The 121,896-nt window shown below is 51.3% G+C and overlaps 1 protein-coding gene across 1 annotated transcript; it reads left to right on the forward strand.

The window, feature by feature from the left end:
• The first annotated feature begins 19,507 nt into the window (after nt 1–19,507).
• NKD1 (NKD inhibitor of WNT signaling pathway 1) lies at nt 19,508–120,123 on the forward strand. The gene is made up of 10 exons (XM_016929817.4): nt 19,508–19,720; nt 19,865–19,897; nt 20,568–20,701; nt 79,719–79,785; nt 93,069–93,175; nt 96,934–97,029; nt 101,622–101,769; nt 102,262–102,346; nt 103,721–103,848; nt 104,632–120,123. Exons 1-10 carry the CDS (start codon nt 19,696–19,698, stop codon nt 105,219–105,221), a joined length of 1,413 nt encoding a protein of 470 aa, XP_016785306.1. The 5' UTR covers nt 19,508–19,695; the 3' UTR covers nt 105,222–120,123.
• Nucleotides 120,124–121,896: the final 1,773 nt, after the last annotated feature.

The following is a 121,896-nucleotide window of genomic DNA, read 5'->3' on the forward strand; positions in this document are numbered from 1 at the left end:
AATCCCAGAGAGGCCCACCTAGACTCAGCACCCTGCTGCTGCTACCTCTTCTCACCTCATCAGTCTGTGCATGGTATGTAGGCCACGTGTCTTTGTGCTTCCTCCAAACATCTGAACATGGTGGATCTAGAAGGTACTTTAGAGATCCCCTTTTATTCTGTAAAAGGAGAGGCACAGCCCCAGAGACAGAAGACTCTTGACCAATGACACACAGCAAGTCAGAGTTGGGATTGGGACTAGAACCAAGCTTTCCCACTCCCCAGGCCCATAGCTCTCTTGCCATAGCCCACAATATCTCTTTGATGATGCACCAGGCCCTTTCCCTTCTGATACATCAGATGGCTCCCTCCCTGAGCTGACCACCTGATTCCTTATCCTCTGTTACCTTGAAAAGCATGAATATACGTTAAATAGGAAAGGAATGAAGCAAACATGTATCACACAGTTGAAAAGAAGAATAGGCATAAGCATGTAGTGTAAGAAAGGTTATTCAGGGGAGGGGCATTTCCAGCCCTTTTTATTCATACACCACCCAAGAGTCTTTTGAATGCAGGTGCAAAAATCCCACTGAAACCTGCTTACAAAATTAAGGAGGATTTATTGGCTTATATAGTCTCCAATTCCATATTTTTAGGATGGGTCACTTTTAACACCCTGCTCCTGATACCAATTTCTACATCACTTGAGATGTCTTGTTGACAAGCAGCAACAATGGGCTCTGACTAAACTGAGACTTTTGGGCATTTATTGGAATAATCCTGGGGTGGTCTCAATGAAAGGACTGAAGAAAGGGCTGAAGAACCAGATCTGGAACTTATATCTCAGAGGATATCAGCAGCAGAAGAGTCTGCTACCTTCCAACCCTGAGTCTGTATGCAGAGGCCAAGTGTGGGCAAAGGAATTCTGGTTGCATGCCTACCCTATCTGATACCAGAAGAAAATGGGGTAAACATGGGGAGCTATGACAGATAAAAACAATCACCATTATGCCTTTAATTTCCCCTATAAATGCATACTATCATAATCCACATTCGCTTATTAGATTTGTATTTTTTCTCGTTTTAACTTAAAGAAATATGTATAGTTCTTATTGATGGCATCTTTCTAATGGGAGGCAGTACATGTAATAGAACTTCTTGGCTTAATACTTACTAACTACATAACTTGGGCAAGTTACTCAACTTCTCTGAGACTTGATTTCTTCATTTTTAAGATGGGGATAAGAATTCCTTGTAGGGTATTTGAGATCATTGAGATAACTAATGCATGAAAGGATTTTAAAGTAGAGTGGTGGCCATTTTTATCATTTAAATTTTCCTCTCTCTTTACTGTCTTAGGCTGGATTCCCAGAAGCAGACTCTTAGTGAAGGAAATGTATAGGGGATGAGAAAGTGGGGCAGGGAAGGGAAGCAGATCCGGCAAGGATCCGATATCAAGCAAACTCCCACAGAGGGTAATTTTGGCTCAATTCCACATGTGAGCTTTGGAGACATACGAGTCACAACTCAGAGTTGCATGAGCAGGGAACAAGGGAGCTGGGGTATTGATACTCCCATGTTGCCAATCATTGGTTGCAGTGTCTGGCAAGCTGTAGAAAGCATTCTGACATTGAGATGCAAGTGTTGGCTGTTGGGAGTCAAAGCACACTGGGGATCAGGAAAAGGAGCAGAGGAGGTATGGATGAAACATGCTACCTGTCCTCAGTGGTGCTCATTTACACAATAGTCTTGAAGAGTGTTTAAACAAAGGGGCCAGGGTTAGAGAAAGCATGAAGGTGAGACTCAGCAGCCTGTTCCATCTGGGTCAGAGGTCACTCACTCTGACTCCAGGACTTTTTTCTTGGAGCTGCCAATTTGCAAAGTATTTCGAAATAGTAGGCTCAGCAAACTTGGAAAGGCAGGATGCTCAGCTCAAAAGCTGAGAGTAATTGTTTAAAATATGGGGTTGAGCAATCAGGGATTCTCACCTGGAAGCCTTTTGCACCATGGCATTTTGCCCGCAGGCCGTGTGCTGGATCAGGCTGCACGCACTGGCCCAGGCTCACAGCAGTGCAAAGAAATGAGTGGTTGTTCCCACGGCCCATGTTTTGAGGGTTTAGAGGCAGGCTCAGATTTCACAGTTGGCAAGAGGTCCCTCTGCTCCGGTATTCTACCCGTACTTCCTGATTACCTGTAAGACCTCAGGCATTGACCTCGGCACTGGGGAAAACCTCACGTCTCACAAGACCACAGAACTCTAGCTCCTGCGCTGCATCAAGAAGGACAGGTAGATCAAGCGTGTTGGAGGCATTGAGAAAAGAAACATCACTTTCCACCTGATCAAGAAAGGTCTCAGAGAAAGGGTGGTTTTGAGTTGTCCTTGAAAAGAACAATCAAAGCGTCTTATTTAGCCAATAGTCTAAAAGTTATATATTTAATATTTATTTTAAGAACATTCACATGGCATTTACTACATGCCAGGAAAAGTTGAAGAGCTCTACACATATCAACTCAGTTCCTATTTGTAGGGAATGTGAAGCTTACTGGGGATGTTTGTGGGGATCTTGGCTGCCCAATGTGGGACCCCTGTTCCCTTTAGGTGTCTAACACATGTTCTCTTTCTCTTTGATGGCCAAGGCATGGCTGGCCAATGGGATGCTTCTCTCTCCAAAGGAGCAGGGAGAGCTGGAGATACCCTCCTTGCAAACAGCAGCTTGAGGATCCAGCACCTGGTGCACAGGTAACCAGCAGTGGTCTCTTTCTCCACCTCAACTATGCCTGTGACCTCTTCTGACCCTGGCCACACCTGCCTGACTTTCCCTGCTTTCCGTCCATTTTTTTCTCAGTTTGATTTTACAGCCACCTTGGAGTCCCTTTTCTGTTAGGGTTCATGAGCATTGGATTCTGTTTTAGCACCCAGAACCTTGATTGGTTCAGAAGAGGAAGCTGGGAGATGAGGCCAGATGGAAACAAGACCAAGGAAGGTCTCAATTGCCAGATGAATTGTTTGTGACTTTAGCCTTTGGTCTAGTGGTTCTTAAGCAGGGACATGCTTTAGGATCATCTGATACTTTGGTTAGCTATTACCACAATAATGCTACATAACAAGTGACCTCCCACCCCAACCAGGGCATACAACAACAAAAATTTATTTTTCTCACTACAGGTCTGCAAATCGCCTGGGGTGACTCTGATGAACTTGATTAGTATTGGCTGAACTTGGGCCAGGGTACGGGATGGGTTCAAGCCTGTTCTGTATGTTTGTAATTTGGGGACTCAGGTTGAAAGGGTAGTGTCCATCTGGAGCAAACTCATGATGAAGAGCTGGAGTGCAAGAGATAGGATTGGAAATGTGCAATGCCTCTTCAGACCTTGGCTTGGAACTGGCACAGCATCACTTCTACCCATATTCAACTGAGCAGAACGCATGACACAGTCAAGTCCAACATCAGTGGTGTGGGGTAGTCCTGTCTGTTCACAGTGAATCGTGATACAGGGAGACAAGGAAGAATTGTGGACTAATAATTTAATCTATCACACAGGGGGTGTTTTTTCACAACCTGATATCCTGATTCCAACCCTCTGAGTGGAATTTTTTTTTTTTTAATTTTTTAGAGACAAGGTCTTGCTCTGTTACCCAGGCTGGAGTACAGTAGTGTGATCATAGCTCACTGCAGCCTCAAACTCCTGGGCTCAAGTGATCCTCCTGCTTTAGCCTCCTGAATACATGAGACTACAGGCATGCGCCACCATGCCCAGCTAATTTTTATTTGTATTTTGTGTATAGCTGTAGTCTTGCAATGTTGTCCAGGCTGGTCTTGAGCTCCTGGTCTCAAGTGATCCACCCGCCTTGGCCTCTCAGGCATGAGCTCCCGTTCTCAGCTGGAATATCTGTATTTTGAAGAAGCTGCCCTGGTGATTCTGATGTGCACTCTCACGGGGTAAGTACTAAGTACCACTATGGACAATGAGAAGCCATTGAAGGCTTGGGCAGAAGAATGACATGAGCAGTTCTGGGCTTGGAAAATAACCTTGGGAAATAGGTGGCGGTGGAGGCTGGCAGATCTGTTAGTTAGCAAACTTGCATACGACCCAGAAGGGATCATGAGGACTTGAACCTGGTGTTCCGGGCACCTACTGCTGTGTAAGAAACCAGCACAAGACTCCGTGGCTCAAAACAACACCTGTTTTTTTGTTTTTTTTTTTTCTTTTTTTGAGATGGAGTCTCACTCTGTCACCCAGGCTGGAGTGCAGTGGCGCGATTTCGGCTCACTGCAACCTCCACCTCCCGGGTTCAAGCAATTCTCTTGCCTCAGCCTCCTGAGTAGCTGGGATTACAGGCATGTGCCACCACACCTGGCTAATTTTTGTATTTTTAGTAGAGATAGGGTTTCACTATGTTGACCGTGTGGTCTTGAACTCCTGACCTCATGATCCACCCACCTCAGCCTCCCAAAGTGCTGGGATTACAGGCATGAGCTACCGTGCCCGGCCAAAACAGTACCTGTTTTATGAACTCTTGTGACTCGGGGGCTTGACTGGGCTTGGTAGGGTAGTTCTGCTCCATGGGACTGCAGTCACTGGGGACCCATTTGGGCCAGACATCCTGGATGGTACACACCCATGGCTAGCAGCTGTGGCTGGCTGTCTGCTGGAAGCTCAACTGAGGCTGTCGACTGACACACATACATGACCTCTCCATGTGGCTTGAACTTCCAGCACAGAAGCTGGGTCCTGAGAGGGAATGTTCCAGAAGTATGCATTCCAAGAGGGAGAAAACAAGAGCTGCTTGTCCTCTTAAAGGCTAGGGCCAGCACAAGCATGGCATTGCTCTACCACATTCTGCTAGTTCAGTGGCCACAGGGCCAGCCCAGAGGCAAGGGCTTCATGGGGAGAATGATGAATAATGTATGTCCACCTTTAATCACACCTGGACAGTAGCAGTGCTGAGGGAGGGATGCAGACTCAAGAGAGGTTTAGGGAGAGTGGACAGGACTTGGCACCTCATTGTTCATGGAAGAAAGAACTGGGGATGCCAAGAAGGTGTTGCCCTGAGCATCTGTCAGGATGATCACTTTAATCCCTAGAGCCAGCCATGGGGTTCTGACATGGGGCAGCCTCTCTGCTAGGCGTTGCATGTGTTCTCTGGAAGGGAAAGATGATCGGCACCTTTGCCCAGGACACTCACAACCCTAATAGCATCGCATCCTAGTCAGACGAGCCGGGCTTCTCATAGAGCACTAATGGAAGCGGGCTCAGGACAGGTAAGTTTTGATAGCAGACGAGATGGAAAAAGAAAAATACTGGATGCTCCTGGGAGTTAAGAGGTGTAGAAGCCAGGATGGGATGTGGTATGCACAGGTCAGGGAGATGGACAGAGACTGGCCTCTGATTACCCTGAAGCAGTAAGTTCTTGCAGATGTTATTAGAGACTGAACTATTCCCCTGCCAGGGTGGCACAGGCCTCCCCCAAGTGGTGTCAGCTGATCCATGTGGGAGTCGAGATGGCAGCATCACATCATAATTTCCCTCCATCCTTGGCCCAGGGCCATCTGGTGAAGGGTGTCCTATAGTTCCGCTGAATGGGAGAGAATCCAAAAATCACCTTACCGAACATCACTAAGGTCAAGCTGAGGCAGTGTATGATATATATTTTTATTTCTTTTTTCACTAAAGTATTTTTTTTTTCCCTCCAGCTCCTGGCTAAGCTGGCTTTCCTTCAGATCTGGGGCTTCTGGTCTCGAGGTCACCTGTGTTTCCGGGCCAAAGATGGTTGTTAACTTGTTCCTCGGATTGTTCAGTTTCTCATTCCTGTGCTTTGACCAAGAGGCCAAGTCCATCCATTTAAAGTCATCTCCAAAGACCGGGCTTGGTTCCGGACATGGCGGGACTGGCTCAGGCAGGAGGCTGACTCAGCCGTGAGAAACATTAATGCCTGCCCATGGTCATTCTCTTCCTTCGGAATGCCAGGCTCCTGGGGATTAGATGTAAGGAAACTTATAGAGGCGTCCCAGGGCCACCACTTATAAATCATGTGACCTTGGGCAAGCTAGTCCATAAAATATGAGACTCGCTGTGTCCATCCATAATGTTAGACTAAGACCTCTCAGGCAGACCCTGAGTTCTGTGCATTGGACAGACCCTGAATTCTGTTAGGAGGACAATCTGCCTTCCTCAAGTAAGATAATGTCCCACATCCCTCTTCCTTTGGGCGACTTCATTCTTCCCATCCAGACTGTGGTTGGGGTGTGGTCACCAATCAATTCCATCTGGCCACAGGATTGGGCAAAAAACTCAATCATGTGGACTAATCAAACTCCCACAGTGATTGGTCCAGGAATAGACACATGACCCAAGTTCCACCAATCAGATTCCTTCCCTAGGACTTTTTTCACCTGAGCTGGGGAAGAATGATCTTTTCACTCTCAAAGCAAGGTTGTTAGGTTCTAAGACTGAAGCTGCTCTTGATCTCTTCTCCCAACACCTGGCTTACGTGAGCCCATAAGTTTCCCTTCTTCTTGGACTAGTTTCAGTTGGGTTCTGACAGTGTACCTTACAATCAAAAAGTCCTGAAGAAAGCCTTACTTTTTGATGCCATTGTAATAATGATAATGAGAGCCGCTTTATTATATGCCTCCGGTTTGCCAGGTTCTGTGCCAAGAGCTTCCATATATTATCTCATGGCTTACCTCGACCTGTAGTTATTTGCGTGCCTGGTGGCACTCCCCGACTGCACCTAACCTCCTGGAGGTTGATTTCATCTCAACATTGCCCAGGGCACCCCGCTTGGTGCCTGTCCTGCACCTGGTGCATGGCAGCCTGACAGCCCCTCAGGGGGTCACCTTGGAGGGTCACACAGAGACGTGCAGTCCGTCAGCACACGTGTTCCACAGGTCACATGGAGTTGGCCCTCTGGCCAGAGGTTGGCTGGGGACTGATCTTCATGGGGTGGCTACATAAAAGTGGGAGCCCTCCCCACTCCTGCCTCTCCTGCAGACCCCAGCCTCAGCCCCTTCTTTCCTAAGCAGCCTTTCCTATTATTATTTTAACAGCTGGCTCCAGAATTTTTTCTGGATACTGTGTAGAGGGTATGGGGAATAAGGAACTTGCTGCTCCTGCTAACCCACCCGGGGTGAAGGTGAGATCTCCCTAGGGCTCCAGCTGGCTTGTGGAGGAAGAATTAGCATCTATGCTGGGACTGACAGGTGGGCAGGAGTCAGGAGTTGGGAGAGCAGAGAGGGGAACCACACAGAGAGGACCCAGGCTCAGGAGGCTGCGTGGGCACCTGAGGAACTGGCCAGATGGTGGAGCTCAGGGAGGCCTGGGGTGCGAGATGAGGAGGAACCTGGACGTCCCAGCACTGGCTTTCATTATTCTAGCACATCTCAGGATTTTTTAAGAACAGAAAACCTGGCATTCATATTGGCAATGAAAAATGCTTGAAATCTAAGTTATTCTCATCTGAAGCTAGAAATATCCAGAATGGGCCAGGTGTGATGGCTCATGCCTATAATCCCAGCACTTTGGGTGGCCGAGGTGGGTGGATCACCTGAGGTCAAGAGTTCGAGACCAACCTGGCCAACATGGTGAAACCCTGTCTCTGCTAAAATACAAAAATTAGCCAGGCGTGGTGGTGGGTGCCTGTAATCCAAGCTACTTGGGAGGCTAAGACAAGAGAATCTCTTGAACGCAGGAGGCAGAGGTTGCAGTGAGCTGAGATCGTGCAACCGCACTCCAGCCTGGGTGACAGAGCTAGACTCCGCCTCAAAAAAAGGAAAAAGAAATATCCAGAATGTTACATGTGCACTCAAGCACTGAATTGAATGAAGTACTGGTTTTGATGGTAACTACAGCTTTCCATTGCTTAAAACCCTTTCAGGCTGGACGTGGTGGCTCATGCCCATAATCCCAATGCTTTGGGAGGCTGAGGTGAGAGGATCATCTGAGCCAGGAGTTCAAGACCAGCTGGGGCAACGTAGCAAGACCCCATCTCTACAAACTTACAAAAAATTAGCTAAGTATGGTGGTGCATGCCTGTAGTCCCAGTTACTCCAGAGGCTAAGGCAAGAGGGTTGCTTGAGCCTGGGAGGTTGAGGTTGTAGTGAGCTATGATCGTGCCACTGAACTCCAGCCTGTGTGACAGAGTGAGGCCCTGTCTCAATCAATCAATCAATCAATCAATCCTTTCAAAATATCTTATTGCTGTTTAGTTTCCATTTTCCAGGTTTTTAATGAGGCTAAGGAGCTTTTCAAAGATTCACTCTTCCTGCCTAGCCATTTGGGCTGTGTAGTTCAAGAGGATCTGTAGCATCCTTTTACAAAGAGGAAGGTTAAGGCGTTAGGGGAGGAGCAGGGAGCACAGGAGGAAGGAGCTCCCAGGCCCTGTTTTCAGCCCTTCCTTCCCCTCCTCTTTTATTTTTGAGGCCTGCTCCATTCTCTTAGGGCCTGACCCTGACCTGCCAACCCCAGATAAGGTGTTGTGACTAGGCCCTCCTTCCCCCAGGGTTCCCCCTGGAGAGACCCAAGGCAATGGATGGAGGAGCATTGGCCCCACCCCATCTCCTCACCCCACTTAACGGAACAGCATCTGAGGACAGGTGGCAGCAGGTAGTGTGGCCCCACCTCACTTCACATTGCAGGGAGCTCTGTCACTTTGCTCCTTTGTTGCAAATGCCATTGGAAAGGCCAGTGCTGTGCTGCCCAGTGAGGTCTTCAAGGTGTTGGCCGGATGCTTGAAGAAAGTGGAAGCCATGGAAGGTTGTATGCAGGAGAGGGGCATGGCCCCTTCTGAGCATGTTTCCACTGGTGGGAGGCCATAGAGAGAATGATAAAGAAGGAGAATGAGGCCACGTGGATGACAGCTAACCCCTGCTGAGAGCCCATTCTGAGCCGTGCACTGTATGCCATTTACTGGCAAAAGAAGTGAGCATGAGTAGGTGGTCAAGGTCGCCCAGCTGACAAGTGACAAAGTCAGAGCCATCACATTTCACCTGAGATTCCTCCCCAGTTGTTTCAGGCATGTTCGATTTGTTTCCTAGCAATAACTTTGCAAGGATGGTCCTACTGTCCCCATTCACAGATGGGAAAACTGAGGGCAAATGGTAGAGCCAAGTAATGAATGTGTTCTGCTTGGTCTTTACTTCTCATGGATACTCAAGGAAGGCAGCAGGTCTGGGCAAAGAAGGAAGGTGTTTCTTCACCAGAAGCAAAATTTGTGTTGGAAAAGGGATCTTAGAAAAGCCCCAGCCTCGACATTCCTGAGCTCAGCCTCAGGGCTTTATACATACTTTGATGAACACTTAATATGTTGCAATTTTTCTGTTCTACCACAGGGTCAGCGCATACAGTTGTATAGGTTATGCACTGCACAACTCATGGAGTTCCATGGCCTAAACCTGAGGGACCCATCTTGCAGTCTCTGAGATGGTGTGGAGTGGCGTCCACAGATGAGGGCTTTGCTGACAAGTAGCAGGGTTTGAATCTAGTCTTGGTTACTGGGTTGAGGAGGTTTTTCTATTCTCCTTGATCCCATTTCCTCATCTGTGAAGTGGAGATGGTATCATCATCTCTTCTCCCTCGGGGACTGTCAGGATAGCAGGAGAGAACACACGGCATATGGCCTTTTACACAGGGCCTGGTACTAGTGGGGCCTTGGTAGAGTTCAGTTTCTCATACTTCTGTCTCTCTGAGTGGACTTGAGGGCAGGCAGAGGCCCTGTCTAACTCATTCCTGCATCCCCAGTGCCCAGCGCTGTCCTTGCACATGGGAGGGACTAGGCACCCATTTGCTAAGGGACCAGAGAAATCATGCTGGAGGCAGAGAGGGGATTTGGGGAACACTGGGGCAGCAGGCCCCAGTCCGGCATCCCCACCCCACCTTTTCCCTCTCGGAGACAGCCTGGTCTGAGTTATTTCCCTTCCCGACACTTCCCTGCCTCCAGGGCACATTTTCTCCGCGTGAGTCCACCCAGGCAGAGGGCGAAGCCAGCAGGCACAGGCTGGATTCCTGCAGAGGCGCGCATTTCATTTGACCTGCACCATGGCTTCACATTTTTAAAATTAGTTGCCGATATTTTACAATTTGGAGATTTCACCTAGAAACCTGGATTTCCAGCTATTCTTGAAAAATCAAAAGATCTAGCAGCCCTGGGCCTGCAGCTGGCAGCTGGTGTGCAGCAGCCACTGTTCCTTTGTGTTGGGTATATGCTGCTCAGTTTGCCACCAGATCCACCTGGTCCAAGTCCCCCTCCCTTATGACTCCTGCCCTTCCCCTGGTGAACCTGCAACCCCTGGCTCTATGGAGCGCCCGGGCCATCCCACTAACCTCACAGGTCTTGGTTTGGCAAATCATGACCGTGCCAGGGTCTTTGCCTGTGGAACGAGGATCTGTGGGGGTGCCTTCCAAACGTGCCAACCAATGCTCACGACCAAGCCTCCAGTGTAACGATCTGCCCACTTTCTCCTCCTCCCCCTGCCTCCGTGAGCCAGCGAAGCTGCTGCCCTGTTTTGGGACACAAACATACACACGTTATTAGAACCTCAGATCAAAGGCGGCGTCCTACAGCCTGCCTCTCAATGGTCCCTTTGTGCAGGCGGAAGCCTGCGAGAGAGTTAGAATCCAGGGAGAACAGGAGGGGCTGGAGGCGGGGCTCAAAACAAAGATACTTGTCACCCTGAGAAGTCCGCAGAAATGATGTTAAAAGAGGCGCCAGGTGGAGGATGTACCCCGGCTCGCTGCTGGAAGATGCAAATGGAGAATTCTCAGTTCTGCAGAGGAGAAGAAAACACCCCTGTCCCTTGTGGTTTCAGAGGAAGGGGTGACAGTGGCTGCCCACCCCCTCCGCCAGCAGCAGCCTGCGTCTGCCTTCCTGGCCTCGCCAGGGGTGGATGTGATACTGGCAAGGGCTTCTTGGAACGAAAAGGTGACAGTGACCTTGTCTTGGGCACAGAGTCAGAAGAAACAAAATGATGTGGGAGGGGGGCCTGGGGAAGGCCAGGGGAAGCCGTGGGGGCAGCGTCACCTCTGGCCAGATGGGCCTGTGTGTTCAGCCCTTCAGGCCTACAGCAAAGCATTTCAAAAGCCCCTACTGTGTGCCAGCCACAGTGTGATGCGAGGCAGGAGCAGAGAGGATTAACTTGGGGTCAGGACCTCAGCGGAGGCAGAGAGGGCGACGCTGTTCTAACCAGGGCATCAGAGAGAGCTAGCATCTGCTGAGGTCCCCTCGGCTGGATGCCCTACGCGTTTTACACACATTGTCTCATTTATCTCTAGGGTTGGTTTGAACAAAGAAGTGCTTTGAGAGTTCAGATGTGGAGCCAGGAACCCTGCCTGCCATGGGATGCAGGGAGAGGGGGTGGCGAGCAGGTATGGAAGAGAGGGTTTTCTAGGAGGGGAACAGAAGCCAAGAGGCCGCCGTGGTGCTGGGATGCGCAGGAGGCAGGCGGAATTCACGGGTGTCTGCGGCCTGCGACACTTGCAGACCTCTCATCTTTGCAAGGCCATGGGGCTCTCTCCTTGGCCCTCTTCTGTTCTCTGTCCACAGTCATTCCCCAGGGCATCACATCCAGTGTTGGGCTTTCAATTCCATCTGCCTGCTTATGATGCCTGGGCACATATCTGCAGCCTGCAGCTTGCTTCTGTACTCTGGGCTCATAGATCCAACTGGCCACTCAATCTCACTGCCAGGACACTCAACGGTGGTCTCAAAACAACGTGCCAAATGGAGCTCCTCTTCTTCCTTGCCTGGCAGACCAGCTCCACCCGCAGGCTTCCTCATCGCAGTTCACGGCAGCTCCATCCTTGGAGTTGCTTAGGCCCCGCATCTTGGCGGCTTCCTTAGTTTCTCTGTTTCTCTCCCACTCCACGTCCAATACATTTGCTAATGCTGTTGCCTCTAATTTCAAAATACATTCAGCGTCCAACTTCTTTTACCTCCTCCACTGCCATCACCTGGTCTAAGTCGCCATCATCTCAGGCCTGGCGACCCACCATAGCCCTGTGACCCACACTTATTCTCAACACAGCAGCCCAGTTGCTCTGGTTACTACTCTCTCTTTTTTTTGAGACAGGGTCTCACTCTGTTGCCCAGGCTTGAGTGCAGTGGTGCAGTCTCAGCTCACTGCAACCTCTGCCTCCTGGGCTCCAGCAATCCTCCCACCTCAGCCTCCCTAGTAGCTTGGAATACAGACATGCATCACCATACCTGGCTACTTTTTAAAATTATTTTTTGTGGAGACAGGATTTTGTCATGTTACCCAGGCTGGCCTCAATCTTCTGGCTGCAAGGGATCAACCCACCTCAGCTTCCCAAAGTGCTGGGATTACAGGCATGAGCCACCATGCCCAGCCACAACTCTCTTCTAGTAACTCCTGTCTTTCTCCAGGAAAGCTGAAGTTTTTGATGAGACCTATAAGGGTCTCATGATCTGTCCCCGTCACCTCCAACCTCATCTTCTCCCCAATACTCCCAAACTGTGGTCTGTCTGCTCCAGAGCCAGGGGCCTCTTTGCTGTTTCCAAAACATTCCTGGCATATCCTTACCTCAGGCCCTTTGCACATGCTGTTCCCTCTGTTTCTTCCTCATTTTCAAGTCTTTGCACAAAGCTTATCCTCTCTGACCTGTCTATCTAAAATCATTAGCTCCTGCCCTGGTATTTTTTCTTTCTCTTTATCACTTGAATTTTTTCTCCCATCGACACACCACATATTTCACTGACTTATGTATTTATTGTCTGTCTTCCTCTATGAGAATATAAACTTCATGAGGATGGCATTTTTGTCTGTTTTGTGGACACAAGAGCCTGATGTAAATTAGGCGCCCAACAAATCTTCACTGAATGACATGATAAATAAAAGAGAAACACCCACCTTTATTTCTTGGTTGCCTCCTCCCTGACTTTGGCCTCTCCATCTCCTCCCCAGCACGGCTGCTTATGCGAGGCAAGGGCAAGCTACGTAACCTTGGTTGCTTCTGAGAAGGCTTAACTTTCTAGAGCCTCCAACTGTGTGTGGTCTATACACCAGCACCATCAGCCTCACCTGGGAGCTGGTGAGAAATGACTCTCAGGCTCCACTCACACTGCATCTCAACAAGATCCCAGTGAATTCATATGCACATTAAATTCCAGGGAGCCCTCCTCTAGGCTATTTGACCCTAGCTCAAGAAAGGGGGATTAAGAGTCTCACAGGGAGGGATCCAAGGTCAGCATATACAGTTAGTCAGGGACCAGTCTGTCTGTGTCTCTCTCTCCATGGGGTTTACTATCATTGCTTTCCCCTAATGGTCCTTACTCCTGCTTCTTCCTGCTTATTTTTCAGCCCACAGCGACCCCAAGAAGCTGCTCCAACCCCTGGGACTATGGAGCTCTACAGCTGTAGAGACCACCAGGAAGTGGACTGCAGGCCCCTGGCCTCTCCATTCAGATTCTGCAAAGAGATCCTGATGGGTTGGGCCAATGGGTCAAGCATCCAGTCAGCTCTGGCTAAGGGGTGAAGGAGTCAGGTGTTACCAATGTGGTGGCAGGGGCCACCTTGAAGCTGTGTTCTGTGCCATGGAAGAAGGAAGAGGAGGAGGAAGCTAAGCTGGAAGGGAAGGCAGGTGATACAGGAAAATTAACTATGAGCTTTGCTATAGTGACCACTTTTCCTTCACTCCTTGAGCTGTGGCCTTAAGAACTGTGTACCAATGGGAGGCACTTGCATAGTAAGTGTTCATTTGCTGAATACTTACAGAGGGCTATAAGTGGACAAATATGTCCAAAAACACATGATACACACACCATCAACACTTGCAGATGGTCTCCTTCAGGGAACCTTTCCACACTGGCTCTCCCCTCACTGAGCTTTCCTTCCTATCACCCTCCCAGTCTAGGCTCCTGGAGTCAGTAGTTGGAATCTCAGATGGGAAGAAACCTTAAAAGTCATCTGGTCCAGTATTTTCCAAAGCATGTTCCATGAACTTGTTTTCCAGAAATGGTTTCCTGGTCTGGTGAGTTTAAGAAACCCTGCTTATGACGATGCTCTCCATTTAGAGAATCACAAAGCTTGGCTACTCAATGAAAGCTCTGACAAGTCCTGCAGGAAAAAACTTGTCTTCTTTTGGCTAAGCTAGGGCTGCCCAAAGTTTCTCATGGAGTCCTTTCTTGCACATAATAATAGCATCTCACAAACCAGTGGTCGGGGGAACCCATTACGGGAAATGCTAATCTTCTGGACCCTTCCTTCTATTTTATAGGTGGAGAGGCTGTGTGGTGGTCTGGTTGGCTGCATGTAACTGAAAAACAAAGGCTTAAAAAGATAGGGGCTTCTTTTGCTCTTTTGTTAACAAAGTCTGGGAATAGTCAAAGACTGGTGCTATGACTAGAAAGGCTTCTGATATGGTTTGGCTCTGTGTTCCCACCCAAATCTCACCATGAGTTGTAATGATCCCCATATGTCAAGGGCAGGACCAGGTGGAGGTAATTGAATCATGAGGGCAGTTAATCCCATGCTGTTCTTGTGATAGTGAGTTCTCACAGGATCTGATGGTTTTATAAGGGGCTTTTCCCCCTTTGCTCGGCACCTCTCTCTCCTGCTGCTATGTGAAGAGGGACGTGTTTGCTTCTCCTTCTGTCATGATTGTAAGTTTCCTGAGGCCTCCCCAGCCATGTAGAACTGTGAGTCAATTAAACCTCTTTCCTTTATAAATTGCCCAGTTCCGGTATGTTCTTGTAGCAGCCTGAGAATGGACTAATATAGCTTCTCTGCCCAGTGTGAAGAAGAGCAGAGAGGCAGGGCTGGGAGGAGAACAAGGCACCTGCCAAGGAGATGGGGAGGCTGGGCTGGCTTTCCCTCTCCTCCAGGCTCACCTGGGAAGCCTGTGCTCTAAACTTGCTCAAACATCCTGAACCCAGGAGGAGTTGGTGGTACACAAATTCAATTCAATTCAACCCCACATCCAGACTGTACTCAAGCAGCAGTCTTTTGGCCCAGTCATCTCCAACCTCATCTTCTCCCCTCTACTCCCAAACCATGCTCTCTCTGCTCCAGAGCCAGGGGCCTCTTTGCTGTTTCCAAAACATCCATGGCAGTCCCCACTTCAGGGCCTTTACATGTGCTGTTCCCTCTGCCTTTAGTATCCAAACAGAGTGGCTTGGAGACCCCAGCCCTAGTTCTTGGGGAAGCCCAGCCTCCTCCATCTCATATCTAAGGCCTGATGCCTCCTGGCTGCCTCTGGCTCCCATCTTTTCTCCTGCAGGGTATCTCCACTCTGAAGATTGCTGTTGGCCCCATTAATTACCTGTGGGAGTCATCTTTCTGATTCCTTAATTTTGTCCTGTGCCACTAACCCAGGAAGTGGCTAGGATTTTGCTGAGGGCTTGGAGTAACAAAGGAAGAAGAGAGCACTGCCAATCGCATGTTAGAGCTCACTGTCCCAAAAGTGAATTGGCCAGTCCCCACCTTGCTGGCTGTGCCTTCTTAGGCCCCATTATCACTCTCTTCTCATGCTGTTTCCTTTGAGACCTTTGTTTTCCCTTCCCTCCAAAATGCCTGATATTTTCTCATGCAGAGTAGTCTAACTTTCCCCTCCTCACCCAAACTAGGCTTCCAGGCCCTTTAGCAATGCCAAAACTCACCAGGGAACTATAAAATAAAGCAACTCCAGGGATCCAGGAGGAACCAGTGGAGACTTGGGAACTGATTTTCTCTTTCATATATCCCAGATCGTATTATTGGCAGTACTCCCTCCTTATTGACCACAACATGCTCCTGGCTGAGGCTGGGCAGAGAGAGTTTGTCTCCTTCCACAGCAGGTGTGATGGCACCTGCTATAGGCAGTGCTGTGTTCGGCATTGCATTCAGAGATGCAAGTAAGGCAAGAACCCTGGCCTCAAGGAGCCCTGGCTCCAGGAGTGAAACTTAGCCTCATGCATAAAATAAGTGGAGATGGGAGGGGGCAGGGAAACCTTGGCTAATCAGAGCAGAGAAGAGCCCTTCAGGTTGGAAGGTCAAGGAGGGCTTCCTTTAGGAAGTGGCATTTGAAGGGGCCAGATCAGATGGCTTAACTTCGGGGACAAGCTTTAGGGCAGCCAACTTGGGTGATGTAGGATTTTTTTTTTTTTTAAATCTCCCAGCTCTATGTCTGACAGATTTCACCTAAACCAGCCTTGTTAAATCTCAAGCCCCATGAAACCCGTTTCTGTTATAATCTCTCTCTCTTATCTCTTCCTTGCCTTCCTTTCCCATTCTCCTCCCCCAAAGGATAGGAAATCTTCAAAGAAAAAGATGTGTCACTGCAAGTATACAGCCCAAGAAATGGGCCAGATAAATTATTAAAACACACAAAAAGACAGTGAGTTATGGGGTGGGAAGCCCTCGGAGGTCGAATGGCCACCCCAGGTAGACAGCACGCTGGTGGCCCCTGGAGACCCCCTTCTCAGAGACCTGGACAGACTAACATTTTGCCACAAGGCCCATCTCTTGGGTTCTCACCCCAGATCCGGGTAAGGGTATCATGATTCCAATAGCAGTGAAGTCCCAGGCGCCTGCTGGGCTGGGAGGCACCAGGGTGAAGGTGGAGGGGGGCTTTGTGTCTGGGCTGGACATTTGGGATTTACTCCCCGCAAGACTCAAACTGCTAACTGCAGCTTTAGTTCTTGCTTTTATCTCTTTTTGAACTGTAAAAAGAAATTCCCAAGGGGAAGAGGGGATACTTTTTTCTCATGGAAGAAGAAAGCCAGGACCGGTTTAAGAAAGTAACCAACTTTCTAAGCACTGTGAGAAAGGATGCTCCAAGTTTTGCTTTGATTTAGAGGCACCCTGGTACCAGCAGGGAGGGGTGAGAAAGGCAAACAGGAATTCCAGACCAATTCCATTGCCTTTTGAGGGGTCTGAAAGAGGGTGCCCACTCCGACTCAGATGCTCAAACCCCTGCCTCCCTCCTACACCTGACCCCCGCAGTTCTGCCCCACTTTTTCATGTTCCTACAGCTCAGGGGTTCTTACTTCAGCATTACCCACATTTGATGCTGGATCATTTGTTCTGGTAGGGTGGGGGGGGCTGCCTTATGCATTGTGGTATGTGTAGCAGCAACCCTGGCCTCTACCCACTAGATACGTCCAGGCATTACCAAGTGTCCCCTAGAGGGCAAAATTGTTTGCTGTCAGGTCCTTATGGGATGGAAAGAAAGAAAAATGGCCTGTTACCCCTGGTGTAACTTACTACACTGTTTACTCATTCATTGCATTTATTGTTTCTTGCCTATCTTCCCCCTAGGTGAGTGGGAGTTCGATGAGAGTGGCAGTTGTCTATTTTGTTCACCGATGTATCTTAGGTGACTAAAACAATGGTTGTCACATGGCTGGCCCTTCATATTTGTTTCCAGATGGAAGACTCTCTTTCTAGTGGTGGAACATTAGTTTTGCACTGTGTTGGGACAACCTGATGTAGTGAAAACAAGCCTGGGCAATGAAATCAACAGATTGGAGTTCAGTTCCTAATTGGGTCATGGATGAACTTTGTGACCTTGGGCAAGTGAGTTCACCTCTCTGAGTTGAATAGGTTCCCTCCGTTCTAGAACAAGTATGAGTCTGCATCAGAGAGTGGTTGCGAGGGCTACACATGATGGAGGATGAGGACTGGCACATCAGAAGTACTGAATGAAGAATTGTAACATAAAAATGACAACAGTAATATATTTTTGTGGTTTCAGCACTCTTCAGATGAAACCACCTGGCCAACAGGACTTTAGTGTACCTGCTTATAACATTAGCCTTCGTTTCCACCAAAAAGGGTGTTAAAAAAGGAAGCTTGGAACATGAAAGTAAGACACTTGGATGAAGAGATTTATGACTCTGGGGGGCTGTGAATTCCTAATGTCCTTTTGAGACATGTAGATCTTCCAGAGCGATGCTGCCCAATGCAGTAGCCACTAGCCAAGTGCAAATGGTCACTTGCAATATGGCTAGTCTTTGAGATGTGTTTTAAGTGTAAAATACACACTGAATTTTAAAGACTTAGCGCAATACAAAGAATGTAAAATATCTCATTATATCTTGAAATTATACCATTTTGGATATACGGTGTTCCCTTGGTGTCTTTGGGGACTGGTTCCAGGATCCTAGAGGATACCCAAATCCCCAGATGTCAAGTCCGCTATATAAAATGTCCTGTAGTATTTGCATATAACCTACACACATCCTTCTGAATACTTTAAATCATCTCTAGATTCCTTGTAATTCCTAATACAATGTAAATGTTATGTAAATAGTTGTTATACTGTATTAAAAAGTTTTTTATTCTTTATTTTTGCTGTATTATTCTTTTTGCATATTTTCAGTCCACAGATGGTTGATGCCGCAGATGTGGAACCTGTGAATAAGGAGGGCTGACTGTATTGAGTTAAGCGAAATATATTATTAATATTTCATCTATTTCTTTTTACTTCTAAAAGATGTGGCGACAAGAAAATTTAAAATTACAAATGTGGCCCACATTATATTTCTATTGGGCAGTGCTGCTCTAGAGAGTCGGCAAAAAGGGCAGAATGGAGCCTCCATTATACAGATCACAAAACTGAGCACAGGTAATTCACTCCAAAGGTCGGGGCTGGTCTCACTCTGAGCTGCGGGTTTTCTTTTCCCACGCCCGAGCTGCCTGGTGCCAGGACGAGCGTAACACGGACCCACAGTGTCCCCAGAAGGGGGCAGGCGTTCTGAGAGCCACAAAGGTGGGGTGGAATCCCTTGATGTCGACCGCCACCATCCCCCTCCCCCCGCGCGACCTCCCCGCAGAGACCTCCCCAGACAAAACAAACAAACCCTTGGGTCTGGCGAACTGCAGCGGGGAGCGGAAACCAAGGAAGATCAAAGACTCAGCGGTTACCCCCTTCCAGGCCGCGCAGTTTGGCAGCGCGCCCCGACCCGGGCGGGCACCCACGGGCCCCCCGGACGAGGAGATCCCAGAGATGGGCTGATAACGGGGCGCTTTGGACATTTGTCGCTGCCTGGAGAGGGCTGGGCCCACACTGGCCCGGGGTGCGCTGGGGGCTCCTCCTGGACTCCCCAAATAAGAAACTAGAGGAGTGCGGTGGTGGGGGGCGGGTCACGGGGCGGGTAATGAACACTTTCTGCAGAAGGTAGGTCGTGGGAAGACTGGGAAAAGGTAGCGCTGCCGAAGCTTGCACCTGAGCAGCTAAGGTCTCCGCTCCCGACCTCAGTTTCCCCACCTGTAAATTGGAGCCGCCGAGTCCCGCCCTGCCCGTTTAGAGGGAACGTGGAGCGGAGGGAAGTGACAGTACAGTTAGCGATGGCCGGGCTGTTCTGTCCCAATACGCCTCCTGGACAAGCCGCCCCGCCGGGTCGCCAGCCCCGGTGCTCGGCCCCCGGCCCCAGACCGCGGCAGGGAGCGCGGACTGTGTCCCGTCCCTCCCGTCAGCGCCCCGCCCTCGTCCCCGCCCATGCCCCGCCTCCGGCCCCGCCCCCGCCGCAACCAGCCTTGCCTTTGATGCGCCGCACCGGCCAATGGGCGCGCGGGGAGGCGCGGGCCGCGGCGGCGGGCGGGGGGCTCGGCGCTCCCGGGCGTCAGTCGGGCCGCGGCGACGGCGGCAGGAGCGCGTCCCGGCGCCGCCTCGGGCTCCGTTCGGCTCGGGGGCTGCTCCGGGAGGAGGAGAGCCAGGGGAGGCGCCAGGCCCGCGGCCGGGCGCATGGCTTAGGGACGCTCCCGGCCGCCGCAGCCCCAGCATGGGGAAACTTCACTCCAAGCCGGGTCAGTGCCCCCGCCCGCGCGCTCGCCCCGGGCCCCGCCGCCGTCGCCGCCGCGGTCGCTAACTCTCTCCCTTCCTTTCTTTCCTTCTCCCGCCGCCGCCGCTGCCGCCGCCGCCGCCGCCGCCGCCTCGCGATGTGCCTGCAGCCGCCGTGTGCAAGCGCAGGGAGAGCCCGGAAGGTAGGGGCGCGCGGGGCGCAGACCTCGGGGATGGACGCGGGGGACACCGCGGCCGCGGCAGAACGGCCCAGCCCGCCAGGTCTTATGACCAGGGCCACCCCCAAGCCCCAGTTCCGGCCACCGGCCCCCCAAGCCCGCTCACTGAGCAGCCTTCGCGCCCCCTCCTCTGTCCCTCCTACCCGCTCCCCGCGGTCCTGCGCTCCCACCGCTGACCCTCAACCCCTCCCCCTCCCGCGTCCCTGCCCTCGGCTCTCACGGCACCCTCTCTTCAGACCCCCAAGCGCCTCCCCGCAAGACCCTGCCCCTCTTCCTGCCCCCCGGCGCCTTCTCCCGATATCCTGGCTCCTGCACCTACTGCGGCCCCTCTCCTGACCCCCAGCCCTCTCCTCCGCAGTCCTGGCTGCCAGCGCTCCCTGGTCTGATCCCTAAACCCGTCCTCCTGGGGTACTGCTCACCCCTCTTGCCCCCTTCTGGCTCCTCGCTCCTAGGGCTTCGCTGAACCCCCCTTTACTTACCCGCGTCCCTCTCTCGGCTCCTGCCCCAGCCCGCGAACCCCCTCCTGGCCCCCGTGCCGTGGCCCTTCGCCTCCCACCGCGCCTCCTTCCCTCCGCGGGGGTAACTTTTGGCACCTGGAGCCAGACTCAGGGGCTTCATGTCGTCCCCGTCCCAGGTGACAGCTTCGCCGTGAGCGCTGCCTGGGCTCGGAAGGGCATCGAGGAGTGGATCGGGAGACAGCGCTGCCCGGGCGGTGTCTCGGGACCTCGACAGCTGCGGTTGGCGGGCACCATAGGCCGAAGCACCCGGGTATGATTCCCCACCCCTGCCCCACCTCCTGGCCTCTTTTCAGCCTCAGAGATGGGTCCCCAAACCCATGCACCCCAACTTTGAGCACTTTCCTGCACGGCTTCTGGGTCTGAAAATCTCTTCTCAGCTGCCCCCTGCCCCACCAACGCGACCCTCTGCCCGCATGCCTTGGAGAACCTCGAAGTGCCCAGCTGGAGGCAGAGGGCTGCCTGGGGGAAAGGTCCTAGGTGGGGAGGTGGTGAAGGTCCAGTTGATGGGGAATCGTGTCTGTACCGGCGGGATTTGGGGGCCTGCTCTGACTTCTACCTTGTTTCTGCCACCAGCATTCAAAGGTGGAGGTGGAGTAGGGGCTAGAGAGAAGGGGGTATTAGGGGTGTCTGGGTGGAAGGCAGAGCTGTGCTGGCCCCAGTATCTGAATATGTTCTGATTGTCTGTGGCATTCATCAGTACCACCTGTACAGGAACCCCAGTAGAGCAGGCGGCCCTCTGGGTAGCAGATCTAGGGGGACTGAGACCTGGAAGACCCCTTACTTGGCATATGAGATAGAGGGGCTCATTCCACTGTAGCCTGGGCAGAGCTCTGAGCCTTCACCCCGTGTGTCTCCGAGGCTGGAGTTCCTGGAGGAGCACTAAGTGTGATGGGAATGAGTGAGTCCAGCTCCAGCTCCTGGCCTGGGACTTGGCGTTCACAGATGTCCTGTGAGCTCCGGAACTCTGCACGGGGCTTTCAGGCAGTCTGCGTGGAACTCGCGCAAGCCTAGGATCAAAGGATGAATCAACTTTTTGATGTGACATTTAATTTTTTTTTTTTTTTTTTTTTTAACTTAGAGGGGGAATAGACTGAGTCTCAGGTCTGGTTAGTTCTTTGGTCTTATCCATGGGCTGGGGAGAGGCCAGTGGAGACTTCAGATGTGTTTGTATTTGGGTGGTGGTACCTGGCAGCTCGCTTGCAGTGCTGGTGTCAGGAGGTGGACCTGTGGATAAAGTCAGTTCCTGTGTGTGGATGAAATAACCTCTGGGCCTAGGAGAAGCTCCCCTGTCCTCCTCCACCGCCACTGCTTAGCTGGGGGCTTCTCTGTCTTCTGTTGGCCGGGTCAGACTTGGAGCTGCTGTCCCCTAGTAAAGGTCAAATCTTGGTGGGTGGGGGGCACTGCAGTTGGGGCCCTTTAAAAACAGAACTACAAACCTCCCCTTCTTCCCCTGCCCTTTCTAGTTTTTGATCTACTTATTTATTTAAAGGCCAACGAAAATGGTCTAATTTAGCCGTATGAACAAATGCATTTACAGCTCCAGACAGAGGCCAACTGAGTGGATTTCCATTAATCAAGTTTTGGGTTTTTTCAGCCGGTTTATTTTTACAAAGTATTCCTGCAGAATGACATTTATTTGCAGTCCCTCCTTTTTCTTTTTCTTTTTTTTCTAAACTGCCAGGCAGCTTGCTCCATGCTAGAGGGAAAACTTGAAATACAGCGAGGGCTTACTTCAATTGACTTTTATCTTCAAAGCCATAACAAATGTTACCCGCATGTTTTTGGTGGGTCTCCTTGGCATCCAGTCTGGGAGGATGGGAGGGAGGAGGAAAGAGGGAGAGGAAAACAAAAGTCTGTCGTTTTTAATTAAATAGTAGTGTTCCCAGCGAGAGGAATGCAGGCCAGTAAAAGTTGCCATTGGGGGAAGTGAGGGAGGGTGGGGAGGGGGCCCCAGCTTAAGTCTGTGGCTTTGGTGAAGTCACGGAATTCTGTTGCCTAGTTTCTTCCCCGAGCTGAGGACAGCATGGGATGGTGCCTGTCCCCCTCCCTCCCTCACCGCCTCTCTCAGAGAAACGCTGAGAGGTCATTAATGTTTGTTCAAAGTACATTTGAAGATGTGAGGCTCAGAGCCGTTGGCGTGACATGTGTCAGGTGGTTGGAGGGTGGGCCCCAGCCATCAAAGTTGTTATGCAGGGGGCCGGCCTCTGTCTCCTTGGGAGTTGTTCTTGCTGCTGGGGACCCAGACGCCTGGGTTTTCACCAACCTTGGCCCCAGATGGCCCAGCCAGTGTGTCTGCAGAGGTAGGGATAAGGAGTCAGAACTTCAGGGGGAGCCCAGGGTGTGGAACAGCACTCCAGGCATCCTCCAGGTGATTTCAGGTGGAATCTGGGGGAGCATTTTAAATCTTAATAGTTATCTTTTTTTTTTTACCAGAAAAAAAAAAAATAACTAGGACATCAAACCCATGATTTTGCAGATTTTATTGCTTAGGATGAAGCTAAGTTAAAAAAGAGTCTAACGTGAAGTCCATTCAGAGAAAAATATTAAGTACAAGTGGTCAAAATTGTGAATGTGGGAACGGAATGCCCCAAGTTTGGGAAGCACTAAGATATTGAACAGGACAGCAATGGGCAACCCTCAGGCTAGTTCATTTCCCTGATTCCCTCTGGTGCCGAAGGGGTAGCTGGTAGGTTCTTCCATGATATCATCAGGATGTAGGAGGGCGTGGGCTCCAAAGTCTGCTGGTTTCCAAGGGCTGGCAGAGGTCCTCCCACCAACCCCAGGCCTGTTTTGGGGCTAGTCTCTGCTTCTAGTCCTTTACGTGGCCTGTCAACTAAGTGGCTGGAGACACAGTGGCTCATCCAACTAGTATTATTGTTATTGCAATGATAACTAGTATTTATTAAGTGCCTATATGTGTCAAGCACTTTGCTTACATTATCTTAATCCTCCCCATAACCTTGTAGTGTTGACAGCCCGCTGGTGTGGACTGTGTGTTTCTCCCTTTCTGGAGCACTTTCTAGGAGAAGCCATTTGTAGAGAAGCCCTGTGCCAGGGCATCCGCCTGGAGGGTGCTACATACAAAACTCCCAGAGAGGGGGTGCTTCGAGATGAGCCAGTCATGGGGCAGGCAGAAGCAGGAGTGGCCCCTGTTTGCCCTCTTCCTTCCTGATGAGGTCTGAGGGGCTTGGGAAATGTCCCAGATGAGTCCAAGTTGCCTGCAGGGTCCTGAGATGTGAAAGGGTGACCATGCTGGCATTAAACTAAGCCTGCCCTCTTAAATACAGAAATAAATGAGGTCAGGCTCTGTCCTAGTGATTTGTCACCTGTGCAAACCATTTTGCCCTTGTATACCTTAATTAGCTCATCTGCAAAATGGGTGTAATAATATTTTCATCCCTGGCGGGTTATGATGGGATTATAACTGTTGAACCTGGGAAGGAAGGGAACCTACTGGGAGATTCACTGAAGACATTTGTAGGGTTGGAGATGGGGGCCTACAAACAGGGAGTGATAGGGCTGGGATAAGAATGCTAGAGGCTCTCTGCCTCCCCCACTGTCATGGCAGGCTCACTTGGAGGGACGCAGGCCAAGGGCTGGGCTTTTGCCCTTTCCATGGGGACATGAGCAAGTCCAAGGGAATATGGACTCATAGGAGAAAAGGAATGAGAAATGGGAGGCGCACGAGTACTGTGGAAGAGGAGCAATAAACTGATCAGCACACGCGGCAAAGAACACCATGTTAAACAATTAGAAAGCAAAATAAGCATCATAAACTCAGAGAGAAACGGAGGATGCTGGAAACATGAAGCAGCAACAGGCAGTTAGAGAAGAAAACCAATTGGAAACACTGGGTGTGGAAAATAGAATGGACAAGTGAAAAAGCTTAATAGATTGATTAAATAGTGCAATGGACTCAGGTATCAGGTGGGAAACACTTGGTGAAGACCTGTGTGCCTCTGTATATGCTCACAGGCTGATTGTGAATATGTACAACCAGATTTAAAATAATCTCCCCACGGCCCCGGTTGGCCCTTTTGTTCCTTTACAGCAGAGCTGCCTGAAGAAATAGGCTGAGAGCCGTGGTGCAGGCAAGCCCGCCTCTGGATCAAAGGCGGCTGCCAGGCAGTTTGGTAATTTGACTGGAGGTACCTAGTGCATTTTGATATTTGGAGAAGATGAGGAGGGTGCAGGCTCACTTGGAGCCCATGGGGACGTGTGGGGTTGGGTGATGAGATTGGAGGCTGGCCCAGCTGTTGCCCGAGTGCCGGATTCCAAGGGAATTACCCTTGAATGATACCAGTTGGCACAATTAAAAGGCCCCATGTCTTTGCCATATGGAAAGTGTTAGGCTTCTTTACGTGATTTCAAAGCTATGTGCTGGGAGGTGGGCTTGACATTTGAGGTAGAGCATAAATTAAATATTTGGTGTTTCAGGATTAAAAGATGATTTGCTTTAAGGCTGGAGAAGGACTCAGGGTGGAGGTGTTTGGGCCTTGTTCACTGGCATTTTCGAGTTCTCCAGGGAGGGTCCCCTCTGCTCAGGGGCACCAGGGCCAGCTGCCTGGCCCAGCCTGGGCACTGTCTTTCCTCCTGGGGGATGGGAGGCAGAGGCTGGGAGAGCTTGGGCTGGGCAGAGTGCTGGGGAGTGGGGGGACCTTCTGGTTTTCCATAGGTCCCTCAGGATGGATGGGTGGCGGCCATGGGTGTCATCTTCTTAGCGCTTTAATGGGTCTTTGTGATGTGGTCTCCAGTAGAGGCTTCGAGGAGTGTCTTGTCCTCACTTTGAGACTTTTCTTCTTGGGGAAGGAGGCTGGATGCCCCTGAGCCGGACTGTGCATGCCTTCTGTTCTCTAGAGCCCAAGAGCACCCTCTTCATTCACATTTTTGTAGGAAACCTGGGGGAAATCAAATCCAGGAGGCACCTGCTGTGGGTCCTGCAAGGTTCTAGAACTCAGGGGATGTTTCCTCTGCTCGCCCAGTGGGGATGTTGGAAGGTGGGGATGGATGGATCGATGGACAGTGTTGTTGTTTGTACCAGGAAGCTCAGGTACACTCTGGGATCAAACTGTCCCCGTGAGGGCATGAAACATCAAGGCTGAACTGTCAGCAGCAAAAAAAGAAGAAAGAAATGAAGATAGATTAGGTCACCCTCCCTGCCTCCTTTTTCCCCAGCTCCTCTTCCCTGGTCAGCTTCTTTCCTTTAATTCCTGCTTCCAAATTCCATCTTTTCCCAGGTCCTTCTGTCTGGAGTGGAAGGGTGGAACCAGGCTTTTTCTTTTAGGCACTCAGCTTAATGAATTAGTATAAATTATTATCAATAATTCTTTGTTTATTATTATTATTTTTTAGACACATAGTTTCACTCTGCCACCCAGGCTGGGGTGCAGTGGCGTCATAGCTCACTGTGGCCTCACAGTGATCCTCCTGCCTCAGCCTCCTGAGTAGCTGGGACTATAGGTGCACGCCACTGTGTCCGGCTAATTTATTTTTATTTTTTGTAGAGATCGGGTCTTGCTTTGTTGCCCAGGCTGGATTGAACTCCTGGCCTCAAACCATCCTCCCACATCAGCCTCCCAAAGTGCTAGGATTACACATGTGAGCCACCACACTTGGCCTCGTTATTAATTATGAATTAATAAGTCCCTAACTGGGCCAGGCTCTGGGGATACAGTGGAGAATAAGAGAGATGTGGTTCCTGCCCTCCTGTGGCATCCAGTCTGATGAAGGGGACAAAGCAGCAGTGAGTACCCAGGCCCACTCCTAGGACCACACAGAGGCACTCTGGGAGGGAGGGGGCAGGATGGGCCGCTGAGGCTGAGGAAAGAGGAGGAAGGAGTTGGAGGTGGGGGGAAGAGCTGACCGAGGCCCCAGGCTCAAGCTGCCCTGGTAGGATGGGGTGGGGGATTTCTGGGAGGCTTCTGTGTGGAATCAAGCGGGTAATCAAGAAGGGAATGTGGCCTCCAAATGGCTCTGCAGCCTGTGGGAACTGGAAGTGGTTCCTGGCACTGTCTGTGGAAAGCCTCGTGCGTTGGTGGCTCTTGGCACATCTGAGTTACCTGTCTGTCCCTCTGGACAGGTATGTTGGGTGGAGCAGGGCGGGCAGTCAGCGTGCTGCCCCTGTGTCATGGACAGGTCCTTGGGGGCGCAACCTGGCCTATTGGGGTTGGTGGCCCTGCTGTTGTGTTGGGGGAGGAGGTCAGCTGCAGGGCTGGAAGCTTAGCTGTCAGGGCTGCGGGGGACCTGTGGGGTGGGGTTGCTGCTCAAGAAGGAGGCTCTTCAGGGACCAGGGAACAAGAGGGAGTGACCAGCAAACCCCAGAGAGAGCTAATCATGCCCCAGAACTGCAGCGCGCCTGTGCCTATGGAAAGAGGGTCCCCCATGTGGGCTGAGCAGGGCTGTCCGAGACAGGATGTGCAGCCCCCCGGTACTGGTGAGCTGGGGGGTCCTGCAGCCCCATGGCTGTGAATCACAAGATGCTTGGATTTAGACACTTTTGGACTTTTCACATCACTTGTTGGATTCCAAACCAGGCACTTCTGGCTGCCTCCCTGCCTTCCCTCTCTCTTGCCCACTCACACGTGTTCTTTTTGCCGCTCTTGTCTCTCACAGACGTTCTTTCTCTTCCTCTCCCTCCCCACGTCCCTTCCCCCCCAACCCTCTCCCTGAGGAAGGAAAAAATTCAGTCTCTCACAAACAAAATATCTGCCATTCCATCGGAGGGAGAACTGAGGCAGGAGCCCAGAATATCCTGGAAGGAACGCAAGCGAGAGTTGAAGGCCTCAGTTGTTTAATCTGGAAGGAGGACTTTGATGTCACCCTGCTCCGTTTATCCTGGGAAGCTTCCCGCTGCTTCATGGCTTCGACTCTCCGCGTGAAAGATGGCTGAGCTCCTCCAGGGGCTGGAGGCAAGCCTGAGCAGCTCCAAAGGGCAGCCTGGTGATGCTGCGCTCCTGCCAAGCCCAGGTGGGGTGGAGAACCTTTTCTAAACAAGCACTTCCAGAGACATAAGTAATTCTTTGATAGCTTCCTGGGAAGGCAGAAGGGAGCTGTTTAGCCTTGTGGGCACCAGTCGTGGGGCTCTGGGAGGAAAGCCTCAGGTCTCCGCACTGAAGTCATCCCCAGCCTCAGAGCAGTGGCGGCTTGGCCCGCCGGGGTGGGTCCTGGATGTGTTTGTTTAGAGGGCTCTGAGGCATGGGTCTGGGCTTTGCTTTCCTTACTTGTTAAGTCACATGGGCTGTGGCGTGTGCGTGTGGCCGACGCCTTTCAGAGGACACCAGGGTACTGAGAGGGCTTCACATTGGTGTGGCCTCAGCCAAAGGCTCCCTGCCTGGGCTTCAGATTCTCCAGCTGAGAAGTAGAATAAAATCATGATAATTTAGCACTATCTATTGAGTGCATTCATTCATGCATCTGCAGTAGGGTTTTTTTTTTTTTTTTTTTTAATTTGGAGACAGGGACTCACTGTGTTGCCCAGGCTGGCCTTAAACTCCTGGCCTCAAATGATCCTCCTGCCTTGGCCTCCCAAAGTGCTGGGATTGCAGGCATGAACCACTGTGCCCAGCCTTATATATATATTTTAACTTTTATTTTAGGTTCAAGGTACATGTACAGGTTTGTTATACAGGTAAATTGTGTGTCATGGGAGTTTCGTGTGCAGGTTATTTCATCCCCCAGGTAATAAGCACAGTACCCAACAGGTAGTTTTAGATCTTCAGCCTCCTCCCACCCTGCACCCTCCAGTAGGCCCTCATGTCTCTTGGAGCGGGCATTGAGTACCTGCTTTAGGCCAGGGACACCTGTGCTTGGTACCTAGAGTGAAGGCCTTGATTTCATGGAACTTACCATCTTGTAGGAAAACAGAAATATTTTCATAAACAAGTTGTGCAATTTAAGTTGTGATATGTGCCTCCAAAAAGTACTGGATGTTTTGAGAACATGTACCAGGGATCAGAACTCATCTGGGGTGTTATTCATTCCACAAATATTTGACTGCTTTATCTATCCCACGTGCTGTGCTTAGGGTGTTGTGGAAATTGTGAGGACTAGGACATAGTTCTTGCCTCTGTGAGAGTGGAACTAAGCTCTCCCCATGGCCTTTCATCGATTTTTCTTCTCTTATTGCATTGGTTAGAATCTCATTGCATTGGTTAGAATCTCATACTCTGTTTAATAACTACCAAGTATGATACTTTTTGTTTAAGAAAGCTTCCTTCAACTCCTGGCTTTCTGAGCTTTGTAAAATCAGGAATAATTATTGAATTTTGTCACATGCTGTTGGGATGCAGATGGAATGGATCATTCTTTGCTAATGTGGTGTGTGATTTGTATGCTTGATTTACATTGCTGGATTTCTTAGTGCAGCCTTCTTGGCCCTCCGAAATTCTTTGTCATGATAGATTATTCTTTTAAATGTGACCGCATTTGATAGGCTAATATTTTACTTTGGATCTTTGCATGAGGTACTCAGTGCAAGTTAACTGTTAAAGTTATAAAACCGTAAGGGAAGCACAGGGCTGTGGAGGTTGGGGAGGGTTTTTTTGAAGGAAGTGGGCATGTGAGTAGGGATTTGAAGAATGGTAAGACTGAGATCAGGGGTTAGAAACTTAAGGACCTACAGGGGCCAGAGAGGTCATATGAATGAATGCCACAGGCTCAGTGGGAGACATCTGAGAGGGGTGGGAACCGGGGTGCCCCCCCGGGGAACACACACCCTGCCTCAAGGGGGCAGTGCCACTCAACCCCAGCCAATCACTGCCATGTGGGAATATGGCCCTGGTGTTGCCACATGGGCTGATCATTAAGAAAATCCAGCTGTCTGAATTTTTATGTGAAACTTTTCCAATTTAAAAAATTATTGTTAACCAATTAAAATTTTTCGAAAACACCTTCTTTGGGTGACTCAGACGACTGGATTTGGCCTGTAGTACACTGGCTTGTGTTTGCTGATTTAGACCTTTAAGATTCTGATGGTGGTGGTGGTAGAGAAGCAGTATGTTAGCTTCTCTACATAAAAGGACACACGAGTGAGTATCATATGCACTAAACATTGTGCCTAATACTTTCCATGCATTCTCTTGTAGAATCCTCACAACTGCCTTAGGTATTATTCCGCTATCGCATAGATGAGGAGGCAGGCCCAGCAAATTAGAGTCACTAGCCCAGCCAGGGAGAGCTGGATGCAGGTTGCATCCAAGGCAGAGAGTGCAGGCCAAGCAAAGGCTCATTGCCAGGAAGCTGTGCACAGTGTATTTCAGTCTGGTGGGAGAGCAATGTGGGAGGCACAGGAAGGGTAAGTAAAGATGTGGGCTGGGATGGGAGGCCGAGGTTGGTGGATCACCTGAGGTCAGGAGTTTGAGACCAGCCTGGCCAACATGACAAAACCCCGTCTCTGCTAAAAATACAAAAAAAAAAAAAAAAAAGAAAAGAAAGAAAAAAAAAAAATAGCCGGGCATGGTGGCAGGCGCCTGTAATCCCAGCTACTTGGGAGGCTGAAGCAGGAGAATTCCTTGAACCCGGGAGATGGAGGTTGCAGTGAGCCAAGATCGTGCCATTGCACTCCAGCCTGGGTGACAAGAGTGAAACTCTGTCTCAAACAAACAAACAAACAAACAAACAACAAAACAAAGATGTGGGCTGGGAGACTTTATGCTGAAGACCAGCATGTGCCCATAGAAGGGGCCAGAGGTGTGCTTAGAACTTGCAGAATCAGACTTCCTGGGTCTGAGTCCCAGCTGCACTTCTCCCCAGCTCGGTGGCCTTGGGCCAAGTGATGGCTCATCTCTGATTCTCAGTTTTCACATCTGTGGAATGGGTAGAGTAATGGTTCCTACCTCATTGGGTTGTTTTAAGGGTAGAAATGGGTTCATTTCAGCAAGTTAAAGAATAAAGGAGATGTCACCCCTTCTTTCGCAGCTTGCCAGTGTTGTTTGCTAGTGATCACCTGGATGTGTGCTCAGTGTGGTACCAGTGTGCTAAGTGCAGTGAAGGAAAAGGATGGGGAAGGAGAATAATGGAGGATTCTACTTCAGATTAGGGAGTGATGCGTAAGTCGTTAAGACCCAAAGAATAAATAGGAAATAGCTAGGTGGGGAAAGGTTTATTAAAAGTATTCCAGGCAGAAGGCACGGGATGTGCAAAGGGCAAGAGGCATGCAGGGTTGGTGCACAGAGAAAGTCTTCAGCCTCCTTCTCGGTGTCTGACTTGGAACCACATTCCAGTCTCTGAGGTGTTAGAGCAGAACTATGTGGTGCAGCAGCAGGGAGTGGGCAGTGCCTGCTGGGCTGGGTGGTACCACTGTATGTTGCATCCCGTCATGAGGCCTTGTCTCCTTGCCGCAAGTCTTCCATGAAGTGTTACTGGTGTCTGTGGACTCCAGCTCTCTGGTCAGGTTGGAAGAGGTAGGGAGGAGAACCTCTCAGTCACAAGAAATAGTGTCACCCTGGAGCGGATTGGCTGGCCTGCTGGGCTGCCCAAGCCTTCTGGCCTTGAGCATAGAGCTGGGGCCCTGGGGAGGGGAGAGGCAGAGCATAAAAGGACCCTGTTAGCAGGATGGGGCTGTCTTCCCTCAGGCCACAGCCTCCCTAATGGGCTCAGGCCGGAGGATGTTTTTCTAACTTCAGAAGGCTGCGTGGGCTGGTGGGCCCCTCACTCAGAGGCCTCGGCTTGCGGTGGCTCCACTGAGTGGGTTTGGGGGTGCTGGTGTGTGGTGCCATGCCCATTCCATGCCTGGTTTCCAGAGGGAGCCTTGTTCCAGGACAGTTTTTGACCCTGACTTTGTTGTTTTACCCTTCTTTCCCCCTTCAAAGGCAAAAAGATGATTGAAGAGAACTACTATAATCCAGGAACAAAGTTGCCTTTTCAGCGGGCACTGGGGACTTTCTCTGCTTGCTCCCTGCCCTGGAAAGTCCAAAGGCACCCACTGCCTCAGCTGGTCCTGGGCACGTGCCTGCTTTCTCAGTGGCTGCAGGCTCAGTGTGCCCGCGAGCTGCCCACTGTGTGCATAGCCCCGTGCTGAGTCTGGGAGCTGCAGCCCGAGGAGGAGGTGGTAACAGCGTAGCTGCTGCTTGCTGCATGTCTGCTGTGTGCCAGGCTCTGGGCCAAGCACTGTTCATAGTGCTGGATTCTCAGAGCACTGTTATGAGGCCGCTGTTATTATTATGCCCATCTTACCCATAGGGAAACTGAGGCTTTAAAGAAGTCAACCATATTGCCCAAGGTCACTTAACTTGGAAGTGGAATCTTGCTTCAGCAAGATTCAAATTCAGATCACTCAGTGTGATTTTAGAGCCATCTTAAATCAGTTTAGGTGAGTTTTTTTTTTTTTTCAACTGTATGTCTCAGCCCCATTCATGGTTCATGACATCAATTTAGTGACCAAAATGAAATAGAGTAAAAATATGAGAAAACATTATATATAGTAAGAGTAAATATTGTTTTGTGTAATTTTTTGTTCTAGTTAAAAAAAAATGTATACACACACTTTACACACACCTATACCCAAACCCATACATATATATCTCCATCTATCTATCTATCTATCTATCTATCTATCTATCTATCTATCTATCTATCTACAGCAGAGGCATATTGTAAAATATAATTCTTACTATAGGTCATAATCAGAGTATTAGAAAAACGCTGGTGTGGGTCACTGGTGCAGGCCCTGAGCCTGAATGCCTGGTTTTGAGCCCTGGCTCTACTTCTCACTAGCAGTGTGACCTAGGGCAACTTTCCTGACCTCTCTGTGCTTTCCGAGCTGTTTGGTTTGTTGACTTTTGGGCCTGGGTCAGTGCTCCCAGGGATGCTGTGGGTGCTTGCTGCTAGCTCACTCCCTTTGCTTAGGGAATGAAGAGGATGAGCAGTCCCATGGGGGGGGGCGCCCCATGGCTTCTCCCCTGAGAAGCCAACAGCAGCAGCTTCATCCCAGGAGAAACACAGACATGGCTGAGTCGTCAGGGGTTGGACACAATGCTGCGCTGGGAACCCTGAGCCTGGGGGTGCCTCCAGCTTAGCTATGAGGTATCTATTATGACCTCTCCAGCCTTCTGCTTCCTCCTCTCAAAAATGCATTAAAGGAAAGGAGAAGGCTTTGTTTCTACTGCTGTAAAAAAAAAAAAAAAAAAAAAAAAAGGTCCAAAAATTAGTGACTTGATCACTTTGTGACTTGCTTAAGAGTATGCACTTTGGACCGAGCCTGGGAGGGTCAACTTGTCTGTGGCTCCATGTAGCACAGTTAGGGTGGCTCTAACAGCAAGGGTCTGACTGCAGCAGCTCCAAATGAGTGACATGTCTGGGGCTTCAGTTCTCTTCTAGTTGGCCTCACCTCATGAGTAGCTTGGGCTTCCTCACAGTATGGCAGTCTCAGGGTAATCAGATTTACATGGTGGCTGTCTTTCCCAAGAGTATAGAAGCAAAAACGGCCAGGACTTTTTAAGGTTTAGGCCTGGAATTAGCAACAACACATTCTCTTCATTAAAGCAAGTCACAGGTCCAGCCTAGATTTAGGGGAAGGAACTACACAGGGGCATAAATACTGGGAAGTGGGATTCACTGGGGGCCATCCACACAGTCTACCGGAGAGTAGGTGGTCTCTTGCAGAGAGAGTGGAGTTATAGAAAAGGACTGAGACGTGTCCCTTGGGTTTAGGATCCTGGCGGTCACAGTTGGGTCTGGCAGGAACTGTCTTGGTGAAGTGACAGCAGAGGTGAGACTTGGGTGGCTCACGAAGGGACTAAGAAATATGTGCAGGGGAGCAGAAGCACATACTTACAAGAACATTCATGGCTGCATTTGGAAGAATGAAAAGTTTTTGACAACTCAAACATCCATCACTAGGGTACAAGGTAACAGTGGTGTGGACTTCTCATTGAGCTCTCTGCAACTGGTCAAAGCCCAGCGAGTAAGGGCCTCTCTTGCTGACAGGAAAGAGACCCTGAAACACTGCTGAATGAGCAAAGCAACTGCAAAACATTCATAGGCCATGGTCCTGTTTCTTACAGTGTGAAAAAGTCTATTCAGGCCTGTGTCACTGTGTATCTGCAGGTGCATAGAGAAAGATCTGGAAGGGTACACTGTCAAGGACTATTTCCCTGAGGAATGGAGAATTTTGCTTTTCATTTTGTACATTTTTAGGTTGTTTGATTTTAAAAAAATGAGCATGTGCTACTTTTTGTATTTTTCAAAAAGGTGATGTATTTTAAAAGTGAATGACAGATGAGGAAACAGCATTTGTAGGCAACTGTATGGAGAAGCTTTATCAGAAGGAGTGGAGAGAGAAGACAGCAGCCAGAGGGTGTGGAGTTGGGGAGGACTCGATGCGGCCAAGGACCACTTACATCTGAATCTCTTGGGTGCTGTTCAAAATGTAGAGTCCTTGGGGTTTCCTGAGCCTGAGTCAGAACCTTTCTGTACTGGGCAACAGCTGGGCCGACTGGACCCTGAAGGAAAGGAGACAGGAGGGTGCAGGAGTTGGAGAGGGATGAGGGGGGAGGAGGGCACTCCCCATGTGTAGTGTAGCGGGACCTAATGAGCGACCCTACAGAGAAGCCAGTGCAGGCCCTCACTCATGACAAGCTCTCACTCCATGGTTCTCTCTCCTCTTCCCACATCCCCATAACTGTGGCTGCTTAAACTTGCAAGCGGATTTAGAGCTACCCTGGCAGTCACTGACACCTGCCTCTCTTGAAAGGGCTGCTAGGTCCCCCCGCCCTGTAGAATGGGTAGAAGGGGCTGTGGAAGCGACCTCTAGACTGTGCTGACCAGTAGAACTTTCTGATGATGGAAATGTTCTGTGTCTGCATTGTCCCCTCTGGGAACCTGTGGCTTAGAATGTGACCACTGGGACTCAGAGACTGCCTAAATTTTAAGATATATTTTATTTGAATGAATTTAAATGTGAACTTAAATAGCCCCATGAGGCTAGTGGCTACCTCATTGGACAGCACAGCCCTGGACGCATGGAGAAGATCCTGTGTGTCAGGCTAAACTCCATCCTCAGTGGGCACAGCCCTGGACCCATGGAGAAGACCCTGTGTGTCAGGCTAAACTCCATCCTCAATGGGCACAGCCCTAGATGCATGGAGAAGACCCTGTGTGTCAGGCTAAACTCCATCCTCAGTGGGCACAGCCCTGGACCCATGGAGAAGACCCTGTGTGTCAGGCTAAACTCCATCCTCAGTGGGCGCAGCCCTGGACCCATGGAGAAGACCTTGTGTGTCAGGCTAAACTCCATCCTCAATGGGCACAGCCCTGGACCCATGGAGAAGACCCTGTGTGTCAGGCTAAACTCCATCCTCAGTGGGCACAGCCCTGGATGCATGGAGAAGACCCTGTGTGTCAGGCTAAACTCCATCCTCAGTGGGCACAGCCCTGGATGCATGGAGAAGACCCTGTGTGTCAGGCTAAACTCCATCCTCAGTGGGCACAGCCCTGGATGCATGGAGAAGACCCTGTGTGTCAGGCTAAACTTCATCCTCAATGGGCACAGCCCTGGATGCATGGAGAAGACCCTGTGTGTCAGGCTAAACTCCATCCTCAGTGGGCACAGCCCTGGATGCATGGAGAAGACCCTGTGTGTCAGGCTAAACTTCATCCTCAATGGGCACAGCCCTGGATGCATGGAGAAGACCCTGTGTGTCAGGCTAAACTTCATCCTCAATGGGCACAGCCCTGGATGCATGGAGAAGACCCTGTGTGTCAGGCTAAACTCCATCCTCAATGGGCACAGCCCTGGATGCATGGAGAAGACCCTGTGTGTCAGGCTAAACTTCATCCTCAATGGGCACAGCCCTGGATGCGTGGAGAAGACCCTGTGTGTCAGGCTAAACTCCATCCTCAGTGGGCAGGGAGGCGTCAAAGGAGTGCAAAGGAGTGATTCACAGCAGGTGGTCATGGAAAGAAAGCTCTCCCCCACAGGAAGTACTGGTTAGCCGTCTTTGGGGCCTGTCCAGAGCCCCTTCCTTGTAACATAGCTTTGTTCAGGCTTGGTTAGCCCTGGCTGGCCGCAGCCATGGCCATGGTGGGGAATGATCATGGTCTTCCTTCTAGATGGTTGGATCAGAGCACCTTCTTGTGATGTCACAAATCGGGGCCTTTCTAGCCTTCTTAACCTTGGAGGTTCTGCTCAGCAGCTGCTACTGGCGTCTCGTCCTCTTGGCTCTGGGTCTGGGGCACTGGAAGGTAAACTCCCTGCTGAGTTGGAGGCAGCAGCATTGAGTGGGTGGCTGTTTTCCAGCCAGGATTTACCCAGGGCTTTATGGCTTGCAAAGCCTTCCTCACAGGGCTTTGTCAGGCATTTAATATTCACAGAAACGTGGCCAGGATCAAAATTATTATTATGGGGAAACTGAGGCCAGACTGTAAAGTCCACAGGTCAGGTTCTTTGTGGCTCACTCTTGTATCCCTGGGCCTTTTGCACTGATTGGCACATGGCAGATCCTCAAGAACATTTTCCAGGTGGATGAGGTTCAGAGGGGCCGTGCAGCTTGGCCAGAGGGCACACAGCCAGAGAGGCAGGGATTCTGTTCTGTTCTGTCCAAGTCCCCACCTCTTTTATGGAGCCAGGCTGTTCTGTGCCTTTGAAGAGAGCCTCTGCCCTTCAGAAAGGGTCCTCACCTTTTTCCTTTCTGTAAATTAAGTCGTACGTATGGTTAAAAAAAAAAAAAAGAAAAGAAAATCCAAAATAGTACTGAAGGTATGCAGTACACAGGAAGCCTCCTCCCACCTCCACCTCCCAGCTTCCCCCTTTGGAGGTATCTGCTGTAGTGGGCTCCTCAAGATACTTCTAGCCATGCTCTGTTTGTGCATGCTTATCCCTGCACAGACAGCAGAAGCTGTCTTGGCCAACAAGACCAGGAAGCATTGGTATTTGTAGGTTAATTGAAAAATTCATTTAAGGTGGAGAACCATAAAAAAGTGATATAGAGGCTGGGTGTGGTGGCTCATGCCTGTAATCCCAGCACTTTGGGAGGCCAAGGTGGGCGGATCACAAGGTCAGGAGATCGAGACTATCCTGGCTAACACGGTGAAACCCCGTGTTTCCTTTACTAAAAATACAAAAAATTAACCAGGTGTGGGCCTGTAGTCCCAGCTACTCAGGAGGCCGAGGCAGGAGAATGGTGTGAACCCGGGAGGCAGAGCTTGCAGTGAGCTGAGATTGCACCACTGCACTCCAGTCTGGGCAACAGAGTGAGACTCCGTCTCAAAAGAAAAAAAAAAAAGGTGATATAGAAGCCAGGTGCAGTGGCTCATGCTTGTAATCACAGCACTTTGGGAGGCCAGAGTGGGAGGATTGCTTGAGCCCAGGAGTTTGAGACCAGCCTGGGCAATGTAGCAGGACCCCATCTCTTAAAATAACAACAGTAACAACAAAAAACTAGCCAGGTTTGTGATGTGTGCCTGCAGTCCCAGCTACTTAGGAGGCTGAGGCAGGAGGATGGTTTGGGGCCAGGAGTTCGAGGCTGCAGTGAGCCATGTTTGCACCACTGCACTTCAGCCTGAGCGACAGAGCGAGACCATGTCTCTCAACAACTACAATGAAAAGTGACACAGACCTTAACTTAAGATTTTCTTTTAACTTAAGATTCACGTATACATCTGTCTCCGCACCTTGCTTTCTTAATACATAACTTTTTAAACTTATCTTGGAAATCATTTCATATCAGAATGTATAATCTTATTGTTCTTCATGGCTATCAAGCCTTCTGTTATAAGGATAGACCATCATTGCATTGATTCCTTACTACTGGGCATTTAGATCATTTGTGGGCTTCTGCCTGTGGTCGACTTTAGAGCAACAGTGTGCATTTCTGCTTCCACCCCTTGCCCTGTGCCCCCGACGCACACTGCACATCCTGATATGATCACCAGGTGTGGCTCTGCTATTTTTCTGGCAAAGCTGGAGTTTTTCCTTCTGGCTGGTGTCTACAAAATCGAGGAGGAAAGCAGCTTCAGGGGGAGCTTGTGGTTAAGTAGGTGTGAACTTTCTCTGTGGATCCGTTGGGACCTTTTGGATTTCAAGCCCATGTCAACTGTTTCATACAGTCAAGTTCTTGGCTTGTGTAACCAGGGAGTGGACTTCAGTTACAGCTGGATCCACCAGCCCAAACTATGTCCCAGGACAGCAATCTGTGTCTTCACCTCTGCTTTCTTTTAGATTGGCTTCATCCTTAGGCACACCCTTCCCAGGTAATGGCAACTTGGCTCCCAGCAGTCCAGCCTTCCAGCTTCAGTTGTTAGAGAAGAAAGTTCCAGCAAAAACCCAGGCGGAGCTCCCATTGTTTTGACTTGGGTCACATCCCGGAACCCATCCCTGTGCCTCTGACAGTCCTGGGTCACATGCCTGTCCTGGAGTGGAGGCTGGGATCACCCCCGTCCCCGCATCCCTTGAACCTCCCTAATGAGAAACTGACTTGAGAGGAGAAGGCTGTAGAAAGCACACTGTATGGGTGGAGCCAACAGCTGTGGACGGCCTGGTCCCTGGAATCAGAATCACTGAACAAGGCTCTGGTCAGCAGCTGGCAAGGCTGGGTAAGGACAGGGCAGCTAGGTAGCTGACCATTGACCCACCCATTGCCATTGGATCTTGGAAGAGCCTAGGTGGTTTGCCACCTCCTCCATGCAGCCCACCTGGGTTACAGCCTTCCTTTCAAGCTTCTGACCTCTCTATGATGATCATAGGTTGATGATTTTTAACCCTCAAAGAGTGAGTAACAAGACACTTTTGGGAATCCACCAAATCTCTTGTGTCTCTCTCCTTAGATAAATGCTCTTACATCCGTCATTCCAATTTCAGGGCACCCATGGCCCCAGGTTAGGAACTCCTGTTTTAGTTTTTATGGCCCCCCCTTTTTTTTTTTTTAAGACTTAATTGCATTACTTCACTCCTTTTTCCCTATGTGATCTCCCAATTTGAGGGGTGCATAGAGCTTAGGACCAGGCTTCAGACTTGGGTTTATACTGAACTGTGTTGACGCTAGGCCTTAGTTTTCTTACCTATAAAAAGAGGAACAGAATGCCCACGGTTTGGAGTTGTTTCAAAGATTAAATGATGAAGTAATGCATATGGCCATTGAAGTGTCAGCATGCAGTGAGCACCCAGCAGATGTACTCAGTAGCCCTTTAAGGCCTCTGGATCTGCTGCTGTGTTCTGGAAGATTCCCAGTAAACCGGTCTCCATTTCTTTGGGGCCGAAAATAGCACCTGGAAGGGGCGTGATTGCCGTTTGTCAGAAGAAGATGTTGAGAGGGGACATCACATTTGATTGCTCAGGAGTTCCCCTGAGATGATTGCTCCCCATTTATGGATGGGAAAACCCAGCCCTAGGGAGGTTTCAGGGGCTTCTCTAGGTGTCTTGGAGTTAGTTTGGTTTAGCTGTGAGTGCCTTTTACACTCTGATCTCGGGACACCCCTCACTTATTTTATAAGCTGTACCTCCTCCTTGGCCAAGGACAGGCCACAGGTGACAGCTCCCTTGTGTGTTATGGCCCTTTGGCAGAGTCCCCGATCTCAACTGAGTCCTTTCTGGCCCCAGATCCCAGCCATGGCTCCGCTACCTGCCTGGCTGGACACCAGGTCTGGGGTGGTGGGTATTGTTCTGGTAGAAATGCGAACTGGTGCTTTGCTTTGAGTATATTAAGACACAAAGTCCCTGTGGTTAACAGCAAATTAATCACAGTGTTAAGGAGGGCCTGTCTCGGGTAGACATGACTTCATGAGCTTGTCATAAAACTGGCCTCTGCCATATTTCACTCCCCAAGATTTTTGACTTTCAGAAAAGGAACCGCAGATAGAGTTACCAAGTTTTACAGAAATATTTTTACTGGGCAGAAGATTGCTTTATGGCGAGAGCCAGTTATTTCAGGAGACAAGCAAAGAGCCCTTTATTCTCACGTTCTGTGGGAGGAAAATATGATGCCAGAAAGCCCGCTTCTTGGATGGGCCCTTTGAGAGGGTGGGCTGCATTTTTTTGGAGTTGGGAGTGGGTGACATGAATTGGCTTGTGAAGGCCTGGGGGGCCCCTGAGCACCCGCCTACCTTTTCTTAACCATCTCTGGGGATTTGGGGCTTATTTTGCAAGCACATGGAAGCCTAAGGGTGTTGAACAGGGAAGAGAGGTGGTTAGCACTGGGCTTGAAACCAGGACCGCATATCAGAGAGGGGAAGAAACTGAGAGTGGTAGGCCAGCCTATGGGGGGCCCCAGCTGGAGACACAGGAAGTCCAGGTTAGAGCTGGTGCTGCCATTTCCCAGCCATGTGATTCTGTCATTTCTTGTTGTAAACTGGGGATAACAGCAGGACCTGCCTCATGGGCTTTCAGGAGGATTAAGTGAGAGCATCTGTGTCAAGCGCTTCCTCATTTATTCAGTCCATAATGTCTATGGTGATCGTTGGCAGCGAGAGAGGGGGGGTCTTCCTTCATCCACATTCCTGAATCTACTCATCCCACAGCTTCCTTTGCTTGTGCCTTTGAGTGCAGTGGGCCGGCGCACTGGGAGGTTTGAAATCCGGGCCTCCTTAGCAGGTGGGAGATTTATGGGCCTCATTCTTTGAGCTCCAGTCAGCACCTCTGTACATGGAAGGGACTGTTCTCTCTTGGAAATTAGGGGGAAACAGATTGGCTTGAAATTCTGCCCCCCCCAGAGGATGGGACTGACCTTTGTGTATTAGGACTGGGTGCTTCTCTCCCCCAACGTGGAAGAAGGATGCATGCTAGAAGTTTTGTCTGTGTCTGGAGCAGCCGTGTGCCTGATAAGGAGATGGCTCCCTTGCTCCCGTCTTGCTTCTGACCATAATCCCTTTAAGTTGGGCAGTTGGAGAAGGTTGATTTATCTCCTTCTCTTCCCCACCTTCCCTTCATTATTTAGAATGTGAGGGAGAGTTTATCTGGTTCTCTGGGAGATCTACCGTCTCAGCTTTGGAACAGCATCCAGGTTTACAGAATGGAGTCTGGTGCCCAGCGCCTTCTGATAAATATTTTGGGAAGTCAGATTCCGCTGACATTATGGTCTATGGGTTGGGCAGTGGATGCTTTCCCATGTCTGGGTGATTGAACTTGGACTATCTTCATACCATGCCCTGTGCACCAGCCTCATGCTACAGCGTTTTAGCGCCCAGAATTCTGGCCCCTTTTCCTGCTTCCAAGGTTCTGCTTGTGCAGTTTCGCCCATGAGAAATGCACTTATTGCTTCTGTGTTCCCTGCAAATACATACACCCCTGCTTTATCCTTGGCTCTCTGCTTCCTTCTTCCCTTTCATGCTGCCTCCAAGTTCACTCACACCCTCCCTGAAGCCCTCTCTGAAGCTGCCCTCCTTGTTCTTAAAAGCTTCCACATGGCTTTGCTAACATCTTTGTTCTGCCCTGGGTTGGCCAAGTCAAATAAGTAGACCCTGGGCAAGATCCATGGTCTGTCAAGCCTCAATTTCCTTACCAATAAAATGGGATGGTAATAATAGAACCCATATCCCAGGATGAGTATGAAGATTAAGAGAATGGGTGAGAAGCCCCAGAGCCTGGTGTGCAGTAGGGTTGGTAATTATTTCACTCCTCTCCTCCCACTTAGATTGTAGGCTGCTTGAGGGTAGAGGCCAGTTCTTACTCCTTGTTGTATCTTGTGAGCTTTTTAGCATGGTGTCTTGTCTGTAGGAGGTCCAAGAACTTATTAAGTGGAACCCTCTGTTTAGGAGTGATGGGGTTCCTTGGATGGAGGAAGTCCCGCATAGGTGGATTTTCAGGAGTTTTGGGGAAGATGCAGAACATTGCTTTAGCAGAGTGGTTGGAGCCGGGCGGGCACTGCCTACCATGGCAGCCTCTGTCGTGATGCAGCCACTGAGCGTTTGAAATAGGGCGGGTCTGGATTGGGAGTGCTCAGGGGATTTCAAAATCTTAACGTAGAAAAGGAAAAGGATGTCAACTTTTTTTATTAATTAAAAAAAATCACATGTAACGATAGTATTTTGAAATGTCGGTATTTTGGATATATTGGCTTAAATAACATTGTTAAAATTAATGTCACCTGTTTCTTTGTTTTTTAATGTGGCTACTAGAACATTTAAAATTACATGTGTGGCTTGTATTCTGTTCCTGTCACACAGCACTGGCCTTGACTCCATGGGGATGATGTTGACCCCATGGAGGCAGAAATTGGTTCTTGGGGGGCAAAGGAGTCTTAGTCTTTTTAAGTATAAAACACAGATAGACATCCAGTATATAAACAGATCCACAGAATACCTGTGATATTAAAATGTTATAGTCTACACAGGCTCTGTATGAAGAGGGAAGATAATGGGAACTGAGATACACTGTACTGGCCCCAGAGATAGCCAGGCCCGATTCAGATGCTGGCCCTGCTACTTACTAGCTGTGTGACCTTTGGGCGAGTGCCTTAACCTCTCTGTGCCTCTGTTTCTTCATCTGTAAAATGGCAGTGAAAATGGTGCTTAGCCCTTGAAGCTGTCGTGTAGATCAGATGAGAATGCCTGTGAAACACTTAGCTCCGTAGCTAGCCACAGAAAGCAGGTGATACGTAGGACAGTTATTATTCACGTGCTATGTGACAAGCTTGGCCAGCCTTTGGAGGCAGAACGGGGTAGGACTTCCACTCCCAGGATCTATGGAGTGACCATGTCTATTAGCCTTGGTTTTTCCATCTGGGAAATGTGTTGCCGGGAGTGCGGTAGCATCTGTGCAGCACCTTGTGCTGAGGGTGGAATGTGGCTGGCAGGTATTGGAGTGATGTAGCCCCCACCCCAGCCATAGCAGCCCTGTGCCAGGCACAGGGAGGCTTCTGCACTGAGGGCTGGCTGGTGGTATCCTTCACTGGGCTCATGGCGGACCCTCCTGGGTGTGCAACTGTCCCGCTGTCAGGGCCAGGCTGTGCTGGACATCTCCTCCCTGGGGCTGCCTTTGAAGGGAGAGCTGAGAGGAAAGTGGAGGGGAAGGAGGGGCTGCCCATGGCCTGCTCAACACAGACAGTTGGATTAAAGGTCCCTTTCAAGGCCTTGGAAATTGTCAGTGACATGGGCTCTGGCCTAGGGGGCTGCAGGTGGCAGCCCTCCTATAACAAACCCAAATTCTGTCTTTGGAGATCACTGTTTGAGAGACACAGAGGCCAGGGCTCTGCCTCCTGTGGGGAGATGTGATCCGGAGAGGGGAAGGTCAGCAATGCAGCCAGGATGAGGACGAGCAGCTGGCCACACAGCCTGGTGGAACCAGGGTTTGTGCACATGGAGGCTTTGGGGGTTGGTAGGGACCTTGGGAGTTTCAAGTGCTCCGAAGACCTGGGTGCCCTCCACTCACTGCCGCTCACACACCCAAACAGCCTGTCGGAAGCAGCCTTCCCCACCAACTCTTGAGACCCATCTGCGCTCCCAGCCTCCCAGTCCCAGTGAAGGGCTCTCCATTCATCTGTTGCTCAGGCATCCTGGGGGGTCATTCCTAACTCCTCCCCTTCCTTCCCTGCAGAGCTGCCAGATGGACACCTTTCGTCAATCTATGACTCTGTGAATCTCAGATTTGCCCACTGCTCACCATGGTCCCCATCCTCTTCTAAGCCATCATCCTGTTGCTCCTGGAGGACTCCAACAGCCTCTGAATTTCTTCTCCCTGCTTCAGCCGGGCTGACTTTGCAGAACCCAATGAGATCCACTCCCTCTCCTACTTGAATCTCTACTGCGGCTTCCCACAGTCCTTAGAGGAACATCTAAATTCCTTCCCATGGTCCATAAGGCTGAGCACAACCTGCCCCTTTCCTGCTTCTCATCCCCGGCCGCCCTTCCCCTCTCCGTCCCAGCCGCCCTGCTCCCTTCTGGAACACACGCATCACATGCCCAACTCGGGGCCTTTGCACGCTCTATTCCTGCAGCTGGAGATGCTTCCCAGTACTCTCCCTTGTTCTCCCCAGCTCACCCTCCAGGATGGAGCTCTCACATGTGCCTTGGAGCAGCTTTCACTGTGGTTCCTTCTCCTAACATCCTGTTCCTTCTGCCTCCTTGGAATGCTCACCACCATTGGTCATTTGTGACTTATTCATGTGGCAGTTGAGTTACTGCTCACCTCCCACAGGAACAGCAAGGAGTTGTGGATATTGTTATTCACCTGTGGTGGCAGGGGGCAGGGTATTGTCACCCCTCTGGTGGCAGGGGGCAGGATATTGCCATTAACTCCTGGGGCTCCACAGCCTTGCACAGGGCCTGACACATATAGGCATCTGTTAATCCTTGGAGAATGAAAGTGCTTTGCTGTGTGCTTTGGACAAGTTCTTTCAATCTCTGAGCTTCAGCTATCCTGTCTGTAAACTAGAGGGTAGGGGTAGTTGCTTCCATCTTGGATTTTTTTGGGGAATGAACCCCATGTGTTACGTGGGCCTGGCTCGATGGCTGGGGATAGTGGAGTTGTCTGCTCCGCCCTGTCTTTTGTGCTCTAACTCAGGGGAGGTGGCAGATTGGTGAGAAGGGGTTCAGGGGATCTGCTGTGGGACTCTGGGAATCAGAGAAATCCTCTCTGCACCAGTTTGCCCATCTCTAAAAATGAGTGCTCACCACCCCTATGGTTCGTCTTCTTACCCAGCTTGGGTGCAGCATGGTGTCCGGGCTTGAGCTTGTCCCTGAGTCCGACAGAGACAGATCCAAAGCCAGTTTCTTTCAAGCCCAGGAGATGTGGAGGTTAGAAAGAGTGCTGACCAAAGTCAGTCTCTGGAGCCAACAGGATCATGAGGTCGGAAGGGGTGCTGACCTGCCCGGTGCAGAAGAGGGTGGGAGAGTGGGCTCTGGAATCAGATGAGTTTGAGTTCTGGGCCTGCTGCCTGGCAGTTGTGCAAATGTAGGCAACTTTCCTAATGTTTCTGAGGCCTCAGTCTCCCCATCTGTAAAGCGAAACTAGTAGTTGAATCTTCCTCCTGGAGTTGGTGTGTGAATCAGTGAACCTGTGTGGCCTGGAGGTGCTCAGTAAGGCTGCTCTTATGACTAATTATCATTCCCTCCAAGAAGAAAGTCCTTTCTGGAAGTCTTTTCCCCGCCATGGGAAGGTCTTTGTTATTTCTTTCTTTGCTGGAACCCGTACCTCTACCTTCAGCACCACACAATCTCAATCCCTGTGGTGCCCCCCTGCACCCTGTCTGGTCTCCAGGTGGCTGAATGACTCCAGCTGGAGGGTTGCTATGGAGACCTCCTGATGCTGAAGTTGCCCTGTGGGCAGGTGGACATTCCCTGTTCCTTCTCCCCCCATCAGGTTAAAGCGAGGCCCTTTGGAGCTTCTGGGCTCTTCTTCATCCCCTTGACCTGCCCTGCAGTGTGAAGCCGGGTGCTGCGGGGAAAGAGCCAGCAAGTGCTTTCTGGGGTCAGATCAGAGTTCTGCTGGTCTCTGCCCCTCAGGACCTCCCCTTCTGGGTTCTGCATCTTGGCTCAGAGCTGGGAGAGGGTCCCACCCTGACAGCCCTTTAGAATCTGAGACCCTTTGCAGATGTACTGCTTCCTGAGGGCTAGGAGGAGGGTCGCACCCTCTCTGAGCTTAACCACTTGGATCTTCTGAATTTATCTGGCAGCTGCTCCTAAAAGTGTCTCTGTGTATTAGAATAGCTTGGGGAAAATTGAATAACCTGGGTTCAGCTCCTGGTGATTCTGATTCAGTTAGGTGTCTGAGAACTCTCACGGAAACGGGTTGGGCTGGCCTCAGCCACAGGGGCTGAGAGGGGAGCAGGGGCGGGGGTGAGGGTGCTGAGCTGGCACAAACAACAGCTGTTGACTATATATGTCTGGGGTGCAGCCCAGCAGTCTCTTTTTAACACACATGTATATGACATATATGTATGTATATATAATGCATGTGTGTCTATATATACATAGAAATTTTAAAATTTTATGTCTTTTCAGTACTTTTTGAAATAGACAGTCTCACTCCTGTTTTACAGATGGTAAAACTGAGGCTCCAAGTGGCAGAATGCCTTCTTCCTAGTCACATGGGTATTGGGTGATAGAACTTGATGCTGGATCCAAATGCAGGACTGCCTATGTTCATTCTACCTCACCACTACCTCTTTTGGGACTCAATTTTCTCTCCTGTCAAATGGGTATACCTCCCTTGTCTTGCCCAACCTCCTAGATACACAGGCCTTGGACAGTGGGGGCTAGGGATTGGAAATGTGGGTGTGAGTCAGAACTGGGGGCTGAGGTGTCCTGGGAGGGCCTGTTTAGTTTGGTTGACATTTCAAAGGATGCTGGGCCTCACTGGTGTCCTGGCTGAGTCGACACAGCCGTCTTCCCCCAGGGACTAAATTTAGGATTCCTTGGGACTTGGCTGGGCCTCATCTTGTTTTTGGAAACTCTCCATTTTGCTCCTTCTGCTGCTGGTGGCCGAGGCTCAGGCGCGGCCGAATGGCAGTGCAGCGTGGTCTCGCCTTGGATTGATCTTGTTGGAGTTCATTAGCAGCTGGCCTCGCAGGCCTGGCCTCCAGCGGGCAGGAGGAGCTGTGCCTGGGGCGTGCCAGGAGCCAGGGGGTCCCCTCCCCACCTCCTTGCCTCGTTGTCGTCCCAGGCAGAGGCCCTCTGAGGGAGGCGCTTGGGTTTTCTTTGGCACTTGGTGAGCAAATGGCTCCCTCTCCCTTTTCTTCTGAGCCCTGTAAAAATAAAAAGTTAAAAGACCCTAAAGTTTGAACAGTAAAACCAAATACATGAAACCAAGCTGTTTCTATGTGGGGGCCATGGTCTGTGAACACCCAAGTTTGAAACTTCCTCTCCTTGGAATTTATGGATGCCTTGGAAACTTTTTCCTTTTCCCTTTAAACATCAGAATTGGCTTAGGGCATTCTTTAAAAGCATAACCCTGGTGCTTCTCACAGCTTGATTTAATACAGCTTGAATACAATAGTAACTTCTGAACCCGGCTGTCTTCTGAGAGAGCTGGAAAGTTGTTTCATGACACCAGTAAGTAGGTGTTTTTTTTTTTTTTTCCTTTAGCCAAGAAGTATATTCTAAGATTTATTAGATTCTCTACTGCCCTCCCCCTAGTAACCCAGATTTTCGCTGGAAGGAAAGGAAACTTGCTCAGATCAAGTTCTTTAACTAGGGGCTGAGAGATAGGGAGGCCAGTCTTCTGGGGTAACGTTGGCACTAAAAGATTCACCAGTGCCCAGAGGCTGGCTGGTTTTATAGGCGGGTGGTTCACAAGTGTTTGCTTCATAGGCCAGAGCCGGCTTAGGGCCTGGTTTTCAGAACATCAGCGCGAGGGTAATTGTATTTTGGGGGAGAAAGAACAAATGGGGTTGTCTGTGTTCCTGGGAGAAGGGATTTGAAGAGCCCCTTTGACAGGTGATCTTGTGGCAATATTCCCCCCGGAAATAACATGGGCCTCCCTTTCCAGGGCTCCTTCCCCGGGCTGTGGGGACGGACTTGCTCTTGAACTCAGGAGCTCGAACACTGAGAAGTAGGTTATGTGCTTTTTCATTTTCCATCTGGACTTAGCAGAGGGCTTGGTGGAGGCTCTGGCCAGTGACCTTTACACATGCTTTTTGGCTTTAGCAGCATAAAAATATTTAATTAATTGGCAAACTTTAAAAATGGAGACATATCACATAAAAATCCAGATAGGAGAAAATGGAAAATGGGAAAACACCAGGCCTAAATTCTGGTGTGGCCACCATTTGTTGCATCCTTTGGAGCAGGGGTTCTCCATGGTAGCACAGGACATTTGGCGATATCTGGGTACATCCCTCATTGTCATGGCTGGGTTGGGGGTGCTGCTGGCCTCTAGCGGGTGGAGGTCAGGGATACTGCCAACCATCCTGCAGTGCACAGGACACAGGATGTCTGGGTACATCCCTCATTGTCATGGCTGGGTGGGGGGTGCTGCTGGCCTCTAGCGGGTGGAGGTCAGGGATACTGCCAACCATCCTGCAGTGCACAGGACACAGGATGTCTGGGTACATCCCTCATTGTCATGGCTGGGTGGGGGGTGCTGCTGGCCTCTAGCGGGTGGAGGTCAGGGATACTGCCAACCATCCTGCAGTGCACAGGACACAGGATGTCTGGGTACATCCCTCATTGTCATGGCTGGGTGGGGGGTGCTGCTGGCCTCTAGTGGGTGGAGGTCAGGGATACTGCCAACCATCCTGCAGTGCACAGGATGTGCCCCTGCAACAAAGAATGACCTTGGCCCCAAATGTAAACAGTGCCAAGGTGGAGAAACCCTGCCGTAGGGGAGCATCTGGGCTGCAGAGCCCACCAAACCTCCTACCTGGGCTCAAGAATATTCTAGAAGATTCTGAGTTCCCAGAATTGATTGCTAGCTTCTTGGCTTATTCCTGCCTTTTGTTGGGACTATATGCTAGTTTGCCTTTACTCTCCTGAGGGTCCCACCCAGGCCCTGAACAGTCCCTGGACAGATGGAGGCTTGGTGGTGGGCAGATGTGGGTATTGCCTTCGCAAGCCTCAGAGCAGAGCTGGGAGGAGCAGCTATACTCACCCCCATGTCCAATTACATGAAGACATTCAGTCACTCCCTCTCCTCTCCTCCTCCAGATAGCAAAGAAGATGTAACCCCTAGTGATGGTAATTCCTGGTTTAAATATTGATAATGAATGACTCATAAGATTATCCATCCATAGCCAGATTGCTATGATCAAATGGTGATTGTTCAGAAGTGGAAGCAGTGCCTTTTGTTATGTTTCTGATTATCCTTGGTGGAGAGAGCTGGGTTAGAGGACAGGATTTGGGGTGTAAGCCTCCTGAGTATCCTGAAAATGCACCAGAATTTGGCCTGAGAGCTGCTGCAGGAAACTTGGGGAGATTGTGAGTATGCCTGTGGCTTTTACGGTGGTGATGATTTCATGGGTGTACCCTTATCCCCAAATTCATTGAGTTGTATGTATTAAATAAGTATAGCTTTTTACAAGTCAATCATATCTCAATAAAGTGCTTTTTTTTTTTTTTTTAAAGAATGACTTATAAAAACTCATTTTGGGAAAAGAAGAAAGTTATTTACCAAGTATACTCTGTCCACCCACCCAGTGACCCACTGGGAAGGTATTCCTACCATCCCCGTCAACAGGTGAGGGCATGAAGTCAAGCAGCATGTGACTCCCTGCAGTCAGTGATGAGAGGCCCCTGCTGGGCCCTGTGAGACTGCACTGATGGATGGCCTGAGTCCCTGCCTTCAGGAGGTGCCCATTGTGTTGCGGAGGCCACCATACCTGGCTGGCCCTATACAAGGCAGAAAGTGATTTGTGGGAAATTATACAAATATTTTACACCATTCAGAGCAGGTTGGGTTGGTGGAAGGAATAGGGTCTTAAGTTAAAATCAAGCTCTGCCTCTACCAGTTTCATGACCTTGGCCAAGTCGCTACACCTCCTGACCTTGTGGCCCTCACTTGTTGATGGAGATAGTAGGAATACCTTCCCAGCGGAGGGTTGTTGGGTGGGTGGGTAGAGTATATTTGGTAAATAACCTTCTTTTTTCCCTAAATGAGTTTTCATAAGTCATTCTTTATTTTAAAAAATCACTTTATTGAGATATGATTGACTTGTACAAAGCTATGCTTAATTAATATATACAACTTGATGGGTTTGGGAATAAGCATACACTTATGAAACCATCACTACCATCAAGGCCATAGACATGTCTATAATCTGCCCAAGTTTCCTCCCGCCTTCTTTATTATTATTATTTGTGTGAAAGAGATAGAGAAAGAATACTTAAGATCTGCCCTCTTAGAAAATTTTAAATATATAATGGAGTACTGTTAGCTATAGGCACGATGCTGTGCAGTAGATCTCCAGAACCTATTTATCTTGCATAACTGAAACTTTGTACCCCTTGGCCATCACCCCTTTCCATTTCCTCCTTTCCCTAGCCTCTGGCAACCACCGTTCCACTCTGCTTCTTTGAGTTTGCCCATTTTAGATTCCACATATAAATGAGATCATGCAGTATTTGTCTTTGTAAGCCATTCTTAATCAAGGTAGGCATAGCTAAGCACCCAGGGGTCTTAAAGTTGACCTTTATGTAGAGGCATTCAGGTGGGAGGCATTGTATGTAGGAGGTGGTGACTGATCTGATTTAGCAGATAGATTTTTTCCTGTATTCCTTTTGCCTTGAGCTTCTTACCCCAGTGAGGACTTATTTTCTTGACCCATGTATTCTTCTTTCTTTCCACTTGTGTTTTAGCTGGGGCAACTCTGGTTGTTGTAGTAAAGACACCTTGACGTTGAAGTTTAGAATTTTATTTATCACTCACGGACCAGTCCAAAACAGGTACCTTGGTTGGAAAATGAGTGACTTAGTGGTCCAGGCTCCTTCCATGTTGTGGCTTGTTCATCTGTGAGAGCCTCTGAGTTCTCTGCTTCTACTTGGTGAAAGGGGAATAAGAGAGTAGAAAAACTCTTCCCACTGCTTAAGATCCCTGACTGTGAATCATTCTGTACCACTTCTGCTCATGTTCCATTAGTGAGAACTAATCACATGGCCCCACCCTGATGAAAGAGGTGCTGGGAAATGTAGTCCCATCTGGGCAGCTGCCTTCTGCTGACAACTCTACGCTGTGGAAGAGGAATTAGGAATATTTGGGGGCAGGTAGCCATCTCTGCCATGGTACCAGCTTGAGTTGTTGTTCCCTTTGCAGGTGCCCTTGGTACCTGAGCCTCCTTTTCTGCTGGCTTCTGCTTCTTCAGCTGGCCATGTCCAGCTCCATGTTCCAGAAGATTCTGCCTCTTTTACTGTGTGGAGTGATGTTCCCCTGGGGATCTACTAGTGCTCTGCTGAGAGACTCACACCCAGGTTCTGATCAGATACCCACACTGTGTACATTTCTCATATTGCAGTGTCTGTCAGTCAGCTTCTGAGAAATGTGTGAGAGCAGCATTCCATCTCCTATGATTCTGCAGGTGATCAGGAGGCCTTCTGCAGCCTGTAGTTCTCCTGGGCAGCTTAGTAGCTGGCTGGCCTGGATGCAAGACCACTGGCTATGTCTCGGTCACTGCCTTATCTCATCAGGGACTGCTTTTGTCTCTGGGAATGCAAATGTCACTATGATCACCTGGAGAAGTCACTTGACATCCATGAGCCTCATCTTTAAAAAGAAAGAAAGAAATATTTAAATAAAGCCTCAGCCACATATCATATGGGCTGTTACGAGGGTCTAATAAGGCTATCATTGTGCATGTGTTCCTGCTACACATGCACTCTCTCAGTCCCACAGGCTGCCCACTATACACGCACTCTAACCTGCTACACATGCACTCTCTCAGTCCCACGGGCTACCCGCTACCACTCTAACCCGCCACACATGCACTGTCTTACTCCTGCGGGCTACCCGCTACACACGCACTCTAACCCGCCATGCATGCACTGTCTTAGTCCCACGGGCTACCCGCTACACACGCACTCTAACCCGCCACACATGCACTGTCTTACTCCTGCAGGCTACCCGCTATACACGCACTCTAACCCGCCACGCATGCACTGTCTTACTCCTGCAGGCTACCCGCTACACACGCACTCTAACCTGCCACACATGCACTGTCTTACTCCTGCAGGCTACCCGCTACACACGCACTCTAACCCGCCACGCATGCACTGTCTTAGTCCCACGGGCTACCCGCTACACACGCACTCTAACCCGCCACACATGCACTGTCTTACTCCTGCAGGCTACCCGCTATACACGCACTCTAACCCGCCACGCATGCACTGTCTTACTCCTGCAGGCTACCTGCTACACACGCACTCTAACCCGCCACACATGCACTGTCTTAGTCCCACGGGCTACCCACTATACACGCACTCTAACCCGCCACACATGCACTGTCTTAGTCCCACGGGCTACCCGCTACACATGCACTCTAACCCGCCACACATGCACTGTCTTAGTCCCACGGGCTACCCGCTACACACGCACTCTAACCCGCCACACATGCACTGTCTTAGTCCCCTGGGCTACCTGCTACACACGCACTCTAACTCGCCACACATGCACTGTTTTGGTCCCACAGACTACCTGCTACACATGCACTCTCTTGGTCCCATGGGTACCTGCTGCACACGCACCCTAACCTGCTACACACATGCACTCTCTCAGTCCCACAGGCTACCAGCTACACACGCACTGTCTTGGTCCCACCGGCTAGTCGCTACACATGCACTCTAACCCACTAAGCATGCACCCCAACCCGCTACACATGCACTCTCTCAGTCCCGTGGACTATGTCTTCCTTTGCTGGCCTCTCCAGGTGGGCTTTCTGTTTTTAGTTTTGATTTGAGAATGAATTCTATTTCTGAAAAGGACCTTAGGGAGTGTTGTCATGACACCATGATGGATCCCCTTGATGGACTGGCCATTCTGGCCTCACACGGTGTGCTCACCCCTTCCCACACATGCCAGGGCCTGCCCAAGGAGAGGCGAGGGCCCAGTGCTTAGAGCGGTGCCTTAGCAAAGGCAAAGTCTGCATCTTTGGGAGGCCCTCAATGCAACTGGCATAATAGCAGGTACACGCAGGGAATGCAGTACACACGCTCAGTGAATGCAAGAGAAAGCACTCGAGAGAATAAGGGCACTCAAACCCTTGTCAAAGGGTTCCCTGGCCAGAGAAGCTTGGGAAACGGGTGGCAGCACCAGTCGAATGAGCATTACTCTGTCATTTTTGGCAGAAATTGCAACCTGGTGAGCTGACTCTAGCTCCCAGGAATGTTTTGTTTGACCCTTTCAATTTTGAAACAATTTGAGCCAGCATTTAAAAATGAGGAATTTCACTCAGAACTCCAGATTTCTGACTTCTTTTTAAAAATTGGAAAAGCTAATATCATTGGCATCAACCTCTTAGCCTGGCAATATTCAAGTGGAGCTGAATGTGGCTGTGCTCTTGGACAGGGCCTGTGTCCCCCAGAGCCCCTGCAGTGCCCACCAACCCTGTTTCTCATTTTTCTCTCTGTTTTTTTCATCATTGCCTTTGCACATTGGTTTTCTATTGAACTATATTGCTTTTAAATAAATGTTTCTATTTCTCTCATAGGAAACAATTGCTATCAAAGATGGAAGAGAAAAGATGAACCAAAATGGTTGTTTTCTGAAAAATTAGAGCATATTTCTTCATGGAGATGAAGAGTGTTTCCATATGCCTCTTATGCAAATATTAAACCTGCCCCCATTTAACTTATTTAAATAACTTAGCTCCTTAGCTCCTATGGGATTGGGCCTTGCGGTATCTGCCCTGTACTGATGTATTGCTTACCAGGGACAATATTTCCTAAATATATTATCCCACTGGAAATTCTGGGGAAAAAAAGATTCTTTGCAAAATTAGTGTTGTGAAACAATTGCTACAACTACCCATTAAATAAGTTCCTTAACTGCAGGAATTCTCAGAGCCTTCACTGTCCTAATGTGCATTGTGAATCTGGAATATGGAGTTTTCGTATTACTCAGGATTCCTTCAGTTTAGGGACCAGTTTCCCAAGCTTCTCTGGCCAGGGAGCCCTTTGGCAAACAGTGCTGCAGGGTTTGAGTGCTCTCATTCTCTCGGGTGCTTTCTCTTGCATTCACTCAGCATGTCTATTGCATTCCTGCCTGTACCTGCTATTATGTCAGAGGCATCGAGGGCTTCCCAAAGATGCAGACTTTCCCTTTGCTAAGGCTTTGCCTTCTGCCAGCTCCTATTGCTTTGTGGGACCCCTGCCACTTACTCAGAGGCACCTCGGATGGAGAGAACTGGCTAAACAGCAAGTGTCTGCTATCTGTGGTGGATTTGAGGCCCTGAGTACTTTTGGGGCTTCCACAGAGCTGGTGATTTGTTTTTCTGATCCAGGATGATGAGGTGCTGTCTTGTAGCAGCTCTCAGTGGCCGTTAGCTTACAGAGGAGTGGGATCTGGGGAGGGCAGAATTGTGTGTGTAGGCATGCGTGCCCTTTATTGCTGTTAGCCTTGATTTGGAAAGGGCAGGGTGGTTCAGGAGGCAGAGAGTATGTTGCTGATTGCTCAGAGCAAAGGATTTTGTGTCCAGGATCTGAGTGTTGCAAGGATTGGTTGTTTGGGGCTGCTGGGGTGGAAGGGATTGCCTTGTTGATCTCTGGAAGCTGTGTGTAGTTCTTGCCCAGTAATGCGTTTGTCTCTTTGCCCAGCCATCGTAAGGCAGCTCATGGACCAGATGCCAGCCTTGATCTGCTGAGCTCTCTGGGATGTTTCTGAGAAGGCCAGAGTGCATTGCCCGCCCAAGGATGTCTCACCTAATTAGTCCATTAGAGTCAGTGGGCCTCAGATCATGGATCTGGAGCTGTTTGCTAATTATGCCTTGAACGTGGTTTTAGTTAGACGATTAAGGACTCTCGCAGGGCTGTCCTCCCTACAGCAGTCCCTCAGGTCTGTGCCTAGAGCCCCAGCCAAAATGAGATTCAAAATGCCCTGAGAGAGAGCTGCCCCCTCCCACATATCCTAAAGTGGACCCTCCCAGGGGAGTCTGGATCTTGCAGGTGCCCATTTTTAGACTGAGGTATTTGCAAAGAATGTGGTTGCCTCATACCTTCCAGACATCCCTGTGTATGTGCAGGGAGAGGAACATTGCCATTCAGTGGTCATCCCACACATTCATTCATTCTGGAATGGCACCTTGGGGCACTCTCATGACACAGCAGGGATTCTGGGGTTCCAAGGCTGCTACCTTTGTCTTGATGTTCATCCACGAATTATCTGTGGTCCTGCTGGGAATACACCATTTGTTTACTCAATGCATATCCTGCAGACCCATCCCAGGCCTGCTGCCCAGTGTGCATTGGGGTAAAAATGCATTATTGTGGCCAGGCGCAGTGGCGCACGCCTGTAATCCTAGCACTTTGGGAGGCCGAGGTGGGTGGATCACGAGGTCAGGAGTTCGAGACTAGCCTGGCCAACATGGTGAAACCCTGACTCTACTAAAAATACAAAACTTAGCCAGATGTGGTGGTGGGCGCCTGTAATCCCAGCTACTCGGGAGGCTGAGGCAGGAGAATTGCTTGAACCCTGGAGGCAGAGGTTGCAGTGAGCCGAGATTGCGCCCCTGCACTCCATCCTGGCGACAGCGCGAGACTCCATCCCGGGAAAAAAAAAAATGCATTATTGCTCCATTTCAGGATGTGTGCTGCTACCGACTTGGGTGTTAGGCAGAGGGGGCCGCGTGTAGTAGGTGAGAGGTTTGGTGGCTTAAAGTGGCTGCAACTTGTTGCCCTCCCACTGAGAGGTAGAGTTTACTCCCCACTTGGAATCTAGGTGGCCCCTGTAACTGCTTTAACCAACAGAGGCAGTGGGAGGGGTGTGTAAGAAAGCCTGGCAGCTTTTGCTTTTGTGCTTTTGAGAGCCCCAAGCTGGCCTATGAGGTCCAGCTACCTTGCTGGAGAAACTACTTGGAGAGGTCACGTGGAGAGTGAGACTCTGAGACAGAACAGGACAAGAGAGAGGCCCAGTTCTCCCAATGTCCCAATTAGTGTCCCAGCTGAGCCCAGCCTTCCAGCCACCCCTGCCAAGGCGTCAGACATGAGCCATTTGGGGTATTCCAGACCAGACAAACTCCTGATGACAGCAGCCCCAGCCTTCCTCCCCCTGCAACCACACAAGACTCAGGAGCTACCAGCACAACTGCCCAGCTGAGGCCAGTCTGCCCAAAGCATCAGGAAAGATAGTAAAATGATAGTTTTAAGTCACTAAGTTCAGGAGCGGTTTTTTTTACACAATGATGGATAGCTGACACAGAGGTGTAGCTTCATGTCAGGCTGGCATGGAAGAAAGATGCCGTGTCCCCTGGCACATGGTAGAGCATTGCCTTTTAAGTATATAAAAGAGGAGAACAGATCAATAAAGGGTTCCATTTAAGGGACATGACACAGGTGTGATGGAGCGAGTAGAGTTGTGACTCCCGATGTGGCTTGATCCCTTCATGGGTATTGTCAAGAATTCTAAAATTTGAATCCTGATCTAAACACAGTAACTTTTTGACAATCCCTCATTTAAAGCAAACCCTTTGATTTAAATGTCTTTCTCACTCATTCTCTTAATTCTCAGGCAGTTATTTTCCTGTGTCAAAAGAGAACAGGCAGTGCAGTTGGCATATCAGTTAGCTGTTGCCATGTTGCAAACCACCCTAAGACTTAGTTATTCCTCCCACATCTGTGAGTAGGTGGGAGCTGTATGGACCTGGGCTGGGTTAATCTGGGCTGGGCTTGCTCATGCTTCAAGACAGTTGGCCACAGCTTCCTGGTCTAGATCAGAATTGGCTGGGACCAGTGGCCTCTCCTTGTTGTGTATGTCCTATCCCTCCAGCAGGCCAGGCGTTTCTTATTGCAGGGACAGGGTCTGAGAGAGGAAGTGGACTCCCCAGTGCCTTATCAAGTTTCTGTATCACATTCACTACCGTCCCGTCTGCTAGAGCAAGTCACATGGCTAAGCCCAGTCTCAGTGTGGGAGGGCTTCCCCAAAAGGGTACGGAATCAGTTAGGCATGAACAAATTAGTATATGAATGTAATCAGCCTGCCCCAGTTTGGTTGAAGGGTCTTTTCCCAGCCCATAGGTCCTAGAATTGGGCAAGGTCCTACCTTTGCCGCTTTCCAAATGTGTAACTTTGGGGCATTATTTAACCTGTGCCTCAGTTTTCTCATCTGTAAAATGGGTATGATAATAGAAGGGATGTTGCAAGGGTTTGAAAAGGGGATAAATGTAAAGCATGTGGCACAGTGTCTGGCACAGAGTAGCCGTTGGTAAATGTTAGCAATTATTAAAATACCAGCCAGCTTATAAGCAACCCAAGGCCATAGGCACATGGAGAATTGAGAGCTACTGGGGCTGTTTGGTTTCTTTCCCTTGACCTCCATGGATAAACAAGGGTCTCTTTCATTTAGGATGTCCCCTGCTGAGCCCTTTATGAGTGTGGACAGCAGCTTCTTGACACCCCTACACTTACCCTATAGCACCTGTGTATCTGAGGGCTCTGGGCTGTCGTCTGTAGATCGTAATGAGGCCCAGGCGCCCAGACGGAGGTCCGAGATGTGGGCCTGGCTGCACGGACCCCCGATTGAAGGCACCTGCTGCCAAGCCCAGGCATGGCATTTTCCCTTGCTGTCCTCAGGAGTCCGAGTGCTGCCAGATTTGGGATATGCTGCTTTGGAGAACAGAGAGGATTCTTTTTTGTTAATTTTTCTATAAAACTTGTTCTTTCATGGGATTTCCTTCCAGTCCCTGGAGAAGGTCACAAAGGAGGTGGATGGGGAAACCTGTCATTAGATTCCGATTTTGAACATGTAGTACCTGCCACTGTCCAGGTGCAGAGGAACCAAGGGGGATAGCTAAAGTCCCTCATGGGTGCTTGTACTGATTACGTGGCTGGGGCAGGAGCTGGGGATGCTGGCACTTCCCAATTCCTGGGCTCAGGGGCTGGTAGGGCCTTGGTGGGAGCAGAGGAGAAGGCGCCCGGCAGCTGGGCTCTGTCAGCCGCATGGAGACGTGAACCCTGCCGGCCAAGGAATTCGGGGCCTGAGTCTGAGAGGCTGCTTTGGACGTGCATCCTGGGCCTTGGAAGAATCGGAGTGCCCTGGGCAGCAGGCCCGATGGGGGATGTGGGGCCCGGATGCCGGGAACTGAAAGCTGGCCTGACTTCTGAGGCCGTGGAGCTGGCTCTCCAGAGGCCTTGCTGCCTCCAAGATCCAGCCGCCAAGCGTTTACCCAGGCGGGGCCTTCCCCACGCCCCAAGTCATTCCCGCCCCAGCCCTCAGAGTCTTGCATTCCTCCTCTCTGTACCTCCTCCTCCTGGGCTGGACACTGTGCTCTGTGACACTGTGGTCTTGTCTCCATTGGGAGTTTGGTAATAGTAATAACTGATAGCAGTGGGAAGGACCGTGATAACAGCTAGCCTTGAACAAGTGACCCCGGGTGTCACAGACGTGCTGATCGCTGTGTGTTTGTCATTTCATCGAGTCTGTGCCCTGTTTAACGAACATACTCAGTAAAGCACCCTCTTCGCAAGGGTTCTGTTCCCGTCCACTGTTGGTGTTCATTGGATGTGGTGCTTACAGCATGCTAGGCATTGCTCTAAGGTTTCACGAGGCAGGGATTCTTATCTTCATGTTCCAGACAAGAATATAAGGCTCAGGGAGGTCTTAGATTCACCCTCCACCCAGGGTGGAGCTGAAAGTTTGACCCCGGTGGTCAGACTCTGACCCTCAGCCCTGCTGCCTCCATGCCAGGTCCATTGCCCTGGCCTTTGACATTTTAGAGGGCAAATTCCCATCAAAGTTTTTTCATTTTCACCTCGTTCTTCTGTGAACAGAGCAAAACTTGCAGTCACTTGAAGATACCCGCAAGTGGGATCTGGTTAGTCAAGGTGGTGGCCCACTGGTGAGTGGATGGGGGACTTCTTCAAAGAGTTTCCCTGTTTGAGAAAGCGTGGATCACTGAGTCACAGAGGCGTCTCCTTGTTTGGGCGGGGGGTGGGTGGCTGTCTCCCTACCTCCCCTCCCATCTCCAGCCAGGGGTCATTTAGCTCTGCTTATTACCTGAGGACCACCGTGAGCCACGTGTCTGCAATCTAGGTTGAGGGAGGTGCTGGGGCTGAAGGGTTAATAATAGGCCCCATCTTCTGTTCCGACTTTTGAGACCACAGAGGTTTCCTAGTATGTCATAGGCCATAGCAACCCACAGGCAGCTTTTGGTGGGGAATGGGAGCACACCCACCTTCCGGTTCCCAGTAGATATAGAAGACGCCTTCCTGGCCTTGCAATTAGAGAGAAAAGTTCAAGCCATCAAGACTGACTCCTTTGTGAAATGGGAATCCTCTTCTGTGCATCCTGTACAGAAGGCCTCCCAGCATCTGCTTGGATACCTCCTGTGACAGGAAGCTCACTCCCTTGATTGTCCTTTGTTGGACAACTCTAGCTCCTGGAATGATAGAGAATTTGGGCCTTATGTGTCATTAGTCCTGCTCTGCCTTCAAGAAATATGGAGAATTGTCCTTCTTCCTCTGGTGAGGGAGTCATTCTCTCCCTGTCTGAAGGCAGGAAGCTGGCTTCTTCCATCCCATCTCTCAGGTCGTCGTGAGTTCTCACTGTTCCTTGAGGTCCTACCCCTTCACCATTATGCCATCAGCTCCACGACTCCAAAGCTGTGTGGATATAAAGTACTCACATGTATTAAAATAGGGCTTGGTACGTGCTAGGTATATCAATATTAGCTGTAATCATGCAGTCATCTTTCTGGTCATCCCTATACCAGGGTCTCTCAAACTTGAATGTGTATATGAATTGTGTGGGGATGATGCAAAAATGCAGATTCTGATTTTGTAGGGTAGATGGGGCCTGAGACTCTGCATTTCTGACCACTTCCTAGACTATGTCAAGACTGCTAGCCCTTAGTCCACACTTTGAATAGCAAGGCTGGTGTAGCTATGTCTTTCTTTATATATGAAATTTTGTTTGCAGGTGGCACCTAACCTAGTAGAAAATAGTAGAATCGTCACCTCCCAAAATATAGGTGTAATACTTCTATTAACATAGCCCAACATTGTATTACTTCGGGGGGAAAAGCATTATCTAGGCTTTCCACGTAACTTTTGTTCTCTGGCTTCTATGTCTGACATGGAAAAATTGCTCTGCAGTTTGCATATATCTTGATGGATCTGAAAGAAGGTGTGGGTCACTAAGGAGAGATGCTTTACCTCTGGACTTCCCTCTGCTCCTACAGCTGGGATGTATCATGGACCTAAGTCCAGAGCTGAATCAGTAAATGGAATCCCAAAGAGTTCCCTAGAGCAGGGATCCCCAAACCCTGGGCCAAGGGTGGGTACAGGTCTGTGGCCTATTAGGAACTGGGCAGCACTACAGGAGGTGAGCGTCTGAGCTCCGCCTCCTCTCAAAATCAGCAGTGGTATTAGATTCTCACAGAAGTGCAAACCCTATTGTGAACTGTGCATACAAGGGATCCAGGTTGTGTGCTCCTTATGGAAATCTATCAAATGCCTCATGATCTGAGGTGGAACAGTTTCATCCCAAAACCGTCTGCCGACCCCTCTCCCTCTGCCCCCATCCATGGAAAAATTATCTTCCATAAAACCAGTCCCTGGTGCCAAAAAGGTTGGGGATCACTGCCCTAGTGCAGATGTCCTCAGGGCAGGTGTGGCTGATTTGGGCGGACAGCAAATGAAACGGGAATGGCTGGTGCCCTGGTACTGATGGGATTCCTTAATGTCCACGCCACATTCATACATGGAAAGGAAAACTTACACCCTTCAGTATTTTGTTTATTGCTCAGTTCATTCAACTTACATATCTAATAGAGGAACCAGTATTTCTTAAAGATTTAAATGCTGATTTCAAGTTAACTTAAATAACTGGGACTGAGACTGCAAGTTTAGAATGACAGGTCACATACCCTAACAGCAGGTAACGGTAGTTATCAGCTTGTCTGCCCTTGCAAATAAGCCCATGCCAAAGCTATGCTGTTGAGGCTATAGCTTTAATCCATTGTTTTGCCATTGTTTCTGCGTCTGACCCCACTGGGCTGAGATCTGTTCTTGGCTGAAATGAAGCAGCAGCTCAGCAGGGTGGCTAGAGCTCAGCCTCATGCACCCAGGTAGGCTGGGTTGAAATCCCAGTGCTGCCACTTGTTAGCTACTTGGTCAAGTTTCTTTTCTTTTCTTTTCTTCTGCTTTTTTTTTTTTTTTTTTTTTTTTTTTTTTTGACAGAGTCTTGCTCTGTTGCCCAGGTTGGAGAGCAGTGGTGTGATCTCGGTTCACTGCAACCTCCACCTCCTGGGTTCAAGAGAGTTCTTCCACTTCAGCTTCCTGATTAGCTGGGATTACCAGCGCCCGCCATCATGCCTGGCTAATTTTTGTATTTTTGGTAGAGATGGGGTTTCACCATGTTGGCCAGGCTGGTCTCAAACTCCTGACGTCAAGGGATCCACCTGCCTCAGCCTCCCAAAGTGCTGGGATTACAGGCGTGAGCCACCATGCCTGGCCTCATATTTCTTAACTACTGTCTGCCTCAGTTTCCTTGTTTGTAGAATGGGGAAGTAGCAACGTCTACCTCATGGTTGTTGTGACGATGAAATGAGTTATAAACATGGGGCGCTTGGGAGGGCATCTGGCACATGGTCAGTGCGGCACACCATTTGGTCTTCCTATTTTGCTGTGACCTCACTGTGCCTAAAGGAAACCTAATGTCCTCTCCGACCCCAGCACTCAGATCTTCCTCGTTGCGCGGTGACTCTTGGTGAGCCTTGGGCCTGGCTGCTTCTCCCAAGATGGTTTAAACTCAAGCCCCTGTTCTTTAGGCTAAGTTCCCCTTTTTAATACTATTTCTCATAGAACATTTCAGACAGACACGAAAGTAGAGAGAATACGGAAATGAGTTTCCTCGCACCAGTCCCTGAGATGCAAGCACCAGTCGAGTTTCTTGACTTCCTTTTTAAGCATTAAACTTCACTGGTGGTGAAAAAGAGCTTTTTAAGCCCACGCCTTCCTCATGGGTTTTGTTTGGTTTTGCTTTTCTATAGCCCAGCATGCCCTGAGGTGCTGCACGGTGGAAGCTCTGGGCAGCTGGCACTTGCAGCCCACTCTAGTTAGCCTGGTCGGGGGCACCATTAAGACAGGGCTGTGCCTTGCTAGTTCCAACCTGTAATTAGTGGAGCCGCCCCGAGGGTTCATCCCTCCAGAGGTGGTGGCCCAAGTCTGGGTAGTTCACGCTCCCCTATAAAGGCAGCGGGCAAATGGATCATGTTGGAGGCCTTTGCTGAATGCTTCCTTTTTTCTTTTCTCTCTTCTCTTCTCTTCTCTTCTCTCCTCTTCTCTTCTCTCCTCTCCTCTCCTCTCCTCTCCTCTCCTCTCCTCTCTTCTCTTCTCTCTTCTCTTCTCTTTTTTTTTCTTTTCTCTTTTTGAGACAGGGTCTTGCTCTGTTGTCCAGGCTGGAGTGCAATGGCACCATCCCAGCTGACGGCAGCCTCCCATTCCTGAGCTCAAGCAATCCTCCTGCCTCAGCCTCCTGAGTAGCTGGGACTACAGGTGCATGCCACCATGCCAGGCTAATTTTTAAATTTTTTGTAGACAGGTCTTGCTATGATTTCCAGGCTGGTCTTGAACCCCTGGGCTCAAGTGATCCTCCTGCCTTGGCCTCCCAAAGTGCTGGGATTACAGGAATGAGCCACTGTGCCTGGCCCTGAACGCTCTTTTGACCTTGATACTATAGGTGACCTCTCCTGCCAATCCAGCTTTCCCATTTTTGGAGGAGGCCCAACCTTTTCCAGAACTCTTGGGCTTAACCTCATCTCCCCATACTGATACTTTTGTGTTTGTTCAAATAATATTAGAACACATCAGATCCTCATGTAAGTCTGGCCTATGCCTGATGGAGGAAGAAAAAAATCCCCACATGTGTTCACACCCTCCTATATGTTAAAACCAACGAATGCTAAAGATGTTTAGAAACAGTCATCCTTCTTTTTCTTGAGATGGTCATCCTTCTTTTACATTACAAGTGTGTCTTTATGTACTTTATATTCACCTTCATTTTTATTTATTTAACAAGCATTTATATGGTGCTTCTAAGGAACTAGGTATTGTTTTCCAAGCGCTTTACAAATGTGAGCTAATTTAATGCTCCCAGCAACTCCACAAGGCAGATATTATTATTTGCCCATCGTACAGAGGAGGAAACTAAGGTACAAAGAAGTTTATTAGTTTGCCCAGCATCACACAACCTGTAGGTGACAGAGCCAGGACCCAAGCCTCAGGCCATGTGGGGGCATGGTCTGGGCCCCACACCACCTGGCAATGCCGTTTGCTCCTTTACTGCCATTATGAGTTTGTGGCCATTAGCATTAAGCCTTTTTTTTGTTGTTGTTGTTGTTGAGATGGAGTCTCACTTTGTTGCCCAGGCTGGAGTGCAGTGGCACAATCTCGGCTCACTGCAACCTCCACCTCCAAGGTTCAAGTGATTCTTCTGCCTCAGCTTCCTGAGTAGCTGGTAGCTGGGATTACAGGTGCCTGCCACCATGCCCAGCTATTTTTTTTTTCAGTAGAGACGGAGTTTAACCTTGTTGGCCAGGCTGGTCTCGAACTCCTGACCTCAAGTCATCTGCCTGCCTCAGCCTCCCAAAGTGCTGGTATTACAGGTGTGAGTCACTGTGCCCGGCCAGAATGAAGCCTCTTTTTAAATTAACCTCATAATTCTTTTTTGAGGTACTGACTGTTAGGCTGAGGCTGATGGGGTCCTTCCTGGTGTTCCATGCAGGTAGATATTTGCCGTTTGTTCCTCAGCCTGTGAGCTGCGCTTCTCTCTCCATCTGTAGCCACTGTGGCTCCCCTGGGGGCAGGGTGTCTGGCGCTGGGAGGGTTGGGTGCTGGGTTGATGCAGAGTTGAGGGAAGCATTCACATCCACACTTTTCTTTCCTTCTTCTCAAAATACTTTTGCCTCCTGAGACAGACGGTAGTAAGGACGGATCATTGGCTTTGCAAGTGGGCAGTGGCCCTTCTGGGTGGCCTGAAGACAGCAGAGGAGGAACGGAGCCTGGGGCCTGGCTGAATTGGCCCTCTCCTGAGCCTGTGGAGTCATGCACTATTGTAGCAGTAAAGTCTTTGGAGATACCCTCTTGCCATGCTTCCTCTTTTTGTACAGATGAGGAAACTGAGGCAGACCACCCAGCTCCCAGGCTAGCATTTTTCCCTACCATAACCATTTGTTTCCCAGTGAGCTGGACTGAGAAGCTACGGCAAGACTTCAGAGGGTTTTGAGTTGATTGAAGCAGGGAGCCAGTGAAGGCTGTGGAGCCAGGGAGGGGCCCTGTGAAAATAAAATGAGCGTGCGCCACCTGGGCTGGGGTGCGAGCCAGGGAGCTGGTGTGGCAATGCGTTCTCCAGGTAATTGACCTCAGGCTGTATGCCTGGCTGAACCAAGAAATAGGTGGGGTGGCTGCCCGGGGATAGGCAGGAAAGCTGTGTGGGCGGGGGCCAAGCAACCCAAGGGGACCCTGTCTGCTTGTGTGTGGAACAACCTGGGCTGTGTGTGGGATGTGATGGCCTTGGTCTCAGATTGGAGAAGCCCATTGCACCTGCCCCATTTGCATTCTGGGCAGTGACTTGGCTGCCGCTGAGGACAGAGCTGGCTAAGGCCACAGGGAGACGCCGGGCCTGTGTTTTGAGCAGGGGCCAGGGCTGGATGCTGGAATAGGCAGCCGGCTCAGGTCCAGTCCACATTGGCCTTGGATCAATGAAAGCTGTCCCAAGGCCAGCGCGTTGCTGCTGCCGCCGCCTGGGGGCTGCTGGACTGGGCGGGGCCTTCTAAGGCCACTGTCCCCGAGTCACTGGCTCTGAGAACATTGCCAGCATGTCCTGGGCCCACTGGGGGTGGGTCCTAGCCCTGCCCCATGCCCTCCCCACTCCATGATTCATAGTTTCACTTGTCCCTGCCTGGCATCGCAGCCAGGATGGTTTTATCGATGCGCAGAGAAAATACAGAGCCTGCAGAGAGGAGGAAGAGAGGGTTAGCGGTGTCCTTTTTTGTCTGCTATTTTATGTGTCGTTTTCCAGGCACCATGCCAGCTCTGTAAGGGCCTTCAGTAATGAGGGAGAAATGTACGGACCCTGTCCTCAACGAGTTTAGCCGGCTGGGGAGCCTGCAAGCCACAAGTAGTTGTCTCGCAGAGCGCCAAAGGCTGCAAGGAGGATGCAGAGTGGGGCCCGCAGAGAGCCTGGGGCTCCAGGGATGGCTTCTCTGAGACTGGAAGAATGAATTAGGAGGCAGCGAGAAGCAGCGAGTAGGGGAGCATCCTGCACAGAGGGTGGTGATGGGGAGGGGGAGAGGGGTGGAATTGAAGGCATGGGCTGTGGGGGAGGGCTAGTGCAGAAGGGGGTGGAGACAGGCAGGGTCAGTTGTAGGGACGGCATCCCTGGTCCCTTTACCCAGGGCAGTTCCAGTCTCTCCCAACCTGGGCATGAACAGCACTCCCTTTGTCTCTCTAAAGTGTCCTGGTTAAGGCACTAGCATTATATGGGCAGTCCAGGTATAAGTACCTATGTTTATCTCACAAATAGGGAAACCAAGGCTCATGGAGAGTTTGTTGTGCAAGGACTTGGAACGAGGATGGGACCGAGTGGGGCCGGGAACTGTGCCTGCTTGACTGGAGAGCTCAGGCTCTCCCATCGCCCCACACCATCCTCCTTAGTGAAATTAAACATGTTCTCTGAGCATAGACTCTGCCCAGCCTCATGCCCAGGTGGCAAGGGTGAGGAGGAGCGAGTGAGCAGGACTCACTCACTGGCTTATGAGGAGAATAAGCTCACACTGGCTTAAGCCAAAAGGGGAGATTTTGTGGTCCACGTCATTGAAAAATGTAGGGGAGGTACTAGCTTCAGGCACCATTTGATCCAGGGGCTCAAATGATGTTGTCAGGACCCCTTTTGCATCCCCTCGTGGCTCTGTTTTCCTGGGTATTAGCTTTTTTCATAGCTAGAATTTCTCTGTGAGGTGGTAAAGTGCTCTCAGCAGGGTCAGGCTGTCAGCTCACATCTCACCAAAGTCAACAGAAAGAAGATGTCCTGGGGTTGCCTCTCCTTGGCATAGCTTGGGTTGTGTGCCCAGCCCTGACCAGTCCCCATGGCTGGCGTGGTGCGAAGCTCTTACTGGGCAGGCCTGGGTCATGTGCCCTCCCTGGTGGTTACGGGGAGAAATCAGCCTGCCCACACCATGTGGATGAGAGGAATGGAGGGGCAGGGTTTCCAGATAAAATATAGGACACACAGTTAAATTTGAATTTCAGATAAATAGCACTTCATTTTTTTGTGTTTTAAGTCTATCCCAAATACTACATGGGACATACTTATGCTACACAATGATCTGTTATCTGATATTCAAACTTAACTGAATGTCCTATGTTTTTATTTGTGAGGTCTAGAAAGCCGCCAGGGAAAATCAAAGTGTTCCCAGAAGAAGGAGGAAGTGGGGGCTGGAGACCAGGGGCTTCTGAATTTCAGATGCCCACTGCAGGAGCCAGATGAGGGACAAAGAGCTTCCTACAGCCTCGGCTTCCTCCCAAACTTACAGTCTGTGAAGCCAGCCTGAAACGCGCTGGCTGAATGAGAGAGGTCCCTGGTGCTTAGAACAAGCTTCTTGCACTTGAATTAGGCTCTGAAAGATGGGGAGGGGGTTTCCTGAAGTGGGGCTGGCATGGGGTGGGGTGGGGTGGGAAGAAAATGTCCATTTCCATTTTTCTGCCTCTCAGGCCTGAGCCCTGGCATCAGGGTCCCTGGCCTCTCATGTAGCTGGATTGGCCACAGTGTGACCATTGCCTTTCTGGGCTGGACTGATGTTCCACCTGCTTTGTCTGAGACCAACCAGCTTGCAATTCATTGGCCTGCCTACTCCCTGTGAATTCACCAAGTGGGTCAGGATTCCTCCAACTACCCGCGTAGTTCAGGGGAGAGCCCTGTGAGGTCGGGGACTACAGAAACAGAGCCTGAGGTGAGGGTCACGTGCTAGTGATTCACTCAGGACACTGTCCCAGGGCAGGGCAGGCCAGTGAGGCAGTGGAGGAAGCAGGACAGACAAGAGGAAGAAGCCAAGCACAGGTGCCATTTCAGGCAAAGTCTTGGCTTCAGTCTGACCCTCTGGGGGAGCTCTGGGGTATAAATTATGCTTCTGAGTTTGTCGTGACAGGAGGTATGGGCTTTCATTCTCCTGCACCAGGCTCAGGGCCACCTGGGGTGGGGACACGGCAGTTCTCTGAGTCTGCAGACATAGCCCTAGGGCAGGCCTCTGAAGAGGGCCCCCATGTGTGAGCTGCTGGGGGGGAGCACATAGGGAAGGGAGTGGGGCACACAGACCCGGGGGGATCTGCACGTGCACACGGTGCCCTGGGGAGGTGGACTGCTATCAAAGGGTCTAAAGAAGTAAGGAGACCCCTGATCTGTGAGCACCTCGTGGGAGGCCTGCTACAGGTGGTCTGGAAAGGCTTGAGAAGTCCACGCAGCATTCCCCAAACGTCCTGGGCCCCCATGCCTGGACCCACTACATTTTCCTTTGAAATGTTTGGTTGCCTGAGACAGTGCTTGTGGAGAAACCATCCAAGGGTGGGCTTGTTGGTTTGGGTGCTCCAGCCCTTGGCAGTCAGGGTGTGTGGGGGCTCTTGTCCTGTGCCTCTGCTCCCCGAGGGAACTCATCGCTCGCTGGTTCTTTGCTACCAGCTGTGGGTCCTCTATATTCGGATCCTGGCTCTGCTCCTCTTTGGCTTTGTGGCCCTGGGTAAGTCCTGTCCCTTTTTGAGCCCTTAGTTTCCCCATCTGGACTCTCAGAGGTTCCTAAACTAAAATTCACAAAAGGACTTGTAGTGGGGAGGTTCATGAACCCCCTGAAATTCAATGTGCAATTTTCTTTGCATGGCATTTTTCTAGGGGGACATTCTCAGAGGGGCTGGGTCCTTCTTGCAGGTCAGAACCTCTGAACAAAGGCTCTGGCCTGGCCTGATGCTGGTGGTCCTGGTGGAAATGTGGGGCTCAGACAGCAGAGGCCTCTCTTCCAGATCCAGGAACACCCAGGGGCATGTCCTGAGAGCCCTGGCCTTCCTCTCGGGAGTGCTCCGTTTCTCCCAGCCTTACCACTGTCTTGCCTCCCCTATGACTCTAAGTCTCCCCATCTGTAAAAACAGCAATAGCTCACACGTGGACCTCCTGGGGTTGTTGGGTGAGGTACAAGTGTGATGGGTGAGGTACAGGTGTGATGGGTGGAGTCACTGCCATGAAGACCTTCTTATCCCCAGGCCCAAGAGTGGCCTCAAACCTTCCATGCTGACCATACGGACTCTCCCAGACCTCACTGGCTTCCCAGATGACCACCCTGTGGTGACACGGGCCCCTGATGTGGGCTGTTGACTGGACCTGCAGGGGCAGGCAGTGGCCTTCTAGATCCCCATACTTTTTGCTTTGAGATCTTTGGTTGCCTGAGAATGGCAACAGCAAAATTTGGTGTGTGCTGGTTGGGATGGGCAGGAGAGAGTGCCACCCTGCTCCCCCTGAGCCCCCAATGACAGCCTGGCTTGCATGCTCAGCTGGTCTCATGCCATTTCTGGAATCAAAGCGCTGTCTGCATTACACAGCCCCTGGCTTCCTATGCATTTACAGCGAGAGCAGTGAGAAGCAGGCAGGGGTGTGGCTGTGGCCTCTTTGTGGCCTGGGTGCACTGTGTGGCTGTGGAAGGGAGCAATGGGGTCTGGGTGGCCCAAAGTCTGGAGTCTCCACCTTCCCTCCCAGCTGGAATCAGGAGGCCACCCATTTCACCAGAATGCTGTAGGTCTTGCCACTGCTAGGGCCAAGACCCTTTTAGCAGTCTTCTGAGTGTGAGTCTTTCTAGAACCAACTTGGGTGCCCATTTTTGTATGTTTTAGCATTTTTTTTTTCCTTCAAAACACTTTGCTGTAATTTCTGATTGTAGAAGTAAGCATGTGTGTTCATGGAAGACCATTGGGTGACCTGGAATCCAGCACCGGGCACCATTTCTGGGAGCATTTTGGTGCCCGTCTCTGCAGACGTGTGCCTCCTACTACAGCGCGTGGAAACACGTGCAGATAATGTTAGGAAATGTAATCACATTTTCTCTGCTGTTTGGCAACTACTTTTTTCTTTCTAGAAAATGCAGGGCGTGTTTTTCTGAGTCAGTAAATATAGAGCTGCATTTGGTGGTTCAACACACGCTGGTCGAGTGCCTCCGCCGTCAGGCGTTGATACATAATGTGTCAGATGGTGGGAATGCCCCAGAGATAAATAAGGGAGTGTGGGAGAGGGGGCTGCAGTTTTAAATAAAGAGATTTGGGAAGACCTCACCTAGGTGACAAGGTGATAATGAACCCAAACCTGAAGGAGGGGCAGGAGGGAGGGGTTATCCAGAGGAAGAGTCTTCCGGGTAGAGGGAACAGCGCATGTGAAGACCCTGAATGGGGAATGAGTTGAACCTGTTGGAGAAACAGCAAGGACGCCTGTGTGGCTGTGGACGAGCGGGTGAATGGGGAGGAACAGAAGGGGTGAGGGAGGTGATAGGGCAGACAAATTGGGTGGGGCTTTGATGGGCTTTGGTGGGACTTTGGGGAATTGGGTAGGGGTTGGGGTGGCGACGAGGGCAGAGAATAGAAAATGGTTGTCATTATTCAAGAGGACTGTGGCCTGGAATGCGTGGCAGAAGTGGAGGAGGTGGCAATGATTGGTTTCAGGGCGTGTTTTGAGGGAGAGCCAACAGGATGTGCGGAAGCCTCTGGGGTGTCTGGCCAGAGTGAAGGAAGCAGGGAGCTGCCCTGTGTACACAGGGAAGGCACTGGGGAGGACAGGTTTGGGGGCCGCCAGGCGTCCGGTTTGGACACATGAAGTTTGAGGTGCCTGTTGAGCAACTTGGTGACATCAAACAGGAGGGAGAGCCACATCATTTGTTTTAATGGAAAAACCGCTTTGAAAAAAGTTATTATTATTTTTTTCAGTATAAAAGGGTTGAATGTTCTTGGTTTAAAAAGAGAGAATATGAATATAAAATTCAAATCACCCAGAAAATCGGACAGCTGAAGGAGACAGCGCCCCAGTTCCCATTTCTGAAGTGGAGCGTGGCCTTCCAGAAACATTCTGGAAAACGCACCTTTTTGTTTATCAACAGCACAGGAGCAGACTAGGCTGCTCCTCGGCAGCTTCCTATCTGACAGCACTGTGGACCCTGGGCCCTCATTCCCAAATGGCCCCTCTCACCTTCTCGGCTTTTCCACACCCACCTTTGGTGTGATCATCGTGCACTGCTGCGTGGCAGGCGGGTGGGATCGGTGCCCTCATTTTATAGATGTGGCCACTGAGGCTTTCGATCACAGCCCTGGCAGCATGCGAACTGCTGAGTTTCAGAATGAACCGAGTCCTCTGGAAGCCGCCAGTGTGACCCTCTTGATTATGTCCTCATCTGGTGGTTGGGGATGGTGGGAAGTCGAAATCCACAGTGGCTCGGGAGGAGGCAAAAGACTTCACTGGCAGTAGAGGGAGGAGGGCGCTCCGGGTGAAGGGGACAGGACGGTCCAGGGCTGGGAGGCTCCGAGTGGGCGGTCTGGCCTGTGAGAGGGATGGTGACAAGTTTCTTAGAGCTATTTTGGGGACAAGGGGATAGAAGGGGCCAGGAGATGAGAGTGGGAGGCCCAGGGCTGATGGGATCAGAGTGGGTAGGAGCATGGCTTCTGCAAGATGGTTTCTCCAGGGCACTGCAGGGCCGCATGGGTGGACTCTGTGTGTGTGTGTATGTGTGCGCGCACACCTGTGCTCATGGACACTCTTGTCCTGTCCGTAAAATGAGGCCTCAGGGTATAGGAATCAAGAGGCTCTTACTTCATCTGTTTCGTTTAGGTTCAGAAAAGCAAGAAGCTCAAGCCCTTCATTCCTGAGGCTGAGCAAGAAATTCCAGGCTTCTTGGGTCCCCAAGCCCCTTCCCTGGGCAGGAGCACACATCCTTTCCCCACAGTGAGGTGGCCTATGGCTATGGGGCACCCTTCCTTGGGGCCAGATGACAGTGCTGCCTGTCATAAGCAGCCTGGCTCAGGGCCACCCTGTCAGCAGGTCACACGCGCTAGACCCTGGCAGCAGACCGGGGGCCTGTCCCAGGGCCAGGAACTGCTGGCAGATGCCGCCCCAGCTGCTTGGTGATCAGAGGCACGCCACAGGCCCTCGGGCCTCTCCTCTTATCAGCACTCGGCTGTGTGGCGTGGCGGGCCAGTGGCTGGGCTAGTCAGCAGTGTGGCAGGTGGTGGCATGGTGGGGCCAGTGGTGTGGTGGGCAGTGGTGTGGCAGGATCAGTGGTGCGATGTGCAGTGGCATGGTAGAGTCAGTGGTGCAATGTTCAGTGGTGTGGCGGGCAGTGGCAGGGCAGGATCAGTGGTGTGGTGGGGTCAGTGGTGTGGCGGGCAGTGGCAGGGCAGGATCAGTGGTGTGGTGGGGTCAGTGGTGTGGCGGGCAGTGGCTTAGAGAGGTCAGTGGTGGGTGGGAAGGCTGTGTGTGTGTGGTCAGCAGTGGGTGGGAGGGCAGAGACTCCGACAAGCGCTGAGTGCACTCTCTCTGCTCTCTGCAGCCGGCCAGAAGTGGGGTCGCCTGAGGCCTTCTGGGGTGATGAGGCAGTGCTGGGCTGGGCTTTGATCTGCTGTGGCATCCCTGACAAAAACCAGGGCAGAAGAGAGCATGTGAGGGAAGAGAATGAAAGACCAGGGCCCGGAGGGAGAAGGAGGTGACAGCTGTGACTTGGGACACGCTATTTGAGCCAGGCCACTCACCAAGCACTATACACATACTCTCCATTCCTCTCACAACTGCCCTGCCAGGTGGGGGCTGTCATTTCCACTTTCAGCTGGGGAAACTGAGGCACAGTCAGGTATACTCATTTGTACAAAGTCACACAGTATAAAAGCAGAAGAACCAAGGCTCAAACCCAGACCTGACTGACAACTCGAGTGAGTCACTTAACCCCTCTAAGCCTCAGTTTCCTCACGGCCAAAGTGGGGGTCATCGCAGAGCCCAGCTTCTAGGGCTGCTGGGAGCACTTGGTCGGTGATGCCCCTAATGTGCTTCATGGAACACTTGGCAGACGTCGCACACTGACTAAGACTGGTTATCATCATCACTGAGTCCTTTATATTCATGACCTCAGTTACCCCCAGGCCCCAACATGCCCATCAGATCCCAGTTTCCACTGTAGAAATGCCTTTGAACACTGTCTAGTCGGAAAATTGTGGTCAGACAAACAGCAAAGTCTCCCCACCCCGTGCCCTGCCTGGCTCTGGACAATTGGCCCTACATTGGTTCATCTCTTAAGGGCTCTGAAATGCCAGCAGTTTGAGATCAGGGAGCATTCTGGGTGATGTCAAGATTTACTCTTTTCTGTTGTTGGTTTTGGTGTTTTGGGTTTTTTTTTCCCCCATTAGTCATTTTTTCTCCATGCTCAGAAATCACACTGAAGCCATGAGTCTTCAAGGAGGGTGGCCAGGTGGGAAGGTTGGTGGCATCTCCTGGTGCCCACCTTGTCTGGTGTCTCTCCCCCACCCACCGTCTTCCTACTTGTTGGAACCAGCCTGACCACTGTGGGGGCCAGGGGGTGCGTTCTTTAAATCATGTCTTTCCGGAAGCATGGTTCAATGGTTGATGTCCTATTGAGGGGTTGGAGGGGTAAGTGGTGGGTGTCTTATATTTTAATGATTCTGAATTTGTTCAATATGAATTGTCCTTAAAAAAAACAAAACAAACAAACAAAAAAACAACAAAAAACACCTAACCTGGACAACATAGCGAGACTGTGTCTCTACAAAAAGTTTTAAAAAATTAGCTGGGCACGGTGGCCTGTGTCGGTGGGAGTCGCAGATACTCAGGAGAGTCACTTGAGCCCAGGAGTTGGAGGCTGCAGTGAGCTGTGATCATGCGACTGCACTCCATCCTGGGGGACAGAGTGAGACCCCCATCTAAGAACCAAACCAAACCAAGGCCCCCAACACCTGTGATTTTATTGATCTTATTGCTTTATGGCAAGACTAGGTTAAAAAGAGAGAGAGAGCCAATTTAAAGAGAAGCATTTAAGTACTCATGGTAGCCCAGAGACATGGCTCTGGAGGAAGGCGCGACCGTGGCATGTGGATGCCTGCGACTTGCTGGTGTGACAGCCCAGGAAGTGGCCTTTGCTGGCCCTTTGGTGACTGAGGCTGGCTGAGGTTCAGGATTGGGCAACCCGTCTCTAGGGATTATGAGCACCCTGTCGGGTCTCAGGCCTGAGGGCTGGAGGAAGGGAGTATGGTGGTTTCAGAGTCAGGCCCAGGGTCTGAAGTCCTTCCTGCCAGCCCTGCCGTCCCACTCCTTGCTGGCTGTCCACCTTCCCTGTGCAAACTCTCAAGCCCAGGAAGCAGGCTCAGGCTGGGGTCCCCAGGATGTGGGGAGCTGAAGGCCGGGGATCTACAGTTAGGAGCATGTCAATTGCATCTTGGGCAGATAAAAATAGTCCAGGAGAAATCTGAGGAATTTTAATTGCTGCTCAATGTCTTTGGCGTCTTGAAGGCCTGGTCCTTGCAGGCCAAACACAAAAGGCCTGGTCTGTGTGTGCAGCCCCAGGAGCCTGTCTTCCCTCTCGCCTCAGCCTCCGCAGCTCTGAGTGGAGTCTGCGGGTGAAGCTCCTGCAGGGGCCCGCGATACAGCAGGGCAGCAGGAGCTCGCTTCACTGGCTCCCAAGCTTGCCTGGGAATCCTGGATTTAGCTTTGAGGAGGCTGTGGATTGCTTCTGGGAGCTGTGGGAGTCAGAGCTTTTAGTTGCAAGTAACAGAAACCCGACCTGAATTGCTGGAAGCAGCAAAGGCCGTTTAGTGGCTTCTGTGACCGTCGCATCGGTGGGAAGGGCGGGTTAGGGTGGGCCTGCCCCAGGGTTCACCGAACAAACACTTTTTCGAGTGCCTGCGTGGTACCAGGCGCTGTTTGAGGGCAAAACAGACCCAGAGTCCTGCCCACAGGCAGCCTCCTTCTGGAGAAGGCTGGGCCTGAGGCTGGTCCCAGTACTGGCCTCTGTCTCTGTGTGAGCTGCCTCCTTGAGTGAGTTGTCTCTGAGAAGCTGCCGATGAGATGAGATGCAGCCTTGGCACCAGAGAAGGGCTCGTTCCCGTCAGCTCCCGAGGGAGGGGTCCCAGGAGAGGGTTCCAATTGGCTTGGCTGCATCCAGGGGACAGGCCTGGTGGGCAGAGCCAGGAGCCACCACCAGGTGACCTGTGGCTGTGGTGGGCTCAGGGGTCTTCAGGGGAATGGCTGAGGACTCTGCCCTATATTTTGGCTCCTTTGGAAAGAGATGCCATTTATCTTTGGAAGCAGCATGTTGAGGCCTGGGTTCTGATGACCCAGGCAAGGAGGGGCGAGTCTGTTTTCCTCTCCTGGGGAGGAGGATGCCCCCAGCCTCTCCCATCCCTGGGTCCAGGCCTCCAGGAGCCCTCTCAAAAGGCTGCCTGCCATGCCCTCTTTCCATCTCTCTGCCCTTTGATGAGGATTATTTTTGTATCACTGGCCTGCATGTTGTATAGTGTTGGGATGGGCTGGGTAATTTCCTAGCACTTTCAGCCTGCCGAGCTTGTAGGCAGAGTGAGCTCTGGAGGCCCAGGAAAGCCCTGGGGGCCTGGGAATGAGAGGGAGGCTGTGTGGGCAGAGATAACAGGACCGCAGGGGAGAGGTATATGTGAGAGACATAGAACTTGAGGCCCAGAAAATGGACAGCCCCGGTTTTCCTCTTGTTTCCTGGGTATAGCCCTAGAGAAGAGATCTGCCCATTGACGGGATGCGGGCTGGAACCTCAGAAGGTCTGTGCTCCAGGGAACTGTGAGCATCATCTTGTCTGGCCTCCCTATTCTAGAGACGAGGGGGCCGAGGCCTGGAGGGGGCTACCTGACTCTGTTGCTTTCCATGAAACCTTGGACTTGTTACTTAATCTCCCAGCTTTTGTTTTCTTTTGTAAAGTGGGTTATTATCTGCAGTTTTACTAAATTGGGTTTTAATTACCCAAGTAATATACTCATCAGTTAAACATGAGAACACTTCTGATAAGGCTGGGGTTTATGACCCCCCCCACACCCTCTGCCTCTGTCTGCCCTCCCCTCTCTGGAGGTCACCGTGGCTGTCGTCTTCCGCATGTTCATCCACACGGGGACAATCTCATGGCATACATGGGTTTGGTGCTCTCCTCTGTGTACAGGTAGCAGCACAGTCTGCGTGTCTTCCTGTGATGGCTCCTTTGCCCGTCCTGTGGTCTGGCCCTCTGCCCGGGAGATCTGCAGGTCTGTCTTGTTCTGTTGGCGTCCCTCTCGTGTGGCACTCCTCTGCAGAGATCCAGCCCACATGCCTTTGAGGGCATCCAGGGTGTTCCTGACTGCGGGTTAACAGGAAGTGCATTGCCCTAAACATCACTGGATTCGAATGTGCCTCCTGGACACACATGTGAGCATCGTCCCAGGGTGGACATTGAGGCACTGGCTCGCCAGGCATTAGGATGGAATGTGAGAATGTTCCCGAGCCTGTGTCGGGAAGAGGAGAGAAACCGATGTTAGTGCTTCCAGCTTCGCATCAGACACCATCCTAGGCATGTTGTCTATGTTTTCTCATTGACTGCTCTTTGACATCAAAATCCTCATTTTACAGAAGGGGAAAATGGAGGCCGGAGAAATTAAGTAATGTGTCTGCTGCCACTCGGCTGCTGAGGGTGGGACTGGGCCCAGAGCCTGGGCGCCCCGACTGCCAGGTCGATCTGGACGCTGAGGAGTGGAGCATCCCTGTCCTGCCTCCCGAGAGGGGACAAGAGGAAGGCAAGAGCTTGCTCTCAGCAAGGCCTTGAGAGCGCCTGGCCAGGCTGCGGCCTCAGTGTGCTGGGAAGAGAGAACTCGCCAGGAATTTCCTGGGGCAGCTCCAGGGTAGGCTGCTCGGATCTAAGGGTTACAGGGTGGCCTAGGCCCTGCCCCCCTCCTCTTTCCCCGGCACATCCCAACCCTGTACATTCTTGGAATCTGTGAGTTGTGCCGTGTTCTGTGGGCACCGGGAGTTTGCTTTGAAACCTGTGGCACCAACATCTGTTAGCTCTTAGAGAACAGAAAGATTGACAAAGCACTGCTGGGGCAGGCGGTGGGGGAAGATGTTACATTCAGAAGTAGGAAGTCTCAAAGACAGAGGAAAAACCCCAACCAAACTCCAGCTCGCTCCCCAAGGCTGCTTTGATGTGGTTTTCCCATCCCCGGAGGCCTTATAAGGTATCGTGCCTGGATTCTGGGCTCTGGACTGGTGCTGGCTGCACACCCTGTGCCCGGAGGAGCTGGCCTCTCTTCCTGGGGCCCAGTGTAGAGCAGAGGAGGGGCTCCCAGGGCCAGCTGATGGGGCACCACTGGGACTTAGGAAGGTAGCACATCTGGGCATGTGACCTGAGGGGCCACCAATCCAGGCCATTAGACAGGAGCAGCCCAGCCCCAGGTCAGGTGGAGCAGAGGCCCTGGAGACCCAGGAAGGTCTTTGATCAGAACTTGCAGCAGAGGCTAAGGCCCACTGTCCTGGAGGCCAGAGGGGAGGGGCCTGGGATCACAGAGTGACAACTAAGTAGACAAAATAAGTGGAGGAGGGTCACCACTGCAGCCAAGCCCCACATGTGGGTTTCCCAGGTGCAGTGGTGAAGGGTATGGACTCAGGCTCTGGCACTTACTAGCTGTGTGACCTTGGGCAAGTCACTTAACCTCTCTGTGCCTCAGTCATCTCATCTGTAAAACAGGGTAATCATGGCAGTCCTTTGGAATACCTGAAAGGATTGACACAAGGGTGAAATGCAGTCCTCTGAAAACAGCGTCCTGGGCAGGATGGGGCATGTTTCCAGGTGTCTGTGAGGGCACCTGGGGTCTGGCGAGTCTCTCGGCTTGTCCCAGCAGTGTTCTGGTCACCATACAATAACAATAGCAGGAGTAATAAACAGTAACTACTGACCTAATGAACCCCACTCATGCTTTCAGCTGCCCTGCTAAGCGCTTCACATGCAATGACTTCCTCACTCCTCACAGCCCCACCCCCTCCAGATATCCTGATTGCTGTCGCCCCTGTTTACGAATGGGGAGACTGAGGTGCACTAGAGATAAAGTTCCTTCCCCAAGGTGGTGCAGCATGTGTGAAGCAGAGCTGGGATTTGAACTAAGGTCTGACCCCTCCAGTTCCATGCCCTCTGCACAGGGGCTTCCAGTGGCGCCGTCGAAGTTCTGAATATGTCTCCTGGCAACACCTGCCTTCCCGAAGGATGGTGCCAAGGGCCTGGCCCTGGCCCTGACATGTGGGGCTGCCAGCCAGGGCTCAGCTTGAGGGCAGGGCCAAGTCCCCAAGTTGTGGGGAGGAGCAGGGGAGCTTTGAGTCCTGCTAGGCAGATGGGAACCCTTGACCACTTACCCACTGGAGCTGCCAGCTGGGCTATTTTTCTTGCACTCCTTTAGGTGTGATCCTTGGTCCCTGGTAGGTGCCAGGACTCCTGACCACCTCTGCTCCCATGCCCACAGGAGCCCTGGTTGCATGAGTAGGAGCCCGGGCTGAGGCATCTGAAGGAGCTGGCTCAAGTCCCCGCTCCGCCCCTTGCTAGCAGGTGATCCAAAGGGGGTCACAGCCTCTTGGAGCCTCCTAGCCACTTAGATGCAGGGCTGTGGGGAGGCCATTCTCCGGAGTCTCCCGTGAAGATCCCATTGGTCAGCACCTCGTACACTGTGAGCACTTGGTAGATGACGGGTGACTGTCATTAGAACTGTTTCTGGTCTCATACAGTACTTCAGGGTTGAGGCCACTTTCTTTGTAGAAAATAACAGTAATGATTATACCTCTCACTTTACAATTTGCAAATCATTTTAATGAGCATCTATTTCTTGAAAGATGGAAAGACCAGGGCTGTTGTGATGATTCAGGGGGCTAATAAATACACGCTTACACAGTTGGCCCTCCTTATCCATGGGCTATGTATTTGTTGATTCAGCCAACCATAGATAGAAAATATTTGGAAACAAAAAAGCATCCGTACTGAACACATACAGACTTTTCTTGTCCTTATTCCCTAAGCAATACAGTTTAACAACCATCTCCATAGCATTTACACTGTGTTAGGTATTGTAAGTAATCTAGAGGTGATTTAAAGTATAGGGCAGGATGTTTGTAGTTTATATGCAAATACTACACCATTTATATAAGGGACTTGAGCATCTACAGATTTTGATAGCCTCAGGGAGTTTTGGAACCAGTCGCCCACAGGTACTGAGGAATGACTATAAAGTGCCTAGCATGGTGCCTGACACATGGAAAATGCACAGTAAGTGTCAGCTGTTTGATTATTATTATGGTTGATGACTGTGCCCATTTTACAAATAAGTAGGCTGAGGTCCAAAGGCGAGGCAGGCGGTACAGCCAGCATGTGATTCTGTGTTTGGCTCAACATCCCACATGGCTTCTGGCCTAGAGACTCAAAGCTCTAGGAACATGCACGCTGCACGCCACAGACCCTGGGCCGTGTGGCTCAGTGGGGGAGATGAATTTTTTTTTTTTTTTTTTTTTTGAGACAGAGTCTCACACTGTCACCTGGGCTGGAGTGCAGGGGCGCAATCTCAGCTCACCACAGCCTCCACCTCCCAGGTTCAAGCGATTCTTCTGCCTCAGCCCCCCAAGTAGTTGGGATTACAGGCACCTGCCACCACGCCTGGCTAATTTTTTGTATTTTTAGCAGAGATGGGGTTTCATTATGTTGGCCAGGTTGCCTGACCTCGTGATCCACCTGCCTCGGCCTCCCGAAGTGCTAGGATTACAGGCGTGAGCCACTGCGCCTGGCTGGGGAGATGAATTTTTGCAAAGTTGAGCATTGGCACAGTACAGTGCGTCTATGAACCATGGCTCCGGGGAGCTTTCCAGTGTTCTCCAGAGCAGGGTACTGTTGAGTGGTGAGAGGCCTATGCCAGAACTTGCCAGAACTCTGCTTTCTGAGTGTGTCAGAGAGCTTGGTTCTCCGAGCAGGGAGTGCTGAAGCTGTCATTAGGTGGTGACTGGGGTGCCTTGAGCACATGCGGTCATCGTCATAGGGTCCCACACGGCTGCCTTGTTGGTGGCGATGTCTGGAGTCTTTAAACTCTTCCAAGTGTGCCAGTAAAAAGACACAAGTACTCAGACGTCTCATTGATGCTGTCACCCGGCTGCAGTGCTGTCAGGGTGGCAGGCGCAGAGCCCCGCTCTGCAGAAGACCTCAGCATGAAGAGGTGCGCAGATTCTCTTGAAGACTGTTGCCTGTTCCCTCGAGGAAGCTCTGCCTACCAGCCTTTCAGGGGGCGGTGGCACCCGTCTCTCTTCTGCATGAAAGATGGGCTTTAATTGGCTGCTGGGGCGTCGCAGCCATCTAATGATGCCACCTGTGTGCATCCCTTTCCTGTCATCGTCTCCCAGCTCCCCTGTCAACTCGGGCTCTGTTAACACAAACAGCCAGTTTACAAGCCCAGGATATGTTCGATGATTATAATAATTGGCGGAGGAGGAGAGGAAGCCATCCTGACTCGAGGAATAAAGTAGCCTGGTTTTGAAGTAAATGGGACACCGGAGTCTGAATGGCCACATTTTAACAGCTTTTAAGAAAGAGTGTGTAATGCCCTAGAAAGATTTGAAAGAAGAAAGAGAACAGCCACAAAATGTTAGCTGTTTGTCTTTAAAACAAAAAACAAAAAAAAGCAAGAGGCTTACCTCCAGCTGTGTCCAGTTGATGAGATCAGCAATACAAAGCCGTGTTTTTTCTTTTGTTCATCAAGAAGAGGACTGGTTTTTTTTAAGCATCATCTGAGGTGTAGATTTTTTTTTCCCCTAAGGAGAGGGTTGGGTTTTGTTTTTGTTTTTGTTTTTTTTCTCTTTTATTTTCACAAAGAGAAGTTGGTGACAGCTGCTGAGTTTGGGCTTTTTTATTGCTTGTCATTTTGTGTTTTGAGAACCGCTACCATAGCATCATCATCCCCCAAACGCTTGTCTGTCCTCCCATAACAGGAGTATTTCCTAAAGTGGGTTTCTTGGGACACGCGTATCATGTGATACTTTTGAAAAACGAAGCTCCATGGTCTAAATAAGTTTGGAGAATGCAAAATATGCCAGCACTTGGAGATTCAGTGTTTAGAACCATAGGAAAAGTCCTGATAAGTCCTGCTGTAAGAGATCTTGTTTAACTTTGTTTAAAAGAATCTTCTTTGATCATAGAACTCTTCTGGCAGAATACCAATAAATACAGAAGACAGTTTGACAAGGTATGGTCTAGCTTCTTCCATATTTGGAGTTATCCTGCTAGGGTGGGTCAGACAGATGGGGCCTTTGTTGACATCCTAGAAATTTCCCAGCCTGTGGACCAGCCACACTCCCCTCGCTAACTTGACATCTCCTGGTCAGGTTGGTTGGGATGAGATCCCAGATATCCTTAACTCACTGGTGGGGAACAGGCAGGGTGTGTGCAAGGAATCAGGCTGGTTTCCGGAAGGCATGTGTGTTGGTGAAATATGGGAGGCATGATGGAAGACCCGGTGGAGCCATAGCCTGCGGTGGCCTGAATGTTGTGCTGATGCGTGTGGGTTTATGTTAAGGGCAGGAGGGACCCACCTTGGCGCTTAACTTTTCAGGTGCAATAGGATCTGCCTCAGTTGACCTGAATTCCAATCAGAAGAATCAGCCCAGGGTCCTCATGGCACCGCTTTTAACGTCCCAGCACTGGGCTCCCCCAACCCCTGCTCAATGCCTCTGCTCTGTCTTCTTCTAGGAGCTCGTGGGCGACGTGTTGAGAGACACGCTCAGCGAGGAAGAGGAGGACGACTTTCGGCTGGAAGGTATTCGGAGTCCATTGCTCTCTTCCCAGCAGCAGCGAGTGGGGGAAGCGGGTGTTCAGCTGGCCGTGTGCCCTGTGTACTCCAGAAAATCTGCAGATGGAGGGCACAACAGGGACCTTGTGACTCTGGGTGGGGGTGGACTGGAGGGTGGGATGGAGGAGAGGAGTAAGAGACAGGTGTGGCACTTCATAGGTCCAAGCCCAGGTGGGGGTCCGGTCACCTAGGTCCATGTCCTGGCCCTGCACCGGATTAGCTGGGGGATCTCGGACAGGTTGTTGAAACTCTGCTGCTCCTCTGGGGATAATAAGAGTAGCTGCTCAGAGTGATGTGTGAAGTGTGATCAGGCAGTGTTGGGCATGGAGTAAGCATTACACACAGTGCCTATTCTGTTTCCTCCATCATGTCACTCTCTTGGTGCATGAGTGTGCACACACACACACAGCCAGCCTTTCACCTCTCTCTTCTGTTGTCCTTCTTCCTTTCTTAAGATGGGGTCTTGCTCTGTCACCCAGGCTGGAGTGCAGTAGGTAATCGTAGCTCACTGCAGCCTCGACCTGGGCTCAAGTGATCCTCTCACCTCAGCCTCTCAAGTAGCTAGGACTACAGTTGCATGCCACCATGCCAACCTAATTTTTAAATTTTTCTGTAGAGATGGGGTCTTACTATGTTGTCCAGACTGGTCTTGAACTTCTGGCCTCGAGTGACCTTCCCACCTTGGCCTCCCAAAGTGCTGGGGTTACAGGCGTGAGCCACTGCACCTGGCCGCTGCTTGCTTTCTTCATGGTGAAGTGCCGTGTTGTAGAGAGAATCAGGACGCTTAAGTGTAGAGGGTCTGCTGGCTGCTGGTGTGCTGGTTTGACTTTGGGCAGGCCACCCCACCTTTCTGAGCCTCAGTTTCCACATCTATAGAATGGGAACAAGGGCCTTTGCCCTGCTTGGCTCCCAGAGTTGGTGCCAGGAACGGATGACAGCGTGAAGCAGAGTGTTTCCTGAATGGGAGATTTTAAATTCAGAAACAGGGAAAGAAATCACCAAACGGGGGGCTGCCTTATAAGAGTAAGGAAGGACCTCTCTGCTGAGACCAGGGCAGACAACTGGCTGGAGAGCTGGGGGGCCATGGTGCAAGGGTCTGCGGAGGGGGATCTAGCCCTGCAGGGGTCTGAAGGGCCACAAGAGGAGAGCAGACAGTTCTGGGAAGTTCTCAAGGGGAGCATGGGCCAGACCTGAGGACCATGGCCACATCTGGCCTGAGAGCTGTTATAAATATAGACTCTCAGCTCCAGCCCAGGCCTGCTGAATCCGATCTGCATTTTAACAAGCTCCCCAGGTGGCTTGCATGAACACTGCACTCAGAGAAGCACTGTTTGAAGATACTCACTCCGTTGCCTAGAAGTTGGAGGCAGGCTGGAGAGCCAGGTATCTAGCAAACTTTACTCAAATGTAAGCAGGCCCCAGATCAAGGGGGAGGAGTCCCATGAACAGAAAGCTTTGTGTGTGCATACAGTCTGGTATCTTTTATGTGAAAAAAAGGCACCAGATCATCCTCAGGAGTTTCTTAGGGTACCACATATGCATATGACTGTGTGGATAGAGGCCTAGACAGATGATAACCATAACTCTTTCCAAACATGGGAGGAGACTTAAGTCTGTGTTATCTGCATTTCATGGTTAAACTTTTATAAGAACATAGTTGGGCATGGTGGCTCAAACCTATAATCTCAGCACTTTGGGAAGCTGAGGCTGGAGGATCACTTGAGCTCATGAGTTCAAGACCAGCCTGGGCAACATAGTGAGACCCTGTCTCTATTACCAATAATTCTAAAATTATATTTTTTAAAAAATCAAAAAACCACAATTATGTATTCCTTATGAAATTAAAAACTAATGTCAGTATTTAAAGGTGAAAACCGTAAATAAGGCAGTAGGAGTGAAGCTGCTCTGGTTTGAGTCGGGTGAGCATCTGGACCTGTCCGTGTGGCCCTTAAGACCCCATGAGGGACCCTGGGCCCAGTGACCATCTATAGTCCTCTGGCACCCTTGGTCCTGTGGCCCGAGGCCTCCCACCCCAGGGTGGGGGATATGGTGTGGATGGTAGGCCACCGCATGGCTAGGTCTGGTGAGAGCAGGTGCTACTGAGTTCTGGCCACAGAAAACCAGCTGCCTGCTCTGGACCTGGGACTGGGGGGTCCCTCTGTGCTACTGACTAAGGGAGAACAAGCCGAGTCCTGAATCTCTTCTTTGTCTTCCTGTTGGCCAAGTTCATTGCCTCTTGGCGGGCTGGAGAGCTGTTTAAGAGAGAAAAAAGGCCATCTGAGGCGTGAAGATAAAAAGAAGTCTTTTAGCCATCCCAGGAGAGGATGGCTTTAGCTCCCGCGTTGTTATGTAAAGCCGGCCCTAATCCAGCGTCTTAACCGCCTTAACTGGCCAGCTGGGAGCGGGAGGGATGGGAGATTAAGGCTGGGCTTGGTGCGAGGGCCAGGGCTGCAGAGCTCCTTTTGAACTGGGGAAAGAACAAAGTAAACATCAAAAGTCCCAAGCTCTGAGAGCTGGCTGGGCGTGGCAGGGCTGGTGAGGTGAGGCTTTCGTGGGGAGAAGGGGAGAGGGACCCCTCCTCAGCTGACCCAGCTGAGGTCTGAGGACCAGGGAGGGGTGACCCCATGCTCACCTTCAGCGCACACCCAGCCTCCCTGCCCCCACAGCTGGGCAGGACTCCAGGTAGTCGCAGCCTGTGGCTTGGGCCCCACGGGGAGAATGGGTAGCCAGGCCACGTTCCCCTGCATGGCCTCCAGGAGTCACTGTGTCTGAGGGTGCTGCAGCCACTGCTTCATCCCCCTCTCCCATCTCCCTCTCTCCAGGTCCCCCCTGCCTCTCACCTGGTGAACGCTGCCCCTGCCCAGCTTCTTGGCTATCTCTGTGTCTCATCTCTGGGCCTTTGCTCGTTGTCTCTCCGCATCCTCAAGTGCCTGGTTTCTATTTCTCCACTCTCCGGCATCTTTAGGAAGGCTGCTCTGCAGGGCGCGGTCCAGCCTGCAGGGTCCCTGCTCCCTAAAGGAGATGCTCAGAGCCACTAAAGTCAGGCAGCCCCTCCTCCTCGGGACCAGGCCCAGGCCTCCCAGCTTCCAGGGCAGGCCTTGCTTTGGCCCTGCTGCCCTCTCCCCACTGGCCTGGCGTGCGCTTGTGGCAGCCCGTGGGGTGGTCTCTGCTTCCTCAGCCCAAGGGTGGATGTGCCTGGAGTTGGTGGTTCTGCCCAGCAGGGAGCAGTGTTAAGACTGAGGCCTGGTGGGGGCTGAGCAGCACTCTGGGAGCTCGGGGCCTGTTCAGCTCTGCAATGGTCCCTAACTTTGCCTTCCTCATCTCTCCTCCCTTGATTCTGACTTTCTATGAATTCGCAGCTCAGACCCCATTCCAGCCTGGCTTACCCACACTCACTGTGTGACCTTGGGCGAGTCACTTCCCTGTGGCTCAATTTCCTCACTGGGTTCCTTGTAACACTTCTTTGCCAGGGTTATTGTGAAGACAGTGAGGTGATGGATGTAGGTCCCAAGGGTGGCCCTGGTACACAGTAAGTGCCCAGCACACTTGAGCTGCCATGATTCTTGTTTCCTGGGTTCAGTTTTCTTGAAGAGGTGTCAGCCCATGTTTATAACCATTTACCTAGCCCAGATCAAAGAGCCTCTTTGCAAAGCTTCTTTAATCCTGTTAGAATCTCCAAAGGCCTCCCCGTACTCCTGGTGCCTGGAGTAGGGTCTGGCATGCTGTATGTGCTCAATAAATAAACACTCACTGAAGAAGGAAAGTCAACACCCTGTAGTCACTGAAAGCAGGTGACCTCTCCCTCTGCCTCACTGAAAGCAGGTGACCCCTCCCTCCGGCCTCTCAGGCAGGACCTGTGTACCTGTGTTGGGGCCTGGGCCAGTCTGTCCAGGCTCCCAGGGGTCAGATGTTGGGCAAAGGAACTTGGGAGGCCTGTACTTCCTTTCATCTGTAGTTGGAAAACTGAAGCCCAGAGAGGGAAGTGACCTGTCCAAGGTCACACAGCAGACTGAGAACAGAATCTGGCCCCTCACTCCTCACCATTCAGTATGTGCTGGGCATTTGCTGCAGCTAGGGGCTCTACTGGGCCCTGGGTTCACAGGCACGAGCAAGGTAGGCAGGCCCAGCAGTCACGACATTCACAGGAGGGAGGCAGGGATGAATACGTAAATCTGCGAAGGAGCATGGAAGTTTCTAGTAGTGGTTCTCTGCTAAGACGTAAAACCCAGGGAGAGGTAGAGTGAGGAGGCTTTTCTCAGAAGGTGATGTTTCATCTGAGATGTAGATGCCAGGAAGGAGCCAGCCATGGAAGAATGTAGGGGGAGAGCAGCTAGGAGTGAGCAGAACCCCAGAGTGGAGGGAACTTGGTGTTTGGGGAAGAACAGAAAGGAGGCCGATGTGGCATCAGGAATGAGAGTGGGGTGGTCGGCTAGTGTGGGACCACGCCCTTAGGTTGCGTGGTTCTGCCCAGATGGTTGGGTGGGTGACTGCTGGATTCTGACCTCTGTTTTAAGAAGTGAATTCTGGCTTCTGGGAGGGACTGCCCATGGGCAGGGAGGAAGAGGGCAATGAAACCAGGAGGTGACTGCAGGGTCGCAGGCGAGAGGAGATGGTGCTGGCCTAGCCTGGGAGCTTGGGGCTGGGGAGAGGTCCATGGGGCTGGAGGTTGGAGCTGGTGAGAAGGGGGTTGAGGGAACAAAGAGATCAGGGATGCATCTTAGACTTTTGGTTTCAGGAACTAAGGATTTGGCGGTGTCACTTCTGAGGTGGAGGTTTTGGCGGGTGACCATCAAGCCTCCCGTTTTTGGACCAGTTGGGTTCAAGATGCCCATTTAACATCCAAGGAGAGGTACCGAGGAGGCCGTGGGATACCTGGTGATTGGAGCTTGGGGTTCAAGGAGCAGTTGGGCAAGAAACAGAGAGAGAGCGAGTCAAGACTTCTCAGGAAGTAGCCATGGACATTGCCCGGGACTCTCGGGCAAGGCTCCTCAATACACAGGGCTGGCGGTGGCTTCCCAGGAAGGCTGGGAGGAAGAGGAGTTCATGGGAGGGCAGCAGGGACCCCCAGATGGAGGGGCAGGTGCCCATGCCCCGCCGGCTCCTCTCCCTCAGTTCAGAGCCTGTCCTGTCGGGGGGTGTCAGCGGCCCTGACTCTCCACTCCCCTACAGTCCCCCCAGAAGCTGAGTTGCAGCGGTGACAGAGAACAAGCGGACTTTGTTACCTTGGCAGTTTCTCTCAAGTCTGCTCCTCATAAAAGCTCAGCTGGAACAGTGGAAATTCTGACTTGTGTCAGATACCGGAGAGGCTTTAATAGTTTCAAGTAGCTCGGGGTTAGATTGTAAAAGCCGAATTTCATCACATGTTTTAACTTGGGTGGGGACGGGCGGGGGAGAATGGAAGGGACGTGATATTTTTAGCCCACAGAAGGCTTTTTCTCCCCTTTCCCCTTCTCTCCCGGGGCTTCCCCCTCCCTCCCTGAACAGATGTTTCGTCTCAATCCTGTGATCTCAAAGCCGAGTGGCCACCAGCCTTATGCTCTGATGAGGAAAAAAAGGCCAGAATGTTATTTGTTGAGAAGGATTTCCTCCCCCACCCCCTTTTCCCCCTTTTTTGTTTCCCCTCAGTTACAATTGGTCCATAAGCAAAATCTAGTGGCAGTAAAATGCAGCTGGGAGGCAGGATGGTGGAGAAGTCCCTGGTGGCATTTCTGGTCTCAGGAAGGGGCAGACACCCACAGGTGAAAAAGCTGGAAATCACCCTAGAGGGACTGCCCTGGGTGAGTGAATTACTGCTGTGGTGCTGGTGCTGGTGGTTTTTCCTAAAAAGCAGGATCTCAGAGAGACGATTTGTTAAGTCAGGATTCTTTCGGTTCTTTTGGAAACTCACTTAAACTTTTGGCTCATGAAATTGAAAAATCCTAGGGTAGATCTTGCCTAAAAAGGCCTGTTTGGATTCTGGAGCTAAAACCATGTCATGGACACATGCACGCACACACACACACACTCACACACACACGTATACTCACACATTCACACACATGTCTCGCTCGCTGCCCCTCTCTCTCCCTCTCCATCATCTCTCCCTCTGTCTCCTGGTGGCTTCTCCCCCACAGGGGGCAAGGGTGGCAGTTCCCAGCTCTGGGCACTCCCATCCTATGAGCACAGCCCTGTCAGGTGGAAGAAAGTTCCCAGGTCACAGGGGTTCTTGCACATGTTGGACTCGCTTTACTGACCACTTTACTGGTCACTTGACCAGGGTAGATCTAGGTTTTGTGGGACCTGAAGCTTTCTGGGGCCAAACCAAAATAAATATCTCACCAACTCAGTGAGACAATAAATATCAGTCTCTCCTTAGCTCATGTCCAGAAATGCCTGTATTTCCCCTAGTATCAACTCACACAGGCACAGGATGTCAGAATGGTTAGATGACAATCTTAATAGATTGAGGATAAAATGCCTAATTTGGAAAATGTTACAAATACAAACACATATGACCACATAAACACCTTGCAAAGACCCATCCTGACTTGGAAAGGGCCCGTGTAGGTGAGAGGGCCCAGAAGCCTAGCTTCATTAGCTTCTTCATAAACTCTTCTTTCATACTGACCTAGGACCAGCCACGTGGCCTTCAGGATGAAACAAGCTGGGTCAGGTGGGGGTACTGAGTGCAGTGCAACCCTGGAGTGGGATCAGTCTCCATAAACTAGATAGACTGAGAGTGGGGGATGAGTAGCTCTGGGGAGGAAAGCCAGATGCTATCATCAGAAGGAGGAGAAGGATTGCTGGACAGGCAGGAACAGGTGTCAGCTATTGTGGTCTGAGAGAGTGGACAGGCCAGTGGTTGAGGAGTTGGGAAACTGGGATTTAGTTCTCTTTGTTCCACAACTTCTGGGTTCAAATCCTGGTTCTGCTACTTACCGTTGTTTCATTTTGATGATGCTGCTGATGATGCAGCACCTATAGTGTGATAGACACCGCACTATAGACATATATATCTCAGGGTAGAGATATTGGGCTGACGGAAGATTCTGATGATTAAATGAGTGATATAATGATGGTGTAATAAGGCTCACTGAGCAGGGAAACCTAACCTAGCCCTGAGGGTGTGACAGCATGCTGCTCAGAGGAAGGGAGGCTTAAACTGAAGACCTGAAGGATGAGTGGGAATTGCAGAGCTGGAAAGAGTGTTCTTGGCAGGGATAACAGCATGAGAGCATGGCAGGCTCAGAAAGGGGAAAGCAGTTCCACAGAGAGACGGGACTGAGAGGTGGCAGCAGCCGGGTCGTGGAAGCCTTTGGACCCCTCCTTAGGGGAAAGGGGGCCACTGGAGGGGTTTAAGCAGGGAAACGGCATAATCAGTTTTGGTTTTTAAGCTAAGTTTCCTCTTTTGTACGATGCCAACAGTAGCATACCCTGCACAGTGTTAAGAGGACTTAATGGAATAATGTGTGGTACTACTAACTTCACCAGTCTCTCCGTGCAGCCCACCACAGTATGTGGCTGTGTTTACAAACAGAGGTGGGATCGCTAGGACCCTCATTCCCTAAGGAGAGCCTGATACAGATACTGCAAGAAACCATTTGGCCTGGAATGCACATATGATATCTTTCTCTTTTTACTGGCAGCAGATTTACCCGCCTAATTATATTTGGCAGAGGCTAATATTAAAATTCATCTGCATTCCCTCGAACAGCTGCTGTCAGAAGGTTGTGGACTCAAACATCTTGGCAAGCAACCCTGAGACTAAAATATTTGCAGCAGATAATCTGTACGTGGACGATTGAGAAAGGACTGTGGATATGTCAGGGCGAGCATCCAGACTCTAGCAAGGAAGTTCTGGCTTGTGTTAAATCTTACATTGTATTCACTGAGAAGAACTTGCCAGGTAACTAGGCTAAGAGAGGGGTCTGCCATGCAATTGAATTGTTAGCAATTTCTGGTCTTTAGTGGGGCTGATTTAGTCATAACTGTGTTTCAAATTTGTCTCTTCTTTCCAAGTTTCATATGCACCAGGCCTTTCTGGATTGTGTTAAGATAAGCTGGCATTTACTGGTATCATCCCAGGTTTGGATTTTTACGTAAATTTCAACTCCCCACCTCCCCATGGCACTTCCCAGTCTCCATCAAGGCAGAAGGTATGGCATATTTGTTATGTAGCCAAGCTTCCTTATGCCTACCTGTAGAATGTGCTGTAGTTCAGCAGGCCTGGCGGAATCTCTGCCCTGTGCACGTATGGGAAGTGCTAGGCATTGGGCAACCCGGGAGCAGAAGCCTAGAAGGCGCCAGATCTCAAGAAACTTGTTTTCTGGCTGTGCAGATGTGGAGGCTCCTGTGAAGCAATCAGAAGGTCCCAGATAGGACTGTACAGAATAAAGTGCTAGACTGAATGGCGGGAGACAGCACCCCACTAGCTCTGGATGCATTCATGCAAATTAGAAAAAAGCTGCCCCTCCTCAAGACACCTTTCTGCCATCTGCCCAAAGGATGTCATAAGCAATACACATATCTAGGGTATTGGTCATATGAGTGGCACCACCTGGGGTTGTACAGTGCACAGCCTGCTTCTTGGAGCCTGTCTCCTAGTGACCTCAAGTGACCCCAGACCAGGGGGAAGAGCCCCGAGGAGCTCACCCTGTTGTACTGTTGAGGAGGACAGGTCTGTTTTATTTCACAGGCCTTCTTCTGTTGCTGTTTGGGTGGCGCCAGCTGTCAGCAGCTTGGGCTGGGTGGGCTGTGCCATCCTGCTCCCTGGGTCACTGCCATTTGCCAGGGTAAACAGTCCCGAGTGACTGTGGCTCTCACAGCATGCGTTCCCCAAGGAGCCTCCCATTGGGCCCATGGGGAGGCGGGAGGGGTGTCTAGACCCACAATCAAAGTTGTCACCATTCAGGTATTTCCTCACTCTCTTCTTTCGCTCTCTCTTCCTCCCCACCCCTCCCTTTTTTAAACTGGGGGAGGGGAGAGGGAAGAGACTGTCTTTGATCTCAGCAGAGGAAAAAAGTCTGTTCTGTTCAGGCTTTTGGCTAACACAACAAACAGTGTTTAAAATTTAACTTTGCTTAATTAATTAGTAATTCTGTTTAATGCTGTCTGATCTCCCTCCAAAAGGTATTTTGAAGCTTGAGAAGGGAACATCAAAGGGAGCCGGGTGAAGATGGTCAAGTAATGCATTTAATCTGGCAGTTGCTGAGGGTGGAGAGCTGCCAGGCTGGGAGCTAATGGGGAGAGAACCGTCATTTGGTAAACACAGCAAGCTGACTCCTCGTGGCTGTGGTGTGAGGAGGGACAGGGAGCAGTTTCCAAAGAGAAGGAGCTCCACAAACCATTACCAACCCCCCAGATTCATATGGGCTGACAATAGGCCTTAAGAAAGCAGAGTTGACATTTTCTTTCTTCCACAGCCACTGTATGGTTGGGCAGGTTGTGTACTGCACAAGGGTTTCCAGCCAAGCAGGCAAGTAATAGGTGAAACTGTCTGTGCCCTGCTCATCAAGCACATATCCTGGTGGAAGTGGAGGGTGGCACACATCTAAAGCAGCAATCAATCCACAGACTTTTTCATGAAGGGCCGGATAGTATGTATTTTAGACTTTGTGGGCTCTGTTGCAACAGTTCAACTCTGCTGTCACAGAGTGAAAGAAGCCATGGACAATGCAAATGAGCATGGCTGTGTCCCAATAAAACTTTATTTACAAAAACAGGAGGTGGGCCAGGTTTGGCTCAGCAAGTGTAGTTTGCCACCTCCTGCTCTAAGTCACCCAAAAGTGCTTCTTAGGCAAGTGAAAGGCCTTTTTTCCCCACCTGGTCCCCTGCTTTCCTTTTTTCTTCCAAATGAGCAGTGTCTCCTATAGTTCCTCAGACTTTCAATTGAAGAGTGATCAGTATGATCAGCACCCCCTGAAATTAGGCCCCCAAAAGATAATTTCTCAAGGGGAAAAATGGCTGGGCTAAACAGGAATCAGAGGCAGAGAATGGACTCAGACTCTGGTGCCAAAGCTGATCTCAACTATCATCATTGCAATCCCCCTTGGCGTGGCCTGGGTGGCCTGCAGCGAGCACCAGTCCGCCTCTCCCGCCTCCAGTGGGCCTGCACTCACTGATGGGTGGAGGGTGGTTTCTTCTGCACAGGGCTGGCTGGGGGCTGTGGTGGCTTGACTTAGTTTAGTTTCAGAGGGCTCATATGTGGATGAGGCCTGGCGCCTGCCCCTGGCATTGGGGTCTGCATGGCCGGTTCTCTGCCACCTCTTCTAGCTACTGGTTAGGGGACAATAAGAGGGTGAATGACCTTCTTTGGTGGGGATAGAGAGTGCTGACTGTCCTTGTTCCTGACCCCCACAGCCCCAGGGCAGGATGGATCACAGGCCCCATGCTGGGAGGGGCCCCTGGCGGGTTCACTGACCGTCGTCTGACCTGTGGATGTCCGGGTGGCTTTCTGAGCTGGGATGGGATGAGGGAGCCACTGGTGAAGAGAGGACAATCCGGGCCACAATGGTCTTTGGGGAAGACATATGAGGGGTCGAGGGGGATGTTTTCCAGCCCCTTCAGGTGAGGAGAAAGGAAGGAAAGGGGAGGTCCTGAGGGAAGACAGGCTGTCCGTGCACGGTGGAGGAAGAGTGCTCCAGAGGAGGAGAGAGCAGGGACAGAGGTTCCTTTTCTTTGGATTTTATCAAGTGGAACATGAAAGGCAACATTGAACCTGAAGGTGGTTTTCTGATAACTTCCCTTTGAACTTGAAGTTTGGTTTCAACAAGCCTGGCCAGCTTGCATCTCCAGCCAGGACCTCTGCAGAGAGAGGCAGCAGCTTTGAAGATGGAGCTGGGCTTTGTTTTTCTTTCTTCTTTTTCTTTCTCTTCTTTCCCCCTGCTTAGGAGGGGTGAGTAGAGGATGCTGCAGGCCGTGATATTACTCTGGTTTCTCTGGTGGGGCAGTTTGGGGTCAAGCAGGATCGTTGGGATCTGGGCTGTCAGCTGGCAGACATACTTGGCAAAGCCAGCATTTGTCGAGCACTTACTGCGTGCTGGCCACTGTGCTCAGTAAGCACTTTCCTCATTGCCCTTTCCCAACAGCCCTGTGAAAGTGAGGCCATCATATTCCCATTTTACAGACAAGGGGACTGAGGTCCAGAGGAGTCAAGGGCCTTGTCCAAAGCTGCCCGCACAGGCTGTATTGTATTTAATATAATGCTTTTGTGTCCATTTGCATTCCTGAAGCCTCAGTTTTGAGAAAACTTAGCTGCTAACTGAGCTGTTCCCAGGAGTCAGTGGGGTGGGGCCATCAGTCTCCTGACTGTTACTACTTATGGCCAGACCTAGTGCACTGGGGGTCTTAGCCCCTTATGATCAGAGCTTGTTGGATCCACATAAGAATCCTCCGGGGAAGGGGTTGGTAGCTTCCTCATTTTACAGTTGGGGAAACTGAGACATCTAGAGAAGGTATGTGATCCACCCAGGGTCACACAGTGCCAGAGAACAGAACCCACGTGGAGATGACCACTGCCCTGGCTGGCTGGCCTCCATGAGACAGAGAGAGGCAGGCTGAGAGAAGCACCAAGTCTCCCGAATTGAGCCATGAAAGGCATGGAGGGGCAGCCTAGTGGACTGACTGTGAGCATTATTCAGGCTACCTGGGTTCAAATCCCAGTTCTGTCATTTACTAGCGAGGCACTTATCCTCTCCAAGCCTCAGTTTCCCCATCTGGAAAATGGAGGTAATCGTAATAACTGCCTCACAGGGCTTCATGAGGATGGAGTTGGTAAACAGCAAGTGCTTAGTCATTGCTGCCTCATCTTTATATACAGTGGCGCCAAGGCGCAAGGACACCAGGGGAAGTGCCTTAGTTAATTGCAGAGGAGAGAGCTCCCAGCCCGCAGGACCGGAGCAGAGCAGGAGAGCTGGGGCTCAGGCCCACTGGGGGCATCTCCACTTTGCCTGGCCCAGGGACTGCGCTTGGGTCCTTGCTTGCAAAGCTGGGGTGTGTGAGTGTGGTGGGAGTGTGGGATCGGAGAGACACAAATCCCCCATCTAGTTTCCTGGCCCAGCGGCCTCATTTCTCCAGGCTGCTGACTTCCCGAGAAAGTCCTGCCTTGCCTTCCTCTCTGACTGGGGAGTCTCACCTCCTCACATGACCCCCTGGCCACCCTTGGGTCAGGGTGGAGGGGCCAGGGTCCCTTCCCGGAGTAGGAGCCAGGCTGTTTCTTCACCTTTAAAACAGGACAACAAATTTACTACCCCAGGGCAACAGAAGGAATCAGATGAGAGGAGCTGTGAGTGTGGCCTGGAAAAGATGTCTCCGGCAAACCCCAGCCCCTCTATCTGACAGAGACAAAATGGCAGAAGGGACTAAAGGAGGCTTATGGGACATTCCAAGAATTGATGGCACTTTGTAGTCTGGATCCTAGGTCAAGGACGATGATGCTACCCTGAGCTGGCATCCTCAGGAAAATAGTGTCAGTAGGTCCTGGGATTTCACACTCACCCTCCCACAGTTCCTGGCAGGCCACACACAGGACCGTGACCTTTGGCAGAGAGGGGAGGACCTGGGGTGAGCAGAGGCCAAATGCAAGGTTCAGGATGAGCGTGCTCCCTGAAGATGCCTTTTGTGTATGTGTGTGTGTGCATGTGTGAGTGTGCATATGTGTGCAAGCAGGTGTGATGCATGAGTGTACATATGTGTGCATGTGCGTGTGTATGTGTGTCCATGTGTGCTTGTGCATACATGTATGTGGACGAGTGCGTGTGTGCACTTCTTTGCCAACCCAGTTGAACTCTGTTTCTGGCACTCCTCCTGGCCATCCACCAAGGTGCCTGCTGTAGGCTGTGCTCAGGTGGGTGGCACCTTTGAGGAGGCCAAAATGTCAACACAGAAGGGAGTGAGACTGCAGAAAATGGCCATGGTCCCTAAGCTCCCTCGCTGGGCTCCAGAAGCACCCCTCCACTCTCACATCTGCCCTCTGGCCTGACACTGCTCTGGGTGGCTGTGTGCCTCCATAGGGCAGAAGTCATAGGCTGGTGGGGGCCTGAGGGGGCCCCCCACAGTGCAAGTGGGTGCACCATGTTGGGGGAAGGTCTTCCCAGGCAGTACCAGGTGCCAGAGTAGTGTGATGTTGACCCCAGCAAATGGGCAGGGCAGGAGCGGGCCCAGCCCCCTGGCGAGAATGTCCAGGCCAGGCATGGAGGACAAAGGTGCAGTGAGCGTGGCTGCCTGGCGTCTGGACCCTGCTCCTCATGCTCCCTCGCCTGCCTCCCCGACAGTGGCCCTGCCTCCTGAGAAGACTGACGGGCTGGGCAGCGGAGATGAGAAGAAGATGGAGAGAGTGAGCGAACCCTGCCCAGGCTCCAAGAAGCAGCTGAAGTTTGAAGTAAGTTTCCTTTTGGTGCTGGGTCCTGAGGAGATGAGATGGATTTTCTCAGCTTGGGGCTTTGGGAGGAGGGAAGCTGAGGCTCTTCCAGACAGGAAGGCCCCTCCCCTGCATGAACAGCACCCTCTGTGGGAGGTTCCTTCTGCCACATCTGGGGCCGTCCTGGCTCAGGGCAGACCCCAGGGACTCACCGCTGCCCACCCCCTCAGCCCAGTCCCAGCCCCTCCATGCGGGGTGTGCCCAGCAGCTTGGGAGAGGGCATGAGAGTAGACGAGGGAGGCAGGACTCTGGCCCTTCTGTTGCTGTCACCTCTCTGGACCTCAGTTTCCTCGGTGAAACCTTCCCTTCCAACTCTTGAGGCTGTTCTGGGGGTGCCTGTGGGGGATCTCAGGTGGGATGGATGAACAGGAGGTACGGGCAGGACCCTGACGCTCTCTGGGCCTGAGTTTCCCCATGTGGGCACCACCAAGGATGTGCCTCCCTGTGGCTCTGTGCAGTGCTTGGAGGAGGGAGTAGCAGCTGTGGGCAGAGGTTGGTGAGGCTCTGAGCGTAGGGGTAGCAGTTGGGAGAGGGATGTACAAGGGAGTCTTTGGGAAAAGAAGGGCCTTTGGGGTGAGAAGGGGACAGTTGAGTTCCCCAGACCCAGTGGCTGCACAGTCTGTTCCCCACCGCCTGATAGTGTAGCACACTCCTGTGCACCCAGCACAGTGGCCAGTGCTGAGAGCCAGGCCCAGGCCTGCTGCATGGAGCTTCCCCACTGCTCTGCCCTCCTTGCTCCCTCCCTCCTTCCCTCTGTTTGCCTTCCTGAGACCACCAGGGCATAGCTCTAGAGTCAGCAGGCCTGGGTTCAAATCCTGGCTATACACTTAGTAGCTCTGAGACTTTGGGGCAAGTTCCCTAAAGTCTCAGTGGCCTCACGTGCCTCGCCTGTAAGGTGGGGATAATGGTGATGTCTGTCGCATTGGGCTGTTGTCAGCAGCATGAGTTCGTGCACCTAAAGGTCTAAAGTGCTTAAGAGGGTGCCCCTCTTTCTGACCAATGCTGATTGGCACCGGCTAATTGCCAGGGTACCCAGCTTAGACTGGGTGTGGTTCCTGCCGTCAAGGAGTGCACAGTGTGACCAGGGGACAGTTGAGTGCCCCAAACCCAGTGGCTGCACAGTCAGTGATGAGATGAGATCTGGGAGCCTGGAGTGGGGTCAGGCCGAGGGGTGTGGGGTAACGGACACTTGGCATTTCCAGGCTCTGTGCGGTGCCTGGAGGAGGGAACAGCGGCTGTGGATAGAGACTGGGGAGGTGGGTGAGGCTCTGAGCATAGGGGTAGGAGTTGGGAGAGGGGTGCACAGGGGAGCCTTTGGGGTGAGAAGGGCCTATCAGGCAGAGGGAGCTGCAGGAGCAAAGGCCTGGAGGCTGAAGTACCGGCGTGCTGTGTGGAGAGATTGAGTGGCGTGATGTGGCCTGTGCTGGATGGTGGGACATGGGGGATACTCCCTGTGTGCAGGGTCGCTGGTGACCGATCTTACCCCCTTTCCAGTGTCATCTCCCTGCCATGCCCCACCATCCTGCACAGGCCACACCACACAGCTTGTTCTCCCCACACAGCACACCAGCACTCCAGCCTCCAAGAGGCTTGAAGGCTCGCCTGAGGAGGATAGGTAGTATCTAGTAGGAGTTAGGGCTGCCAGCTTCTTCCTGGAGCCCAGCCCCGCCCTAAGCCCACCTGGGTCCTTGTAGGGTCTTTTGGGGAGCTTGGCAAAGCCCAGGGCTGAACTCAGTGGCAGAAGGAAGACCAGGCCCAGGCATCCTGCCTCCCTGGAAGCCCAAGTGTGCTTGCTTCTGGAGGGGCAGACTTGGGACTGAGCTGTGGTCCATGGGCAGGACTCAACTGAGAAGCCCAGGTGGGGTGTGGGAGAGGCCTAGGAGACCCGCATGTGACAGGTGGGACAAGTGGCCAGTTACTCAACTCATGTTTCTGAAGCTCAGACCCAAGCTGTCTTGGAGACAGGTAAATGCTGTGTGTGTGTGTGTGTGTGTGTGTACACAGGTATGTGAGCGTAGGATGTGCACGTATAGGGGTATACCTGTGTAGGTATGCGTGTGTGTAGGTACGTGTGTAGGGGTATGCGTGTGTGTGTGTGTGTAGGGGTATGTATGTAGGCACGTGTGTCATGCCACATGAAACAGTGCCTCAGAGAGCAATGAGGGCCCTTGGCAGTTATCAGACGGGCGTGGCTGAAGCAAGGTTGGCTTTGAACTCAGCGTGGGCGCCCGAGAATTGCTGGAGGGAAATGGCTTAGAGCTGCAGCAGCCAGGGTCAGGACGCCGTGCTGGGGCTCACTCCACTAGCATTTGTAGGCAGGTGCCTTTCCCTCTCTGGGGAGCTGAGCCTTCCTCCTGCCAGGCCAGCCAGGTGCCACCTTCCTGATGGTGGAAGGAGAGGTGGAGTTTGGCATGCCATGGAACAGAATGGTCTTGTTTCCATAGAATCTTATGGATCTGAAAGGCCATTTGTGGAGCCCTTTCCTGCTGAACAGCATGCTTCCTAGAACTGTCTATCTGACACTCAGCCAGCCTCTGCACACAGCCCTCCGGTGACCAGCTCACCACTTCGCGTCTCACATTCCCTGGGGTCAGAGACTTCAGGTTCCTGAAAATGATAATAATGAAATGATTGTTTCATTGATTATTGATTGAAATAATTATTTCAATGACTGTTAATCATTACAGCAAAAATAACAGCTACTACCATTGATTGAGCTTTTCCATGTGCCAGACAGTGCTCCAAGCATGGGTGTAAAGGACACCAGCATTTACCCTCCACTTCCTGTTTCCAATTCCCGTAAGCAGACCTGACCACATGGCACTGGGAGCAGGCAGTGTGTAGGGGAGGCGATCCTGGGGCGCAGGTGTGAGGAAGGAGGAAAGCCAGTGAAGGCTGGGTTCATCTGTGCGCTCTGCCTGCTGGAGAGCCTCCTAGGAGCCATGTAGCATGCGCTCAGATTTGTCCCAGGGAGGGGTGAGGAGGCCTGGCGTTTCCACTGCCTCCTGTCCCTCCCTTGTTCCGTTGCCTCTGGGCATTCCTTCCCAGGCTCTTCAGGGCTGCCCTGAGACAGAAAAGCGTACATGAGGTGGGAGGTCGGGAACTGTCCCCACCAGAGCTGCAGGGAAACAGCTGGGCTGAGGGCATGTGGGTGGGGCATTTAATCTTCCCAGCAACCTCGTGGGAGAGAGGCTGTCATTTTCCATAATGTATACAAAGAGAAACTGAGGCACAGCAGAGGGCAGTGACATGCCCAGGGTCACACAGCTGTGGAGGGGCCTGCAGGGGCTGGATCCCGGGGCTGACCGACACCCGAACCCCTCATGCTCATGCTGTCCTACCCTGGCATCCTCCTGGGGCTCCCAAATTGCCGCTCCTTTGCCTTCTAGTTGCTTCTTGCCCTTGGTCCAAGTTCAGCTTTTCTGAGGCCACAGTGCCTCTTCTCAGAACCCCCTGTGTTTCCTTTGTCTTTGAAGACCCACAGACCACCAGGCGCCCCTGCAGGCATCCGTCCCCAGGCCAAACCTCCCCTGCCCGGGCTCTGGCTGCCCTCCTGGGCCAGTTCTGTCTTGGCCAAAGTGCTCCCTGTCCACTCAAGGTCTGGGGAGGGCAGAGGACAGGTGGCCGCCCCTTGGCCTGGCCTCTAGGCCCAGGCTTCCACTACCCAGTCAGTGTTGCCACAGATAGGGGACCAGCCCCGCCCATCTCTCTGCATCCAGGAGCTCCAGTGCGACGTGTCCGTGGAGGAGGACAGCCGGCAGGAGTGGACCTTCACCCTGTATGACTTTGACAACAACGGCAAGGTCACCCGAGAGGTGAGTGCACCTGCCTGGCCTCTTGCCGTGTATCATACCCGCAGGCACAGGGCCTGGGCACAGCACCCTGCCACTGCCACTTCTCACCCCTGCATCGGTCCTGCCCCTCAGGGAAGGCCGTAACAGCCAGGGAGTTGCTGGGAGCTCCTGCGAGATCTGGAGGGGCATCCCAGAGCTGCGGGCAAGTGGGAAGAGAGGACAGGGAGGGAAGGCAGCTCCCCTGCTCTCAGCCCAGGCACTGTCCCTCCCGGGAAAGAAGTTGGGGGAGCAGGTGCAGAGCCCTAGGGCCTCTCTGGAGATGGCCCCAAGGCCCCAACCGAGTCCTGTCCTGCTTCCCTCTCTCCACAGTCCCAGAGCTCTAGGGGTGGGGCTGGCACCACCACAGGCCACCTCCCTTGCTCAGCCATGCTGCCCAGGAGCTTGGGGGTGGGGGCACAAAGAGGCCACACAGCGCCTTGTTTTGAGGCTACAGGAATGAGCACCTCCAGTGCTAAGGGCCCTGCCAGCGGCTCTGCAGTCACAGCTCTGGTCACAGCCTCGTCCCAAACCTCTTCTTCCTTATCCCTCTGCAGGCCGGTCTCTCTCGCTCAGGGCCCTCCTCCTGCAGCTCTCTCCTTCCTGCCTGTGTCTTTGCATATTGAGCACCAACTGTGTGCATCTGTTGGGTGCTAGGTACTAGGCATGAGGACACAGCAGGGAACAAAACAGACACGTTCCTCGCCCTGGAGCTTTGACCTTCTGACAAGAGGCAGATCCAAACAATTGTAGGATAACTGTGAGCGGTGATGTGTTCAGTGAAGGAAATAAACAGGTCCTGTGACAGAGACTGGCTGGAGGGTCCAGGGGAGGCCTCCTGGAGGAGGTGGCAAGGGAGCTGAGCCATGCAGCATGCACAGCCTTGGGGGAGTCCTGGGCAGGCAGACGCCAGGGGCTCAGGGTGTTTAAGGAACTGAAGGAGGTGGCCGTGGTGGCCAATCAGCAGAAGAGACACAGATGTGGCTGGGGATCCAGCAGGGCCAGACTTCTGGGGCCTTGGAGGCCCTGGCAGGCAACCTGGATTTGATTTCAGGTCCTGAGGGCACCGCTGGAGGGTAGGTATCCTTCCTTACACTTCCTCATTCCTTTTCCTCCCCTGTCCCTCTCTGATGACCTGTCCCTCCCCGAGAGGACCCCATCTTCAGGCATGAGACCTGTTATAGATCTGAGGTTACGTGCACCTGCGCGGCAGTCGCAGGTTAGCACGTCTGGGCTCCACTTGCTTCTTGTCCAGCATGTGGGGGCCTCATGTTCCCAGAGAGACACTAAAGCTTTGCTGACTGGTCTCCACATCCTGGGTCAGGACGAGTGTTTTCTTCTCTGTGGATAGTGCAGGAGAAGTTCACCTTTATGCTGCCATATGTGAATTCTGGGTTAGCAAGGTCACCTCCTCCTCAGGCTGTGGTTTACGGGCTGTTTCAACAGGTTGGAGGAGGAAGTTGTGACTTTTAAGCACCCAGGACTCTGACATGTAAGTGACAGAATACATGCTCCAACTGCTGTATTCGAAAAAAAAAGAAATAGATTGGCTCATGTAACTGAAATTTGGTCCGGGGTCTGACTTTGGGGATGGCTTGACCCAGAGGCTCGGTGGCTTCAGGACAAGGTGTTCATCACTGCTCTGTTTCCTCAGTCTATTTCCTCTATTCCTCAAGCTCTATTTCCCTTCTTGTGAGGCAGACTCTCCCCTTGGCAGTAGCAAGATGATTGCTGACAGCTTCAACCTGCGTTGTCCTTCGCTGCTTTGATAATGAGAGGAAGGGAGAGAGGGTTTCCAAGGAAGGTGGCCCAGCCCGGCCCTGGAGAAAGTGTTCACTGGGTCACGTCTTCCTCCCACCGAGGAGCCAGGGAGTGGTTTTGAGTGGAGGGAGGACTGGTCTGGTGTTTCCCTGGTCTATTTTTAGCCCTGACGCCACCCCTCAAATTTGGCTGTAAATACAGTTCCCTTCCACGCCTTCTGAGTGCCAGGGCAGATGGGCTCCCACCTCACGGCATCTGCAGCCCAGAGCTGGGGTGTGGGCCAGCTTTCCAATCAGAAAGAAGACCTGCTCCTCCTTCAGGCGTTCGTTCATGCAGGAAATACTGAGCACACCGATTCCTACGTGTCTGCCCTGTGTAGTCAGTGAGGTTGATTTTCAAGCTAGAATTGCCAAAGCACATAGGCTCTGAGACCCTCGGTCTGCTGGGACCACCCCCACCCTGATCACACACCAGGGCTCCAGGTCCTCTAAGGTATCAGAAGTTTGGGGGATGAAGTGAGCAGCCATCAGCTGCCTCATCTATATAATGAAACCTCCTTCATGGGCTGCCCAAGATAGAGAGAGTGAGCAAATGGGGCCTTATGGAGAAGCCAGAGGGAAGAAAAGGAGGCACAAGGAGAGTCCTCTGTGGGCCTTGTCGAAAGAAGTGGGATCCCTCCCCGAGATGAGCAAGGCAGCTAGGGAGTGCCTGGAGCCTGGGTCTCAAACTTATGGCCCCCACAATTTCAATCTGGCCCCCAGATGTTCTGGTCTGGTCCCGCAAAGGGTTTTGTTAAAAATCAGTTGCCAAGATCAGCAATTTTGAAGATTTAACAGAAGATCCTGGATTTCTGGCTTTTCTGTGTGACCCCCTCCCACCTGCATTGTCAAAGGACAAGTCAACTGAGCTGAGCGGCTGTGCCTCCCAGGACAGGGTCAGCGCCTCTGTCGGCCCCCACTACTCTGGACCACTCACCCACATGCCTGCCTGGCTGGGGCTGTGCTGGGGTTGCCTCAGCTCCTTCAGCCTGTGGGACTTACAGGCAGGAGGTGAAGGATTGCTGGGCAGGTAACTGACCATGGATGGGTCTGCTTCATAGAGAAAAAATGTCTTCTCCAGAGGTTTCCAATGCCATTTAAAGCAGGACATTGCCCTGCACCCCAACACCAGACAAGTGACCACAGCAGATACCCAGATAGAAAGGGCCTAGTGAGGAGAATCGGTGCCCTCCAGTCCCAATCAGAAGGGTTTTGAGACACCTGGAAGACATTGTATGGACACCCCTGTTCTGGTTGAGGGGTACCTGAGGCTCGGAGAGGAGATGAGATTTGGTCAAGTTCTCACAAATTAGTTTTATCTTTTAGGGACAGTCTCAGCCAGCTCAAGCTGCCGTAATAAAATACTACAGACTGGGTGGCTTAGCAGAAATTTATTCCTCACGGTTCTGGAAGCTGGAAGTCCAAGACCAAGGGGACACCTGCTTCAGTTCCTGGTGAGGGCTCGCTTCCTGGCTTGCAGACGGCCACCTTCTCACTGTGCCCTCACGTGGTGGAGAGACCTCTTCTGGTGTCTCTTCCTTTTTTTTTTTTTTTTAAACAAGAGATGGGATCTTGCACTGTTGCCCAGGCTGGAGTGCAGTGGTGTGCTCACGGCTCACTGCAGCCTCAAACTCCTAGGCTCAAATGATCCTCCCACCTCAGCCTTCCAAGTAGCTGGGACTACAGGTGTGCACCACCACACATGGCTATTTTTTATTTTTTATTTTTGTAGAGAATGTTATGTTGCCCAGGCTGGTCTTGAACTTCTGGGCTGAAGTGATCCTCCCACTTTGGCCTCCCAAAGTGCTGGGATTCCAGGTGTGAGCCATATCCCTAGCTCTCCTCTTCTTCTAAGGGCCCTGATCCTATCATGGTCCCGCCTTCATGACCTCGTTTAACCTTAGTTATCTCCTTACTCCGAATACAATCACATTGGGGGTTAGGGCTTCAACCTGTGGATTTGCAAGTGAGTGATTTGCAAGTGAGTGGGGAGCCACAGTTCAGCCCATAGCAGGGACACATCTCCCTTTCCATTTTTCATTTCGAACCCAAAGCAGATGCTGTTGATGCCCCAACTCCATTTTCCCTGGGTCCACCTCAAAGTTCACCTGCTGCCATGGTGGATGGTGCCCACTGTAAGAGCTTTCTCAGGTACAAGGAGTTGGCTTGGCCCCTGCAGGGAAGCCCAAAAGCACAAGGGAGGGTTGGGCACAGTGGCTCATGGCTCACATCTGTAATCCCAACACTTAGGGAGGCTGAGGCTGGAGGATCGCTTGAGACTGGGAGTTCAAGTCTGCAGTGAGCCATGATCACACCCCTGCACTCCAGCCTGGGTGACAGAGTGAGACCCCCATCTCAAACAAACAAACAAAAATCCAAAGTACAGGGAATGTAGTAGCATCCTTGGGGAGCTCTCAGGCAGTGAGGAATGACAGTCCATTTCTAAACCCTCCCTCTATCTAGATGAGGCTGTTCCAAGGTGGGCTCCACACACTCCCTCCAGGGCCCCAATGCGACTGAGCCCCAGTTGTCCCTGGCTGTAACCTGCCCTTTTCCTTTTCTCTTATAGGATTTTCCTGTTCTCTCTCCCTGCTCCCTCATTTCTGCTTCCTAGGATCTCCTCCCAAACGAACCTCAGACATCCAGGTTTCTGCCTTAGGTCTGCTTTGGGGCAGCCAGAGGGGTTCAGGCCTGCAGCGTCCACCAGGCCCTCTGGTTTGTATTTTCAAGGCCCTGTGACTGAAACCCTGCATGGGTCTCCGCTTCCCTCCCATTCAGGACATCACCAGCTTGCTGCACACCATCTATGAGGTGGTGGACTCCTCTGTCAACCACTCCCCAACATCCAGCAAGATGCTGCGGGTAAAGCTCACCGTGGCCCCCGATGGCAGCCAGAGCAAGAGGAGCGTCCTTGTCAATCAGGCTGGTGAGGGCTGCAGGGCTGAGCCTGGGAAGCAATGTCCTCCCATCTCAGGAAGGAACAGAGCCTTCCTGGGAGGGCCGGAAGGGAACCTGTGGGCTTTCTGGGGCAGCTGCTTTGTGGACAGGTGGGGTTCAAATGGGTCCTTGAAAGGGTAGGAGGAAGGGTGGGAAGGGGAGGGAAGGGATTCTGGGTGAGAGGCCTCATATAGGCAGAGCCATGCAGCTGGAGTGAAGGCTGGTGTTATAGGCAGCACGGCGTCTGCAAGCCTTGAGGCCAGCTGGAAGGAGGTGAGGCTGGAGGGGGAGACTGGGGGAGGAGGTGAGGCTAGATGGGGATGTGTCCAGGGCAGGTAGCCGTGAGACCCCTTTATTTAGCCCCAGCTCAGGGAACCCTCCCACAGTGGCCTTGCAAAGCAGCTGCACGCCAGGCAGCCCTGGGGAGGGTGGGAGCAGGCGGCTCACCTGGTGTCTCCTGTGCTTCTCGGGCCGGACTCAGACCTGCAGAGCGCAAGGCCCCGAGCAGAGACCAAGCCCACTGAGGACCTGCGGAGCTGGGAGAAGAAGCAGCGAGCCCCGCTCAGGTATGTGGGCATGGTGCACATGAGCATATGTTGAGCACCAGCTGTGTACCTGCTTCTGAAGGATTCAGAGCAGGAAGTTTTGCTCTGGTCTGTGTTCTCTTCAGGGAGCCAACACTTTTGATGCACAGACTCATAAATCAAATGAAAATCTTAACAAATAACTACATGTAGTCCACATCCTTTTATGGAACACATCTTGGGCAGACAGGACTGGAGGCCAGCATTTTTTGGGCTTTGGAAAGGTGCTCTCAGCAGTGCATCAGGCTCTGACGCGTTGCTGTTTCTGCTGGGAGATGACTGAATATTCACACTAAGTGAGATAAAGACCGTAAACGCCTTCCCATCCCTTTAGGGTGGGCCTGGCTGCCATGTGGGTTATGAAAACTCTTAGTTTTCAGGCTTTTTGGACTTCAGAATGGTGGATAAGGAATTATGAGGCTGTAGTTACCTTTCACCTGTTACTTCTTCAGCTGCAAGGGAGGAAGGGAGGAAAGGAAAGAGAGATTGTTTAAAGAAAGGGATTGAGTAAACAACAGTAACACGGCAGGCATAAGGCTGTGTTAACCTCTAGTGTGCAAATGGTAAGGGAATGATCGGAGCTGGATTAGTACTCGCTAGGGGAAAGAAAAAACAGTTCAAGCAGGGTCACAGCCAGGTGTGGGGACAGGGCTGAGAATCAGAGGGACCCAGGCTGGCTGGAGATCCTGGGGGAAGGTGGTACTGTGTTGTGTGGGAAGGAAGCCAGGAGGGAGCAGATCGAAGAGGTCCTTGGAGGAGAGGGCTAGGGAGCCCCGAGCCCTGCAGGGGAAAAAGAAAGCCTCTGGCAGCATCTCTCCCCACCCCTCCATACACACTGTGTAAGTCACACATACATGTGCACACACACACTCACACACTGGTGAGGCCCATCCTGGGCCGTAGGGCAGGTCATGGGGTCTGCCTGGCCCAACCCCAACAGTTTAAGGGGATTCTGCTGCCCACACCCCCTGAGGAACCAGGCCAGGGGTTAGGCCGCCTACCTGCAGTGGGCACATATGGCTTGAAGCCTGGCACTGGGGCATTCTTAGAAGTTGACCAATAACCTCTCACGTTTGCTTTGAACCTGTTCAGAGCAAAACCCCGTCCACTCCTCCCAGAAGCTGCGGGGAGGTCGGGCTGTGGGCTGTGGTCTATGGTCTGTCTCTCCATCGGCAAGGAGGGAAATGGAGGCACAGTTTGTATAGAGGACTGTTCCTCCCCACCCACCCTCTCCGAAGGCCAAGAAGGAAATGAATGAAGGGTCCAGAGTTCATTCTGGGGGCTTCCTAGTTGCCTGTGCGCTTGCCCCCACCTGGTGGTTGGTGTTATCCCACTCACTTGCCTCCCCTGCCGTAGGTTCCAGGGTGACAGCCGCCTGGAGCAGTCTGGCTGCTACCACCATTGCGTAGATGAGAACATCGAGAGGAGAAACCACTACTTAGATCTCGCCGGGATAGAAAACTACACGTCCCAGTTTGGGCCTGGTAAGGGACTCAAGCACCCTGCAATGGGCGATGAGGGCAGGGCGTGGCTGGACGGGCCAGGCGGGCCATGCAGGTGGTGTTCACTGCTACCCCAGGCTTCGGTAAGACAGCTATTATGGGACAGGTCAAAGACTTCTTGGAGAAAGTGACGTTAAAAATGGTTTCAAAATTAAAGTAATACATGCACGAAATCGAACAAAATCCAATAGTATCTAAAGGCTTAGCACCCAATGACAAACAACAGTTCTGTGCCCCATCCCAGCCCACCCAAGCCCTGTTCCTGGGGCAACCACTTTGACCTCTCCTGGCTGTTTCTTCCAGCAAGAACCTCGGTTTCCCTAAGTACAGCACTGCTGTGTCTTTATCAGCCTTGACATATGTTGACCTCTTGCTCAATTTCACTCCCACAACTCCCTTCTCCCCTTTCTCTTCATATGTTTAATTCCTCTATGAGTTACTTCTGTATGTTTTTAGCAATATACTTAGAGTTCTTTCTTGCCCCAGTGACCTTAGATAGTTTTCGGGGTCTCTGCTGCCATCTGTCTTTCTCGGCTCCCTCTCGGAGAGTATTTTTGAAGACCTACCAAAGAACCAGTTCTTCCCACTTAGCAGATGGGAAAGTTCCATTTCAGAGAGTTTTCCTGCAAGGTAGTGAGGGGCAGTCAGGGCGTTGGGGGGTAGCTCTGGTTTTGGAGAACTGGGGGCGGGGGTGATGTCTGGGGTATAGCGCAAGCCCCAGCACACAGTAGGTGCTCATTAAATGTCTGTTGAATTGGTTCCTAGGCTCCCCTTCCGTGGCCCAGAAGTCAGAACTGCCCCCCCGCACCTCCAATCCCACTCGATCTCGCTCCCATGAGCCGGAAGCCATCCACGTCCCACACCGAAAGCCCCAAGGCGTGGACCCGGCCTCCTTCCACTTCCTTGACACCCCAATCGCCAAGGTCTCAGAGCTCCAGCAACGGCTCCGGGGCACCCAGGACGGGAGCAAGCACTTTGTGAGGTCCCCCAAGGCCCAGGGCAAGAGTGTGGGTGTGGGCCACGTGGCCAGAGGGGCAAGAAACAAGCCCCCTCTGGGACCGGCCATCCCTGCGGTGTCCCCCTCCACCCACCTGGCTGCCAGCCCGGCCCTCCTCCCCTCCCTAGCCCCCCTCGGGCACAAGAAGCACAAGCACCGAGCCAAGGAGAGCCAGCAGGGCTGCCGGGGCCTGCAGGCACCACTGGCCTCAGGTGGCCCTGTCCTGGGGCGGGAGCACCTGCGGGAGCTGCCCGCCTTGGTGGTGTACGAGAGCCAGGCCGGGCAGCCGGTCCAGAGACATGAGCACCACCACCACCATGAACATCACCACCATTACCACCACTTCTACCAGACATAGAGCCCCTCCCCAGGGCCCCACCCTGCCATATGAAGGACCCCACCCCCGACACCCCAAGGCATTATTATTCTATTAATTATTGTTATTATGATGATTATTGTTATTAATAATTATTGTTACTCCACTAATATTTAGCTAGCCTACATGTAGAAGATCTATGGAAACACAGAACTAAACTTTTATTTATATGTTGTGGGGACTGCATAACTAGCCCAGGAAATGACTCTGGTTCTGAGTGGCCTGTAATGGGCAGAGGCTCCCTCGGGGCTCGGGATCTGCAGCATCTGTGTGGATCAGCCCACACCCTTCCCAGAGCCAGGGAGCCCTTAGCCTCAACTCTGCCCCACCCCAGCCTCTTCCAGGAGAGCACCCTTACTTGGCCCGGCTTCCAGAGACCCTCGAAATCTCCGAGAAGATAAACAGCTGCTACCTCTTAGTATTATTCTGATTTTATTTTGCCCTTAACTGATTGTTATATGCTACAAGGGATTTCAGTGGACTGCAGAGTGCGAACGTCTTGCTGTTGTGTTTTTATGTCCCAACCTAGAAACCTTAGCTGTCTTTTCTGGAGTTGTCTTTCATGCTTTTCCAGTGGGATCAAGCCCTTTTCCCCAAGAGTCCCATCTCTTCTGCCATGCACGACATGAAAATCCACTTCTCTTCCTTCTCCTTCTTCTCCTCTCTACTTTACAGTGATACACACACGTATTTAAGGACTATCCCTGAGACCATCCTTCTCATTTTGGAAACTGCTAGGGAGGGAACCAACCACTTAAACAAGCGTGGTTTTCCAAGATCCAGGCAATTGTGTGCTGTTGGTTGTGGTGGAGGATGTGGCAGATACATACGTACCTACACGGTTCTCTAACAGAGCTTTCTGTATCTATAGATAGATGCCATCTGTCCATTTCTATGTATCTTTCTATAAATATACACTCTCAGGTATCTTTTCTGGTGTGTATAAATCAGTGGTTTGCTTCCCTGGACGCTTCTGGAACCCAGATGTGACCCTGCTTGTCTCCTTTTGGGGCTGGACGGCTCTCAGATGCTTTCATCAGAGGTCCATTCTCGGGTTTTGGGGTCTGATGGATTTTGGAGAGAACTGCTGGGGTACAGAAACTTGGTGGGAAAAGGGGACTGTGGCCAGAGTTGGGACCCTGGAGCAGCATCTTCTGCAGAGAAGGATTTTGTCTGGCCAGAGCCTGGAGAAACCTGAAAAAGAACCAGTCAGCTAGCCAGGGTCTCAGAGAAAAGCAGATTACACACTCAAATTGGGTAATTTGAGCAGAGCTTAATAAAGGCAGTATTTACAAAGTGTGGGCTAAGCCTCCCATGAGAGTGCAGAACCCTGGGGCTAGCAGTGTGGGGCGCTATTCCCACCCCTGGGCCTGAGTGGGGAAGGAGTTATCTTTAGCAGACAGAGGATTGCTGGAGGAGTGAGAGGGGCACCTGAAGGAGCTGTGACCTTTGCTTAAAGGATGCAGCCAGTCATGGGGACCCTCCAGGGAAATTAATATCCTGACCTGCTTTCCTGCCCCCCAGCCCCCTCAATCCATTGGCTGAGGCCGCTGGAAGCCACCGGGCCAAGGGAGCTTGTTGATGTGGGTCACACGGGCATGTTCCCAGGTCAGAGAGGAGAGTGGAGAGTGAATCTAGGGAGACTCAAGAGGGAGAAGTGACTCCAGCTACCTTCCTTTCTGCCGTTTTGTCTCCCAGCTGGCATCCTCTTTTCCAGAGCCTCGAGTTTGGGTTTAATGTAGTTAGTAAGGAGTTACTTCCAAAGGTAGTGGGCTTAGTTGTCACCGTATCCTTAATTTTATTAATGACTGATGTGCCTGGGATTGGATTAATACATTAATCCTTAGGACAGCCCCATGAGGCAGCTTGGTGGCAGCTCAGGAAGCATGTCTAAGGCTCAGAAGTTCATAACTCCCTTGAGGCCGCACAGAGGGCAGAGCTGGAATTCTGGTCTCCCACTCCATCCCTTCGCCACTGGTGCAGAGCTTAATCACGGCCATGGGCTGCCCTTGTTTTGGGTTGTGGGTTTCTGTTCAGTGAGAACGCAACTCAATCCAAAGTGAATGAAACCAAGTTGGAAGGCAGGGAGGGAACTGGCTTTGAGATGACAGGGTCCAGGATGTGAATGCAGCTGAGACTGGTTCTTGTCTCTCCCTCTTGTCCCTCGGATTGATACTTGTACTCAACTACATGCTTTTGTCAGGGAACCCTGCTGCCGGCCTTCTGGGTCCCCTAACCATAAGAAAAAGGACCTTCCGTTAGTGTAAAGCCCAAGGCAGGATTCTGCTTGGCTGGGCGTCAATCTGGTACCCATAGCTGGACCAATCATGACATCCCAGATGTGGTCACGTGGCCAACCTGCCGCAAGGGGGTGGGGTCTGTACCGGAAGACAGGAGGGGAGGGGTGCAGATCGCACAGGAAGTAATGGCATCCCAGGCCCCGAATTGCTGCAACCCTGGAGGCCAGCCCGGAGTTGAGACTACTGGTTTTAGAGCAGTTCCTCTGCCTCCCTGAGCTCCACACCTGTCAGGATTCTGTTACTTCTTGGTAACTGGGACTTGCCCAACTTTAAAAACATTATTTAAAAAAATAGTAATGTGCACATGTAAAAGATTCAAATAGTATATATACAAGGTGTACAGTAAAAAGTAAACTCCCCTCCATCCCAGGCCTGCCAGCATCCCTGATGCCGACTTTCTGGGTGTGGCCTAGGGCCCCTCAGTGTAATGTAGGGGTTGTGAGCACAGACTTTGGTGCCAGCTTGCTAGGTTCGAATCCTGACTCCCTCTTTGTAGCTCTGTGCTTCAACTGAAATACTGTGCCTCAGTTTCTCCTTTATAAAGGCGGGGATCATGAGAGTGCCTGTCCCTTGTGAGCACTATGAAAGTGTTAGCTGTTCTTTACCAGAATAAATGCATTTCTATATCTTCCCATATGCATTTTGTTAATTTTTAAAGTATTTCAAACACAAAGTTTGAAACAGAAAATTGTGTAACATTAACTGTGAACTTACCACCCAGAATTTACAAATGCTGACATTTTCCAATATTTATTTCGGATCTATTTTTAAGCGGGGGAACCCTGCAGTTACTGCTTAATCCTCTTCCCACCCCACCCTTTTATTTTTACACAAGGAGCATAGTGTTCATACTTATGCTATTTTTTTCAGTAACTGAATATATTTGGAGATCTCCCTCCCTAGGTCATAGAGCTCTGCCCCCTTCTCTCTAACAGCTGCTCAGCCTTCTGTGACTAGAGGTGCTGTCACCAGCTTGCCCCATCCCCTCCTGGTGGTCATAAGGGTCATCTCTCATCCCAGGCTCTGGCGAACACTGTGCTGAGAGTCCTTGCATACAGCTCTCCCGGTGCCCACAGGCAGGAACACAGGCGACAGAAAGTTTCCACGTGGAACTGCAGAGTTCAAGAGCAAGTGTGATTTCAATTTTGATGAGATTGTACATGACCACTAAAAGAGGTTATACTGGCCGGGCACGGTGGCTCACGCCTGTAATCCCAACACTTTGGGAGACCGAGGTTGGTGGATCACCTGAGGTCAGGAGTTCGAGACCAACCTGGGCAACATGGTGAAACCCCGTTTCTACTAAAAATACAAAAAATTAGCTGGGCATGGTGGTGCGTGCCTGTAATCTCAGCTACTCGGGAGGCCAAGGCATGAGAATCGCTTGAACCTGGGAGGCAGAGATTGCAGTGAGCTAAGATTGCACCACTGTACTCCAGCCTGGGCGACAGAGTGAGACTCCGTCTCAAATAAATAAAGAGGTTATACTGAATAATGAGGAATCAAAGGAAGAAGAAGAAAGAGAGGAAGGAAGGTTGGAAGGAAGGAAGGAGGGAAAATTAGAAGGGGAAACCATGATTGCTGGTGAGGTTTTGAGCACATTTTCCTGCAGGCTGGTATGGGTGAGAGGTTTGGTCTTGTTTGCAAATCTTCTGAAGGCCATTCCAGAGGAGCAGTTGCCACTGCCCCATCCCCTGAGCTCTGAGCATGGGGGTTCCCCTGGGGAGACTCCTGGTGAAAGGATGCCGATTTCTGCTGATCTGTCACTGGGTACCGAGGACTGGGTGTGTTTAAGGCAGACAGCCAGGTGAGGATCCCAGCTACTGGGGCCTGCTGTCATCTCCTGGGAGTGCCTGGGGGTCAGGAGCCTAGGGGACTCTTGCACTTCACATCCAGCCATGCTAATTACACTTTTTGGCAAAGGAAACAGCTAGGAGCAGTTTCTTTCACTCCTGCAGCCCCGTTTTCTCAGTGTTTAGACCTCAAATTATTACTGGGCTAGAGGGAAGGCAGCCTCTGAAGTGTGGCAGGAGGAGGGGAAGCCTGCCTGCATCTTGGTGTGTCTGTCAGATGCCAGCACTAATAACCTGGCTTCTGTGAGGCCTGTCAGTGCTCTCAGGAATGAAAGGGGACCCCTGAGAGGTGCTCAGTACCAGCAGGCTGTGAACGCTCTCTACCCACCACCCTCACCTCCTCGTTAAAGATGGTGCTACCTGCCACACAGCAGACACCTGGTCGCTGCACACCCGAAAGACCCCAAGGCAGTCTGCCCCTTGTCCAGCCACACGCCAGCACCCACCCTCCTGGCCCCTGCCTCGGCCTCCCCAGACCAGCTGCACCCAGCCCCCAACACGCACCCCTTCTCCAGATGTGTGCAGGGCTTCATTTTGCAGAGCAAAGACAGATGTTTCAGCCACACGCTTTATTAACTTCTAAAACCTGTGCTCAGGACACTCTTCCACAGTCATGAAAAGTTTGATCACTTGCCACAGTCAGGACCTTTGTGTGGGGCTCTGATCTGATGTTCGGTCTCGTCATCTCCCAAACCAGCAGTCGTTTGTACCCCAACCCTCTGCTCAGGGGCTCATACCCCCAAATGATTTTCCTGATTTATGTATTTCCCTACAAAGGGCTTTCTATACCTAGCATCTGCCTCCAGCATGAGAAGGGGGAATAGGTGAGACCCATTTGCCAGTAGCAGACGGGGACCCTGGGGAGAAAATGGCAGAGCCTGTTGGAGACTCCCTGTCTCCAGCTGACCAGCCAATGGGATTCCTCTTCCCTCCACTGTCTCCCACAAAGTAGAAGAATCCTGGTACATTTAGCCCATGAGCCTGGCACAGATCCCTATCTAGACATGAGGCCCTTTAGACATGACTTTGGCATTGACCAGCCTGTTGGCAATGGGTCGGGGAGGCAGAGGGAATGCTCACACCAGTAATTCTCATCCCCTGAATGCTTGGGATCACCTGGGGAGAGTTCATAAAATACTGGTGCAGGGGTCCCACCTCTGATGATGCTGAGTGGTGGGTCTGGGGTGTGGCCCGGGCATCATGATGTTTCAGGCCCCCAGGTGACTTCTTAGGCAGCCCAGCTAAGCCCCTAGAGCCTTGCATTTTCCCCCAGATGACCTCAGAGGGCCCGATTTGAGGGAAATGCCTAACTTCAGGGGCCGTAAGAATCCCCCAGGGAGCATGTGAAATGCAGATACCAGGCCCACCCCCAGAGATGAGCTGAGGTGGGTCAGGGGTGAAGTGCAGGGATCAGTGTTTTTCACAAGCTCCACACCTCCAGGAAATGGTGTTGTGGTTGGGCCCATAGATAACATTCTGAGAGTCCTGTTGCCTGTGCCTTGGTGCATGTGGGGTGGAATCCCAGTGGCCCTGCCTTGAGGAGGATGTGCATTAACGTGGTAGGGGAGACAGAGACAGCTCCACTTGCCCCCTGCCCCACCGGGGACCTCCAAAAACTTCATGGATGTTAGAGCAAGCAGCCATGCTGCAGCAGAGGATGAGGCTGGCGGATTTAGTAAGAGTCCTCTGTGTTTGGGCTGAGTTCTTTCTCTAGTTGCCCTGTCATCTGGCCTCTGGATAACCCACCTCTCCTCCCTCATCCTAAAATTACAGATGGCGAAAGACGGCCACATTTAGTGAGACCCCTAAGGTCCTCCAACTAGGGTGGGTCCACAGTGGCCCCTGGTGCATGGACCACACACTCTCTTCCCTCCTCTGGCTCAGGACTAGGGTGTGAAATTAGGGAGATATGAATGTCTTCTTGAAAACTTCTCTTCCCAGTCTTCCCACTTTGCTTGGGGGTCCTTGGTCAAGGCCAGCTTTGGGGACTAGGGCTTGTTGCGACTACCAGCTGTCTCATTTTGCTGTACTGCAAACTCAGGCTTGGTTCCAAGCTTATGGGGGCCCTGTCCTTCCCCTAGTAGGGTTTGTTTTGGGGTCACATCTGGTCAGACCCTTCAGAGAGCTCTTCCCCAGCCTCTACATCAGGGAGAGAGGTAGGTAGGGAGGAGCATTCAAGGATTAGAAGAAGGACTAAAGTACAACAGCCTTGGAGGAACTGCCAGGAACCAAGGGCGAGCACTGGAGAAGGCAACCTGGGACCCCCTGGGCTTCTGAGCAGGAAGACCAAGACCTTCAGGGGCCCTAAGCACTGAAAACATCATTCCTCATCCCCAAGCCCTGGCATCCCCGTTCTTCTAAAATAACTCTTTTCTAGATCTTTCTGATTGCAAAATTCTGGGTGGGTTCATCCAAGCTGACCTTTGCTGTTTTTTTCCTTCCCAACAAGGCCTCACTTTTTGGAGCCACCTTAGCTGGTGCCTAGGCAGAGGGGCAGTCAGCAGTGGTTATCAGGATCCTGGCTCTGTGGGTTGCCTTCCTCCTGGTCTGTAAAGCCCCTGCAGGCAGGGACTTCTTAGATAGCTGCTTCCTTAGGGCATGGCATGTAGTGGGTGGTTAATGAATGGAAGAGAGGGAATGAGCGATCAAGGGAGGGAGGAGGGAGTGGAGTGGAGATTTCTCATCCTTTCCTGTTAATTTATGACATCCTCCTGCCTATGAGTCCTTGACTCTGGAGTTTTACAAAGCAGTCACATTTCAAATAAAGGTCTGGGAAAGCAACACATCATCGCCAACTTTTAATTTTGCTAAATAAGGATATTAGAAAAAGAATAGAAAATTGCAGTCCCTTACTGTTTAAAGAAAAACCAAAAGAAGTTAAAAAGAAAAAAAAAAAAACAACCTCATTGTGTTGTCTTTGTTTTTGTTTTGTTTTCTTTCCTTGGAAATCAGTGAAAATTTGGTCAGCCACACATTGTAGTAGGGCTAGAATTTCTCTTCCCATTTTAGAGACGGGAGACCTGAGACTCCAGGTGGGGGTGTGGAGTCCAAATGGACAGTTCTTCCCAAAGCTGAGCGCAGACCGGCTTGCAGGTCCTTTTTCCAGTCATGGCCTCAGCTGTCTGCAAAGGACTTGGGGGAGGCTGACATCTCTGATGTTTGGAGAGGGGGCTTCTGCAACCTCCAACACTGGTCAGTAACTCCACAGAGGCCATTGGCGGGGGTGGTCTGCTTGTATCAGCAGGCCTGTCATGGCCAGTTCAATGGTCGGCGCTGAACTATGTCTCTTGGTGCCTGGTAGAGGGGTTGGAGTGGGCCTGAGGCCAACTTGCTCAGAGCCACACTCCCCAGGAAGCTGTGGAGTCTGGAACTCTGCCCTGCCTTCCTGTCCCCTGCCCACTCTAAGCCTCCAGAAGTCAATCCTCTGTTCACCGGGACCATACCTAGCCTGGCCCATCGATGTGTCATGTTTGACCCATCAAGGGTTTCAAAAATTTTTAATTAATTTCCAAAATCTGAGGGTTTCACCTAAAAACCTGGATGTTTGGCTTTTCTCATAAAAATCAGAAAGTGGGTTTACCCCAGGCTCCCGTTCCCACATGGCTGCAATCCACCTGCCCCTTCCAATGGTGCACATGCCTTTTTTCCTGCGCCCGGAGCCCCTCTCAACCTGATTTTGAGGCCTGGCTTTGATGCGATTCAGCTCATGACCCCTGTGCAGCCTCAAGCACCTAAGTTTTGGAGGTCAGTGATGCCACTTAAAAACCTGTTCAGGGCAGAGCGTTAGACAGGAGGATGGCTAAGGGAGCAGCTTCAGGCATGGGAGGACTTTCATGGGGAAGTCTTTGGGGCAGTCCTGGAGACCCTCACAATGTGGCCCCACTCCTCCTTTAGATGGGGCAAGGTGGGCTGGAACCCCCAGCAAAGGGTCCCAGGCTGTGTGAGACCCCGCCCAGCACTCCTTAAACAGCCAAGACAGGTGGAAAGCCCCAACTCAAAAGACTGGCTGGATTGTACCCGGCTCAGTGACTTCCCCTCTTTGAGACGCAGTTTGCTTTTCTGTAAAGTGGACCTAATGAGGCCCGCTTGGCTTCAGCTCCAGCGACTTTGGAGATTTAAGCAAAGCAAGAAATGGGAAAGGAGTTTGTTACATATCAGGCTTCCTGGATGAATGCCCCCAGCTCTCTTGGAGGGGGAAGCAGAAAGACTGCTGATCAGGCAGGGGATGGGAACTCCCCGAGTGGCCACATGGGCAGTCTCAGTAGGAGTCTCAGGCCAGGCTCTGTCTGTGGATTCCCACTTCTCTGGGCTGCATCTCACTGTTCAGGCTAGAGTCTGGTCCTTGCCCATCTGCAGGTCCAGGAAGATGTGGCCCCAAATTCTCTGGACCTGATGTCCTAGATCCTGTGCACTTGGCTTCATGGATAGAGTCTGAGAAGGTTGCAGGATCCAGTAGCTGGACCACAGAATGCAGCTTGGGGGTTTGGCTAAGATGAGCAGACTGGCCCATGGTTGAGACTTTGGACCTGAGCTGAGTCCTGGTTCTACCACTTCCTAGATGTGTGACCTGGGACAAGTGACTCACCTTCTCTGTGCCTTGGTGTTTTTCTCTAACATGGGGCTAATTGGGGTAACTACCTCACTGAGCTGTTATGAGTAGATGATCCAGTGGGCGTGAAGCATTCAGCACAGAGCCTGGCACGTAATAGGCCCTTGATAAGTAAAACAGCAACAGTAGCTGCAGTTAGGAGAATGTGACCCCAGAAGGCTCATGGGAAAGGAGGTGCAGTCCTGATGGATGAAGGGTACCTGTCCTCCACCCCGGCTGCAGAGCCCCCAGTGAGACAGCTGCTGTGGCATGCTGCCTCTGCTACACACTCAAGAAACACTTGAGGACATGACTGTTCCCTCTCAAGTTTGATGGGATCACTCTGTTCCTTCCAGACCCGACTTGTGGTGTGAACTTGGACAAGCTCCTGCTGTCTCTGGCCTTCAGTACCATATTTGTATTATGAAACTGCCCTTGGCTTGAAGCTAGACTATGGGGGTGGCAGCTCTAAGTCCTACAAACAGTAGGGGTAGTGGTGGGGATGGGCAGCCTGAAAGCCATGCCAGCACTGCCTTCCTTGGGGAAAGAGGTGGCCTCTGGAGCAATGCTTCGCTACCCTACATCTGGGTCTGTCCTTGCCCAACTCCTAAGCTGCAGGATCGCTGAGGAGTCCACATTGCCATATCTGCCACTTACAGAGTGCCTACTGTGCACCCAGCCCACATTCACTAGTGTCCTCAAAACAGCCTTGAGAGGAAACCAACGAGGAAACAGAGTTACAGTTCAGTTAAGCAACTTACCTAACTTGTGGCTAACGCATGGTAGGGTTAAACATAAGCCTGACATATGCTAGCCACATGACCCTCCCTTTCCAGGAGCCTGCTGGCATTGATACAGGTTGACAAAGACCAGTCCTACTCCGTTGTCTGCCATTACTCCAGCCAAGTCCAGGGACACGTGAGGCAAGGGGAGCTGGGGCTGCTGGTGTGGCCGAGACCTCAGCTTCAGCAAGATGGTGCCCCAAGTTCTCAGGGTGCCCTGTGGTCCCCTTCATTCATAACATTGATCATGTTTGTAACTGTAGTTGATTCTCACTCATCGCAGTAGTTACATCTTATAAAGTCACCTCTGACACTGAGTTAGCGCATACTGAACTATTGATCCTAGGGGAAATACAGGGTTAGGTTCCTGCAAGCTTCTGGTGACAACATTTTCATTACCAATCAGTGCATAACCTTGTTTTATGTGTGCTTCTGTTTAAAGATGCCTAATTTACTATATATTCTTGATTCGTTAACATTGAACTCAGCCAACAGCTCTATAACTCATGACTGAATGAAGCTTATCTAGCACACATATTTTCTCTGCAAGGCATATCAGAGCCTTCTGTGCTTAAGAGCACAAGATGGCACTTCAGCGCCATGCCTGGGGAGCATTTTAAGCAGCCAAATCACCAACACAAAGCACAAACATGCACAAAGCATGATGCTAAACAGACTGTGAGAAGGATGTTTGCATATAGGATGAGAACTGAACCACGAAAGCAGAGCATCATCTTGTTCGACCTCAGTTGAGAACATGTTGTCGGGCCACTCAAACTTTTCACTGCTCTGCGCATATCACGAATGAAGTGAATGCACCATGAGTATTGATTTTGGGTGATAGACAAATTTTAGTGAATAGGCAATTTCGTAAATACAGAATCCACGGAGGGTGAGGATCCACCGTATGTACTTATCTATGCCTCTAATTATTTGGTTTCCACCAAAGCACTTGTTCACCAGATTATCTTATAATCCCAAAGGCCCAGCAAAGACAGGTGCTTGTTCAATGTCTGTTGAGCGACTGAAGGACAACACATTCCTGGCCTCCCCACCCGCCCCCAGCGGGACCTAGCACATGGCCTGCTGTTGACACTCCATGTGTCTTTGTTGATAGAATTCATAAAGACAGATGGGAAAAGGGGCACCCCTCTTGTGGGTTCCTGATGCTGAGAGTTGTTGGAATGTTGATGCTGCCACCAGAGAAGGGTGACAGCATGCAGACAGACTGGAAACCCAGAACCCCCTGGGGATATTCAGATGGTGTCACTGGGCTTGGCCTGTGGGCTCTCAGCACATCTAGGTACTGGGGCCCAGGGTGACTCTGAGTGGCTCAAGTCCCCTGGCCAGATCCTCTCCAGATGGGCCCCTGGCCATCTTAGCCAACGTCACCTGATTCTGTTTTCTCTGACTCTGTCCTCAAAAGGCAGCATCTGATTGTGACTTGGTCCAGAAATTCCTGGCCAGAATATTTCCAGTGTGGTGCACGTGAACTTTCCGCCTTCCCTTCCTTCCCTCCTCCCTCCTTTCTTCACTGGGGAGAAAGAATTTGGCATTCGAGTATCTCACCCCGTCTTGCTAAGCAGTTTAGTTAGACTGCAGGCCAGTCTCTGTGGTGTGACCACCCCCCAGTGGCAAGGAGCTGCCAAAACTGAGCTTCTGGGCAAGACGTGGGCAGAGCAAAGAGAGACCCACACTTGGCACTTCCTGCCCAGAAAGGACCTGCTCAGGCCTGGCTGGCCTTTACCACCGTCATCTCCAGGCTTTCTGTTCATCCGTACTTTCAAAGATTTAGTGATCAAGTACTATGTGTCAGGAACCATGCTCAGCACTCGATAAAACAGACATCATCTCTACCTACCTTTGTGGAGCTTTAATCTAGTGTGGGGGACGGGGGGACTGCTTCCACCCAGAAACGACATTTTTATCCACTGCGATAACTTCTGGGGAGACATGGGAGGGAATAACAGAGGGGACATGATGGAGATGGGGGACTGCAGAGGGACTCTCCAGGAAGCCACATTTAGGGGGTGACCTCAAGGGTGAGGAAGAATTAGCCAGGTGGAAAGTTAGAGGGAGCAGCTGGTACAAGGGCCTCAAGGGTGGATGCTTGATGAACTGGTGCAGGCCTGTATGGCCAGGTACAGCTGGCAACGAGGAGGCCCGGTATGGGCAGGACCTGGGGGCCTGAATGGTGGAGAGTCTGCTCGTCACCCCAAGAGACACATCAGGAAGCTAGAAGGTCAGTCGGGAGAGAGAGGATGTGACACTCTAGCCACCACCACGCAGAGAAGGGATTGGAAACAGTAGCCCGGAGAGGAGGCTCTCTTGGTAGGATCCCACGGCAACCGAATGGATGCACGTTGTTTATGACGTTCTTACCCATGAAAGCGCTCAAGGATCCGCTTGCTTGCTTACATGTGGGATCAGCACTACCTTCCGTGCTGCCGAACATCTTCTTAAGCGAGGGAAAGAACAAAAAGAAAAGTTGGCAAGAAAGAAAGGGCAAAGACAGAGAGACTGGGAGAGAAAGAGGCCCCGATTTCCTCTCTCTAGTAGTTGCTGAATTGGCTCTCGTGAAGGCAGAAAGGGAAGGGCTGACTTATGTCCCTCTGCCAGGAGAGGGGAAAGGAGGGAGGCATGATATTGACTTAAACGTGGGGGATTTAAAAGGCCCCTATGTTCCCACTTTGTGCTTTGCTTCTAACAGACAGCCTGGGACCTTTGAAGTCGGTCTGGCCCAGTGGGGAGCGGGCTTCTGTGGAGACAAGATGCTAACGGGGGCGGGGGAAGGGGGCCAGGGGGCGGCCGAAACTCTATTAGGCATGCTCTAGCAAAAAGAAAGGCAAATCCAATGATAATGTACATCTGTTTCAGGGAATTTATAAGCTTTGAACATTTTTTATGGGCAGATAAGTGGGTCCTTTTCTTACCATAACTTAGAACTTCAAAGCTGAGTGTGTGGATAATGCAAATTGCTGAAATATGAGATTTTCCCTACAAAGAGGTTTCCAAAAAAGACGAGGAAGAAAAAGAGAGGGGGAGAGAGAGAACGAAGGCTAATTGATGCCACAGTCTTTTATGTACATGGCAAAAACGGGACAGAAATTGATTTTTATGAAATAAGAAATTGATGGGAGACATGGCGTGGGGAGGAGGCGGCCTTGTGGCAGGTGCTGGGAGGCAGGGACTGGGACCGGGCGGGTCCACCCAGGCTGTGGGTCAGCCCTGCAGGGTTGAGCTGCCTGGCTGTTGCTCAGGACCTGGGGACACAGTGCCCTCCGTCTAGGAGCCTTAAGGGGGAAAACAAGAACACTGTCACTCATAATGGGCATGAAAGGACACTTCAGAGCCAGCCAAGGCAGTGTCAGCCCAGAACAACACCCTGGAACACCCAAGGGGGCTCCAAGGCAGGATGGGACCCCCTGGTTTGGGAAAATCAGAAAAGGCCTCTTGGAGGAGAGGGGCTCTAGGGGGCAGGTATGATCCTGAAGGGAAGACAGTGGGGTGGGACATTTCAGATGGCAAAACAGCTGGGTCAGGATATCCCCGGGGTCATGCCTCTGCCGCCCAGACCCCACCACATTCAGCCCTCTGTGCTTTTCTTGTCTCCCACATCCCCAGCCCCAGTAACTAGCAGGGACACAGTCAACATTCAATATGTGCATGTTGAATGAATGAATGAATGAATGAATGAATGTGAGATCGTGAGAACACACAGCTGGTTGGCAAGGAGCATCAACCAGCTCTTTCTTTTCACTATATTACATATCTACAGTGGTAGAGTCAAACTAGAAGACGTGATGGGATGGTGGTGTGGTCTCTGTAGTTGACCCCATCATCCTTTCTGTCCATAGGTGATTCGTCTAAGCCAGACATGGCAAAGCCCTCACCTTTGCCAGTGACTGATTCAGGAAAGATCATGTGTGACCTTATTCTGGGCAATGAGATCTGAAGGGAAGTCTGTTGAGGAACTTGTAACATGTCATGGTGGTGGCCATCTTGCTACAGCCTGAGGACCACAGAACACACACAGAGAGTGCTGGGTCCTTGGGAATGATGTTGAGCAAGCACTTATACATGACCTGGCAGCCACCCAGCATCTGCACTTTAGTTATTTGGTTTTTCTCAGGAGGAGATCCTGAGATGAAGACTCAGGAGCAAGTTGTTGATTTTGAGGTGGCCCTGGGAAAGACAGGGAGGAGAGTGGGGAAGTGAGGCAGAAAAGGAAGGGAAGTTCCACTCCAGGAGCCCACGTGGAACATACCTCAGAGTTGTCCCACCTGCACAGGGAGGGAGCTGAGGTATTTACCCACCCATCCTTGTCAGTCATTGGTCAAGGGCTATTTCTGTGCATAGGCATAGGCTTCAGCAGAATTGTAGGTACTGGCAGTCGGAAATTGGACCAGCAAACACAAATGATTCCTACAGGGGATACAAGCCAGGCACAGGCAGTGTCTGTTACTTGGGGTTCCTGTTGCTTAGAGTTGAAAGCATCATAACCCATCCCAGGTGATCATAGAAGGACCTCAAAGGAAAAGGTGAGGGGTTTGGACATTTCCTGAGAATCCATGGGGGAACCATTCAGTGTTTGGGGCAGGTGTCAACCACAAGAACATTAAACAGGCTCTTTTGGCAGCAAAGTTGGGAGTGGTGTTGAAGTAACTGGGAAAACTCCACAGAGGCTCAGCGTCCACCTCTACCTGACACCCTGCCAGCATCCTGGGTGATTTCCGCAGGTGTCTGAACCCCGATCTCTCAATGTTATGGCCCCCACCACCAGGAAGGCCTCCTTTTCTCTCTTCTGTAGCCACTCACTCCTGGGCCCCACTGTGAACCCAGAAATGCCACACCATGGAAGCCACACACTCTGCTGTCTCCTTCTGTCCTCATTCCTGTCCTTCTCATAGTCAGTCCCTCTTGGCTCTTCCTAGAGTCCCTTTCATTCCCTCATTTCCACTTCCTGCTGCTGTACTGTCACCTGTGGCCTGGATTTGCACTCTTGGTCCAACACCCTCAACTCCAACACCTCTGTCTTTCTGCCCCATCCACTAGACAAAAGCTGACTCTGGAAAACATTAGGCACTCAGAATCAAGGGTTCTGGGGTCAGATGGATAATTGCCATCATCCTCACCAAGTTGCCACTGGACTTTCTTGCCCCTAAATCCACTGGGCATTTCATTGCTACCTTTCTTGACTTCTTGATTGTTTTTGTGATACTGACACATCCCCCCTTTCAGAACACCCTCTGCCCTTGGATTCTGTGCACAGGAAGCTAGTTGCTCCCCTGAATACACTCTTTCTTCCTTGTAATAGAGCCTCTGATTTTGAGCCCAAGAATAAAGACTACAGTTCTCAGACTCCTTCGCAAATAAATTTTGTGACTAAACTCTCGTCAACAGTAAGTGTCATGTAGCAGCTCCTGGGAATCTCCTTTAAAAAGAGAGCTTGTTTATACCTATTGTCATCTCTGTTCTTCTGTGCCCCTTCTTCCATTTTGCTGCCTGGAAAGCAGATGTGATGGCTGGAATTCCAGTCACCATTTTGGACCATGAGGACAACACCCTAGAGATGTGGAGTGGCTAAAAGAAGCCTGTGTTCCTGAGAACTTAGAGGACCAGGACCTCTATTCCAGGCTTGGACACCTACATTTAGACTATTATATGAGGAAGCAATCAACTTCTCACTTGTTTCAACCACTTTCACTTGCAGTCAAACCTGAATTGTAAGTGAAATTGCTTTCCTGATAGCAAACCTGTTGGATTTTCTCCAGAATCCCTGGGCCACTTTTAGCAGTCAGATTCGTCTAATCTTCCTTTAAAGATGGTGGCAGTGAAACTGGTACATGGGACCTGACTGGGCTTTGTTTGCAACTTTCTGATAATTTATAATTATTTCAAAATAAAAAAATTTTGAAAATAGTGGCGTTGCTCAGATCTCAGTGCTGGCTGCCTGGCCTTCTCCGTGGACTCACTTCTTGGGATCTCGTCCACTGCCATGACTGTCTCTAGGTTGCTGCCAACGAGTCCCAACTACATGCCTCAAAACAAACTCATCATCTTACCCCAAAACCTGCTCCTAGCTCAGCAGATGGCAAGACAATCCAACAAGTAACCCAGACCAGAAGCTTGGGTGCCATCCTTGACTCCTCTTTCCCTCATCACTCCAGTTACTGAGACCTTTTCCACTCTACCCATCCCCTCCATACCCTAGCAGAGAGTCCTGTCGGCTCTCCCCAGCCTGGGGACGGTTCCTCCACTGGCCATGCTGTCTCCCATCAGTCCCCGCACTGCAGACAAAAAGCACTTTTAAAAATGCCAATCTGGGCCGGGTGCAGTGGCTCATGCCTGTAATCCCAGCACTTTGGGAGGCCGAGGTGGGTGGATCACTTGAGGTCAGGATTTGAGACCAGCCTGGGCAACATGGTGAAATCCTGTCTCTACTAGAATACAACAAATCACTAGGCGTGGTTGCACATCCCTGTAATCCCAGCTACTCAGGAGGCTGAGGCAGGAGAATCGCTTGAACCAGGAGGTGGAGTTTGCAGTGAGCAGAGATCACACCACTGCACTCCAACCTGGGAGACAGGGCAAGACTCTGTTAAAAACAAAAAACAAAAAACAAAAAACCAGCCTGGTGCAGTGGCTCACACCTATAATCCCAGCACTTCGAAAGGCCGAGACGGGTGGATCACCTGAGGTCAGGAGTTCAAGACGAGCTTGGCCAACATGGTGAAACCCTGTCTCTACTAAAAATACAAAAAATTAGCTGGGCATGGTGGCAGGTGCCTGTAATCCCAGCTACTCGGGGGGCTGAGGCAGAAGAGTCTCTTGAACCTGGGAGGCGGAGGTTGCAGTGAGCTGAGATCACGCCATTGCATTCCAGCCTGGGCAACAAGAGCAAAACTCCGTCTCAAAACAAAACAAAAAACAAAAACAAAAACGCCAATCTGACCATGGCACTTCCTACTGCAAACCCATCTCATTGCCCTCAGGACAAGGGCTCAGCTCCCAGCCCAACAGACCAGGCCCTCAGGAGCCACTAGCTCCCTGTCTCCTGTCTCCTCCATGACTTTCTGCCTTTCCCCTCTGACCCACTGCCCTGTGCTCCCTGACAACCCTTAAACAATGGAG

Source organism: Pan troglodytes, chromosome 18, assembly GCF_028858775.2.
Source record: "Pan troglodytes isolate AG18354 chromosome 18, NHGRI_mPanTro3-v2.0_pri, whole genome shotgun sequence".
Classification (NCBI taxonomy): Eukaryota; Metazoa; Chordata; class Mammalia; order Primates; family Hominidae; genus Pan; species Pan troglodytes.

Coding starts and splice junctions, on each gene's coding strand:
- NKD1 (XM_016929817.4), top strand. CDS start 19,696: ATGGGGAAACTTCACTCCAAGCCGG. Junction 20,702..79,718: donor CCATAGGCCGAAGCACCCGG/GTATGATTCCCC, acceptor GTCTTCTTCTAG/GAGCTCGTGGGCGACGTGTT. Junction 97,030..101,621: donor ACGGCAAGGTCACCCGAGAG/GTGAGTGCACCT, acceptor CCTCCCATTCAG/GACATCACCAGCTTGCTGCA.